Raw genomic sequence first — 121,688 nt, 5'->3', positions numbered from 1 at the left:
CCCTCTGTGTGTGATGTCTCTCTGTATGTGATGTCCCTCTGTGCGTGATGTCCCTCTGTGTGTGATGTCCCTCTGTGTGTGATGTCTCTCTGTGTGTGATGTCCCTCTGTGTGTTCCCTCGCTGTGTGATTTACGCCATTTTCACCTGAGGACGAGCCCTTGTGTTGCGTTCGAAACGTCGTGATCTATTTTAATTTTTCTTTTATTTCTACACACGTGACTTTACCCAAAGAACCAATGAGTACACAAATATATACTTTCTGCAAGTATTTGAATTGCCATATACTGTGACTAATGAGTAATGTCAGCGGGTTTTTTGTTGTTAAATAATTCATATTCTAGGTGGTGGTCTTGGGGGTTACCTCTGTGTGAGTGCGACGTTATCCTTGCCAACCCCCCCTACCTACCAGTGTGGTGAAGTATGGTTCTGCCCTTTCCCACAGTACTCCGGCTCACCAAGAGAACATACTAAGTAGTTACAGCATCATCGATAAAAAGAAACAACTAACTCTGCTAGTTTTCAGACACTGTAATCAGTTACCCTAAGTAGTGATGATGCGTACATCGAGAGCAATGGTTCTTATTCTTTACTGCAGAATTGCACCCCTTTGCTTCTCAATAGTATCTTTTTCTAATATAATGTTAATAAATACATAGGTTTGATGAAACAAAGTAGTTGTACTAACCTGCCCGTGCTTAATTTGTGTTTCGATGATTTACCTTCTAAAAAAATCCGGCCATGTCTCGCACCCACCAGAAAGGGCATCTCGCTCCCCCAGGGGGTGCGTGCATCCCAGGTTAAGAACCACTGCTCTAGAGCGGCTGTAGAGCTTCCTTTATGTGAAGGGCCTTCCATCAGCAGTGGTGTGAGCAAAGCAATTGCAGCCCTGGCTGTTGACGATCATGGGACTCGTATGAAACGCAACAAAGTGACAAGCGCGAGAAGAGTGGTTTGATTTCACACGGCTTTCGTTGAGCGTCCTTACCATGTGTGACTACATTAAAGTTCAATGCCGTAACGCGAGAGTCGACGTACAAGTGTTTCATTATTTAAAAGGGGCTCCATGTATAATGCATCACGTCGCGCATAGCTAAAGGCGGCTGCGCGCAGATAGCCCGGTGACATTTTGATGCAGGCCACCGAGGAGTGTGCAAAGCGCGGCCTCAAAATTGCTCCTCGACACGGGAGCGTCGGCTGGAGGCCACTGCAATGTATCTCGAGGTATGGTTTTGGCTGCTGGTGTTTTTTTTTTAAAAAAGCGTAAGTGGTGCTCTTTTTTTGTGTGTGTGCGGGAAACAAAACAAAAAAAAAACACTCTGCAAATGTTCAACAGTTGCGCGGTCGCGAGCGCGACATGCGACTAAAGTAATGTTCCAGCGATTTGAGTTTAATTGCGGTTTTTTGTTAAAAAAAATGAATTGTGACATAACGCAACAGTCGGTGTGAAGTCGCGCCGCTCGTGTAACAGTGTGGGTGTCCGCTGCCCCGTAGCTCTCTGCAAGATGTTTTGACGATGAAAGATAGTCTCCGAAATTCACCTCTTAATAGGGATAAAAAAACTCTCTCTAAGGTGCTCAAACCTGTTGACGTTGCATTGGGGGTCTACATGTGCGTCCGTTTTATTGATTGCTTTGTGAGCGCATATCGCTGACGACGGTGAGCACTGTTGTTTCAAAACTCTGTGAACTTGCGATCATTTTGATTGGGTATTTAGACGTGAAAGGGTTTGATGCGAAGCGTGTCTTCTTACGCATGCCAGCTAAAATAATTGTATTACATGAGACGCGGAAATGCATATATGCACTGCACAGTGTGCATCTTATGGTCTAATTGACCTGTGCCTCAGTGACGCATGCTTTATTCATGACTGAGCTGTTACTCTTCAGTCAGATAAAGCAATCTTAGTTAAGACAGTGGTCCCGATGAATGATCTAATGAAGCCATGGAAGGCAACCACAAAGTGAAACTAAATAGCCTGACAAACTATATATAACTTGCTCATCTTTAGACATGTAAACCTGCCGGGTCATGCATTATTTAAATACATTAGCTACTTTTTTCTCCTATGTGATACAGGAGAGCTCCTCTCTCCTGTGGTGATGTGGGGGGCACATTTTACGTATTTCTTATTATCCGCTGGGTTATTCGTGAATTTACTCCCCTTATCTGTGGGAAAACATGTGCATACACAGGGCAAATTTTCCGATGAACTCCTCTTATCTGTGCAAAATGTATGGATAGTCAGAATATATTCCACAAAGCAGGATGGGAAAAAATTGCGAATGAGGAAGAATACGGACATGGATGGTAGGATTTTTCACAGACCGTAGAGCTCATGCAGATAATAGTAGTCGTTCGTAATAGGATCACGGATAATAATACGAGTTCTGCACTTTACACTTTATTTATTTGAACGTATTATTCTCCGACACGATATTTCATCATTTAATTACATGTCATGCATTACAGGTGAGGGGGAGGGGGGGGAGGGTGGACCAAGTTCAGAGCGAATTGTTGCACTCTGTGAATAACTTGTGGCTGCATGCAGGTCTCGCTGCTTCTGGCTTTTGGCACCATTCCCGGGCACGCGAGCCACTGTCCCCTTCGCTTCGTCCTTGCGGGAGGAGGCCCTAAAAGGCTGCGGCTGACGCTGGGAGGAATGTTTGACATCGCAGGCGTGCTCAAGGAGCACAAGTCACTGCATTTTTAGAAGGAATGCTACATTATATATATTTTTATAAAAAAATGTTTTCAATATTCACTCTACTGCTCTGAAGTGGCATGACCAGCTGACATGCACCAACGAGAGCATTCAATGATCGCACTTTCCCCGTGCTGTCATGTGTGCCACAGATCCACTCATACATCCAAACTCTATATAATTTTACCCGTATACACAGTACGGTCTGTTTATAGATACCCCACTGAAATAATAGGGAGGCCTCATAGAATAAGAGAGAAAACAGTATTTTATTTGAGGGTCCTCTCCACGGCCACCACCAAACTCATTAAACGCGTTAAACAGTTTGACACTCTGCCCTGTATGATATATTCAAGCCAATACCTCGGGTCATTGGTAATGAATGGAGTATCTACACTTGGATCGACCTGGATAGCGTTGTACAAGTATACTTGCCCTGAAACTTGTAAAGCTTCATTACTGTTATTAATGGGGCTGTTTAAAGCAAGGGCTGTGTAAGTGTTTGGGAGTGTAAATGACAGTAATTGCCATGCTCTAAGGTAGGGGATTTTCAAATTACGAAGACCAAATAACGTGAGACAGCGAAGAGCATTTCAAGACCATTCCATTTGGCTTCTATAATTAAAAGTACATCTAATCTGGATATCCTTGAATTAAAGAGGTTTTTAATAGTTATTTTCATTAATGACATCACAAATTTGTTTAGAAATGAAAAACAACTCAAACAAAACTTATATAAATATTTATTCCTTTGAGCCAAAGATTAAAACAACACACATCAATGATTTTGTCCAAATGCATTACGGTATATTAACCTCGATAGTCATGTAAAATTAATACTCGAACATAATTACTTTCACCACCATTTTTTTTTGTCAAAGTCTGCTGTTTTTAGCCACAAGAATTTCTTCCCAGGGAATCTTAATTTGTGCTGAGGTTAAATGGAATGTGGCACTCACGTCGAAATATTTAATTATTGGTCAGAATATGCCACATTTTGAAGGGAATATCATTTAATAAGGAAGTAGCACTCCAATTCTATAATGCCTCAGACACCCTCTGGGCCACACATAGCCAAACCCACTAATTGTAGGGGGAGAACATCATGCATATATTGAGCTTTTTTTCACATCGTATGTAGCCAAACGTGCTATTTGGACGTGCATGGGAAGGATGTGGTGAAGAAGACAGGGCCAGTACGATGCAAATGCCACACTCGGTGCGCTATACGTCAGCGTGTGATTCAAAGTTTCCACTGCAGGATACTAAAACCGCTATAAAGTTACGAAGTGTAGTCGTGACGCTTGTTATTTCAGTGGAAATTACCCTGTTAACCGTTTGCTTATTTATTACTTCATAAGTGTATTGAAGATCATATTGTTCTAAAACCTGTGCGCAATTCTAACATGTAAGGTAATGAAGCAAAAACAGTTGTAAACTTTACCTGTGGTAGTTCGACATGGAGCACATGCAACAAACGGTGGAGAGGTGGCACAGTGGTTAGCTAGCACACTGAGTAGCTATGATTCCTGAGGTGGATTCCTGGTCATGGCTAACATCAGTAGTGAGTGATATCTGCGCTGGTCAAGAGTGGCCACTTTCACAAAACTGCCGTGACTGAAAATTATCATGAGCGTCGTTATGGAGGCTATAAATAACAAAATAAACCAGCAGACAATACGTATCCTTCACATAACCGTCTCTCCAAGTAAACAAATACAAGTCGTCTGGCACAATCCATCAGACGCACGGCCTTCTGAGAGTGCATATTTTTAACAGTAGTGTCTGAAGGTATGCACTCCAGGACGGCTGTTGCGGATGATGGCGAGGCGTTAACTGCCTCGCCTAGTATACAAGAGGCCGTAGGTTCAATCCTGACCCTGAAACTTCGATATTTGGAGTTTGCACCTTCTCCCCGCGGTCGTGTGGATTTTTCTTTGGGTCTTCCGGTTTTTCCCTCCATATTCAGAAACATGCGTCTCGAGTATTTTGCTTCTATACATTCCCAGATGATAAGCCACGACGTTGAGCTATCGTTTGTGGCCAGGTCGCTTATGAAAAAAGCTATATATCTCAGTGGGCCTTAGCTGGTAAAAAAAATGTAACAGCCAAAAAATAGATATTTTGAGAATTTACGTGGAGAGATGGAGATGTGAGGGACACGTTGCTTATTTATTTTCCTCTGACTTTTATTTTGAAATATGATAAAACCACCTCCATGACTGACACAAAGTGGGAAGGTCTTCATTCAGTAATGGATTAACAAAGAGCTGCCACAAATAATCCAAATTATTATGAGTTACGTATAATGATTAAAATATGCTTTCGACTGCCAAGAGCGCTCTGTTTAACTCACGTACTATGTCTACTCATTAATATAAACCAAAGTGCCACCAGTTTGTTGTTCAGTTAATCTCTGCTGTGGAGGTTGGGTCATTCCAGGGAAGTGATACTCAAGACTCTTTAACTTTAATTAAATTGTTGTAAAATTAAGTAGTCAACGCTTGTCGTATGTAGTGACTACACAATTGTTTGAAGAGTCGAGATTTTCCTAAAACAGTGTTAATACATACATTTAAACCATTGGTCATATATTTAGTCACGAATGAGTGACTCCATATTGAGAGTATGTATTGCAGGTAATCCAAGCGTTTGCTTTAAATGAATGTTTTTTTTTAAATATCTACAGGCGCTGTACTATCGTGAAATGGATATGAGCGAAGGCGTACAGCACACCGTGTAGACATTGATCTCATAGAGGCTGACTCATATTTCAGAGACAGTGTGGGTCACCTTTCAGTCAAGGCAGCTGAGACCGTGGACAGGGTTTCATCGTGAGCTGTGGTTTCTACTTCCACAGGGGCAGGGTTTGTTAGACCGTGGCTTGGTAGATTATTTATATTACTGGTGGTGGGGTAAAGTGGTGGTATAGCAACCCTGCCAGTCCCAATGCCGTCTGTTCCATATGAAAGGGGCAGAAATGTGCAGACAGTGCAGAAAAACTAATACTCATTCGTTAATAACACTCCCTTAAAATGAATAAATATGCAATAGGTGACGTTTTGGGCAATGGGCCTTGTTCATAGCAGACTGTGCACAGAGATGGATTGACCCCTCATACAACACCGAACTCTGTTCAAGGCTAACTTTTTAAAATCTGCATTTGCCGATTACTTTTATTCTCAATGAAATGAAGAAAGCATACGACACATGAATTTATTGATATGATAGTCAATGCTGCACTGGGTTCATATATACCTTTGAATGACTCTTCAGCTCAGTTGCAACCATATACAGTACAGCAGTCAATGTGCCATCAGGGAATACACATAGACAATTATTATTTCGTTCCCCCCCCCACAATATTTACAAATTCCAACAACCCAAATTGATCACCGAGGCTCTGCGGTGACGGTGGTGGTACGTAAACAAAAGCCACATTACGATTGCACTAATAATCGGCGACTCGGACACATTTTCAGCTTTCACATATTCCACAGCAACGGGCTGCTTTGAAAGATAAAATGCGACCACACGGAAAAGGAGCGTGGTTGTGGATTTGGTTCAGCGGCTAACGCGTTTGCCTGCGACGCGGGAATATGCTTGCACTGGAATCTCAAGCCCTTTTAGCTTCCCAAAACAACACGAGCATGTGCGCGTGTGTGTGTGTGTGTGAGCATCCTGGAGTAGATGGAGCTGACTTCATCGGTCGCACACTCATTCCGGCCATATCTCTACTGCTGCCTGTTAGCTATCAACATTTCCTCCGTGGCTTTTCCACCTTATAAAGGCGGCGATGCTCGGTGCGCGTTCGCTTCGCTTTGCGCTGCGCCGGTTGCGAATTTTGGACGCAAGGCCACGGGCCCGCTTGCTTCGAGTTGCCAATTACGGTTCGTTTGATTTGTTTTAAATCGCCGTCCTGTTACAGCCTCAAGCCTAGCTTAAAAAGAGTAATGTAGCTAACTGGTGCTCCCGTTGGATGTAACTACAACAGCTGGTAAGATTGTTGATTTTGCTTTGCTTAATTTGAGAATGATAATGTTTTTGATGGTTTTTAAAAACGATTGGTAAAATGGTTGAACAAACGGCATGCCAGTTGTCATTTCCTGTTATTGCAATGTGGTGATTTATTTATTTCAGAATGTGTAAGAAAACTCAATCAGATTGTTTTCGCATGAAAGAAGTGTTTACCTTGTAAGAACAATGATTACACAATGCAATAAATGCTTAATTTAAATAACTTTCAGTACCTCCTTTAATGTATAGCAATGTTTACTTCGTTGAAATGAAACTAATTCACGAAATAAAATAAACAGTCCATAATCTTAAACGTGAAAATAATTATAATGTTATTTCTTTCATTTCATACGGCAAACCATATCGGCATCAATTTAAAATGCACAGCCTGTGAGCTTGCGAATATGACATTTGCTTGGAGCTTCTGTAAGTGTAGTTCCTATCAGCTTGAAAACATACAATAAAATAAATTCAACTTAATGAAAAGCACAGTCGTTCACACACTGAAATATGAACCCAGCAGCCTAAGTTTGATACCCGGCTCCAGAAAACATCGGTGGATAGTCCATAATAGAGTTTTTTTGTGTTAGATCGCGTAAATATATAAATGTGTCGTTAAAACCCGCCACCACCCGACACAGCCAACTATTAAGGGTTGTCACGTAAACAGAACGTGGCCAATTCGTCACTAGTACAGCACACCGGCGTGTTGGAGAGCCAAGCCACAACATTTACAATCTGAGTACGACGTTTCGCCAGCTAGTTGTAATTTCTGAATCAGACCTGCGCCGCCCTTTCCCCCTTCCTCCCCATCTCTCACCACAGTTTCTCCAACTCGCACCGACCAGCGAGTATGGGCAAGTAACTCCCATAACTGACAGGACGAGGGAGACCTTCGTCCAGCAGTAGATTGTAAACAATTATAATTACTGTGAACACAAACAATGAAAACAGAAGGCAAAAATGTCAGTCAATCGTTCAGATCCTTTATTTTTCAAACAAGATGAGAACAGAATGAGACCACTAAATGTATCCCTTTTCGAGAGCTGGAAGAGGCAAGAGTGTAGTATTCCTTGTTTGTATGGATGTTGAACTTCTTTGAAAGCGCACGTAGCCAACCCTGCTCATCGGAGGCGCGAAATGCCTTGTAGGAGCACACCCGTGCATGCGGCACATGCTTTTCCGTATTCACATTTTCCGGTCAACAAGGCTGGCTTGTGAGAAGGACCGTTCGCTTTGCGTACTTTTGGAGGAGCTGCGACGTGCCAAAGTGGCATCAGGCACGCCTGGCAGGAATTGCTGAGACGGGGAGTATTCGGCGTAACGCGCTTTGGGACAGGTTAAGGAGCCCATTCCTCGTAGTACAAACTTGTTTACCTTAATCGACAAAGCTGGCTTCCTGCCAAGCATGTGAAGTTCATTCGTTGAACTTGCCTTTACGACTGTGGAATGTTACACTTTTGAAATAACTGTCTTCGGTTTCGCTGTATTCACTCAAATGTAAATGTATATAGGTTTTCTTTTTTTGTTCCAGGAAAACATTGCATCAATGTGAGAGCTTCTTTCACTAAATATTGTATACAGACACGCTTGTGGAATTAATTTGCCAGTGCTGTAATTGTACCTTGTGTGTATCATTCTTGCATCTATTAAGCCGTTGATGGGGGATTGTAAAATAATGTGTATTAATTGGGCTCTGTTTAGAATGATTCCTGTTGCTGAATTATTAATCCTTCTCTAGTTATTCTTGTCTTCAAAACTAGAGGCATCATTTGAACAGGATATACACAGTTTAGAAATACTCTTTGGTTATATTCGGTAAAGTCACGTAGGTAAAAAATAAAACAACAAAAATCACGACTTTTCGGCCACAACACAAGTGGCCTTCATCAGGTGAAGGGACCGTACTGTCACGAGGACAGCGTTGGGGTGAAGACAGTCAAGCCCAGGTCGCGTCCTTTAAGCTGTTTTATTTTTTACCGACGTGACTATACCGAATAGAACCAAAGAGTATGGATCCTTGCAGTCACGAAAGCTTCAAATCTAGAGTTTAGAAATAGTGGAGGGCCACAACTCTGACGAGATGTTAACTACCTCATCTTGTACGCAGGAGGTTCATGGGTTGGATCCCGACCCTTGATGCTTTGTTTATTTGGAGTTTGCATATCTCTGTCCCCGTGGTCACGTGGATTGTTCTCCGGGTCCTCCGGGTTTTCCCTCCACATTTAGAATCAACATGCGCTTAGAGTATTTGACTACCGTAAATGTCAGCATGACAAGCCACTTCGTTGAGTTACCATTTGTGCTCAGGTCGCTTCTGTGGGCCTCACCTGGTAAAATACAAATAGTTTTTTTCTAAATAAAAATACTGTTGATAAGTCTGAAGTAGACACTTATTGGAAAAGTTTTGTTGAACTGTTTTATTGTAAGAGACCGCATACAATATTTTATATGTGCGGTATTAAGGTGTAACATTTTACCTAGTTATTCGTAATATCTTCCCCTTTAATGCAACATATGAGCATAATGCCAGTCACATTTCGAAACGTTTATTTTGATTACGTAACAAATGTGCAAATCGTTTGTTAATAGCACAGAGCTGCGAAGCAATAACAAAAAAATAAAGCGACTATTATATTCTGGTTCTCATTATTTGCCTTAACATGTCTTTTTTATTTACGATGGACAACAACAAGCGAAGCTACTTTCAAACAATTAACCGATGGCAAATCTCGCCACGGAGATATCGGCACGTGACAGCAGAACAATGGGGGCAGGAAAGAATTAGTTACAAGCACGTGCACAGGGCCACCGACTCTCACGTTCCGAGTGCATTACCAAGCCCTGTGCCACATTTACTCTTCTCTGGCCCTGGGGGATAACCGCACATGAATGCAATCGCAGTCACACTTGAGTACATCGGTAGTCGTTAAAACTTTTCCGTGCCACGTGTCTTGTTGTGTAGGCTGTTAGGGACGCAATAAAGGGCAGATGGTCCAATCCGCTGGCAAATACAAGTGTCACTGCTCCAAGAACAAAATAGGTCGGGACCTTTCACCTTGTCCAGGCTGACCCCGCGAGACCTCTTGGCATTGGTTTTGTTGTTGTTGAGCGCGCTTCGACGAGTCGCGTCAAATTATTTCACCGGCCCAGGGACTGATTGCGAATTCAGAGACTGCAGACGTGGGGGGGTTTTGTGTGATTGTTTGTATTGTGCGTCACAGCTAGAATTCTCGGTTGACACGTGTCTGGATGACATCTGTGGTGGGTTTTTTTTTGCAACAGGAGAATTATTTGGTCGTAAAGATTAAATTGTGTTGCTAGCAGATACAGGAGAGTGGGGAATACCCTCTGTATAAAGGTTAAGCAATTAAGGGGGGGGGTCATAAAATGATGTTGTTTATTGTGAATTGATATGCGTGATGCATGCGTACTAACCATATTTAGTCGACCAAATGGACTTTGATAGTAAGCTACTCATCACTGTTTCAGTAACATTCAAATGTTACTGAAATAGTGCCTACAGTCATATAAAATGGTCCTTTATTTCTGGGCGTAATTTCAATTTTACAAATATATACACACACCCCCGCTAAAATGCACCGTGACAATGTTTTTCATAAGCCATTAAAAGGACACAGACTGAAACATTATGTATTACTGGGGCATATCCAATGTGATATGAAGTAGTATACTGTACATAGTCGTGTCAAAGTCATTTTTTGTATAATGCAATACAGCACTTCTGGTGATAACATTATGTACAGAGTGGTCCAGATGTCTTGTGACCCTCAATTCATTGAACTCGACCATTTTTACATTTGCATATTCATTTATGATTTAAATAAACCTTACTTGAACAAATATTAAGTTTTAGATAATTAAATGGAAGTCACAAGACATGAACTACCATGTACGGTGAGTCAAAATAAATGACATTAGATTGGTACAACTTTACGCATACTGTGCATATATATTTAGTTTATTTGCAAACCGTGTATGACGTTACCAGTTTGAGAGCCTTTTTAAACCTATACAGTATTGTGTCTTTGGATTACAAGCAATACTTTATGATGCCGCACAATATTAGGTATTACTCGTTGGTTCTTTCGGCAAAGTCACATTGAAAGAAAATATATTAAATAATAATAGCATACGACGTTTCGATTGCAACACAAGCAACCATCATCAGGTACGAATGAATGAGAAAACAAACCTGACTTTACCGAAAGAGCTAAGAATTTGAATTACTGCAGTCACGAAAGCTTTAAATCAAAATTTAAACCTAGCAAACTTAGAAATATTGACATATATGTGTGTCTCCGTGTGTGTCCCTCTCTGTGTCTCTGTGTGTTCTCTCTCTGCTTGCATGTTAGTCTGTGTGTCTATGTGTGTGTCCCTCTCTGTGTGTCTCTATGTGTTCTCTCTCTGCTTGTGTGTTTGTCTGTGTGCCTCTGTGTGTTCCCCTCTCTGTGTGTCTCTGTGTGTTCTCTCTCTCTGCTTGCGTGTTTGTCTGTGTGTCTATGTGTGTGTCCCTCTCTGTGTGTCTCTGTGTGTTCCCTCTCTGCTTGTGTGTGTCTGTGTGTCTCCGTGTGTTCCCCTCTCTGTGTGTCTCTGTGTGTTATCTCTCTCTGCTTGTGTGTTTGTCTGTGTGTCTAAGTGTGTGTTCCCCTCTCTGTGTGTCTCTGTGTGTTCCCTCTCTGCTTGTGTGTGTGTCTGTGTGCCTCCGTGTGTGTCCCTCTCTGTGTGTCTCTGTGTGTTATCTCTCTCTACTTGTGTGTCTGTCTGTGTCTCCGTGTGTCCCTCTCTGTGTGTCTCTGTGTGTTATCTCTCTCTGCTTGTGTGTCTGTCTGTGTGTCTCCGTGTGTGTCCCTCTCTGTGTGTCTCTGTGTGTTCCCTCTCTGCTTGTGTGTTTGTCTGTGTGCCTCCGTGTGTCCCTCTCTGTGTGTCTCTGTGTGTTATCTCTCTCTGCTTGTGTGTCTGCCTGTGTGTCTCTGTGTGTGTCCCTCTCTGTGTGTCTCTGTGTTATCTCTCTATGTTTGTGTGTCTGTCTGTGTCTCCGTGTGTGTCCCTCTGTGTGTCTCTGTGTGTTCTCTCTATGTTTGTGTGTCTGTCTGTGTGTCTCCGTGTGTGTCCCTCTCTGTGTGTGTCTGTGTGTTCTCTCTCTCTCTCTACTTGTGTGTCTGTCTGTGTGCCTCCGTGTGTCCCTCTCTGTGTGTCTCTGTGTGTTCTCTCTCTGCTTGTGTGTCTGCCTGTGTGTCTCTGTGTGTTCTCCTCTCTGTGTGTCTCTGTGTGTTCTCTCTCTCTCTGCTTGTGTGTTTGTCTGTGTGTCTCCGTGTGTGTCCCTCTCTGTGTGTGTCTGTGTGTTCTCTCTCTCTACTTGTGTGTCTGTCTGTGTGTCTCCGTGTGTCCCTCTCTGTGTGTCTCTGTGTGTTCTCTCTCTGCTTGTGTGTCTGTCTGTGTGCCTCCGTGTGTGTCCCTCTCTGTGTGTCTCTGTGTGTTCTCTCTATGTTTGTGTGTCTGTCTGTGTGTCTCCGTGTGTGTCCCTCTGTGTGTCTCTGTGTGTTCTCTCTCTCTCTACTTGTGTGTCTGTCTGTGTGTCTCCGTGTGTCCCTCTCTGTGTGTGTCTGTGTGTTCTCTCTATGTTTGTGTGTCTGTCTGTGTGTCTCCGTGTCTGTGTTTTGTCTCTCTCTCAAATTTAGCAATCTTTGGAAGAACGTTCTTCAACCAGGTGGGGTGTTGACTGTTGTGTTAGCCGACTCTCTGGGTTATATTGCATTATATTTCTAAGTTTGCTAGGTTTGTTTTCCCATTCATTCGTACCTGATGAGGGTTGCTTGTGTTGCAATCGAAACGTCGTATTCTATTATTATTTAATTTATTTTCTTGCTACGTGACTTTACCGAAAGAACCAAAGAATAATTCCTGCAGTCACCAAAGCTTCGAATCTAACATTAGGTACGTAAGTGCAGACGAACAAATAACACACTAAAAAAATTTAGCAGAGTTTAGGCAAAAAAATGTTGTTACAACAGAATACCAATTATTTACTCATCAAAGCCTCAATGAGATTCAAGACACGTTTTGGGATGTCTCGCCATTCGCCATGAGTGAGAGTTTGCATGTTGGAGGAAATCTCAGTACCCGGAGGAAACCTACAAACATTTTGTGCGGTTCACTGCATATGGGATTCCACACTTTATATACTGCACTGACAACTGGTCACCTCGCAGCCCGAACAGGTTTGTGATATTCATATGGCTGTGTTATTCAGCAATCTGTGCCTCCAGAGTACTGAATTACAAGTTTGTGCCAACTGCACACTCGTATGTCCAACGACGATCGCTTACAAAATACCTTTGGGCTATACATTTCACGCATATCGTTTACTAATTATTAGTACAGATATAGCAAAATCCCCCAGAGCGGTGGTTTACAATCTCTCTCAAGTCACGGACGAATGTCAACCCCTTCAACAAAAATGTTCGCAGACCCGAATGTGACAACAACATGTTTTTCCCAAATTAAAATTACCCTAAAGGCACTGCAAGTCAATTACCAGCCATGTTGATGAGTCGTGAATACAATCTAAATCGTTGTGCAATGGGCGGTAATGTTTTTTTCTTTTTGCAACAGATCCGCACGCCACTTTTGCCGTGGCTTTGTGGTCCGCACACCACAGGTTTGAGTGCCACTTCCATGATCTAAGTGAGCATCGAGTAATTTTTTTAAAAAATATATATATATATTTGAGATTGTCGGTAAATATTGTCTGCATTATGAATCTCCTAAATATTTACGTTCATGATTGCCAATGATTGATTTAATGTGTATTTGGTACGTTTGATCCAAATGCTGTAATATGTACATATTGTAATAAATTATAGCGGAGGCCTTTCATGAGCAGTGGGTAGCACGGTGCCTGTTGATTGTAAGGAGTTAAGTTATTTGACAAATACAAATAAAAATGTCACAATAACATGAGTCTATTTGACAACTTCAAGGCACAGTATTTTGGACATATTAGCCAAATAACCATGAGAACGTATACACATCCTGCACATGACAATATTGTACTTGTATATACATTAACTGTATGTATATTTTGCATTACATAGACGGGACTACAATTGTGCCAAATGTTTGCCCATGTCGACCATAACAAAAATGTTCATTGTTTAGTCATTAGATGTAACGAAAAACACATTTATTGAGGAACTGCATGTTATCTTGGTGTGGTCTGGGACTCTGTTTTTGCTGTCTTGCCCAAGCTTGTTAAATCAGACCTATATGATTAATGTATTTTTTTTATTATGTATTTATATTTTGTTGTTGTAACTTGCTGACCCGCCCATACTGTGCATCTGTGTATAAAGAGCTTCATAGCTCATCGGATTCCTCTTGCAGTCTAAATAAACTTTCTGATTGTGACATGTGTCAATAACGTTGCCTTAAAACGAGAAATACTTCATAGGCGACATTTCAGCCAATAGCCCTCCTTCATAACACATCAACAGAGAGCCCAGAGAGATAGTGGACATGAGTTGGAGACTTGCACTTTACACTGTTAGGCCTGATAACAATGAAACATGTTTCCCGATTAACAGTTTTCAATATACTTACGCATATTCTTGTTTTTTTCGGTAAAGTCACGTAGAAGGGAAACACTAAAATCATAAAAATATAAAACATTAAAATATTCACGACGTTTCGACTGCAACACAAGCAATCATCATCAGGTGTGAAAACCACAGTAATATTTTTTTTCCAAATGTTCTTGCTGTGGTTTTCACACCTGATGATTGTTGCTTGTGTTGCAGTCGAAACGTCGTGAGAATTTTATTGTTTTATATTTTTATTATTTTATTGTTTCCCTTCTACGTGACTTTACCTAAAGAACCAAGAATATGAATCCCTGCAGTCACGAAAGCTTTAAATCAAAATTTACTTACATATTCGTGAAGTTAGCCACTCAAAATAGTTATTACGCGTATGGTCTCAATTTTTCAGAATAATCAGAAAAACTCGAAATTCAGGCCAAATCACGACATTTGAGACGATATCAAAATCGCTCCGCCATTGTAGATTGACCATAAACCCCGTTGGTGATGGAGCTGATGTGATGCCACCTCTACACTTTCCCCGCCACAAGTTGTCACCTGGCATCGGGCGATGTCACTTTTGTTAGCATGAAGGCATTTTTACATTTGTGCATCACGGAAGCCATCCACAAAAATTCCAAGAGTCGATACAAATGTCCGAAATTTCCTTTCGACATCAGAAACCATGTTTTAATTTATTATCCCCACTTCAAAACGCATCCCAAACGGAGATAATAAACAATTGTGTGGGAGAGCAAACATGACACAACCTGGGAGTTCATCGGGAGCTCAGAGTAAACATAACGTAGTGCAAAAACCTCAACACTGGTTTAAAATAACCTTCGCGACAATTGTAAATTATACATTGTATGCAGATAACCGACACCATGAGTAAAACCATGGTATCTGCAAACTGCAGCCACCAGCTGTTTACTTATGGCTATCTCTTCAACTCATGATATGCTTACTACCCACCTTGTATGCACTTGTACTCAAGTTGCCTAATCGCTTAAAACCATTGCTCTGATTTCACTACATCGTCCTTTTAATGACGATATGGTATACATAATAATAGAGTACATGCCTCCCTGTGTCTATCCAGCGTTTCACTTTTAGTTTGTAAATGGGTTTGTCATTTTCCTACACGCAGCTTCAACATAGAGAGCAACGTTTAAAGTGAAAGTTGCAAATGAATAATATTTGTATGGCGTTTTATTTTGTATTTAAAAGACAATCTAAGAGATGCTGTCTTTGTTCAATCGATGCGATATGATGTGACGCGAAGTCATATGACCTCGTTTAACCCAACGTGTGTGTGATGCGTGCATGCATTGCATCCGCACCTCTACATGGACTTGCATGAATCGTTGTGTGTGTGCGCAGTCTATGGCTATGCCGACTTGTACCCTTTGGCGGTGTACGTGTGTGTGTGTGAGTGGTAGAGACGTAAGTAAGTGGGGAGCGGCGTTGTAGTGGACAGCGCATTGCGCTACAAACATGGAGAGACCTGCCATGGATCACATGAGTGATGAGTCATATCTGAACTAATTCTTAGCCCCCTCCCCCTAGGTTGACTCAGGCTTAAATGAGTACCTAGTGCAGGATGTAAATAAGTATTATTAAAACAATCTTTTTTAAAAACACGCTTTTATGAAATGTACTAGTAATGGAAGATCTCCACGACTCCAGGAAGTGGCCCCGAAGCTTGCCATAACGTAAGGGACCATGGTCATTGACAGCCAACGTCAGTTTACCGTGGACAATTAGACCCAAGCCGAAACATAACATCGAAAAAAGATTGTTTAAAATATTTTATTTTTTATGATAGAAAATAGCATTGTCATCAGTATGACATAAATATACCAAGTTTGCAGTCGAGATCACATTGGGAAGTGGGTTAAAATTGAGTTACAAGATTTGAGGATACAACAACGGCAACAACAACAACAGACAGAGTGAGTTAAATTAAAGCGTGTAAAAAACATTTGAACTGGGGGACACAAAGGTGGAGGGACCTAAATCTGCCCAGACTACAACCATGTGCACTGTGCCTGCTCCTACTCTGGCAGGTGGTTCAGAGGTCAGGCCCAGAGGTCATGGGTCTCAGCCCGGTCACCGATGACTGCACACACAAAAAAAAACCATCACGCTGAATTTGAATCTGTTCTTTAAATTTGGCTACATTCTAGTAATGATGGGAAAGTGATTCCTTCGACTGTATGGACGAGAGGTCATTTGAAGGGATTCATTTCAAAAGTAGCCCTGATATGCACTTCCATGGGCCGTTCAGGTTTGAACTGCTCGGATGTGTTGTTACTTTCGTGACGCAACGTCGATAACACACGTGGGATGAAGCTGGGGAATAAGATACTGTATAATGTTTTAAGAGACAAGTTAGGAAAGTTCACGTATACGCATGGATTCTGTAAAAAAAACAAAAACATCCAGATATAAATTATGCCCTCGAAAGTATTTATTCATCAATATTGACGCTAATGGGGTTGCTTGTCAGGGCAACAAAAAAACACGGTTGGATATTTGCAAATAGTAACTTTTGCTCTGGTTTGTGTGTCCAGGCGTTGGTAAATTCGGCAAGTTTTCAATAGAGAAATTGTTCTATAGAAACTTTTAACGCCGTAGGTTCGTTCACATTGGAGCATCTTTACGAGCAGCTCGAGCGCCCTCATTATGGACGGATAGAGCTAACGCATTAACGCTTTCAACCTTCATTGGAAAGCGGACAAATAAAGCCCTCAGCTCCAACTCTGACAATGCATGGGCTCAAAGGAGCTCTTTGTGTGTGTGTGTGTTTGCCAGGCATGGTGCTGATCACCCACCCACCCCTTTCGTATGCTGTGCCAGCCTTCATAGGCTCGCTGACAGCACTCGCCCCAAAGTCTGCTAAGGCTATGAGAATATTTATTTATACTGGAGGAATCCGATGAGCTATAAAGCTCTTTTTCGCAGATGTCCAGTAGGAGCGGGTCAGAACTTTACAACAACAAACAATCCACAAACACGATAGGAGTGCAGAGTATTTTATTTTAAAAAATATATACGCAAATAAAATTAAACTTATTTTTTTCATCTTGCCAGGTAAATCCCACTCAGCTATTAGCTTATTTTTTCAGAAGCGACCTTTGTCACACATGTGGAAATGTATAGCGGCAAAATTATCTAAATAACACTGTGTAACAAACATTTTTTGTTGTTGCTGGGTAGTAAATGTTAGTTCCTAATTGCTTATGCCTAAAACGTACAGAAACTGTCTGTTATTCCCCACACTGTGCTTCTGTGACCAGGACAGTGATCTTTTGAAATGTACCTATTTTCAATGAGAAAACGGGCGAATTTGTGCCTTTTAGTTCGCATAAAGTCAGAAACCCCCCCCCCCCCAACCCCCCCACAACAAACGAATCAAAATTAACATGTATTTAGACTAATTGTAAATACAAAAATGTGTTACATAGCGTAATCAATCGTGGTGTTTGGCGTGGGAGTAGCGGTCGGGGGTGGGGAACGATGGCTGGGATCTTTTTGTCTTTGCACAACGCCGTGACCACTGCAGGTGGTGGAGGGGGTGCGAATCGACCCGAGCAGCCGGCTCACAGCCCGGGACCACGTTGGCGTGCAGGACCTCATTCTGCTCGAGGAGTTTTCCAGCGAGGAGGCCTTCCTCCACAACATCAGCCTGCGCTTTGCCAGCGGCCTTGTCTACGTATGGGCCCCCAACTCTGCACCCCCGCCATGCAGCTATAAGCCACCGCAAACCGGAATTTCGGGCACGAGGAAAAATAATGTGACCACGTTTTTGTTTTTGTTGTTGTTGAGAACGTTAAGCCTTCCATGACAACGTGGCACCTGTGCGGTTGCGAGCAGCCATTTTTTTTTTTAATACAGATGATGATATGTCGCTCATTGCTTTGTGACATTAATATAAACCCTTCTGAGGCAATTATCCCTTTTTTGAGAGAATGTTGAAACAATGTAACTTTTTTTGAGACGAGGGTTACCTTCACAACATCAGATTCCATGTTGGGTATGCCCCCTGCATATTGGTCTGAGGTAAAATATGTATAAGTCCTGGCAATTACCCTGCTTTTAGTAAAGGTGTCACCCTCGAAGTGCTAGCTAACGCCACTACTGGTGCAAGGGGCCTCGACGAGAGGAATCTCTACAGAGATCCACTAGAAGTCTTTGGTCTCCTCTTGCATGCTGGCCAGATGTCTTGGAAGAGGTGTGAGTAGCAACATTTTACTCCATCAGAACACGACCCTGTGGTGTACCTATTTGCATTGCTGGGGAAGGGATTTAAAAACTGTGGAAAATGTGTGTTCAACTGTGTTCAGATAAATCTATCAAATCTGCGACCATAGGAGTCCATTGTGATAACCATCACTCTGCGTTACATTTTTCGTACTATATAGGCAATTTCATACGATGGGCCAAAAATAAACATTGCACCATCATCATGACATTGCTTTGTAACATAAAAATAGAAATACCATAGTAGGCTTTTATTTCAAAGGAATGTTTTTTTTTCAGAGCAGAAGAAAAAATAATGTAACTATGCTTTGAGAATGATGCAGGCTAATGTCTACCCACATCTCAAAGACGACCAAGACTGAGTCACCATCATGAGGAGGAGACCATCACTAAACAGCATATAGACAGTGGCTGACGACGACGACGACATTGCTGACAACATTTCACGAGTGCTTAGATCTTCATCAAGAAGCCCTAGAATAAGCTTTTCTTTTTCTGTGACCAGCCACGAAATGGACCCAACTTCTATGCCACGTGGAGCCATCAGCGCGACACTGCGTGAGGTTGGGCAAACAGGGGGCTCCCACACGCCACTCACTCGAGAGCCCCAGGTGGCCAGCGAAACACCTGAGAGCCGTCCCGTTCGCTCGGGTGGTGGCGAGCATCAGGCGTAGGTCTGGGCAGCTTGCGGGCTCTTGCGGTTAATGCCACGTGCAGATGAGCTGATGGGGGGTAGGGGGCTGGCAGATCCCGCACTCCTCAGGCCACGGCTTGACTCGCTTGACCGCAAAGCACACGCACGTGGAGGCGCATCCCAGACACCTGCCACACGTGCGTAGAATGTACCACCAACCTTCCAAGTAGCTGCGGGCTAATGCGATGATTAATTAAACGAACTAGAATGTATCAAAAAGTTATGTGTGTGTGTGTATATATATAAAAATATAATAAAAGGTATTTGGGCAAGAGCATGTTCCAACCGATGCGTGTTAGGGTGTTGTGGAATTCCGTCACCTAATTTCGCGGAAAAAAAATATTTCATTCCGTGAGATGTAAATTGTCTGAACATTTCTCACAAGTATTATTGTGCACGCTTGTAAAAAAGAAAATATTAGAAATCCCGTGATTAAAAAAAAAATAACGTACGGTTTCGTGATGCTCTTAACTTTCTTTGCCAGGGATTTCCATAAAAAGTTGGCATGAATATATATTGTTTCTATTTCAGACATACATCGGTTCAGTGCTGATTTCTATAAATCCTTACAAGGACCTTGGACTGTATGGACCAGAATATATAAACCGATACCAAGGGGTTCATTTTTATGAACTCCCACCTCACATGTGAGTACTTTAATTGTGTTTGCTCATACGAACAATGGTGATCTATGACTTACAAGCCATCATGTAAATAGTGCGTATCCGAGAAGATCAGTGAAGCAAATCTAAAATGTACGTATGCAACGAAGCATCGATTCATTGTTCAATATCAATTATTATGCTCAAAATATATTAATTAAATTGTGGGCATGATAATCAGTGTGGAAATTATTAACGTAAACCATGCAGCCAATGAAGGTGCTATAGAGACCATAATAAAAAAAAACTCCATAATATATCCCTGAATGACTTCCCTGAATTGGGGAAATGTATTGAATCACGAGGGGGTTGAATTGTGAAAGGCCTAATATAGAGAGGGTTTAAATCATGTGTTCAAACATTTCGCTTCATGGAGAATATTAACTCCTGTCATAACTTCTCGTTGTTTGTTTACTTATAAAATACAACAGATTCAATTTTATACTCTTTGGTTCTATTCGGTAAAGTCACGTAGGTAAAAAATAAAACAACAAAAATCACGACGTTTCAGCCACACCACAAGCGACCTTCATCAGGTGAAGGGACCAGACTATCTCGAGGACAGCGCTGGAGTGAAACACAGCCAAGCTCAGACCGCGACCTTTAAGCTGTGTGAGAGTAATCAAGGTGCCTTGACAAAGGAATTAGCATCGAAATTTGCATTTTAATAGGCGGATTTAGCATGATGAAAGGTAGGGAGGGGGTCGACCAGCCTGCCTATTAAAATGCAAATTTCGATGCTAATTCCTTTGTCAAGGCACCTTAATTACTCTCACACAGCTTAAAGGTCGCGGTCTGAGCTTGGCTGTGTTCACTCCAGCGCTGTCCTCGAGACAGTCTGGTCCCTTCACCTGATGAAGGCTGCTTGTGTTGTGGCCGAAACGTCGTGATTTTTGTTGTTTTATTTTTTACCTACGTGACTTTACCGAATAGAACCAAAGAGTATGGATCCTTGCAGTCACGAAAGCTTCAAATCTAGATTAAATTCTGCATTAAAGAAATCCACACGTTGCAACAACGTTCTCAATAACTTTATAGTGTCGCTTTTTTGGAGTGTGTGCATATGGTGATGTAATGAAAACATTTTTTCAATTGCCCTTTACCGAGGAAAGCCCCACAGGGTCTCAAGACTAATTTTCAGGAGGGTTCTGCAATGCGATGTGGGGGCCACTACCATGAATTAAAATAATAATCAAGAATCAGTTTCTGTCATGCCATCTCCTGCCCACCTTACAGCACGTTCATGCCATCTCGTTAGTTTCAAGTATAATATAGCTGCTGTCATTTGATCATAAATCGGCCATATGTGCAGGTGCTTGCAAGTTAGTAACATGGCAGAGCTGTGAGAGATGACGACGCCTTGGGATAGGACTTCATCCAGCAGTGGTTTGATCACAGCTGCTGCTAATGATGGTGTTATCAATGTGCAAGCTATCAGTTTCTGAAACTTCTGAAGCTCATTACGTGTAATTTAAACATTTGCGCAATTTGCTTCCGGCATAACAGCACGGCTATGTAGCCGTGCTGGTCAGGGACATTGTGGTGATTTTTTTGTCATTATATGAAAAGAAAGTACAATGTCTTCAGGCCATGTCTTGGAGAGACAGTGTAATACAGTAGTTTTATTACGATGAAGTCTCACCGATCCGGTAAAGCTGCATGCTGTACAGCTTGACACCAAGCGGTTGAGTGTAGATCACGTTTCGAGTTTTCTAGAAAATTGGAGCCTGTCAAGTTCAACTGTCATCATGTGTATCTACACTAGAAGAAGCTTCATTTGCCCATTAGTCAGAGCACTTTCTTGGGTAATTTCCTGATTTTTTCTGTAGAGTCTTGAAAGCAATTTTGCTGACCAGATGTAACTAGGGATCTGTGTTTCTTGACCTTTTATCTAGGACCTTTTATTTATGAGCGGTAGTGTTCGTGGTTAGCTCACTGAGCTGCGAACCTGGCAACCCGTGTTCGATTCCGGCTTACAGCCAAAAACAGTAGCGAGTATCTGAACTGGTTCTAGACCTACCCGAGGTCGACTCAGCCTCGAATGACTACCTGGTGCAGTGTGTAAATGACAGTTTTGGAGCCGAGCGTGGTGTTGGACACCCACTCTCTCGTTTGTCTTCATATGTTCTCGCTAGCAGCACTACTTGACATCAGTGAAAAAAGAGCTTCATAGCTAATCTGATTCCTCCACTATAAATAAATACAGTATTCGGATTCTGACTTGCCCCGACAGTCAGTTAAAGGCTATACGTGAGTAATTTGTTTTTTTCTATCTCGGCAAGAAGTGACTAAATAGTGTCACACCAAGCTAATGTTATTGTGGTTTTTTTTCTCTCAAAATTTCTTAACGGTCCTGCCATTTCTATCTTTTGTTTGGGTTGAGAGTTTGACACTTTCGGAAAATTAACAAAATCTGGGTATTGTAAAAAAACAACCCTGCAATTACTTGCTAATGCCACTTGCTGGTAGAAGGCCCTCCACGACGAGAGAGCTCTCTCTCCACTGCAGAGAGAACCTGTGAAATATGGCGAGTGTTTTCGAGTATCAAATTCTTCTGCCACGGTTTGGCTTGCAGAAATTTCGTGAGAGTCTAGCTCAGAGGTGTTTGTTTATCCCTCAATTGAGACACCGTGCAATTTAAATAGCAATCCAAAATGCAGAGGTTGCCCGTCCGAAGTCCCGGCACGGCAGTTGCATGCTTCTTTAATCCCCCCCCCCCCCCGTCCGTTCACCTCTCTCCTCACAGCAGTAAAACATGGGTTCACCACAATTAGTCGGCCGTCTGGAACGCTCTTCCTTTTGATATTAGGAAGCCACTAAATCTCGATTGAAAATTCACGTCTTTAAAACTGCCTTTTGTGTTTAGTTTGTTGTCCTTCCCACACACCTCCGATTAGCACGGTTGGCTACGCATGGTTGCGAAAGAAGCTCAACGTACGGTACATACAAAGTCAAATGGAAGATCGTGTGTGGTGGTTAAAGTGCGAGTACTCCAACCTCTTCCAAGACATCTGGCTAGCATGAAAGAGTAGGCCCAACACACCTTCTAGAGGGACTCTATAGAGCTCCCTATCATCGAGGCCCTTCCACCAGCACAGGCACAAGCAAGCAACTGCAGGGCTGCACCTGCACCGTGACAGATAAGATGGTAATCGATCGAGACATTCCGTTTAAACGTCGATAGTGTTCCTGCGTTTGAGGATAGGCCATTTGTGGTGAGTGCTACAGTCAGGGAAAAAAGTATTTGATCCCCTGTTGATTTTGTACGTTTGCCCACTGACAAAGAAATGATCAGTTTATAATTTTAATGGTAGGTTTATTTGAACAGTGAGAGACAGAATAACAACATCAAAATCCAGAAAAACGCATGTCAAAAATGTTATAAATTGATTTGCATTTTACTGAGGGAAATAAGTATTTGACCCCCTCTCAATCGGAAAGATTTCTGGCTCCCAGGTGTCTTTTATACAGGTAACGAGCTGAGATTAGGAGCACACTCTTAAAGGGAGTGCTCCTAATCTCAGCTTGTTACCTGTATAAAAGACACCTGTCCACAGAAGCAATCAATCAATCAGATTCCAAACTCTCCACCATAGCCAAGACCAAAGCGCTCTCCAAGGATGCCAGGGACCCAGGCCGAGAGAGATTGACAGTTCTTTTGTGTTTCTTCCATTTGCGAATAATCGCACCAACTGTTGTCACATTCTCACCAAGCTGCTTGGCAATGGTCTTGTAGCCCATTCCAGCCTTGTGTAGGTCTACAATCTTGTCCCTGACATCCTTGGCGAGCTCTTTGGTCTTGGCCTTGGTGGAGAGTTTGGAATCTGATTGATTGATTGCTTCTGTGGACAGGTGTCTTTTATACAGGTAACAAGCTGAGATTAAGAGCACTCCCTTTAAGAATGTGCTCCTAATCTCAGCTCGATACCTGTATAAAAGACACCTGGGAGCCAGACATCTTTCTGATTGAGAGGGGGTCAAATGCTTATTTCCCTCATTAAAATGCAAATCAATTTATAACATTTTTGATATGCGTTTTTCTGGATTTTGATGTTGTTATTCTGTCTCTCACTGTTCAAATAAACTTATCATTACAATTATATACTGATTATTTCTTTGTCAGTGGGCAAACGTACAAAATCAGCAGGGGATCAAATACTTTTTTCCCTCACTGTATGTTCTGTGGTTTCCATTGCTCGCAAACCCATCGGCATCATTTACAATGAAGGTCCCAGGCAAAGTGAAATCACACCGAGCCCACCTGGTGTTCCTTCCTCGACAGATATGCACTGTCAGACCACGTGTACAGGGCCATGCGCTCTGAGTACCGGGACCAGTGCATTCTTATCACAGGAGAGAGTGGAGCTGGCAAGACCGAGGCGTCGAAGAAGGTTCTGCATTTTCTGTCCAACATCTGTGAGGCCAGCCCCAGCGTGGACAGCCTGCGCAATCGCCTCATACACTCCAACCCCATCCTGGAGGTCACTACCACCCATTACACCCCGCCAGCGCCATCGGATTTATTTGTTTACTGCAATCATCAGCGTCACCCCTAGCACCAAAAAAAAAAATCACATTTCACGTTTACTGTACAACATCATGTATATTGTACGCACCTATACAGCCCTTTTTACCAATCCATTGCTGGATGAGGGTGAGGGTTGTGGGGGTTATTTGACCATACTTCACCGTGCCGGTCAGTGCGGGTTGGTGAAGACTGGGGAGCACACGTGTTGGAGCATACTACAGCACAACAATGGATGTTGCTGCACTGCTCCCTGTTGACAACGTGGCCTTGCAGCAGCCGCTGTTATTCATGGCAGTGTCCCATCCAAGCATTATCCAGCTTCTGGGATCTTAAGAGATTGAGTGAATTCTGGGGAATTTGGTTACGGCCATTTCAACATTATAGCCAACCTCATACCATCTGAATCAGCCCCATGATGAGAACAGGCTTGGCCCTATCATCAGGCATCAGCTTTTTTTTGCCATTTTCATGAACTCTCTACAATAACAAAAGCATGCAGACTTATCGTGTGATTTACAAATAAGTTAAGGCTACCAATAACCTCCAGTGCTCTTTTTTTTACAGGCCTTTGGGAATGCACTGACATTGTGCAATGACAACTCGAGTCGTTTTGGAAAGTACATGCACATCCAGTTTGACTTTACGGTAAGGTGTCCGTTGGTGTTTGTCTCCTTCTGCCACAACATTTTGTAATGTGCCAGGGGATGGTGAGGAGAGACAGCTCATTTACTCATATTCCATATACAGGGGCTCCTCTACTTACGAACGAGTTAGGTTCCGGAGATCTGTTCGTAAGTCGATTTGTTCGTAAGTCAAACTTTACTCCTGTCGATTCCAAACACACTAAACACAGGGAATGGCTTTAAAAGTTGTATAATCTCCTATAGATGTAGATGCCACTGGTTCTTCATGTTCGGCAGATGTCGATGCCACCACCGCCATTTATTGCGCGGTGGTTTAACTTATGACTCTCGGTTCGAACGGGCAACTGGACATATGGACAGATTTGTTCGTATCTCTGAAAGTTAATGAGTCAAATGTTTGGAAGTAGAGGAGTCCCTATAACTTAATTTCAAGCAGGAAAAAAAATCCGCAAAAACTGGAGCGGCCCAGGGCACTTACCCCTGGCAGTGGAGCCAGACATGAGTTCTCCCAGGGGCACTCCCGCTGATATCTAAATTAAAAACTGCATTGCCATCCAGCGCCAGCGAAGTGGATCATAGGGTCAGAAACCTGAGCCATGCCTCTAATATACATTGTAAAAAATATGCCCTCAAAATAAGTTTTAAAAAATAATGCATTTTGGGGTTCTTTAAAAATGTTTTCTTATTTCTAAGCATACATTTTTTCAAATTTCATAAATGCATTTATTTATTTGCAGTATCTGAACTTCAGAAAATAAGGAATGTCGATTGCAATGGTTTGGGAAAATATCGGGAATGGATGTTGGAAGGATACCACACCATGGCGATGCTTACCAGAGTAAACCGAACAAGCGATGGGGAACGAGAAAGAGAGCGCCGGTTAGACAAAATGAAGAAGGACGTGGAGCAGAAAGGTTCAGACATGAACATGGCATTAGAATTATTACAGAACGTACACCATTGGAGAGACTTTATTATTCAGTTCCACCATCGTGGAAGCTGACGCAAGGGATAGGAATAATATTTGTTTATCTGTGTGTGACTCTAATCCAACAAGACTTTGTGCGTGTTTTATAGTAAAATGTTGCTATGTTTGGATTCAGAATGAAAGCAAAAACAATAATTTGTGCAAAGCCATCTCTAAGTACAGAATAACAGGAAGGCAAACACAAATTATAACTAATGCAGTTTTTATTATACAAGGGAATGTCTTCTGCACTTATAGAGTGCCCCTTGCATTTTTATTTCATGTAAAAGGCCATCACATGCACAAGGTTTTGCAGCAATAAAGATAAAACTTTGATTATGAGCATGTAAACCTTTAAAAGTATAGAAACCTGTCCACCTAAGTACAGAATTCTGGAATGGAATCAGAAAACAAAACTGCGTTGCGCAATTATTTTGAGGAAATGTGTTTATTTGCTTCAAAGGCCAACCATTATCCTTGACAGTAAAGATATTTCAACATCCCACTCTTTAATTATATTATCCGATCATGATATTGCTCATCATTGTTTAATTATGAATGCATATTGTTTTATCTTCTCAAATTTATAATTGAAAAGCCAAAAATTAGTTTTTTTCTCTGATCATGTATGTGTTTTTTTTAAAAGGCTGCTATATCTTCAACAACAGCTTCTTATCTTTCATGCCCAATTGAGATGTTCAATTCATAATTTAAAAAAGATTACAATACTTCTAAAGTTTAATACTCTATATTCTTAATCGGGTGCCACTGGAACCTCAAGTTTGTTATCTTCAAGGCCACGCCTCCTGGTTTTTTTAATTTGCCTTTAAAAAAAAAGATTTTTTTTTATTTTACCAGCTAAAACCCACTGAGATATATAGCTCTTTTTTCAGAAGCGACCTGGCCACAAATGATAGCTGAACGAAGTGGCTTATGACGTGCAAATGTATAGCAGCAAAATATTCGAAACCCATGTCGATTCTAAACGTGGAGGGGAAACCCAGAGGATCCTGGAGAAAAATCCACGCGACCAAGGAGAGACGATTATACAAACTCCAAATATACAGGCGTCAGGGTCGGGATCAAACCCACGACTTTACGTATACCAGGCGAGATAGTTAACATATCGCCATGGCGAGTTTAAAGACAATCCCTCAATATTCACTAGTTGCTCAACGGAGTTCATGCATTACTGTCAATTGCAGTCAATACATAGAGCCATGGTAGAGACATAGACGTAGAGAAGAGGAGGGCATTCTGAGTAACCTGTAAATATGAAAAGATTATAATGACATTCTCGGCCGTTGACTTTGACATAAACAAGTTGATAGCAGACACTTACACCACAGTGCGTAAAGCAATACAGCGTGACATTGGTTAATCCGCTATCATTAGGCCTATCAATCAAATTCGCAAAGGCCTCCTCTGCTCTTAGCGGTGTCACTTAACAGAGGTGACTCTTATTCTTAGTTTTTTCGGTAAAGTCACGTTGAAGAGAAACAACAAAATAATAAAATATACATAAAACAATAAAAAATTCTCACGACGTTTCGACCATAACTCAAACGGTCGTCTTCAGGTGTGTTGGTTCGCATAAATGTATTTTTTAAACGGCGCATTTATTTATTTATTTAAAAAACGTTAGCGCCACGCGCAACGATTTGGCAGTTTACCCAGGACTAGTCCATCTATATTCTGAAAAGAGGAGGGGGGAGACGAATTTTTTTTATAATGTATGCTGTCTGAAAGCCACTGTAAGCGTGAACAATCAATTAAGACCTGAAATGGTTTATCAAATCTTTCCAATGATTGCTAAGATAGAATCCATCTTCTCGGTTGAAATTGTCTCTGTGCTTGTATATGTGGATAGCCTCATGAACGAATCTCTCATGGAAGCCAGATGGCTTACAAAGAACCTCTGTCTTGGAAAAGTCAATGGCATGTGAGCCTACTGAATTAGAACAATGATCTGCCACGGCCGAGGTGTTGGTCCTACCGTGTTTAAGGTCTGCTTTGTGTTCACGAATGCGGTCCGAGACATGGCGTTTGGTTTCTCCAATGTAACTACTACCACAGAGGCAACTTAGTTTGTAGACACCAGGGTATTGTATGTCCGGAATCACATCTTTTACAGACGGAACCAGATCACGGATTTTATGTAATGTGTTGAAACGGACCTGGATCTTGTGTTTATTCAAGATTTTGGAGATCTTTTTTGTGATCCCAGCAATGTAGGGTAAAGTGATGGTTTTGAAAGGCTCCTCAAGAGGGTTCTTCTTCAAAGTTTGAGTGATAGCTTTGCGGATTGTATAGTCGGAGTAACCATTAGCCCTAAGAGCTTGGTGTACGTGCTTGAGTTCACTGCTTATGTATTCCTGGTCGGATATGCATTGGGCTCTATGATACAGGGGGGGTACCTCAGTGTTTAGTCCTTGATGAACTAAGTCTTCAATGATTGCAATGGTGTCAGGTACAGGAACCTTGGTGACACCATTGCAATCATTGAAGACTTAGTTCATCAAGGACTAAACACTGAGGTACCCCCCCTGGTGAGACACTGTTTAACCAATACATACTTAACTTGGAATGGAACTTTCTACAAACAAACTGAGGGCACCCCAATGGGCTCCCCCCTTTCTCCAGTTATAGCTAACATTTTCATGGAGAAATTTGAGACTGACGCCATCCAGACTGCCACTCTGCGCCCAACCTTATGGAAGAGGTACGTGGATGACACTTTTGTCATCTGGCCACATGGCCGGCCTGCTCTAGACCAATTCTTCGACCACATCAATTCCATACACCCAGCCATCATATTTACCATGGAAGTCGAAATAGATGGCAAGATACCTTTTTTGGATGTCCTAATTAAAAAGAGACTTGATGGTTCAATGAGCCACTCTGTCTACAGGAAAGCTACTCATACGGATGCTTATCTGAAATCGGATTCCCACCACCATCCATCACAGAAGAATTCTCTCATCAAGACTCTGTATCATAGAGCCCAATGCATATCCGACCAGGAACACATAAGCAGTGAACTCAAGCACGTACACCAAGCTCTTAGGGCTAATGGTTACTCCGACTATACAATCCGCAAAGCTATCACTCAAACCATGAAGAAGAACCCTCTTGAGGAGCCTTTCAAAACCATCACTTTACCCTACATTGCTGGGATCACAAAAAATATCTCCAAAATCTTGAATAAACACAAGATTTAGGTCCGTTTCAACACATTACATAAAATCCGTGATCTGGTTCCGTCTGTAAAAGATGTGATTCCGGACATACAATACCCTGGTGTCTACAAACTAAGTTGCCTCTGTGGTAGTAGTTACATTGGAGAAACCAACCGCCATGTCTCGGACCGCATTCGTGAACACAAAGCAGACCTTAAACACGGTAGGACCAACACCTCGGCCGTGGCAGATCATTGTTCTAATTCAGTAGGCTCACATGCCATTGACTTTTCCAAGACAGAGGTTCTTTGTAAGCCATCTGGCTTCCATGAGAGATTCGTTCATGAGGCTATCCACATATACAAGCACAGAGACAATTTCAACCGAGAAGATGGATTCTCTCTTAGCAATCATTGGAAAGATTTGATAAACCATTTCAGGTCTTAATTGATTGTTCATGCTTACAGTGGCTTTCAGACAGCATACATTATAAAAAATTTCGTCTCCCCCCTCCTCTTTTCAGAATATAGATGGACTAGTCCTGGGTAAACTGCCAAATCGTTGCGCGTGGCGCTAACGTTTTTTTTTATAAATAAATAAATGCGCCGTTTAAAAATAAATTTATGTGAACCAACACACCTGAAGACGACCGTTTGAGTTATGGTCGAAACGTCGTGAGAATTTTTTATTGTTTTATATATATTTTATTATTTTGTTGTTTCTCTTCAACGTGACTTTACCGAAAAAACTAAGAATATGAATTACTGCAGTCACAAAAGCTTTAAATCAAGAGGTGACTCTTTTTCATATTTTTGTTTTCGCTTTGTGACAGCAGATGCACGTGTCCACAAAGTTCAGCCAACTCTCACGGCGATTTGTACATTAGCATTGTGCACTTTTGAAAAACTGAATTATTGCTGTGTTTACATTTGTAATGGACACTTTAGTTATTGTTTGTTTGTTTATTATATGGCCATAATAATGTACTGCCTTGCGTTGCTGGATGATGGTTGTGTCGTTATTCATGTGTGTGGCCAAAAATCGCCGTTTTGGTCAATGCAGTTTGGTGAATGGGGTATGACCAGGACGGGGTCAGATTTCATTCTGCATTAATGTTACTTGCTGCTGGAATTTTATCTCATATTGACCTGCATTGACCAATGTGGTGAAGTATGGTCAAACGACTCCATTCAGTGACACTGCATCTGGAGGTGATGCAACACAGTGCAACACCAACTCACCACTGCTGCCCGACTATATGGATGATATCTGATTGCATATTAGGTGACCTTTAGAAAATTGTAGTAACGCTGATGTACTCCCCATAATCTATTTTAATCGAGAGAAATGTCTTATTATTATTTGGTTTTTATTCTCACAATTTGATGGATTAAATATAGAAAACATTGTCGAGGTAAATTGCAGTCAATTCTAATCGTCTTTCACGACTATCTTTTAGCGCAACGTGAAGGCGAATTTCAGAGGCGCTGCTGAGCCCCCTGTGTACGAGCTGGGCTGGCGAGTATGCTGGCCCACTCTAGCTGTGCTGTTTGATGTGACCCACCCAGGCAATTACCGAGGCTGACGAGGGCGATTGGCACTCACAAAGGATTACCCCGGCTTCCAGAAACAATTTATGATTTGATCCTTCACGATGGCAGAAGCAGCCTGAGAAATTCGCACAGATGGTTTTAAAGTAATTCCTTGTCAACCACCCCCCCCCCCCGATAATTGCTTTAACAAAAGCATGTTTTGTTCATGCGGTTAAGTTTAAGATTTTGAATTTCATGTCGCATTGAATGCACGTCCTGTTTCGCGGGTGTACAGAAAAATGGGTCAGCATTCTTTTTTACAAAACAGGTCATTGTAAGGTTTGAATTAAGTTTTTCAAAAGTGCACAATGCTAATGTTCAAATGGCCCGTGAGAGTTGGCTGAACTTTGTGGACACGTGCATCTTCTGTCACAAAGCGAAAAAAATCGAAAAAAGAGTCACGTTTGTTAAGTGACACCGCTAAGAGCATAAGAGGACTTTGCGAATTTACTTGTTGATTGATAGGCCTAATGATAGTGGATTAACCTATGTCATGCTCTATTGCTCTACGCACTGTAGTATAAGTGTCTGCTATCAACTGACGAAGGAAAGATGTTGGCAACTGTAATCGCAATGGAAGCCTCCTATTGTAGTATCCAGCATACCTCAGGATTTGTACAGGTAACGAATTTATTAAAATATTGGTTCTAGCGATAAGTTGGCAATTGCATAAACCTGTGGTATAATTTGGCAAAACCATCAAGACACATTAATCATAATAATTCTTGTCTGAAGAATGCAACATGTTGGATGCCTACACCATTCTTGCTCTTGTGCAGTAATTCAAGGATATGACAAGATTATGCCTTGTAAAAAAATCATGCTACATTACTCGAAATTTTTTTTTGCACTTGCACTTCGGGTCAGCTTGGGCATGATACGTGATGTATTTTGCAGAAAGCCATCGCTTTTTAACAATTTAATGCAGGATTTGTGTTGCACACTACGGTGAATTAAAGAGAGTTTTATTCCTACACAAAATCCATATACAGTACAGTAATACAACACTATCTCAGAAAGTGATTTTTTAAATTATATATTTTCAGAAATGTGTTAGTTGTCAACGTCCTGCTAACGTCGTGCCTATATTATATTTTACAATTGCCTGAGTTATTTACTTCCTTTTAGCTCTGTGCACCGCCTTGCGACCTCTGGGTGAAACGTGCTTTCTAAGTTTTGATTATATTAATTCGCTTGATTTCCCAACACTTGTCATCGAGCTAATGAGATGATGCTTCCCGTTTTTTTACGTTTGTCAAATATGAATCAAGATGAAGATAACATTCTCACGACGTTATCGATGTTTCCAAAATTAAAGCCACCAATGAGATATTTATTGATATGCCTGGTGGGAAATGCTACGTCTGTAATGAATTGGCATGTTCTGTTTACGTGACACACATTACTAATTGGCTGTGTCGGATGGTGGCGGGTTTAACTTCTCTTTTATATTTACGCAATTAAACCCCCCTTCCAAAGAACCTGTATTATGTATGTCCGTCTTGTTTGGCTCTCACGTCTCAGAGGTTTTTTCCAACCAAGCAGACGGTGCGATGGGAACTTTAGCTACGGAAATATCCCCCCCGGGGTCTCGGCACGAGCAGCTCTTGATTGCCCTGTGTTCGCATGGTCTCTGGTCCAGGGCACGCCCGTAGGAGGACACATCCTGAACTTCCTACTGGAGAAGTCACGGGTGGTGCTTCAGCACGGCGGGGAGAGAAACTTCCACATCTTCTACCAGTTGCTCGCTGGCGGACGAGAGAGCTTGCTCGACCGTCTGGGACTAGCGCGGGATCCAGCTCGTTACCGATATTTGGTGAGCGTGCGGTGCGTGGATGAGCGTACGGTGCGCGCGCCGCGGTGGTGAGATGTTCGCTACCCTCGCCTCGTATGGAGGGGGTTGTGGGTTCGATCCCGACCCTGACGCCTGCTGCGTATTTGGAGTTTGCGTGTCTCTCTCTGTCTCTTTCTCCCCGTGGTCGCGTGGATTTTTCTCTGGGTCCTTCGGTTTTTTTGCTCCACATTTATAATCGACATGGGTTTAGAGTATTTGGCTGCTATAAATGTCCACGTCATAAGCCACTTCGTTGAGCTACCATTTGTGGCCAGGCCGCGTCTGAAAACGAGCCCTATAGCTCAGTAGGTCTTACCTGGTCAAAATTTAATTAGTTTAATTTAGTTAAATCAAACACACATTTTATTGTGACTTTTCCACTGGCAGTGGTGCACAAGCAACACTAACTCAACACATTGGTCGATTTAAACTTGTTTATAATGAGGAATATATATATAGCACAGCTGTTGTTTTGGGCAGTAGCTGAGAGATGCTATGAAGAAAGGCCATTGTCTAAAATTTGCCTATGATATATAGTATCTATATTTCTGTCAGAGCGATGTTATTGTTGTGTTGAGCATATGTAAATTGCATGCTTGTTCATTGAACGTTTGATTACAGGATTGGTGTTACATTGTTTAAGACAACTGTTCTAAATCATTATTCGCCATTGGTAAGGATGTCCAGTTGAATAAAATGCGTTTAAAGTTATAGGTAACTGGTAAAGGTGCAGCCCAGAAATTACTTGCTCATTCCGCTACTCAGAGCACATGCCCTGTATACGTTGTCTGAAAGTGCATATCTGCCAAGGAAGGAGCACCAGTAGACTCGGTATAACTTTATTTGGCCTTGGACCTTCATTACCAATCATGCACATGGGAGTTTGCCAGCACTGGAAACCACAGAACATAGCACTCGCCACTAATGCACTATACTCAAGCGCAGGAACTGTATTGCAATTGAAACGCAATGTGTCGATCGATTACCGTCTTATTTAGAACGGTAAAGGTGCAACCCTTCAACTGCTTGCTCATGCCACTGCTGGTGGAAGGGGCCTCCAGCAAATGGACCTCTATATAGCTCTCATTAAATGCTGTAAAGCGACATTTATAGTAAAGGTGTTGTATATTGTAATAACCCTAATTAAAATACAACTTGTTTGATACTGTTAAACATTATTTTTACTTCGAATTCACTTTTATAATATTGTTCTTTACATTGATAAAAAAACCCCATCATTCTTATCTTGACAGTCGCTCACACTGCTGAGGGAGATGATTGCATCAAAGCGCTTGTGCTTAATGCATGCCAAGAAATGTCCCGTAAACTTGTCTTGTCCAAACAAGCTTGCTAAATACCTCTCAACATTAAAGAACGTTGTGGGTAAGGCCTAGCAGTTAAATTCAAATTATGTAAACACCCATACATTATATTTGTCTTTAATCTCAAGAAATGTTTTTTTTTTTCCCCTTTAGCATTTGCACATTTTTGGACAACTATATCTTTTTGGATTCCCCACACTTTGTATTTTTTGTAACACGAGAGCTTATGTCACTTCGACATTTTAAACAGTACCCTACGCTTAAGTAAAACATTTCTACAAGCAGACGTGGTGTCCAGATGTCTCAGATTTCAGAGTGCTGAGCTGGTACAGCTGAGATCCTTCGTAAGATTCGAATCGGGTTTTCAGCCGCCCGTGATTAAACCAGATTCTCAAGTGTAGCGAGCTGATGATCTCAACCTGGTTCACCAATGCCGACATACAAAACAGATAAACATCCCTTTAAATTTGGTTAAGCACTTTAATTTAAACAAGTGTCATCATCATTACTTGCATTTGGCAGGGCGTATGGGAACGTGCTGCCTCCTACTGTGTGGAGCAGAGGCAATATGAAGATTTTCAGACATAATAGGGGAGAAGGCAGTGCGGGGTTTGGAGTTGGGAGGTGGAAGAGGCCTTGCAGATACATTGCTCATCAAGCGTAGTGGAAATAACGCGAGCTCTGGTACTAAACCTGAGCTGTGACGGTACTATAGTCTTCAAGACCTAAAGTTCCTTGACCTCCCAAGGTCCACCGCTTTACGATTAAAAGCATATGCCTTCGCCTCGTGTTTTACGCACGCGTTCGATTTAATTTGCACGCGTTTTTGTTATGCGCCCACTATTGTTGAAACAACGTGCTCAAGCGCGTTGGCCATGGTGCACGGAACGCGCTGCGAGCTAATCGTTAGTCAGGCAACAAAGTTCAGTGGCGATGCTGCCTGAAGTGCAGTACGACAGCAAAAAGCGTGGGCAGCATCGGCATCGCCTTCTCGCGCTCGTGTGCCGTTGTGAAAGATCTTGTCCACGGGAATGTTGTCTTGTGCGTGCATTTGCCTACCAATATGTCTGGTGAGCATTTCACGACGTGTAAAAAATATTTTTTTTTACTATTTTTTCTTTAAATAGGCTGTTACTATAGGAATAGGTTTTACCCTTTTAACTGGCACAAAAACTGACACCTTTATTCAAGGCATCATGTTTGCAATAACCACAACACAAGCAGTCAAAATGCAAACAAAAAAGACAACTCTGATAATAATATGCACTGTCCTTGAAATTATTATTATCAGAGTTGTCTTTTTTGTTTGCATTTTGACTGCTTGTGTTGTGGTTATTGCAAACATGATGCCTTGAATAAAGGTGTCAGTTTTTGTGCCAGTTAAAAGGATAAAACCTATTCCTATATTTTGTTACTGGCAAAGGAGGTCTCATAATACTGTTACTATCTTTAATACATGTATGGTAGTATTGTAAATATATCTCCTGTAACCAGTGAAATATGTAGACGTAAGAATAAGGTTCGATCACGTGCTCTCCCGAACCCCAACCATTTTCTTTATTTCATATGGGAAAATGTTGTTTAACTTACACGATTTAGAGTTTCGCGCCGTTTTTTAAAGAACACAAGCCCCGCATAAAGAGGTAACCCTATAAGCAAAACTCCATTCTGCGTCTTAAAATCTAAATGTTTTGTCCGGATATTTATTTTTCAAACCCTGAACATATGCAGCTAGATAATAATGGTTGGCAAGCCAATGTGGATACACAGAAAGTCTCTCTGCTCATATATGCCTTTTCCCATAACGGTCTCCAACAAGGCATAATGAGTTGTCATGATTGCCGGTATTTCCCATGAATAAGTAAATAAAGCCACTACACGCTGCACTCACCTGATGGTGGGCAGTCACAGACCAAGGTGCCACGGGGGATTTGACAGCACGGGAGTTGAGAAGCACTGGTCTGAGCATTACCTGCTTTTCCACTTGCAGCTTGCGTTAAAAAAAAAAAAAAGAGACATCCTGATTTACCACCGTGCCAGGTATCAATCAACAAAAAACTGCAGGTGTGCGCCAGTCAACTTGGAGGCACCTCGATGGACAAAGTAAGGGCACGCCACAAGCTTTACATGGCAGGGCAGAGCAGTAGACTGAAAACGAATTTCTGCAGAACTGCTTTTTGTGTTTGGTTTGTTGTCCAATTTTGCACGGTTGGCTACGTACGGCGTAAAAGAAGTTCAACATCCATACGCACAATTCTGTATCTAGTTTAGGCTGAGTAAACAGAGAGGAGGTCCAGCACGTAATCGACGTGGCAGCGATGTGCGTGGTCAAACTACGCTACCACTGCACCGATACTCCCCAGGTGCTCACATAGCCCCCCCCTCCCCCCCCTCTCTGCCTTTCGCCTTATAGATAGACGACACGTGAACACAGCTTTTGTGAACAATCTTCTGGTGACATCTTTGTTCAAGACGCTTACCTCGCCACGGCGTTCACTCCCATTACCCGCTTGTTTTGTCAAAACGAGTTCACATTGTGTGCGTAATGTCGCAATGGTTCTGACATCATCTTACTTAAGCCACAAGGGTCAAACCGCACATTAAAGATGGCATGATTTATGTTTCAGAGCGGTTTTTTTTTGTGATGTATCATAGATCTTAATGCGGACACGTAGTATACGTGAAATGTTTTTTTTTTACAAGATGTGGGCTTTACGTGAGTCACTTTCTTAATGTTTCCCAGTCCTCTTTGTTTACGAATAAAGACGGACTTGTGCTCTCTATATATACACACGTACATTTTATGCATACACCACCCCTCTTTTAAATGTGATCGAAAAATTGTGCTTTTCTGCAGCTACGAAAGAGATGCTTCGTTTGAATAGATGATCGGACCACGTTATCTCTGCGTTTATCCTGCTGCCTGTAGAATTCACAAATTGTTTATTTTATCCACGTTTTTTTAAATATTCTCCCAGGGTACATTGCAATTGAAATATTGCAGTTTTGTCATGAGACGGAGAAATATCCTTGTTGAATTATCAGAGAGAGAGGGCGCAGTGTTCCACCTTGTGGCAGTCGCTTTCACACTTGGAACATACATTTTTACACTTATTTTTTTACTTTACTCGCTGAGCTATATGGCTCTTTTGTAGAAGCGACCTGGTCACAAATGATAGCTCAAATAAGTGGCTTATTACGTGTAAATTCATAGCAGCCAAATGCTCTATAAGCGCGTGTTTATAAATGTGGAGGGAAAAACTGGAGGACCCGGAGAAAAATCCACGCGACCACGGGGAGAGAGAGACACGCAAACTCCAAATACACTGGGGTCAGAATTGGGATTGAACCCACGGCCTCCTGTATACCAGGTGAGGTAGTGAACATCTCGCCACCACCATGGCGCCCCAAAGACATGCAGATCGCCTTTCTTGCACATTGATCCAATTGCTTTTAATTATCACGTATAGAATTCGCTGAATTAAGGGAATACTGAAATAGAATGCGAAGTTGTTGTACAGTCATGCAAGACCGTTCTGAGACCTACACTTGAACTCGCTATACTTGAGAACCAGGGCTAGTATCAGGTGGCTGCTGGAATTTGAAACCAAGATTGCAGGGGGTGCTGGCTCCGTGCCCTGACTGCTGAGCCACCTCCCCAACTTCCCGCATCGGTGTTCGTCTTCGATTGGTGGCAAGGGCACTGCCATAGCATTTCACTCTCGCTGTCGTTTAATCTTCATGCTTCAACGTTTGTTTATAAATGTGACGCTCGATGAATGTACGTCCTCACGTAGAACTTCTTTCGCACCGTACGTAGCCAACCGCGCTAATCGGTGATGCGGGGGAAGGACAACAAACTAAAGACACTTGTCTCTCAACAGGGCGAGGAGGCCAAGATATCTCCGTTGAACGATGTCGAAAATTGGAGGGTTCTCCAGGAGGCCTTCCACGCCGTTGGCTTTGATGAACCACAGATCGAGGTATAAGCATCACACGTATTTATTTTTTTCATGCATGGGTACAGGTATCCTAGGAGGATGTTTCCGTCATGAATCTCCCAGCGTGACAGCTGAAAACAATAGGCACGTTTCTTAACCCCCCCCCCCCCATGCCCACCAACACTTCTGCGCACCTGGGAGTGTAAATCGTTACACCACATTCGATCGGCGGGTTGTTGTGTGGTAGGGTAAAGTGTGGGGAATCCCACCTCTTTCAAGATTGTTTTTCTGGCCAGTGTGGCAGAGTCGGGAAAATAAACACTCGAGGGGCTCTCAAGAGCTGTCTTTAGTAGAGATCCTTCCACCAGCGGTGGCTGACGCAAAGCAATTGCAGGGCTGCGCCTTTTACCTTTTACACGTACAGTAATGTATACTCATGTATGCATATAATTGTATTGTGCTGACAAATGTATGTTGGTGCATACGCATATGTTATCCACCTGGTAACCGACGATACGAACAGGCAGTTTGTTTCTTCTTAATATCTTAAACCAAAGATTAAAATGGTGTGAAATGTCAACGGCCGCAGTTACAATGAAAGCAGACACAAGTGAGTCGAACCGTCAGTAGATTCGAGCATAGAGTGCCCACAACGCGCTGTGGCTACCTCGTTCCCTCTGTGTACTAAAGGAAGGCGGCGAGGGCGTTGGACTGCCGTGGGTGGAATGGGAGAGTTTGGTAAGGGACTCGGAGAAGAGAGAGAGAGAGAGTGTGCAAAAGAATAGCTAGCGGGAGAGCATGGGCTTATTGGGTGACTCATCAGTTGCTGGCTGCTGTGCGCACACACGGTGCATCACAACGAAGCCCGCTCCTCTGCACGCATGTACATGTTCTCCGATCCAGATGCTGGATGTGTGACAAATGACACGGTCATCAAAAAGCATTTCTTTGGACCAACTCACAGGGAACAGCTATCCATTTGTACTTTAATCGCGGGCGCGTGCGCGCGCGTGTGTGGAGGGGAGGAGGGAGTGTTATCAGTAGAATGTCTGGGCAAGAGCGGGCACGCTGAGCTGACCAAGGAGATGCACGTGACCCGTCAGTGCACCGATATTTAAAAGTGATGGGAAGCTCCCCCCAAGGGCTCCGTTTTGTTTTCATGTATCCCCAAGAGCCCCTTGTATCAAAAGAACCGTTTTCCAATGCGAGAGAAAACGTGAAGTTTCGAACGTAAAAGTTGTAATTACAGTAAAAAAAAACCCACAACAACTTCATTATGAATACGGTAGCCTGGACAACCTTGCAAAGGTGATGATGTTTCATCTCAAGGAATATTTACAGGTAAATAATGCAAAAAGACAAAACAATGAGAAGCATCCACATGGGTTAGTGCGTTAATTAAATGCTTGTATTGTTACAGTGGGGGAGCGGTGGCCCAGTGATTAGCGCAATGTACTCTGCACTGCACTCAGGTGATCCGAGTTAGATAACACGAGGGTTGAGTGATATCCAAACCGGTCTTCCCTTCACCAACACCCACTTACCGGCATGGTGAAGTATGGTCAGACCATCCCCATGACCAATACGTTCTGGAGAGACATTCATCCATAAGTGGGATTGATATCGTGCTGTGGATTATTATTATTATTATTGTGAGTACGGCAGTTGGCTGGGTATTTGTTGTTGAGATTAGGTGATACAGCTGTTGAACACAATTAGAAAAAGAGGTGTATTAGGATGCTGGGACTATTTATACGTGTTCACTTTTATTTGTGGTCGCAAACCCGGGGGTGAAAGCACCCCCTCGGCGTGCGAGTTTCTCTTTCTGGGGGTGCGAGACATGGACGCATTCTTTATAGAAGGTAAATAATCGAAACACAAATTAAGCACGGGCAGGTAGGTACAACTATTTTGTTTAATCAAACCCTCTATGTATTTATTCAAATGAATAAAAAACATATTTGGATCTTTCGGTAAAAAAACTACGACGTTTTGATCGCAACGACCGCTGGTGTTGTGATCGAAACGTCGTGGTTTTTGTTATTATTTTCTTTGAACCTATCTACGTGACTTTACCGAAAGACCCAAAGAATATGAATTCCTGCAGTCACGAAAGCTTTAAGTCAAAATCATTTAATGATTGAGAATTAAAGGGGTGAAAGACTGCAGTAAAGCTTAAGAGCCACTGCCATAGATTAACTATGGATAGCTGCATGTGCGTATCCTCCAACACCCGCCACCAGATCAAAAGCTAATTCATCCTGACATGTTGATCCTGGTTTAGACAAAGGGTAAATAAACAAATGACACTGACATTTGCAATGCATATCTTGAATGTATGCTTATTTGTTTTTTTATCTCAAAATATGCATCCAAAGTAAATACATAATTTGGTCATTGTGTTACTCTATGTTAGAAATCATGTTTTTACACTGTGGGCTATAGCGTATGTATCGGCAGATTATCCATGAAGCATCTGCTACTCGTTAATTGCAGTGCTGCGGATATTCTGGTTGTTGATGTTCTGGTTGTTGATGTTCTGGTAGTCGATGTTCTGGTTGTCCGGTGTCTGCAGACGCTATTTGATGTCATAGCCAGCGTGATTCACCTCGGCAACACAAGGTACACTACGAGCCCGACAGGGTACGCACTGATTACTGACAGCACTGAAATTCACGTCATCAGCAAGGTAAGGACCACAACGTCCCTCTTAAAATAAACTATTACCGCTGGTGTAAAGTTACAACATGTGCATGCAGTATTTTTTCCTACAAAATAAAACAACTGTACGTGGCATTACTTCAGCTCTCTTTAAAAGTGCACCTAGCCTGGCACAGGCGCTGTGGCAGACATCGCCATTCAGTGGCGTATATGCTTCATGAATGTACTTGATTCGTTTTTTTTTATTTTGTCGTTTTGGTGAGCCAGATCACGAGACAGGGTGACACAGGTCACTCTGTCTCTTGTGTTCTCACCTGGAGAATCAAAATAAACTTGACCAGAAAAAAATATATAAATTAATCTCATGCGTTTTAAAATAGACCTAATGTTATATTCTTGGTTCTTTCGGTAAAGTCACGTTGAAGGGAAACAATAAAATAATAAAATATATATGAAACAATAAAATTCTCACGACGTTTCGACCGTAACACAGTCATCATCAGGTGTGAAAACCAACGGCATTTATGCATTTATGCGAACTGCCACTTCTTTCAAATGTTTCTTGCCGTTGGCTTTCACACCTGATGATGACTGTGTTACAGTCGAAACGTCGTGAGAATTTAATTGTTACATATATATATTTAATTATTTTATTGTTTCCCTTCAACGTGACTTTACCGAAAGAACCAAGAATATGAATCACTGCAGTCACGAAAGCTTTAAATCAAAATTTAGACCTAATGTTAATAAATAAGAAAGCGTTTCAACCCGTTGTCAATCCACTGCTGGAGGACGCCTTACACACACACCGTGTCAGTCCTGGAAATGGTTTGACCGGACTTCACCAAAATGGTCAGTGTGGGTTGATGCAGGGGAAAGGCCAGTTCACATATCACCTATAACCGATGTTAGCCATAGCCAGGAATCAAACTCAGGTTAACGAGTTTGTGGCGCAGTGCACTAACTGCTGTGCCAGCGCTAATTATTCATGTGCTTTATTAATTGATTTAGATTTTTTTAATATACTGTATTATTGCTGTGATGCTACAGTATATGGCACCGAGGTAGTTGTTTTGTGCATCAAGAATGTGTGGTTCGCTGTGTTTCATGTGGAATTCAGCTGTTGGACATTTCAGAGGAAACTCTCGAAAGTGCACTCACCAAAAAGACGATATCAGCGAGCGGAGAAGAAGTAAGAATCACTTTTAAACAAACCACTCGTTGAATTGAATCTTAACATCTCGATTTTTGTACGTTCCATATTTTGCATTTATACAAAATGTTCAAATAAATGTAGGTGTCCTTTTCAAAGGTTGCTTCCTCACTTCTAGATAGTCAAATTAGCGTAAGTATTGCACGCGACTTGGTGAAATAACGGCCCTTCGTTAACGTGACGTCCAGTTGCGATTGAACACTGTGTTAGGCTGCATCAGTATGTCAAGGCGCGCAGTAAGGACAACGACCTTTCCACGTGTGTCAATAAAATAAAGTTAAATGCCCCCCGCCCCCCGTCATATATCGTTAAGTAGACATATACACACACACACATCATTGCAGCTGTAAATACAACCGCTAATTATTAACTGCGCACAGCGTTGTGGTTTCATTGCTGCATCATAACGGTGACTGTGGCATTTTTACATTTTGGAAAAATCGGTACTAATTTGAACATTCCAAAACTAATAATTTAACAAAGCAGCACGCTCCTCAACATGATAGCGCACCTCAAAGTGGCCGACATGTCTGCAAGACTTGACGTGCAGCAGATGAAATTAAATAACTATTAAAGGCGCCCTTCTATCGTTAAGAAACGGTGTATTATGTTGCATGGCACGCGCGCGTGTGTGTACATTTTTGCGGTTTCATCCGCGCTGATCCATTTAATTCTTTAACTGCACTAAATACCTGCACAAAGTCTCTCTCTGCCTCTGTCCTGTATTAACCTGTACCTTCAACACCCCATTTGTTTTGATTTCTCCCTCAAACAATTCTCAGCTTTAACATTCGCATGAGTTGTCACGTCTCACGGGTCACCCGCTTAGGTGAACGTTGGAGCTCTCTGGCCTGTCGCACCATTTTTCACTTTTCTGTTTGACTGACGTTATGGACCTGTTGGTGGAGCAATTCCTCCATTTAAAGGTGGTTGAGTCAGCCAAAATGGACGAACTCATTTGACCCCCTTACCTAACCACGATGTTCTGTCCAGCTCCCTCCAACCTTTGTGAAGCAGTATCTGTGTTAATAATCTGCGTTTGTCACCAGTAAGTCGGTGGCGCATGGGATGTTGTCACAGTACTCAACGGACAGCAAGCATTCTAATTACGGTTACATTTAGATGATCAGTTAATGTTCATATTCTATACATGAGTGCACAACACACATGGAATTGGTATATGCATATATGCAGTGTAGCCAGTCACAAAGTACCCAGTAAACTTGCAACGTTGGGCCTACGTTAGCAATTTGCTTTGAACTTTTGGACTAACGTTGGCCCAATGTTCCATGTTTACTGGGTAGTGGATAGACTGGCCAGACTAGCGGCACGTTTAGGATTTGTAGGCTTCATTGTTTATTGCCAAGGCTCAGAAATCCAAAGGCACTTTTAAAATTTACGGGGTTCAGTGTGAATGCGTGAGGCTCGGAGCCAAAGATACGTTTAGGGGGTTGTTATAGGCCACTTAATGCCTGAGGCTCAAATAAGACTATTCAGAGCAGCAATGCCATTGGAAACACCTAGTATATATTACCTTTGCATATATGCATTGTATGCTCAAAAAGTGATGTATGAATACAATTATGGGACCGTTTTTGCCATGATCAAAATGATGAAGTAAGAAGAATAGGATGTTCAAACGCCATCTTGATGTTCAAACGCCATCTTAACTCCTCCTGTGTTATTGCCAGAAATGGTGAAGCCTATTATTCCCCTTGATTTGAAGCTTTCGTGACTGCAAGGATCCATACTCTTTGGTTCTATTGGGTAAAGTCACGTAGGTAAAAAATAAAATAACAAAAAATTTATTTTTTACCTATTATTGTTTCTAGATTTGAAGCTTTCGTGACTGCAGGAATCCATACTCTTTGGTTCTTTCGGTAAAGTCACGTGCGTAAAGTCACGTAGGTATAATATTTTATACCTATTATTCTTATTTCATCAATTTGTTAATTCGTTTCTCAATCCGCTTGTCCTGGTGAGGGTCGCGGTGGCAGCGTGTTGAGTCGGGTGGTCCAGACCTCCCTTTCCCTGGCGATGGATATAGTCCCGCCAGAGTGTCCTGGGCTGGCCCCGGTGTCTGGCAAAAAGGTTCCGTAGCTATAACTGCTCAACCCGAGCTGTTAATGGTTTAATATTTGCATTGCCTTTGTCCTGTTCGCCTTTTGGTGCTCTCTAGTCTAACACTGGTGAGACAAGGCCATAATGAAGGCTGTCTCGAGTGTAGGCCGTTCAGTTTCAAATACAATGCATATATTATCAGTGCATGTCTGTTTGCATGTTTTGCCATAAGTATGTGAGGTAATGCAGACTTGATGCATTGCAATAGGTATCCATTTAGTGTTTGAACATCTTAAGACCTGTTTTATTTCCAGAACGACTAAATCCTATTCTTCATACGTATAAAATATTTAAATTTAATAGTTAATAATACGGACAGAATTGAACTACGGATAGCGATTTGACAGTTTGTTTAGATGGACGAGTCCATCTATGTTCGGAAAAGAGGAGGGGGGAGAGGAAAAATTAATGTATGCTGTCTGAAAGCCACCGTAAGCGTGAACAATCAATTAAGACCCGAAATGGTTTATCAAATACTTCCAATGATTGCTAAGCCAGAATCCATCTTCTCGGTTGAAATTGTCTCTGTGTTTGTATATGTGGATAGCCTCATGAACGAATCTCTCATGGTAGCCAGATGGCTTGCAAAGAACCTCTGTCTTGGAGAAGTCAATGTCATGTGAGCCTACTGAATTATAACAGTGATCTGCCACGGCCGAGGTGTTGGTCCTACCGTGTTTAAGGTCTGCTTTGTGTTCACGAATGCGGTCCGAGACAGCATACATTACATTTTCGTCTCCCCCCTCCTCTTTTCCGAACATAGATGGACTCGTCCATCTAAACAAACTGTCAAATCGCTATCCGTGGTGCTAACGTTTAAAAATAAATAAATATAAACCGCCACTTCTTTCAAATGTTCTTGCCGTTGGTTTTCACACCTGATGATGACTGCTTGTGGTGCAGTCGAAACGACGTGAGAATTTTATTGTTTTATATATATTATTTTATTATTTCCCGTCAATGTGACTTTACGTGATAGAATCAAGAATATGAATCACTGCAGGCACGAAAGCTTTAAATAAAAATTTACTGCTACTGTTAATGTTATTTGGTTGTCATCTGCAGTTAGCATATTTACGTATGTCAGCATTATAGTTGATAGGTCATAAATTGCATCGGCAGACACGACAGTGTATTGCCACTTGTCGGGACTTGCCCAGTAGGCAATACCCATGTTTGACACCTGCGGATATTTACGCAGGTGTGGCTGGTCTCGAGGGCTTGGATTTTCACCAAGGCAGGCTATGCCTCGCAACTGAAATGAATTTATCTTCATTTGAAGCGCTGTCGTCCCGACAGTTCTGTTCCTTCACCTGAAGAAGGCTACTTGTGTTGTGGCCGAAACGTCGTGAAAATTGTATTTTATTATGTTTTATTTTTATTATTTTATTTCCATTCTACGTGACTTTACCGAAAGAACCAAGAAGAAGAATCCCTGCAGTCACGAAAGCTTTAAATCGAAATTTAAAATGAATTTGATTTTGAAGGAGCATTATCCAGGCGTTGTTACTGACCAGTCATTAAAGTATTACCTCGAGGTTTTCACGTGCATCAATAACAGTTTAGCTAATGGGGAAGGTTATAGAGCAAAAATTTACGTGATATTAATAATATGGTGGGGTGGTTTTTTTTCTGTACACTGCATTCGTAATCTTCGCAGCTTGTCTTAAATCAAAATACCATGACCTCCAAAATTATTCCCTTTGATACAACTGCAAACACATCGGTTTTCTTGGACCAGGTGATTGCCTTCTGGAACAGTGGCACCTGGTGATTTACCGAAGCTAATTTTAAATCTCGGCTGGGTGTAGCATTGTTGTCCATTGATGGCCTCGTGGTGATTGATTGAAGAGCGGCATATCTTGCAGGTGGTGAGTCCACTGGGGCCGGTCCAAGCAGCCCATGCCCGCGATGCTCTGGCAAAGGCCATATATGAGCGAGCTTTCTCCTGGCTGGTGGGCCAGCTCAACAATTCACTGGCAAGCAAGGTAATCACAGAACACTTGTTCTGTGGCCTCAGAGATGCGTCAAGGCTATTGAGCCATTTATAAAGCACATCAGCACCGTGCTGTGAGACTAAATAAAAATAATTTACAGACCTTTGTCAACACACTGTTGGGTGAAGCCCCCCCCCCCCCCATGCCATGTCTATCATGAGGATTGTTTGACCATACTTTGCCGTGCTGGTCAGCGCGATTTGGTGAAAAAAGGGACCAGGGGTTGGTCAGATTTCACTTGCCACTGATGTTGCTGGGTTAATGTCGCGGTGCGCCAACAGCTGTACGACTGTTCCACCCCACAGTCACTCGGTTTGCAGTCAGAATACGTGCATTTAATTCTGAATTTGAAGCGTTCCCTTTTGTACACCACGAGAAAGGGGAGCAGTGGTTAGCCACGCAAAAGGACAGGCGGGGAAAATTAACCGGGAAAGGGAAGGGATGCCACGTCGGGGAGAAGGAATGACCGGACCAAGAAGTCGGGGATGAGAGGGTGATGATGAGCAGGGAGGAGGACAGAGAGGGAGGAGACGGAGCAGTTGCTTTCACGGGGAGGGTGTGCGGGGGGTTGAAGTGGGATTGAGAATGGGGGTTACACAAGTCGCGTGACTTACAGAAGGCTTGAGTTGTAGTGTATTCTCAGTGCTCGGTTTAACCCATTTTCTTTTTAACAGAGAGCCATCAACATAGTATTTTGTGTATGGTCACATGCACATGATTAAATACATTCGCCACAAATGTGCTGTAGCAGTGGGCTGTATACGGCACTGTTTTCTGTACTGTTAATAGGTTTGATTTTTTTAACTATAACTGTACATGCAAAATAATCTGAACTTGCGGGTTTGCAGGAAGGAGGGAGACATGCGGTCATTGGTTTTCTAGACATTTATGGATTCGAAGTGTTTCAACATAACAGGTGAATAATCTTTTCTTTAGCTTTTACACAATAATAATAATACTCATCACAGACCTAAAGTGACATTGACAGACTTGTATTATAAATACAGAATCTGTTTCGTAGGATTACTATTGGCTGCTCAAATATTTTGAGGAAAGTGTCCAGAAAAGTGCTGTACGTATGCTTTTAGCTGGGGGGGGGGGGGGTGGAGGGTGGGGGGCAGCCTTTATACAGTGCCCCCCTAAATAATATCTTTGATGAGCCACTTGGCTGGTGGACACAAGCCCCCCGGGTCATGCATTCTGCAAAAAACTACACAATTGTTCACATGTGTTTTCAAATGTTTCAGCAACAACAGCCTCCGGAATCAAAAATAAATGCATCCGTACATTTTGCAGGAGTGGCTTGAAACTAAAACGCGTGGTTTGCTCAGTTTAAAAAAATTCGAAAGTAGTTTCCCATTCTCAAAACACATGACCACTAATTAGGTGTATGGCTTTGTCTTCATAGTGTATGTGTGGCTTGACAATGTGACGTACGGTATTTGTGCTTGTGTGTCATGAATAGCCAAAGTCACATTGATTTTTAAACTGATCCCTGAGGCGGTGCTCGTATCTTGTTGACAGCCCTCAACTTGTAGCAGAATTTCCATATTCCTATGGCTGGGGCATGTCTGTCCGTAGGACAACCATTCATAACTTCGCCACAAATTGGTGGGTATTTTATCGACCCTGGCGGGATAATGGGCTGAGTCAATCCAACCAGGATTTCATCTCGCAACCTTCTGATTGCGAGGCTGCTCACTTTTTTTTAAATCAGCTGCGTTATGTTGTGGTTTAAGGGACAATTAGTAACCCAGCATTATTCTGCTTTATTGTCTGACCCTCTTTGAAGTTTTGAGCAGTTGTGTATTAACTACTGCAACGAGAAGCTTCAGCAACTTTTCATAACTCACACGCTGGGTACGGAGCAGGTCGAGTATGAGGCAGAGGGCATTGAGGTGAGAGACACATTTGATCCAGTCAGCGTTTCAGCTCGGTTGTTTTTTACCACAACTCCACCTTTGATTCATGATATTTTTCTTGATAATTTATTTTTTACCCTTTTATCTGGCAACAAAAATGACACCTTTTTTTTTACAAGGAGTCATGTTTGCATTGACCACAATACCTGCGGTCGGAATGCAAACAAAAAACATAACTCTGATAATGTATGCACTGTCCTTGAAATTGATTGGTCCACACCCGAGACAGCTTTCCTTAGAGCCTCGTCTCACATGGTGTTGGACCAGATCACGCCAAAACATTATCAGAGTTATGTTTTTGTTTGCATTCCGACCACAGGTATTGTGGTCAATGCAAACATGACTCCTTGTAAAAAAAAGGTGTCATTTTTATTACCAGATAAAAGGGTAAAAATCAATTATCATATTTTGCTACTGGCAAAGGAGGTTCCAATGGTGATATTTTTCTTGTGTCGAATGATAACAATATTGATGATGTGCTGTCCGGTTTTGTGCGTGGTGAAGTGGGAGAGCATTTTATATTTCGACAACAAAATCATTTGTGACCTGGTGGAGCAGAAACACAAAGGCATCCTGGCCATTCTGGTAAGTGTCAGCACAGTTGTCCTGGTGGTCTCCATTGGCCGATGTGGCCGGAAGTGCCCAATGGGCAAAGTAAATGCAGTATGGCAATGTAACGATGATGTCCTGCGCAATTTAATGTCCACGATAATTGTGTCGTCTGTTTTGGCATCTTGTCTTTGCTGCAAAAAAAATAATTTACAATATAAGCAATCATTGCAATGCATTAATTGTTAAACTTATTCCGAAGTAATTGACAGCACGGTGATTATTACGTCATGTTCCTAACTCGTGTGGTTAACGGACTATTCCTCGTGTAACTGACGATACATGCGTTGTAGGCATTGCAATTGTTAGAAGACCTAGGGGCCAGGCTGATGTTCAGTGAACTCCAAGACAGCAACGTGAAAACTGATACGATAACAATGTGAAATACAATTACAGTCATTTCTCATTTAACGTAGTAGAATACGTTCCTTAAAAGTGCCGCGTAAAGTAAAAAAAAAACCGCATGAATTCAAAACAATATCCCGATCGGGAGTAATGTAATGATAAAGTTTGGCAAGGTACGATGTCCACGCACACACACACACAGTAAGATGGCAGTACAGAGAACTGAGATGAGGGTAAGGCGGCCAGGTACTCTATCATTCCACGCCTGTACCCAGAGTTCCCATACCGCTCATCCACGCAGCTCGCGAAAGTAGTTTGTCGTCAACGGCTCGGAGGCTGTGTTATAACGGTGCGCGTTCCGCATTGTGCGGATAAGTGTTACGTCGTGGAAGAAACCGGGCTGTAGCGAAAGCACGTTGTGTGAACACGACGCGTTAAGCGAGGATTTAGCCGAACAAAGTGATATTGTGATAATCGTCATGTTGTGAAATTCCTTATCGAATTGTATCATGGAAAAAAAATATTGCGGCAAGCCTACTAACAATTGCTTCAGGGTTAATCACGTACATTTTTGCACAATGTTCAACAGTTTAATCTTCCGCCACATTTACACGGGATGACAACACGTTTACCGTTTATTTATCTGAGCTTATCTTGGCCCTGGCAGTGGAAGATGTCTCAAAATAATATGATGTTGATGATCTAACCTCTTGTATCTAGAAAATAAACCAGTGTTATGACAGCTTTTTTCTAAATCTGCACAATTGCTCTCTATGTATTTTCTAACGGTGCAATATCCCCTATCTAAGGATGAAGAATGTCTGCGCCCAGGAGAAACTACTGACCTCAGCTTCTTGGAGAAACTAGAGGGGAAAATTGGAGGCCATCCCCACTTCTTAACGTAGGAAACCCATCCGATCTCAAAATGGATATATTGCATATTGTGCAGGATAACCCAAAAAAAATACAGGGATAGAGTGTGTGTGTGTAAGTCTGTGATAATGGTATCTTTGTCACGCTTATGCGTTTATCTATTGCACAACAAACAATCGCATTTGATTCTTGAAACGAAAGGAACGTGAAACACAGCCACGAGGGCATGAGTTTCTAGAAATGGGATTGGCTCCCTATTTGGACCGGCTAAAACTCCAATATGCAACGCAGCCTTCGTATCGTCCCTGACCCACCCACCCCTGTACACATCTAACCTCTAAGAGAGTGATGATGTTTCAGGCGGTGGCATTGAAATGCATATGCTCGACGTAGTTGCCCGTTAAATTATTTCTGCCCACGTGTTTACGTAAATTGTGGTGTTGTTTGAGGATGTGCTCCTTAAAGCTATTTATTGAGGTGCCATCGTGGTTCAGATGTCAAGAGCCCTGAGCTGGCATTGCTTAATTCCTGGATTCTGGGCAGCCACGCAATTATTCAAACTGCTGTTCTCAATTGTATTAAGTTATGGATTGGTCTCTCCTGGTCACCAAAGACTGCGCACACACACAAAAAAACCATCATCTTACATTTGGTTTTGTACTTGATTTATCTAATTAAAGAATAATAATCTTCATATTCGAGGGATCCGATGAGCTATGAAGCTCCAGCAGGGGTGGATCAGAAAGTTACAATAAACAATATCAGAATCAGAATCAAATTCCACTGCTGAGATTTTAAAATAAACATGTGTTTTTTTTAATTGATGTCGACCTCGACAATCTCACAGCAGCGCTTGTGAGAATGCGTGCATGGTAAGAAGGTCACTTTAAAGATGTACAATCGCTCCTTGGAGCTATTCCATGAACGCACACGCTACACTGCTTGACGATTTCTGAACTGAATGTTAACCTCACGTAACATAAGTGATCGAACAAATGGAATGAAGTGGGGAAAATGTCAGCATATGTGTGGCAACATTTGTTCGTGTATGCATTTACCTGCAGCCACAAACTTGGCGATCATAAGAACAGAAGAGAAATCAAACGAGATGAATTCCAACTGCGGCACTATGCTGGAGAGGTTAACTACAACGTGAAAGGTCAGAGAAGTAGACACAAATAAGTACCGTACCATTTTAAAACTGTTGAATTTAAAATGTGATACGTGAACGCCACTCTACGTAGAATTACTTTACGTTACATCACATCTTCGTGCTTATTCTGCTGTGGTTATTGACAGACTAAACATGTCTTTACATTTACTTTATTTACCAAAAGCTTTTAGCAAGATGGGTTAGTATTTCTTATTTATGAGATTAAATGCAGTTTAATTGCTAAATAAAGTTAGCACACAAAAGTAATAATTATGATAATTTATCGACATTGGAAAATTGGATGAAGGCCTGCTCATGCCATGTGGTTAATGGGTTTTTGTTGTTACCATACTTCACCATGCTGGTCAGTGCAGGTGGGCAAAGGGGGCCTCTACGGCTGTATCACCTATCACTCTCTTGTGATGTTAGCCCAGGCCGGATATCAAACTCAGGTCACTAAGTTCATAGGACAAAACCGTTAACCGCTACCCCTCTGCCTCAACGAGCTCTGGTTGTCACACAAGTTTATTAGCTTGCAGTGTAATGTTGTATTTAGTTCGCACCTAAAACATGTATACAAAATAAATTGATATATTGTTCTGTATCGCCATCATCATTATCTTCGACAACTATTATCTATACACTGCTAGGTGATAGTCTCCCAATGCCATTTCAGTCCCTCGCAGTATTTCGACGTCATAATTCTTACTCATTGTCATTTTAAATGACAAACACGAATTTGTTAGAAAACTGTATGCGTTGTAACTGATTATTCATGTTTAACAGGATTCCTGGACAAAAATCAGGACCTGCTCTTAAGAAACCTAAAGGAGGTTTGTTCTTTTTAATGTCATTTTGTTTAAAACTTGGTTGTGCAAATTAATCTCTTCTTCATAGATGATTTGTGAGTCACACTTGTGCAGCACATGGCGAACAAAGGGTTGTCAGGTCTCAAGTAAATTACTATTAGCAAAACCACGTATGGTGGGTGAAAAAACTATACGTTCACGGGTTACTGTTTTTAACATTTCGTCATGCACGTTAGTACACTTTGCGGTATCTATAATATTTTCTCGCAAGCAATGTTCTTACTGCAATGTTCTTAATTGCTCGACAATGTATACGCCTTTGTGCCGGTTTGGTTAAATGTGATTATTCTCGTATATAGAGGATTTTTTTTAAAATTATTTTAAAGGTAAGGTCACTGGTTAAGTAATCCGTACCACCTAATCCTGTTGTAAAAAAATATGAAACTGTAATAAATGGAGGCCACTGTTTGTTATTACATCACAGCTAATTGGAACAGAATACACTTAATGGGTATTCATATTGTGTTGCAATCGAAATGTCGTAGTTTTTTGTTATTTTGTTATTTTCTTTGAACCTATCTATGTGACTTTACCGAAAGACCCAAAGAATATGAATTCCTGCAGTCACGAAAGCTTTAAGTCAATATTTAATGGGTATTCTATTACAGTCAATTTTCTGAAGTAATGGGAGTACTGGCTGTTATTTACTCACCCAATCAATTAATTAACTTGAGATTAAAGAGGAAACAAAAACACGGTCGTTTAGTTGTCTCGAAAATAAATTGTTTATAAAAATTGGGTAATCCTATGTAAAGTTAGTTAATTGGTCGTGGCCTTTGCCTGATTTCCAGCAGTTTTAATGTCACTCTTCACGGAAGGCAAATGACTCAGTTCACTGATGGTGGGGATGTATGTATGTTGAACTTCTTTCGCATTGTACATAGCCAACCGAGATAATTTATCTGTAAGTATTTATCGCAAGACTTAAAGCAGTTCAGAACTTGAATATGACAATGCCCTAAGAGTGATACCAGTCAACCTCTGGGCTGAATATTTGGGAGCCTTAATAATTAAAGAATGATTTAAAGCTTTCGTGACTGCAGTAATTCATATTCTTAGCTCTTTCGGTAAAGTCACGTTAAAGGGGAACAATAAAATAATAAAATATATAAAAGAAAAAAATTATCACGACCTTTCGACCATAACACAAACGGTCGTCATCAGGTGTGTTTATATATTTTATTATTTTATTGTTTCCCTTCAACGTGACTTTACCGAAAGAGCTAAGATTATAAATCAAAGAATGGTTTTAAGATTTTTTTTTTAAGTTAAAGGCATTATATATTTCTAATCCTTCTGGAAAGACATTTGCAATTTTACACCAGCCAGCCACGATCATCTGTGTATGTTATTCGTGTCAACGATGTCAATAATTCCCATATGTGCATGTATGTATGTGTATGTGTGCCATCGCCACAATTAGGTCATGTGTGGAGCTGGAAATATGATAATCAAGGAGTGCTTCTGCCCCCAAGAACTGAACGAGAAGAAATGGCCAGGAACTGTAAATACATAATTCAAATTTATAATCGAGCAAAAGTAATAGATGTTTGTTTACACGAAGCACACTTAAATCAGTTCTGCACATTTTCATCTGACAAACTTCATGGTAAATTTTGATAGCGGCATGTCTGTGGGATTTTTTCCATGTAATTTTTTTCAAATTAGATTGGTGCCCAGTTTAAGAGCAGTCTGGGGAAGCTCATGGAGATCCTGATGTCCAAAGACCCTTCCTACGTTCGCTGTATCAAACCCAACAATGAAAAACAAGCTGGTAAGTATACGCCCAACCATTTCATTGCCTCATGTATACGTCTTTATCATAATACTGGGTAATTCAGTCAATTCAACACCATTTTGAAATCCTATAACGTCTAATCGAACACGCGACTAATTTACCGTTTCATAGAGCACACCGTGAAGGGGTTTCTCTTCCCTTAATGAGGACGTCCAGCGGGGAGATTGGAGATATGAAATCAGTTTTTTGTGCAGGTGCCAGGTGTATTATCGCATCACAGGCTCGTGAGAGGTGGCGGCAGCGGCTTGGGGGGGAGGGCTTCATCCAGCAGTGGATGGACCATGGCGGATGATGATGATGATGAAGGATCAGTCTAAGATACGCTCAATATGAAAACGCGCGGGTCCGTGACACGATGACAGTTTTGTGTTGTTAACTGCCGCGCTAAGGCTTACCACCCTTAGCACTCTCAGCATTACAGAATCGTTTGACACATTGACTCACTGACTGTCTGCTCGGTGCATGAGGACAGTTGAATTGGCTGCGAAAACGCCGTTGCACAGTAGATTTTGGAGATTCACACTCCTAACCCACTCCACAACTTTCACCTTCTGCTCAACTTTCTTCCTTATCATCTAATTTCCCGAGCTTGCTCGGTAAAAAAAAAAAACGCATGAACAGCTCTGATCGTGCTGTTTGTTGCTGGCCACTTGGCATTTTTGGGGCCTTTGAATACGCAGTCAGCAACTGCGTATTCATAAAAGTAAAAGTCAATCTTCTGTCTGACATGCGGTGATGAGAATGATGTCAAGTTATAGTTACCAACCATAGTGTAAACAAAACGGTGACCTGCGCTCTCTTTAATCGTAAGTGGAGTTGTTGTGGTAGCTTTCGTAATTGTTATTTATTCAACATGTTTTTTTTAAATATTTCCTACATTTTTACTCCAACTGTGCTATCAGCGTCGAGTCGCAAGAGGAATGATCCTTTCACCAGAGCAGAGCAACGCTTATTTTGTGTTTCCATTTTTAACGTTAGAAGTTACATGATTACTTAAGCGGCGGTGAATTGACTAAAACACGCCTGTACAAGACCCTCATTTCTCGCGTGCGCTTGACAAAGTCAGCAAAATGTTTTCTGTTTGATATTTTCCATTTCCAGCCGTGGCGCATGGGGGCGATAGAAATTGAGACGATGCCAATTGAGTCGTGAATGTTGAACCCGTTCTGACTGTTCAGATGTAGATTTCGCTCGGCTTTTCAGAGTATAGTTGCCACCTGTCCTGATTTTCCCATGATCGTCCTCGATTCAAAAGCTAGGAAGTCTTCCCAGGACTATAAAAATCCTACTCTTTGGTTTTATTCGGTTAAGTCACGTAGGTAAAAAACAAATTAAAATTAAATAAAAGAAAAAATTAAAACACGACGTTTCGGAGGCAACACAAGCTTCCATCTTCAGGTGGAAACAGTCACAGCAAAACTCGCTGCACCAATTTTTTGCTGTGACTGTTTCCACCTGAAGACGGAAGCTTGTATTGCCTCCGAAACGTCGTGTTTTAATTTTTTATTTTATTTTAATTTGTTTTTTTACCTACGTGACTTAACCGAATAAAACCAAAGAGTATGAATTCTTGCAGTCACGAAAGCTTCAAATCTAGAATTTAAAAATCCTGTTTTTTGTCAGTTGCGTAATCATGTTGACAACCCTATTCAAGAGTATAAGCAACTGCTGTTGACTTTAAATGTTCACGTATTCCTCGCAAACATAGCAGCAAACATGGACACGTTCAGAACATTTGTAGTGGTCGGTGGAACAAATGTGCAAACAGTGTTTGGAAAGATCCGTGGGCAGTAACGTGTCCCAGTGGTATCATGTTCGCTGCTCGTTGCAAAGTTTCGCGGTACAATCCTGGCGGCCGTCCTGGTTAATGCTGCAGTTGTATCAACCGTAAAATATGCTGTCTACTTTATAGTGGACGTTAAATATTCCTCATGACGTGTGAAATGAGTAGGCCTTTGTACATCGGCAATCATGGTTCAAAATTGCTAAAGTTTTGAGTTTGCGCCGTAAATTACTTAATCGGCAATACGCATAACAATCATCGCCCCCTAATGGCAGACCATTTGCAAGCCAGGTGTTGAATCACCTTCTGGCCCACAGTGACCGCTGCCACTGGGGGTACCCCTTTCAGAAGTGTTGAAATTAGATATTAAGTAATTTTCTTATTGTGGGTAAAGCACTCTGAGACACCCCGGCGTAAAGGAGGGTGCTCTATCAAACACAACTCATTATTATGCATTATTATTGCGTGACTATTACAGTGCACAATGTACACCGACTGCTCAGTTGACAATGTGATGAAACAGGGACGCACTTTCTCAATTGAGCTTCCCCAAAGGACAACAACCGAACGAAAATCGTGCTTACCGCCTCCATGAATATCAATTGGCATCATCACCCATTATGGAGGCTCTCTCTCTCTCTTTATTTTTTTTTAAATGTATTTTGAGAATTGTGACAGATTAGTTTGACTTCATAATGAGACCGGTGGGACGTCATGTTTGATTTCTCCCTCTTCTCCGCTGTGACTGACAAAGTGACATATCTTTCAACAACTAAAACGGTTCCCAGAGAATCTTGCCATGCGAATGTTTCACAAGTGAAAGAAGAAGAATAATAATAATGAAAAGTTTCTCGCTGGGTGGGGCATCACCTGTTTAATTTGTGGCAGTGTTGTGGTCGCAACCACAAGGACACCTGTGTCATGATGCGGATGGAAGCAGCCCTTGTGGCGATACGTTCAGCGGTATCGCAACACGTGTTGTTTTTTCGGGACCGTCAAGATGCATTTGCTATTGACGTATCACGCCTACGCCTTTAGAGATTTGATAATCGTTCGACCCGTGAAAGTGTGTGTGTGTGTACGTGATAGTGTGTGTGTGTACGTGATAGTGTGTGTGTACGTGATAGTGTGTGCGTACGTGAAAGTGTGTGTGTGCGTACGTGATAGTGTGTGTGTGTACGTGATAGTGCGTGTGTACGTGATAGTGTGTGTGTGTACGTGAAAGTGTGTGTGTGTACGTGATAGTGTGTGCGTACGTGATAGTGTGTGTGTACGTGAAAGTGTGTGTGTGTACGTGAAAGTGTGTACGTGAAAGTGTGTGTGTGTATGTGAAAGTGTGTGTGTGTGCGTACGTGATAGTGTGTGTGTTTACGTGAAAGTGTGTGTGTGTACGTGATAGTGTGTGTGTGTACGTGATAGTGTGTGGGTACATGAAAGTGTGTGTGTGTACGTGAAAGTGTGTACGTGAAAGTGTGTGTGTGTATGTGAAAGTGTGTGTGTGTGCGTACGTGATAGTGTGTGTGTTTACGTGAAAGTGTGTGTGTGTACGTGATAGTGTGTGTGCGTACGTGATAGTGTGTGTGTGTACGTGAAAGTGTGTGTGTGTGTATACGTGAAAGTGTGTGTGCGTATGTGAGACTGAGGTGTAGGCAGCTATGCGTGACAAAAACGTTGGATTTGCCAACATCATATAGACAAATCATGGTTACAGCATCAAAAACATACTGCAGTGCGTGTGTGGGCGGTTAATCGGTCAGGGCGGATGTGCGACGTTGTTCTGTATGCTATGTTTGTTTTTGCCGTATGATGTTGGAAACTTCATCGATTGTGTCACGACATGTTATGTATTTTTACCAACTACGGTACTATTGGGAGCATAGGCAGAGTTTGGCTTCGATATGTGGGGGGAGGGGGACACGGGGGTTCGCTTTGACTCTCACATTAGGAATCGCGGGTGCATATAATTGTGTTTATTTATGATCTTCTTCATTGTGTACAGTTTGTAAAGGTGTCCAGTTTTTCCAAACCCCCCGCCCAAAAAAAAAACCTCCGCCCATGATTGGGAATCTACCGCTGGATACCCAAAGTATAATCAGGGATGCCTGGGGGAAGGGGGGACATTGGGTACTGACGGGCATGGAAGCTCATGGAAAGGGGAGGGGGGTGGGGGCATGGGGGGGGTGGGTCCGAACTAAATATATTCAGGTGCATAGTAACCGTGAAATAAGTCTCACCCTCAAGTTGATTTGTTTTACAATTTGAGAACCCAAGAGATCAGGATGAGTCTCATTTGCGAGAGTGACCTGTGTCAATCTAAAACAACAACAACATACCATTTAACTGGTAACCGGTATTGGACAGACGTTGCAATGCTGCAAAAATGACCTGCAAATTACTCAATTGGGATGACATACAGAAATATCGCCCCCTATTGCGAAGACCTGGTAGGACAACGCCCGACAAATATTATTGAGACTCATTGAGGTTTTGCTGGGTACACAAGTGTAATCGTAATACCATTTACGATTCCTACTTTTATTTTACCAGGTAATGCCGACTGAGCAATGTAGCTCTTTCTCAGAAGCCACCTGGCCACAAATGATAGCTCAACGAATTGACTCATCAAGTGGCAATTTATAGCAACCAAATACTCTTAAACATGAGGACCCGGAGAAATATCCACGCGACCACGGGGAGAGAAAAATGCAAGCTTAAAATATATTCAGCAGGCGTCAGGGTCAAAATCGAACCCACGCCCTCCTGCGCGTGTGCCAGGCATCTGGACACCCTGGACAGTTTTTTTTTTATATTTTCACCACTATGCTATCGTGTGTGTCTCCAGGCCCTTTTAAAAAAGAGTTAATATGTAGCTGTCGGTTACTGCCCCTTTTTTGTGCACCTCACCAAGTTCATCCCCATATAATAAGTAGAAAACTTAAAATGGGCCATTAAAAAAAAAAACTCGAAAGTATCAACTGATTGGCATTCGAATAAATAACCAACAGTGCCTTTGATGCACAGAGCGAGGCACTGCGTGCGAGGGAGCAAGGCTGGTATGTGCCCCTTAGTTGCCCACAACAACATAAAGCGCACGCGTGGGGCGGTCTCTATCTGCTCTATTCATGTTGCACCGTACTCTCGGGACGTTGACAAAGTTCTCCTTTGTGCTGACGTCTCTTTTGTTTCACTGCTAGAGTATTGTTTGGTTTGTGCTGCGCTTTACGATCCTTTTGGCGACCTAGGTCACTTTTGTTGCAAATGAGAATTGAGTTTGAGCGAAAGGACACTTGAACACTTGTCACGGTGGCTTCGCTGCAGCGGGTGGGGAGGCATTTTGCGCAATTGCTCGCCCATGTGGATCACTGGGGGCCACGACACCGCCTTGTTTTGCTTCCAAATACGAAGAGATCCTTATTTTTTGTGAAACTTGCACTTTGTCGCGTTTGAGATGTGGATTTTGGAGAAGGTTGCCGAGGGTAAAGATGGACAGAAATGAAGACTAAATTGGAGAGATCTGGAAAGGCAACGGTGAAAGAAGAATGACAAATCGACGTCAGCTTAAGGAGTGAGATGAACCACATTGGAGTCGTTCTGCGACGGGGGACGGTTTGTTGAAGAAGAAGGTCATAGAAGGCAGAACGGAACGGGAGAGGAATTAGAGCAAGCTGGAGGACTGGGATGTCGGAGGAGTTTAAGGAAGGGTCACTTGTGGAAGTGAAGAGGAGGGCAGAGAACAGAGAAGGATGATTGATCATGGGTGGCAGCCAAGGACCTGCCCTTAAGGCAGAGCACCAGAGGCAAATAAGGACACTTTATCCAGTCCGAAACGTAACGTAACATACAGGTCGTGAACTTTAACATGTGCAAGTATTGTTTTTTTTTCAATTGTCTTTTTTTCCTCTGTGGTCATTAAGGCCCCCACCCACCACAAGCTCCTAATGACCAGCCCCCCCCCCCCACTGGGAAATAACAGTAATACAAATCTAATTGCAGTAGGGGGAGCAGTGGCATTGTGGTCAACATACTGCGTGAAAGCATCCCCTAGGTTCATAACAATTTCGTGAATGTGGCGAACATCTGCAGGCCCCCCACGCCCCCCCCCCTCCACGACCCCTCCTCACTTGTTCCTAACATTAACTGACTATGTTCTTGGTTCTTTCGGTAAAGTCACGTAGAAGGGAAACAATAAAATAATAAAAATATAAAAGAATAAAATTCTCACGACGTTTCGACTGCAACACAAGCAATCATCATCAGGTGTGAAAACCACAGCAAAAAAAAATTCTTGCTGTGGTTTTCCTGCTGTGGTTTTCACACCTGATGATAATTGCTTGTGTTGCAGTCGAAACGTCGTGAGAATATTATTGTTTTATATTTTTATTATTTTATTGTTTCCCTTCTACGTGACTTTACCGAAAGAACCAAGAATATGAATCCCTGCAGTCACGAAAGCTTTAAATACAAAATTTACTGATTAGTCTGGTGGAATACGGTAACAAAAATCTCTGCATGATATACATGCCATTGCCAATCCACTGCTGGAAGAAGGCCCTCTCCACGCTCTCATCACCTGTGCAGGGTTTTTTTTTACCATACGATACTACGCGAGTCAGCACGGCGGGTTCGTGAAGTGGGGGAAAACCCAGGACCAGTTCGGATATCGCTCGCCAGCCACGTCAGCCGTGGCTGTGAATCGAAAACGCGTTGCGTTAACCACTGCGCCACCGCTCCACCAAATATTATTATTAATATCGCACTGTTTATAAAGCGTGTACAAGTCACTCTGGTTTATTCACCGTTGAATTGCGTGCGTTTCACCGCAGATGCGTTTGACGACACGGTGGTGCGGCACCAGATCAAATACCTGGGTCTCGTGGAGAGCGTGCGCGTCCGGAGGGCAGGCTTTGCATACCGCCGCAAGTACCACTTCTTTTTACAGAGGTACTGCCCGTGTGTGAAAAAAAAATCATCGTCGTCGTCGTCATTATTATTATTATTATCAGATCATCATCCATCCCTGAACCGCAGTACTCATGGGGTTGCCGTCACTGATGCCTCGGCTGTCAACTTTCATGATTCTTTCCCTTCGCAGCCATTGTCAGTTGTTGCACTGGCGTCTTATCAGTCCGTGTTGTCACATTTGTCATCCAATTAGTCTCGGATCGTCTTCAACTTTTTCCTTCGGCCGTGCCACATGAAATGATGGCGGTTGTGATGTTGGACCCCCACCCCCTTTTGCGATGTGTCCATCAACAGTACCTCGTTTCTGTTATTTCAGCTCAGATCCGCTTTGATCTGTACGACATATCAGGATGAGGGTGATGCTGGTGGTAACTGTAGAACGCAGCATAGCTGAGGGAATGTGTCGGTGGATTTTCTCGCTTATTTCACATTATAAGTAGGTGGCCGCCGCATTTCTACCAACAAGTCCGGAGCATATCCCAAAAGCAATTGAATCCCTGCGTGCAGTTACGCATTTTGCTTTGATGGTATTTTTACGCAGCGACTATAGCGATCGCTATCCGTGATATCAAAAGGGGCATTCATGGTGTTGATTAATTGCTGATGACTCCTTCACAATTGTTGGCTCTCGACGTGATATACGCATATGGTAAGTTTGTGACTAACTCAGAAGCTTTCCCTTGGGCGCGTCAAGTCAGAGCAGAAACAGCAGAGTCTACATTGGCATGATGGTGTTGCGGAAAAATGTACTCAACCACAGTGGCATGCTTCTGTGTATGCTTGTGTATGCAAACACACGCGCGTATAATGATCGCAGACAACCACACGCGCGCACACACCGCGACCCGGGGGACGAGAGTGCCAGGGCTGTTTGTACACTAATGTCTGTTTTCCAGCCTTCATTTCATTGTCAGGTCAGTCAGTATCCCTTATTTAAACAGGAGATGAAATTGAGGCACGTGAAACAGCGTTGCCCCTTTTGCATGGGCGACCTGGGTGAAATCATAACCTAAATGCACCCCACTCAGTTCACAATTTTACGGGGCAAGTGAGAAGCATTTACGGTCTTAATTAAAAAAAAAACATGTTTGTCACCGGCGATTATGAATTTAATTATCCACGGGTCATTATAGCATGTGTTTTTAGATGTGTATACACTCATTGGAATACAGGTTTGTTTGTGTTTTATACCTGCTACTGACCAGTAACAGGACAGACTTATATCTACCACGAAAAACACAGTGTAACGTAATCTTCGGGTCTTTCGCTAAAGTCATGTAGATAGAACAATAAAATAATAACATTAAAAAAAATAAAGTGAATAAAAATAATAAAAATATCACGACCCCCCCCCCCCCCACCACCCCCTCTTTTTTCACCTGATGACGATCGCTTGTGTTACGATCGAAACGTCGTGATATTTTGTATTTTTTTATTAACTTTATTTGTATTATTTTATTGTTCTATCTACGTGACTTTACCGAAAGACCCAAAGAATATGAATTCCTGCAGTCACGAAAGCTTTAAGTCAAGATTTAAGTGTAACATGAGCATAACAAAAATCACAATCCCTTTAGAAACGATGTACAAATCCAAACTTTCTTTTGTTATGCAAACGTTTCTAGGTTTACACTTATCCAGGCAAGAATTATGAATATTTCACGCTGCCTCTGTGGTACGGTATTTTCTGGTTATGAATATTTAAAACAGGTTGTCACATTTGTTTAGCATATTAATTTTGAAGCCATTTGTTGATACTTTCGATATTTTGTTTTATGGCCCCCTTTTTCAGTATCTGCTCTATTATTATTTTCATTATATGGGGATGAACTTTAGTGTGCTCCACAAAAAAGGCAGTAACATATAGCTACATATTATCTCTTTCAAAAGGCCCGGAGACACACACGATAGCATAGTGGTGAAAAAAAAGAAATATATATGACCCCTTCCAAATCTCACACAGCGTCTTTGGGTGTTTGAGCACCTGCGCAGAGCAGCGGAGAAGGCATCGTGAGTGCAATAAAGAACAGAGATTGCCTCCAGCCTTTCAGAGCCACCACAGATATTACGTGAAGATCATAAACGCCACGATACTTTTACAATATTTCTTAAAACAATGGTTCACAGTTCGTTTCTCCCCGTGTATGTTGTACAATCACAAGCTCTGGTATGTATGGTATTACATTCACCTGTTATATCTGGGTTGCTCATCTGACCCAAAAATAAGCCCAGCGTGCAGCTCTTCTTGGAACAGGGGGCCCACGAGCTTCCAGAACAGCGATTTACGCCGCAAAGGAAAGTCGACTAGTCTGTGCCAAAGGGATATTTTGTGGTGAAGTGCACGCCTCAGCACCTCCAGAATGATAGACTATACACAAAATGTGTTATATAGTATACACTTTCCAAAACTGTGTTGCCTTCATTATTGGAACATTATACGGTAACTGTCTACACACCGAATATTTGAAGAATAGTTACCTTTAGGCGCTTCACTACGGTTGAACAGTGGAAAGAAGACATCATTGCAATGGAAATGGTGCAAGCTTAAATCACGATCAGGGTCGACTCAACACGTCATCATTGAGGCTGATAAAAATGAGTGACAGTGTGGGATATCAAGAGTGATTTTCACGTGTACAACCTCGGCCCTGCCAGACGAATGCAATGAGTATTCGAGTGTTGTTCCATACTTGTTTGAGAAGGAATCCCCTTCGTCTTCAGTCTAATGTATTCCTCTTTGTACTGATTATTTATTACAATAACATAACAATGCCAACTATTTCACTGGGAAAAGCGTCACTCGCTCTCAAAACTGCTTTTCAGGAGCGTCCTGCATTGGGATGTTTTGGAGTGGGGAAGTTTACTGGAGTACCTGGAGAAGATTTATGCATACAGGGACGTGGCACTCAAAAGCTAAAATGCATGTTGGTTCAATAATTTCCACCACGCAGCCCCATGTCTACAACACCTGGCAAGCCCCTTGCTAGGCACCGTTCCAAGTTTTAGCCATGCCCAAAATACCTGCTTAGCTTTGTGAGATCCCCAGAGGTCAGTAGCGTTGAGGATACATGTTATTTTTAGGGGATTATTATATTGTGTTTCTGTTATACAGGGTGCGTCAAAAAAATGTTAACACCTCGGAGAATGTTTGCTACAATGCCACAAAAAATGCGCTGCTGCCTCCGGGCTCTGGAGACCAATTGGAGAAGATTCCAGGCCACGTGTTGACAACGATGGCGAACAAGTGGAGACTCTTTGACTTTTTTTAAGCTATTGACATACATTTGTTATCATGTTACAGTGTATTATCCGTTATGTTTCCATTACAAACGACAGTCCCACATGAGTGTTAAAACATTTTAAGCACCCTGTATAAGAATGCACTGTCATGGCAATCCCAGATGGCACGGTGCATTTCGCTATCCAGGTCCCTTTCGATCTTCCAGGTACAAGTCGCTCTGTCCGGAGACATGGCCGCACTGGAGAGGCTTGCCGGCAGAGGGGGTGACCAAGCTCGTGAAGTACATTGGATACGAACCAGAAGACTACAAAATGGGAAGGTAATTTTTGGGAAACTTGTCATCGTCAAACTCAAGTGGATTAACGTCAGATTTTTTTTTTCCGGTTGCGTACAACATCTCCGCATGCTCGCGCATTACAGACGATCACAGACTACCTTTTTTTTTTTGAAGCAGCTCTGCACAATATTGGGCAAATGGAAAAGCTCGTGTTGTGGTTACGTGAACATTTGGCACCGATACCTTAGTAAGGAGTGGTGCCGCCGTTCATGTACTGCACGATGAGGCTGGCAGCCTGAATTCCATTCCAGACCCACGGCTAACATCAGCGGCAAGTGACATCTGAACCATTGCTTGGCCACTCGCCTTCACCGGCCCGTCAATGACCAGCACACAGCATGGGGACGCTTTCATCCAACAGTGGATTTACAACATGCTGATATATATATTTTTTATTATTTCTAAGAAGGTGCACATTTTGTTCACTTGCTCCATCTTCAAAATTCCTCTGCAGCGTTCACTGCAGGCATAGTGCTGCCATCTCCTGGATACAAACGGAAACTCCCTTTAACTTAACCAAACGTCGTGCCAGCCAGGCAAGCCACGTAGCATATACACATACAGCGCGAAACTCGGGCCAAGATGTTTGTAGCAGACGCGGCAATGTGTGATCCACCCTGTGGTTTAGTTGTATTAGATGTGCGTACGTCCTTTTGCGATGATGTTGATTGGTCAAGCATCCCACTGGAGACAAAGTGGTCGATTCGAGCGTAGATGGAAAAGCAGTGCACTTTACATATTTGTACGATTATATGCAGATTTGGTTGAAATTTCTTTCCTACGAGCGCATGACTTAGGGCCACAATATCGCATGCCATTGTGGTATTTTTTTGGCCTTGCAAAAAATTTCTCTTCGAGGTCCATGCAATCCCCACTACTGGAAGTCTGCCGTGTTAAAGAGACTTTATATCTAAATGTAGGGCTCATTTGAAGTAATTTATACGAGTGCTGACCTACGTTAAATGCATTGTCATTAAAATATCGTAAAAGTTTTCGGGTTGCGCTCTGTTGTTGGGGGTGACGTCGCGCCGCGTAGTGGCAGCTTCTTCAGGATCTGTGGGGGATTTAACTTCTCAACGCAGGTTAACTTTTTGTTTTATTTATGTTGCAGGACTAAAATCTTTATCCGTCACGCCAAGATTGTTTTTGCTACAGAGGAGGCATTTGAAAAAAAGAAACAGATTTTAGGTAACATCGAATTCACTCGAATCCAGCCACTGCACTATCACGTGTTCAGGGTGTCCATGGCTCTACAGCATTCATAACTGCACGTGTGAATATTGAGTGATCGTCAACGGCACACTACAACACCGGATATGGATCACGTTGAACTTCTTTCGCGCCGTGCGAAGCCAAGCATGCTAATCGGAGGTGCACGGGAAGGACAACAAACTAATCACTAAACACAAAAAGCAATTCCAAATAGATGTTGGTTGAATTTGTCAAATCTTGAGATGCCCTTTTCGCCAATGCCATGGCATACATGAGGATAAAATATTCATCCTCACCACTGTGTGTGAGTGTGTGTTTTTATAGACATAGCTCAAAATGCTGTCTAATCATAGTTATTTAATAATGGATGATACCTGTATGTGCAACCTATGTTTTCACGATGCATATTATATTTCATCCATTCAGTTCACGACTGAATGTTTAAAAAAAAAATATGTGAATGTTACATTTAAGTTAACGTAACAACAATTAATGGCCCCACCTCATGACAATTTCTCAATCCACTGGGAGGTGGGGTAATCGATTTCTACTTTTTATATAAAATGCAATTTTCCTATCATCTACAGCAGGGGTGGGGAACGTCCGGCCCGCGGGCCGTATGAGGCCCGCGAAATAATTTGGTGTGGCCCTGCCAAGGCAACCCCAGGCGGGACTCGAAATTCAATAAATCTAGGAGAGCAAACCTGGAAAAGCAAGTTGCGAGTAGCAGCAACATCATCAATACCAGCTAACATCATCGCACGTCTCACCAAAGAGAAGCAGTTCCAGCCATCGCATTAGGGGTGAGTTAATTCAATGTTTGACCAAATATAACAGGCTAATTTTTAAGTTGAAAATTTTGTATGGCCCGCGAATGATGTTATAAATATCCAAATGGCCCTTGGCAGAAAAAAGGTTCCCCACCCCTGATCTACAGCCACACGTTATCAATTAGTCATGGCATTTCTTATTAACATACATGGCATTGCTTTCACACGCGTAACATAATTTTACACTGAATGGACAAAAAAAACCCGTTTATTTAATGTTATTCCCGCATTGTAAGAGACGAAATAATGAGGACCGGTTATGAAAATGAGACTCAAACACCACGTGTTGATTAAAGGCCTTAATTAATTCAGCCAGTGGTTTAGTTCTCATGATATTTAAATACCATCACTCTCGTTTTGAGCCTTCAAGCAGTAGTGGCAGTGCCTGGAGGTGTGTGGGAAAAACACATCAAACGACTTTGATGTTTTGTGATGTGATATTTCTACCTTATTTGACATTTATGACATACAGTTGGCCCTTTAGCCGCTAGAAAAGTAAATGGTGCTTACGGATTATCCCCCAACGTACACCTCCTTGTAATAATCCGATGCATGTCTGATAGTTGTGAACCTGTGTATCGCCATGGGTGTTTCTTTCAACAAAATATTACACGGAAAGGGGGGTGGGGAGATCCTATTTCTGAAATGTCACAACATTGGCTATTCCCGAGTCACTTCTTCCCCTATATCACAGTGTTTAAGGTCACATTGTATGCACTGCCTGTGCAAAATCAGACTCCTTGCATACGTGGAGTTTGACTTCTATATTCCGGGGGGGGGGGGGGGGGGCAGGGGTTCGCTTTGCCCCTCACATTAGGAATCGCGGGTGCATGTAATTAATATATATTTTTAAAAATCTTAATTGTAAACTACTGAAAATAAATTAATGAAGGTGTCCAGTTTGAAAGGGGCATTGCTCCCCCCCCGTTCCAGTGCCGCCGACCTCCCCCCCCCCCCACAAACTCCGGCCATGACTCCTTGGAACGTTGGGCCAATGGTTCGAACCACACACCAACGTTGAGTTCAATGTCGCATGCTTACTGGCCTTACTGCTTTGAACATAGGCCTTCCTCATTTTCATCCATTTATTTCCTTTTCTTGGTCGTGTTGTCCAGTCGTGGCGTCTGATCGATTTGGTGTCGTTTCGCCACTACTTCCACCGTCTCCCTCCGCTTATTGTTGCCGGCTTTCCGGTCTCTGTTGCAAAGTTACATTTGTCTGTGGCGCTCTGTTGTTCTGATGATGTGGCCTGCCCATTTGCCCGTGATTTTTCAGACGAGCGGAGTTCCGCAACGCATTCACCAAGACTTGCCACGTTGTGGCACACTTGCATTTTGTTTATAAAAGGCTGAAATGAATGTAAAATGGAGCTGAATGCGCACTTGCGTTATCCCGTTGTAATTTGAGTTAATCGGGAAACCAGAGGTTGTAATACTGGGATCAAAGAGCAAGTGGAGACTATATATTATTCTAACACCAATCTCTGGGCATGTCTAGGTAGCTCGATTGATAACCACTTATGTTCCTGTAAAAATAACCAAATCATCCTGAACGGAGTCGAATTCATCAACTCTATAAAAAGCTAAGCAGGTTTGAGCCTAGATCGGCATCAGATGGGAGACTGCCTGGGAATAACAGGCATCGCAGGTTCGGGCAGTAAGGTGGCTGCGATATGGCAATGAATTCATGAATCTCTCTGTGTGGAGCGTTGAGTCCTTCTCGTTAGAGTGGTGGGTTTTCTCCACGTGCCTAAACGCTCGTTAATGGCATTGACCAAACATTGCCACGCAGGACCATCCTGAAAAAATAGGTCGTTCTATGGACAAGATGGATAAATAAATGACATTATTTTTACAGTATAAGCTGGATATAAGCACACCTTATATAAGCACCATTGTCATATAAGGGGAGGCAAAGGGATACTTCTGATACAAGCAACACTACTGCGTATATAAGCGACACGCGGCCTTGCTTCCAAGAGGTTGGGCTTATGCCCTTATTATTATTATACAGTATAATAAAACATTACCTCTTGGGCACACCTGTCGCAGGCATATGATCGCACTGCACTCGAGTGGTCGGCGTGGAGACGATGCGCGTGCACATCGGCGGCGCATCATGCCCGCGTAGCCGTGTCGCTGTTTTTGCCTTTTCAGCGGCCAAGATTCAGGCACGCTACAAGGGCCACTGCCAACGTGTGGAGTTCAAAAAAACAAGAGGCGCAGGTTGTAACAGCGTTGCTGTTGTTGGGAGTGGCGTTTTTCTTTTTAGTTTTGCTTCACCGTGATGCGGGTTTTCTCGAAGTTGTTTTGAAGTGCTCTGAACGACACTTGTTGGCGAGTTTTACAATCACGCGCTTCGGCTGATAAAACGTAAAAAAAAACATCATGGGAAAAAAAGTGAATGGCTTTCAAAATTAATTTCAAATGTCTGCACGTGCCTAGTCTTTGTAGAATTCTGATGAGACACTCAACTCGGTGGTAATTGGTGCAAGAATAGGTTTTCCCCTATTTTCTGGCAACAAAACAGGTGTTAGGATCTTCTTTGGTTCTTTCGGTAAAGTCACGTAGAATGAGAATAAAATAATAAATTGATAAAATGAAATAACACAATAATATTCTCACGACGTCTCGTCCCTTCACCTGATGAAGGCCGCTTGTGTTGTGGCCGAAACGTCGTGAGAATATTATTGTGTTATTTTATTTTATCAATGTATTATTTTATTCCCATTCTACGTGACTTTACCGAAAGAACCAAAGAAGATGAATCATTGCAGTCATGAAAGCTTTAAATCGAAGGTGTTAGGATGTTAAAACACCAAACTGAAACCTTTTACAAGGAATCGTGTCTGCATTAACCACAATACTTGTGGTCAGAGTACAAACAAAAAAACGTACTCTGATAATATATGCATTGTCCTTGAAACTGATTGGTCCACACCAGAGACAGCTTTCTTTGAGCCTAGTCTTGTAAAAGGTTTCAGTTTGGTGTTTTATACATCTTAACACCTGTTTTGTTGCCAGAAAAAAAGGGGAAAACCTCTTCTCATAATTTGGTACTTGCAAAGGAGGTCCCATGATGTAATTGATGCAGTCATGCTGACCCTCACAAACCAAAGTCGATTTTTAGTTCTATTCGGTAAAGTCACGGAGGTAAAAAATAAAACAACCTACGTGATTTTACCGAATAGAACCAAAGAGTATGGATCCTTGCAGTCACGAACGCTTCAAATCTAGAAAAGTCGATTTTGTTTGAATAGAAACACATTTATTGAACAAAAATGGAACGGCAACGTTGATATCGCATACCATGAAAGCATACAGCTTTTTAGAGAACTCACTCTACATTAGTTGCACATCTAGCAGTCGCGTACAATTTTCCTTTTCAAGCTTTCCTTTTGTGTGACGTGAAAAGTCGCAGACTGTAAGCGCTCCTCGTGGGCCGGTAATGAATTGGATCTGCGCAGCAACGCTGTTTATTACAACAAAGTAATCGCATTTAATGTTAAAATATACACCCACACAAACGCTCACATCTGTTCACAGCTGTCAAGCTGGCGGCTCGCTGGAAAGGACACATGGTGAGAAAGATGATTGCGAAGCGAAAATGGGCTGCAGAGGTGATTAGAAAGTATGTGCATACAGACGCGTCGAATTGCAGTGCTCCATCCCTCACTCTCGAACCCGAATCGCAGTTGATATCTTCTTCCCATGACACACTTCTTAACGTCATTACGGTGCCCTGCATATAACCTTCACGATTTGTTGCACTCCTCGCTGTCTGTGATCTCTGCATTCGTAACATTATCACCATGGCATGCTCTACTATACGTTATGGTATCGCGTATGAATATCATTGCATTCATTATATGACGGTGATGTTTCTTATCGTCTTCAATAATCGTTACCATCATAATGTATCGTCGTTATTGTTACCATATGGCATTTTATATATATACATTTTTTTAAATAAGTGCTACGATTGGTTAGAGTTGTAACGATTCACCGCTCACACTGGAGATTCAATGGATTTTGTCGCAAATCAACCCGACAATGTATTGGTTCTTTTTTTTTACATTGGTGAATGTAATGGCCACGAGCGTGACGTGTATGAATGGGGAAATGTTGATTCTTACACGTGCTATCTAATTCACCTGTCGTGAGCTTATGAACCCATGTTGCTCGATGAATAGATGCTTTACACCTGCAAGTAATAATCGCTGCTTCAAATAATTAGATGTTCCATGCCCAAGCGAGACAAATGTGCTTCCCAGGTGATTGTTTTATATGGTTTGTAACCCCGTAACCCGAGTGTTATTTCTGTTCACGGCCGACATCAGTGGCTGGACCGTCATCTTCAGGAGCACAGCTTATTCATCAGCGTACGTGCATCTCTGCAGCTTTGTTCAGGGTTTTAGAAATCGCCACAAGCCTCGATCGGAACAAAACGAGGAATACTTTGTGGGTGTGCGCGTCATGTACCTCATGTATCTCAAAAAGAACCTGCCCAAGTCCGTTCTGGACAAGTCCTGGCCTGAACACCCCACGGCCCTCAAAGAGGTACAAATCATTCACTTCATTCTCACCTGCCCGTTAATGCCGTATTCGCTGCAGAATTGAAGCACTACCTCAGCCCTCTAGCCTCGAGCCTATTACACCGTGGGGAGGAAATGATCACGGTTAAGGCATGAGCCGTTGTAGAGTCGGTGTCTAAGTGTCATGACCAAATCAGCCGTGCGCCGTTAAGTCGAATGCCATCTGGGCAACTGGGGCCGTTCGCTGACCAAGCTACAGAACACGGCACCTGAGATAAAAAATAAAAGCCAGCGTTTTTAGTTCTCGCAAGAAGTCGGCAAGAGCACAAAGGGGGGTCCAAGAAAACGAACTCATCCATGTGAATGGTTCCACGGCACCTTGTCATTATTGTTGTAAATGCATTTGAAGATTGATTTTTGTTGATCGGTGAATTGCGACCGCACCCTGCAACCCAGCTGCGGCCACGGGTGGGTCCCCAGGCAACATTCACCCGGTGGGAGGTCACCGTTTCTCTATTGCTACCCTTCATTGCCTGGAACTTCCTCCCCCAAGTCTGTCCGTGCTGTTGACTCTCTCTCTGCCCCTTTTTCGAGTCTCGGCACAAAACCCTTCCTCTGCTCCGTTATTGACTTTAAGTTTTTCTCAAGGGGGATAAATACATTCATAAACCTCCCTTCCCCACAGTCACTGGCGGAGCCAGTGGGGGTGGGGGGGGGCACGTGGCCCCCCAATGATCCAATCGAAATCCCTCATTTCGATCGGATCATTGTGGGTGTATTAGTAATACATCGACATTTTGCGACCCCCACTGTCACTGTTTAGCATATTATTACGTGCCAGGGACTCTATGAGGTGATAGGACAATAGTCTGAGTCCAATAAGTAAGGGCAAAGCAGTTATAAGCGACTCACAGAATTGTGCGCAGTTGCGTACACAGTCCATGACTTCCCTGAAGGCGTTCACCTTCAGTGAGCGCGATGCCGATCACACAACGTGGTTCCAATTCGACACTCGATCGATGGCTGCGACATCACCGCACACGCGTCGAATAAAAAGCAAGGGACAAGTCCTTACTTACTAACAACTCCTTACTTACTAACAACTCCTTACTGACAACTCCCTACTTACTAACAACTCCTTACTTATTACTAACAACTCCTTACTAACAACTCCTTACTCACTAACAACTCCTTACTTACTAACAACTCCTTACTTACTAACAACTCCTTACTAACAACTCCTTACTAACAACTCCTTACTTACTAACAACTCCTCTATCATTTCTCATTGCTGGAGGGGTTGTCCCCCACTACCTGAAAACCCTGGCTCCGCCATTGCCCACAGTACTTCCCATATCCCATTGCTTTGCGAAGCATCTTGAAAATGCATCGCCATGTACAAGCTACATAGATCAATTGTATTAAGCTGCGCCAAGAGGCACGCAACTTGCATGTATTGCATATTCACTGAACGGTATATAATGACGATCGGATGTTTAAATGCGCTGCAATCTGCCGTGCTATTAACATCACGGCCGTTTGTCAGCTCCCCTCTACGCGTAAACTCGCCCTCATGCAGTTGCGTTTACTCGAAAGCGAGGTGCAGATGTCAAAACGTCGCGTTGATTCTTTTTCTAAACATATACATGCACGTGTATTTCGCTTTTATGGCTTTGCGATTTCAGACATCGGATCTGCTCAGGAAGCTGTGCATGAGAAACATGGTGTTCCGATACTGCAAGCAGCTCCCGAGTGAGCATCGCTGCCAGGTGAGAGGTGCCACGAGGAGAGTTGCGACGAGTGGTCCATTAGTCGACCACGCATTGTCATCAATTTGTCACTTTTTGTGGTCAATTACTTGGACCCTGATTCAAAATGTCACCCCCCCTCCCCCCCCTCCACACTTGCTGGTCCATCAGCCAATGGGTATTCAGATGGAGCAACGTTTTTTTTTCCAGCAGCGTCCACTTAAATAGGAAATTGAGGGCCCGGTTTTGGACTTTGGGAGTTTCATCAGCAGGGCAATGCCTCTTAAATAAATGCTACTCGGTGGCATACTGTTACGAGGCAAGAGCCCTGTTTTATTTGTGGTAAAATAGAGCCTCGTCTTTGTTTATTATTTAATTATACACTATCCACCACGAAAATCACACGTTACAATTTGTACAGTGTTGGTGTGCTTCGCTGAACGAACCCCAGTGTTCATGAAAACCTTTTGTCTAGAACGTCAGGAAACTCAGCGACTGTTGTTTTACAGGCCACACACTGCTGATGAGGCTTAGAAAGTTGAAACTGTTCCGGAGTTCGCTACGATGTTCAAAACAACATGAAAAAACAATATATTTGTTATCAATAATTTCCAAAATCGTTGTGCTAATTATCTTGTGCAGTGGGTCATAGGTCAGTGCATGCTATCAGTATGTTGTAAACCAGTTGGCTAAAAATACATCTTTTATGATTGATTACACAAATCAAGATTAAAAATAAATCTATTCGATACTTTCAATTGCCATTTGATCTGCGGAGCGTAAAATAAAAGCTCACCACGTACCTCAAAAGCAAGTGGATGTAATGGGCTGTCAACAATAATCCAGTTAGTGCATTATCTATGACAAGGGGAGCTTTGACACAAATTTGTACTAATCGATATGGAAAGTAAAATTCAATAACTCTTATATATGTCGCATGAGTCTGATTACAAGGATACTTTGGGCAATTATTTAAGGTGGGCTTTGATCAAAAAGAGAATTGAGAGGCTAACGAGAACAGGTTTCAGAGTTGTTTTTTTAAATACATATATTTTAAATTGAGTTTTTTTTTTTTTAACATGTATAATGAAAAGCAAATGTGCCCAGAAGAACGGTTTCCATTAGCGCAAATCACCTGCTGTGATATATCGATCGGAAGCATGAACTGAAACTACAATATGCTTTTAATTGCCACAGTTGGAGCAGAAGCTGATGGCAAGCCAGATCTTCAAGGGCCAGAAGGATGGATTTCCCCAAAGCATTCCCACACCATTTGTGGACACACGACTCAGTAAGCCTTCACAACATCCATACCGGTACAGGTATTAGATTAACCCTGCTGAATATAGTGACCACTAGTAGCTGCAAAGGTTACGTATATGAACTAATCACGTAGAAATATATCTGTGATGTTTCACATTTCAAGTATGCTTTATACTCTTCCACATACCAATAAAACGGTGAATAATGCGAACAAGACTTTGAAATGATTGTGCAGCTGAATTTAATAAATACAAATTAAATACTACTCAAAATGAAAGCATGTCCTTCACATTCAAATAAAAGTGAGAGGTGCTCATCGCCACTGAATTTCAGCATTGCCTCCTCCTTCCAGGTAAGTCATTACTTTCGAACTGTGACATCAGAGGCCTTGTTAAAGCAGATCTCATGACAAATTATAGTCATAGGGTTGCTAATTTCATTTTTTCTGTAATCAATCATAAAATATATATGCATATTGTAACTATCGTTTTACCTAAATTTACCAACCCGCATCGACCAGTGTGGTGAAGTATGGTCAAACAAGTCCCATAAACTGCACCACTCCCATTCGAGCGTTGTGTGAGATTCGAACGTTCTTGCTGAGTTCCATTATCACATACGTGTCAACCCCACCAAATGAAGTGATCGGTTGACGATATAATTAAGCTCTTTTCTTTTTACCACGAGACGTTTGAAAAAAACATGTTTGTGTTGGATATCAGTGTGCGGTAAAAGGGTAACAGAATTGATAGCCAACTGCCTAAAATGGTCAGATTGGCAAGTATGTAGTATCGATTTTTAATTACCTGGACCAATCCACAGCTGGATGAAGGCCTGCCCCAGCAGTCAACCATCTCTCACGATGATCCTGCAATGTAATCACCTGGCACCTGCACCCAAGCCGACCATAAATAAATACCTCTATCTTCATGTCCTATCTTATAGGTAACTCAACCATCAATAAAGTTGTCCTGCAAGCAGTGGGCCAAGAGAGAATAAAGGTATTTCTTACAATTTGTGGCTTGCTTTTCTCTTGAGTTTGTGCAGGGAGGTTGCTTTAATTGGCATACTTTAACTGTTACAGCAAACTTGTGATGTTCAAAAAATCACGTCAGAGAAATCACGTAGGTTTAGGTGGTTAAGTGGCTCCAGGCTGCGGCATGTGAATGAACTGTGCTTTCATTCGTATTGAGTTGATGCTCTCCACCTGGCACTCCAAAAACACCATCATTACATTTGGTTAAGCACTATAATTTGTTGTGACATTTCAGGTCTGGACATTGAACATCAGATTGGCTGTCATACAACTAGCATTACTATGTAGCAGGGTGGGTGAAAAGGTGTTGCCACTGCCCCCCCCCCGCCGCCCCTAATGTAGATCTAAGGTGACTTGAAGGGATCTCAAAACCCAATTCTGTGATATCCACTTCTGTGGACCATTCTCTAACATAGGGTGGCACTGCTGCAGCAGATTTCTTAATGGATTAATTGTCTCTTATACATGATGCCCATAGAACAATCAAGATTACATTGTGGATAAATATATTTTTTATAATAAAATATAAATTGGAGGGGGTGTCATCAGAAACAAGTGCACGTTTTCCCATGGCTTTGTATTTAAAAACAAAGAATGACGAGATGCCGTAGCTGAGGGGACAGGACATGACTTGGCTTCACTTGACACCCAAGAGGACATGCGTTTAATTTCTTGGTTAAGGTTACAGCATGATTTGTATCAGTTCAAAATAACTTTATTTCTTCTATTCTAGTGGTAATGCCTTTAAGCAGATCATCCCTACTTGAAGCCAACCTAGTAGTGGAAATATCGAGTGGGAAATTAAGGACTGGTCAAAACTCATTGCATCACTATTTTTCTTTACTTTTTTTTACCGAGAAATATAACTCTTTTTCAGAAGTCACCTGGCCACAAATGAAAGCTCAACGAAGTGGCTTATCACGTGGAAATGCATACCAATCAAATATTCTAAATGCATGTTTTTAAATGTGGAGGGGAATAACCAAAGAAACTGGAGGGAAAAAAATCAACGCGACCACGGGGAGAGAGACGCGCAAAGTCCAAATATACAGCAGGCAAAGTCAGGGTCGGGATCGAACCCACGACCTCATGTATACCAGGCGAGGTAGTTAACATCTCCTAGCCACCGTTATGATGATGAGAGAGAGACACGCAAACTCCAAATATACAGCAGCAGGCAAAGTCAGGGTCGGGATCGAACCCACAACCTCCTGTATACCAGGCGAGGTAGTTAACATCTCACCACCGTGGCACCCAGTGAATTCAGGAAAGTTCACATTAAGCCCTTGGGTTGGTGGTGGATGCTGGGGGGATGAGGGAGAGGTGTCCTTGCTCATTATTGAGCCTTTCTAACTGGGCTGGCCTACTTTTTACTCCTGTAAGCAGAGTGCAAATTGGACTCTGAGGATAGCTTTACCAGACTTCTAGAGAAAAAAGAAAATAGAATGCTTTATAATGGTAAAAATTTGATGCTGAAAGGCCATTTTTGTGTTGTCGATACGCAGTACGCCTGTCCTGTGATGAAATACGACCGGCGAGGGTTCAAGCCAAGGCCTCGCCAACTGTTGCTTACACAGGGCTGTGTCTACATCGTGGAAGAATCCAAGATCAAACAGACAATACCTTACACCAACTTGAAGGGTAAATCTGTTGAATATATAAGTTTATGATTTTAACACAAATGTCCTGTAATGATTTAAAAGTAGATCAATATAGGCTTTTAAATAACTCCAGAGTGATCAAGTGAAATAATGAAGTTTTGCATTTTAATAATTGCTGGACGCATTGTTAATTTTAAAAATAGTAACCCTTTTCTTCCAATGTCTATGGCCTGGTCCTACTGCTAGCATTAGAATTAGCAATTAGTTACAGGGCTGCACATTTATATTTTTCATAGTAATCCACAAAATAAATGCTTCTTGGCATGAATTGCCATGTTTTGTTTACGTGACAAACCTTACTATTTGGCTGTGTCAGGTGGTGGCGGGTTTAACGCCACATTCATATTTGCACGACATAACCCCAAAAACCTCTATTATGGATAATATTGGCTGCGAAAGCCTACGTGTTAAACTGATAGACGTCTATGATTATTACGTGACTTTACCGAAAGACCCAAGAATATGAATTCCTGCAGTCACGAAAGTTTTAAGTCAACGTCTATGATTGTTCAATATGTACATTAACAATTTGGCTGGTTATTACACCGAACCTGTTGACTGCTCATATACGATATGAGCAATATCATATATGAAAAGCCCACAGTCTGACAGACAACACAATATTTTATTTTATGTGGAGAGACTAACAGAAGTATATTGATTTTATACTCTTTGGTTCTATACATATATTGATTTTATTACTCGCAATGTTCCACAAGGGCTCAGAATGAATTACATTTTTTTTACGAATTATCTACCATGAAAACACATGGCCTTAACTTTCTGAATTATAGAATTGTAAATGTATTATTATTATATACTGGACGGTAGTGAAACACGCCTGTAATCACACACTGTGGAAGCAAGGGTTGGTGGATTACACAAATTGTTGTAAAACTCCCTTCCTATGGGCAATGAAGGCAATACAGCAAAGTATGGACTAATTATCTGTCCCTTCTGTATGGGATAGAGTGTTGCTCACTAGCACGTGTGGGTTTTCTCTGGGTTCCCCAGTCAGTTGGATGTAAAATGTAAATACGTAAAGGACTGTAGAACTTGGCCAGCATCCAGGCTCACCGCCTGGCTCCCCGCCTGGATGCTGTTTTCCAGATAGCCTGTGGTTCGTCAGCTATTGTGAGTTGTAATTTGCACAAACGACGCTTCATAACACTTGACATTATATGTCTTGACTTAAAGCTTTCGTGACTGCAGGAATACATATTCTATGGGTCTTTCGGTAAAGCCACGTAGATAGAAAAAATATATATCACCAAGTTTCGATCGCAACACAAGCAATCGTCTTCAGGTGAAAAAATGACTGCTTGTGTTACGATCGAAACGTCGTGATATTATTATTTTTCTATTTACGTGGCTTTACCGAAAGACACATAGAATATTATTATGTCATTGGGAGCAATCTTTACATAAACTGTTTATTGCTTGATAAGGATCAATGGATTGCTTGATTTCAGTCTGCTGGAGTAGAGCGTGAGTGTTATATTGTGACAACAAAGTTCACTTGTTACTCTTTCACCCTTTGCTTTATGGAAGATGTGTCATGCAGTTCACTGAGTGATGGCTTCTTTATCCTGCACATGTCATCGGAGGACAGAAGAAACAAGGTGGTGATTCCACACTGCCAATTGTCTGGTGAAAAACACGTGTTTGGGTGCTGTAACATAATGAACGCTTTGCGTTTAAACGAAGGTTGTTAGCATCGTTTTGGTTACGTTACCGATAACCGAATGGATAGAATCGGTTATCGGTTTGCCGCACCCGTACAAATGTTCATAGTGACAAAGGTAATATGTAACTAAGGGATAAACGGAGGGAGCTGCCGTGGTGAAATGGTTAGCAAACTGGACTTGCAATCCAGAGGTCACGGTAGCTCAAACAACGGGGGCATTTTATTAACACCCCCCCCCACTACTACTACACCCCCCTGTCCAACAAGCAGTATAATGGATACTTAACAGTTAGTCTATTGGCAGGTTGCGTGAAGTGGGGCAAAGTGTGGGTACACCCACCTCTTCCAACATGTCTGGTCCGTGTGGAAGAATAGAATGGGTTGTTATCTTATTATACTAATTTAGATGCATGAGGTGCCCTTAACAAATGGATCTCAGAGCGCCGTGAATATAAACTAAACTGTTTTTTTATTTTAAAGGAGGAAAATAAGTGAGAAGTTACCAGGGAGATAGAAACTAAAGAGACAGGTAGATAAACTAGATAGAGAGAGGAGGCCTTTATTATGAAGCTGGTGGGGGTCTTCAGCCCGGACTTAAACGTCTCCTTTGGGACAGGGAATCCCAGGGCCTGGGCACTGTGCTGACAAAAACCATGGTCGTCACCGTCAGGTCACACTGGGTAAGGCACGATCAGTGGAACTCGGAGATCTCAATGGAGTGCGCGGCTAAAGCAACTGCTGGATATATGGTGGAGCGAGCCCATGAAAATCCTTGAGCAGTGGTGCTGTAAACAGTCATACGATGTCACGCATCTCGACTGCTTTGTCCATACCGAACACATCTCTTTGGAGTCTGAAGTAAAGTACAGTGTGTGAACTGTCAAAGTTGACATTGAGCATGCTGTAACTGTATGCTTGTGTTTTTCAGGGTGACATGATTCTGCAGAGCAATTACGTGTTTGAGACTTTGACCAAACTCGCACTTCTCGCCAATAAAACCGCATGTGTAAACATTTACTCAGGAAGGTAGGGTAAAAACTTGCGTGCCGTTGCATTAAGCATATTAATGTGTGTGTGTGTTATTTACATCTATTGCAACTATCCCACTTGTGTAACGGATCATTTGCGACATCATGAAAGAGTGAGCGCCCCAGTAGAATATTTTCAGTTACCAGCGTAACATGCACTCTGGATATAATGACTAGTACCTTCTACAACTCCTTGAAAATATCTGAGAAGAGAGTGGGTGAATTCAAATTTCCTTGCCTCAATATTTAAACGTTAAAGGGGTCCCTGGGCATAACGGTCAGCACAATTGGGCTTGCAATCTTAGAGATCGCCATTTCAATCTCCAGGTATGGCAGTGGAAGCAATGGGGGTCACGTTTCTTAAATCCGCCCCCCACCCCACCCACCCACCTGTCTCTGTCCGGCCAGCAGTCAAAAAAAAATGTTCACTACAGTTTGCCGATCGGCAGGTCCTGTGCGATTGGCGTAGAGCGCGGTTACTCCCACCTCTTCCAAGACACCTCTGGATTAGCACCGTTGGCTACATATGGTGCGAAAGAAGTTTAGCATACATCCACGTGGCCAGCATTGAAGAGAAGGCCAAATGCCCTCCAAGAGGGGCTCTTGAGGGCACCCTGTAGTGAAGGCTGCTCTGCCAGCAGTAGCGTGAATACCCAATTGCAGGGCTATATATTTACCTTTGAATGTTAATGCATCGTCTATGTATTGACTTCAAGACTTTGTTTAAAAAAAACTGGACTTGTGTTTTTTTATAGTATCACCTTCATTGGGCCTCAAGGCAAGGAAGGCAATGTTATTTTTTCTACAGGGCCTCAACACCTTGTGTGTAAAGACAAACGTGGACACCTTTCTGTGGTAAGAAATATCGTGTGAATTGTTATTATAAACACTTTTCAGTTGATAAATGGGTAAAAATCAGTGGAATTGGCCCAATGGTGAATTATTAACGAATGGTATTTTTGGGACAGCCATTGCTTGTAAAACACGTGATGGTGTTTGCAGTTGCAGAACATTTACTTTTTTCATTTTTTTCTCACAAATATCTGACATTTCTGATTCAATAGCTAGATGTGCATTCTTATTTATACATATAAATAAAAACCTGATATCTCAAAGCCAGCTATTATCTTAAAATGGCATTGGTGATGTCAAACCTGATATCATGACAAAGAAGTGTTATTCTAAACATGATTGTACTTTCTATGCCTCTGGTAGGTGGTCCCAAAACCCAGCTGAACCGTCTTCCTGATAACAAAAAATCGTCATGTACATTCAGCGCTGTACACCAACAGCAGTCGGCCTGGATTTTTACATTTTTCATTATTTTGCCATGGAATGCAACGCTTTGCCTCTTTGTATTTGCAAACCTCCGATGTGTGCGCCTAATTGAATTCACACACACACTCAACCGTTGCTTTCGGAGCATAATGGGGAAAGAATATATAAGCAAAACTCCGTTCCGTGTCTTCATGTATAAATATGAAAATGTTTTCGTCCATCAGCTTTCCAGACCAATGTTGTCAGGCAGCATGTGTTTACACATGCAAAACCTCGAGCAGTTTCGAACTTCTGGGTCTCATCAGCAAGCTATGATTGTTAAACATTGTTTTGGATTACCGGATGGTATTGGCGAGATCACTCCATGTAAATTGATGTTAGATTTTGATTTAAAGCTTTCGTGACTGCAGTAATTCATATTCTTAGCTCTTTCGGTAAAGTCACGTTGAAGGGAAACACTAAAATAATAGATTTTATCTAACATAAGAATATGTTAGATTGTCACTATGTAGAGTGAGCGGTACATTGTCTGTTTTGAATTTTATTCAAATGTATAAATTCCTTTTCTGCTCTTCTATAGGCCAACCACAAGTGCATGTGATAGACCGCTCACTTATGCTTTCCAGTAATGAAATATGAACTGAAAATTATTGCAACGGTTTATTGGTTTTTTTAATTGTAACGTTATATATTTTTACACGTAATGCTTTGTACATATTGTCCTGTATATAGTTTCTCATTAGAATTTTATATGTGTAAGCACACTGTATATGCGAGTCATTCGAAAAAAATATCGTACTACATACTGCGGTTGTGGTCATTTGTGAATGGAAATAAATGTAAGAAAACTGAAATAATATACAGTATTTTAACTGTTCGCTAAATTGTTTGATAATTGTAGATCTTGCAAATGTTAAATGTTGAAGTTATGTATGAAATCTTAATTGTAATTTGTCAACGGTGTTTATTTATTAAATTCAGAAAACGTATCAATATAATTATTGGGAACACTTCAGAGGGAATCCATCAAATATTTGTTTAGACCGTGTCACTATTTAACATTTAGCCACATTGGTCTATGTATTTTGTGCATTATTGTGTTGTGTATTACTGTGCCCATTGACAACCGAAGTGAATTCCACTTAGAGGTGAATAATAAAAAAACAACAGACAAGCAGCAGCTCCTTGGAATGTATTTTTATTATTATTACATCTTACACAAGTTTTAATTGTACACACAGTAATATTGCTGACAAACTGGTCGTGATGGGACCATATTAATAGTGTTTAGCGTTTTTCACAAAACTAATTATTTATACATCAAAGGCGTAAAATTAATCAATAATGTGATACAATAAAATCACCTTGTTAAATACTAAAACAACTTTACATTCAACAATAGTGATGTGAGTCGTGATGCACAGCATCATTATATTGGCGTGTGGTTGCGCGAGGGAAAAGTGGTTACGAATCATAGGTTTTTCCCTCTGCTGAATCATTTTACGGGACTAATCACTCGCCTTTATTAATGTCCCATACGTTCGGGACAGAGCGTGGATTTGCTCTTCAATAATACAACAGCAATTTGATCGGGACATCATTCCAAGGCGGTCACAAATGGGAGTGAGGACCGCGCTTCTTCTCCAGTGCTATCTGACGAAAGATGTTTGCCAGCTCCAGGGCACAGCCCCAGTGGATTGTCACCCCATAGCCACCGTGGCCGTAGTTGTGAATAATCTGAAAAACAAAAACACAGAAAAGTCAGGACAGACTCAGGCGCGGTTCGTCCACTCTGGGTGTTGGGGCGCCACTCCACCAAGCAACTGGAGATGTGAAACTATGTTTCTAATTAAAAAAAAAAAACTCTTCTATAAATTATTTTGTTGTGTTTAAATGTTTATATATATAATGATTATTTCAACGTGAATTGCCTAATAGAGATAACATTTGAAGTTGTTTGTATTAGAAACCGCTGCAACAACACAGTCTGATGGGGGAGGTCTCGGGGCGGCAGTGAAGGCGTCCGAGTGAGAGATATCCCTTCACTCATTGAGAGCAACTTCGCATTGTAGCCACGCCGTTTGAGACCCATTCAGGGCGGTGAAAAGGTGCCCATGGCTGTAATGACGATGTCACCACGCTAGGTTGCAGTGTGCAAATATAGCAGGGCACGGCTCTAGGAGGTTGTGAAGTGTGGCCTTGAGGATCGTGGGGACAGCATTTTAGTGCGTATAAATGCCTCACCGTTGGTAGATAATACAGTTACATCACCTTCATGGGAAGGCCAATAACATGACGAGATTTTTCTCAATTAGACCACCAAATTTTCAGAGGTCACTCAACAGCCCTACCTAGTGTAAATGTCACGAGCCGCCACTGGACAGACAGCCTCGTAGAACTCACAGCTGTGCGTATATAGTGAATTTTCCAGTTCACTTTTTATGCAGCTACAACTCGCATGTATGTACGTATATTGAACTTCTATCGCGCCGTACGTAGCCAACTGTGCTAATCAGAGGTGCACATGAAGCAAAACTTGGTGCAAGGTGAAATGTAAAAATCGACAGCATTTGATGTTTCGAGTGACAGCGTCTATATTTTGTAATGAGAGCAGCAACATTTGTATCATTCACGTACATTTTTTTTAATGCTCAAAGATGAAACCTGCATTGCCTCGAACCACGCGTCTTGAGTGCGTAACTGCGTTGCTACCCACTGAGTTGCCTGCCATATTGGGCTGGAGGCCCGAATTCTTCAGGCCAATATATATATATTTTTTTTTTTATACACGGGGCATGGCCTGAATTCCAAAAACAGAATTCAGGTTGAGCACGTCAACAAACGCTTCAATCAAAAATGTTGGGAGGTGGTGGGAACATTTGTCCTCCCTCCTTCCTCCTCCTTTTTAAAATCACCTTGTAATATTGTCAGCAGTGCAGTCTTGATCGAATACGAACAAAACTTTCTGGGAAAGTCTATCTCTAGAAAAAAAAACACAAACCAATTCTTTGCGATAAGTATCTCAGAAAATTATGGAAATATCAAATTATTAACCAACTTGAGTTGTTAATTGAATCGAGTTGGAGGAAAAGTCAGGCCAATTAGATTACCTTGGAGTCAACTTCATTTGGCTGTTCATGGAAACAAAGCAAAACATTGCTATAAGTGGTCAAACACTATTAGGACATATAATAGCCCTCCGATTGTATCAAATTAGGATTACTTTGGGAGGTCTTCGTCCAGTAGTGGATAGTCAATAATAATAATAATACTTGCATTTTTCAAAGCATCATTCATGAGAATTGCATTCCATAACGCTGTACATTTATTTGATGTCAGGACGAAATCCTATCTACAGAAGAAGTGCCCTCCCAGGTCTTCATCCAATTAGCCGCATCACCCATTACCCACGACATTTTACATAATTAACCTGTCAGTTTGGAACACCTACCATTGATTTAATGCGTGCAAAAATGTGATGAAATTGGAATTGTCGTCACGAATGAGTTTATTATAATTCATTTTCTCTTTTTACAAAATTGTACTTTATTACTAACGTGTTGGAATTTTTTTGAAGAAAGTAACATGGGCGTGTTTTTTTGTCCTCTCTTCCTTTAATTGTGAAATGCAACTTCACCTCGGATTGTATTGCTCCTCCTTGCCTGAGGCTTTCTCGCTCCAGGCGAATCGCATGCCTGGCTGGCCGCAGTCCAGCCCATTCTTCCACGAGGCGAGCTTTCTGAAAAGTCAAATAAATGACCGTTTTAAGCCAGCAAACGTGTCTGCTCACTCTCAAGCTTGAAGCCGACGGGTTTGTCATCACAGCCTTTCTTTTGCTGTAGTTCTACGCTCGTTATTTTCTTTTTTTACCTGTTGTTGGCTGTCCTTATAGTATGCACATTGGTGGCAAAATGTTACAATCTAAAAAAAAAAGGCATAACATGTAAAGGTGCAGCCCTGCATTTGATTGCTCACATCACTGCTGGCAGAAAGGAAGTATTAAAGAACCCCTCTTCCATGCTGGCCAGACGGTTCTGAAACATTGGTTAGCATCCACACTTCCGTATTTCATACTGCATTTTAACTATGCACACGCTTCTGTTTCCAATATAACTCCCAGCACTGGCTCTACAAATGTTTGATTTAGTTTCCAAGTAAGACGGAACAGGCATTTTTATCGAAAATCTCTGAATTCATATAAACCGTGTTATCTAAATTATAACACAATCTCCCCCCCCCCCGCCCCCGCCCCCGCCCCGTCCCATATTTTAAAGCATGATGTGTGTGTTGTTTGACCAGATGTGTTTAACTTTTTATGACACCGGGTATAGGTTTTGGGTGCTTCTTTTATTCAAGTGTATCTTATAATCAGAAGAACATGGAACTAATGCAAGGCAACAATCATTCTAAAGATGTAGAAGGCCATGCAACACGGGAAAGGACGTTTCCAACTCACGCTCAGGCTTGGCACGAGGTTGCAGCAGCCCTCCCAGATATTGGCTCTGTCTTTCTTGTCGATGCCTTGATTCCAGTTCCCCACCTGAAAGCAGCCGCCCAAGGCAACCACGCCAGAGCTCCTGTACAGCACAATTCACAAGAGCGCTCAATGTAATTGGCAAGCTTTGGGCAAAAACAAATGTGTAGAAATGTAAGCTGTATCCGTGTCATGATAATGGCGTTAACTTACCCTGGCAATATGTAGGGAGTTTCATACACGCCCTTATTTGTGTCGTGGGTGACGATGAAATGTTTTATCCAAGGAGCAAAGACCTTTTGGCGTGAAACGAACACAGTGCATTTTGACTATTAGGAATCCATTTTATAAATGCTGTTTTAGAGAATAGCATAGACTGGAACATACTCTGAAGCAATCAAATTTGTACCATCAGACATCACATTTCACGATTCTTCGCCCACTTTCATGAATTGCATGCAATCTACCGCGTGTTGACAAATCTGTAGGACTATAATGAGTTTTAAAATTGCCTTCAAGAAAAGTAGCAGGTAATTGTCCACAGCAGAAAGAAACAATTGGAACCAATTTGTCTATTTCATCCGTACCTTTTACCCCTCCGGTTCATCCTCCCACACTCTATTTGTCAGATCATTTTTAAATCAATGCACAGCATATTCACCTTCCCTTGTCTTGGCACGTGTGGATTTTTTCGTCCACCTGTGAAATGTGTGGTGACGTCATTCATCGTGTCCTGTCTGTGCCTTTGCCAGGCGCCCTGTCCATTGATTAATTGTCTGCCTGTCGCTCAGTCTCCCGGTCTTTTGTGGATGTCGAGATACGTGCGTCCGTACCTTCATCAGCTGCCCGCGAGCGGGCTGGAGAAGGGGGTCAGGCTGTAGGTCTCCTGCCCACACGCCAGTGCAGTTCAGGATCACGTCGTAGCTTGCACTCAGCTGTTATTAGAGCCACGCATTGACAATTGCCGATTCATGCACACGACAAAATAGTTGCATCGTAAACATTTTTATTTTGTTCAGTTTATCATGAAACAAGGGTACGATATACTACGTTATTCTTGAAAATGAAATATTAACATTTGAGAAAATCACTAATCCTATGCCTAAACTACTCGTGATGTGCAAATTAAACGCTTGTACAAGTGGCTTTTTAATTTATTTGGTTAATTTGGGTGGTGAAGGGAGGGTTACAAAACAACAACTTGGCAGGATCTTTTAAGTATTCTGATACAAATCTTAATTTAGTTTTATTTTGTTCGATGCCTTATGAAACACAAGTGGGTAATAAGAGCATTTTGATGTGTATGATATTTCAGTGGGTCACTACATTGAGTTAATTTGACGTTTGAGGAATTATTTACTGCATGAAGGTGCCCTGCTGCGTTGTGTGTTTGCTATATTAGATATGTTTTATTTATTTGAGCAGGATGGGCCGACTAAGCTGCACGGTATATATTCCATGGGTGACACTGCCACAATGCAGATGCTGTAAAGTACAGATGTTAATTAAAATCGTGGTTACATAGGTCACAATACTACACAAAAAGTATCTCTATGCGCTGTACATGTCACAAAAATTTTTGTAACATGCTGTACATGTTACAAGAATTATAAATATTGAGGGTTTACTCTCCAACACACCGGTGTGCAGAACTAGTAACGAATTGACATGTTTTGTTTACGTGACAAACCTTACTCATTGGCTGTGTCCGGTAGTGGCAAGTTGAACGACACATTTATATTTACACGATCCAACCCAAAAAAAAAACCTATATTATGGAGGAATCGGGAACCGGTCGAAAACAATCGATATAAAGACTAATACCCTCATTTATGCAGTCTCATTTTACGTACTTTTCGCTTTAACGTACTCATTGTACGTACTTTTCGCTTTAACGTACTCATTGTACGTACTTTTCGCTATAACGTACCCATTGTACGTACTTTTCGCTATAACGTACTCAACGCATTGATACCCAATCCCGTTTTTGCGTACTGTGTGGTTACCTCGCCTTAACGTACTCGAGATTATTCGAACTCTCCCGTAAAGACCCAGCGTTTTGTTACGTTGCACAGCGATATGCATGCGCCACATGTGAGCGTCCCTGGCTACAGCCGTCCCAAGCATGTGCACACGCAACTTTATGAAGATATTTTCCCCACATACCGTCATTTTGGAGACTATATTTAAAAACGCGTAACATATTTTAGTTTATATGATAAACAACGAATGATACGCATGGTATAATAGACAAGGCAACAGAGCTTGATATATCAATAACATACGCTTACTCTTCACACCCATGGTTGTACAGTATAGATGCGCTGTGAGTTACTCGGCATCCTCTGTTTTGGTGTTGTACTAGGTTAGGATCCATCGTCCCATTTGTTTGTTGCGATTAAAGTACTTTCGATGCATGGTCTGCTTTTCAGGAATGCGTCTTGGGGGGTAGTCCCGGGGCTATGCCGGTAGATATACAGAGCGTGACGACTCAATTATTTTTACAAACAAAAATAAAACGACGTGAAAATTCGACTTTGCTTACCTCACTAAATGAGTGGATTTTCTTCTGAATAAACTGCACTCCATAACTTTTCAACCTAAGGGGTCAAAAGAGAAAAATATTTTCAGTTAAATTAAATACGTTTTAGCACTTATTTTCTCCCGAATGTACCGATTGTTGTCGTACCGCCGTGCGATGTCAGCTGCGAGCAGTTTTGAAATTCCATTATTTGTCAGGTTGCAATGAAACATTTGAAGAATGACACAGGAAAAGCTAAATTCCACATTTGTTTCAGAGATATTAAGATCGAGTATTGAACACCTTTGTTGATTCCATTCACCAGACGCGTGAACTCTTGCTAAATTTAAAAAAAGTACGGGACATATCAACGTGAAACATTTTCCAGCGAAGTTATCACTTTCCAAAATTGGACGTGAATGTGCCCCTTCACACTTAATTTGTATTTAATGTTGGCCTTAATGCACGACTTAATGAGTGAGGGGGGTCACTTTCTCGACAGTGCAAGATGAAAACCCGTTGAAGCATGAGTCGCCTATCATGAAAAAGAACATTTAATGAAAGGACTTACTAACTTAACTTTGTCTCTCCCATGACGTCTGGACAACGTGGAAGAGTAGACAAATATCCTCTCGGGGGAGGGTGGGGGGGGCTCTCGAGAGTTTTCTCTCTTGGGGCCCCTTCCATCAAGCAGTGGCACGAGTAAGCAACTTCCAGCGCTGCACTTTTTTTTACCATTACAATTCATAGGGACTGTGAATTTACTGGCTTGAAGCAAACCTGGTTTCCACTTACTTGTTCATCAGCCAGGGGAGGTATTTTTTGCATTCCAGCATTAATGTAGTGTTAAACCACCCGTAGCTGAAACAAGAGTTGAGACATCACACGATGGCTGTTAACGTCTGTGCTCCGGCACTTTGCAAGGCGGCGAACATCGGTTGACCGAGTAAATGTTGCGAAACTCCCTTGCCGTGGGCGTCGAGGTCCCATACCCTGACTTTACAGAAGACGATACAAGAACGTGTTTTCTCAGAGTGCTCCGGTTTCCTCCCCCATGTAAACACTCATTAATTGGCCTGGGACACCTTAATAGAAAGAGGACCACAGAGCTTGGTGGGGGGGGGGGGGGGCGGATTTGGCGTCAGCTCACCGCCCGGCTACCTGTCCCACTTGTCTCTGATTCTTCACACCTCCGAGTCGTTTTCTCTCTTCAGGAGTGAGCGAATACTGTGCAGCGGCGCGTTACAAGCTGGAATTATTATTATTATTAACAGAGCAGTGAGGTCACTGTCCTGGTAAGAAACATACGAGGCATTGTGCTAGACCAAAGAGCCGCTCTTGAGATATTGAGGGTTTTTTTATTTATTATTAACGAATTCTAAAAAAAAAAATCTTGTTATTTTGTTTTTCGACCCCTGACCATGGGAGTACAGTTCACCATCGAAGTCCAGTTTACCATGAAAGTCAAGTTTACCATGGGCAGTAGTCGCAACCTGTGGCTCCGGAGCCATATGCGACTCTTCAAGGACTGTTTTGTGACGTTTTCTTTGTATTAAGGATCGTCTCAAAATAACATGCACTGCGACTCTTGAGATACTGAGTTTTTTTTTACAGATTTCTAAAAAATAGCCGTTCTTGTAATTTTGGTTGCCGATCCCATTACATTCCACGGGTCAAAAAAATATCTAAAATACAAAATAAACTGCACCTCCACCCTGGAAACATCTTCAGCTCGTCGACTGTGAGGTGCCTGAATCCCAAGACAATGTCCTTCCAGGCAGGATCCTAGTGATACAAGACGAGCATAAATAATTATATTTCAACTTAAAACTTTCGTGACTGCAGGAATTCATATTCTTTGGTTCTTTTGGTAAAGTCACGTAGATAGAAGAAAAGTAATAATAAAAAAATAAAGTGAATAAAAAATGATTATAAAAACAAAAACCACTAATGTAGACTGTAGCCTGGTTCTTAATCAGAGTGTACTGGCAGTCTATAATGTAGACTGTAGCCTGGTTTTTAACCTCGGTGAGCGTACTGGGAGTCTATAATGTAGACTGCAGCCTGGTTTTTAAGCTTGGTGAGCGTATCGGCAGTCTTAATAACCATTGCTACAGTCTACATTACAGACTACCAGTACACTCACCAATCTTAATAACCAGGCTACATCTACATTATAGACTGCCAGTACACTCACTCTGATTAATAACCAGGCTACAGTCTACATTAGTGTTATTATTTTATTTTTATTCACTTTATTTTGTATTATTATTTCTATATCTACGTGACTTTACCGAAAGAACCAAAGAATATGATTATATTTCGTGGCCTTGGACCAAACACATGTTAAAATTAGTTCGCGTGCACTAATAATCTAGCTACTGCAGTGATAGGAGGCCTCAATAATAAGTCGGAATTAAATTGTAAATGTTCCTGCTTCTGTGCGATTTGTAGTTGTCATTGTAAATGGATAAATTATGACATTTCTAATCTGCGAAGTTTACAATGCATGCCAGTATAACAATTGTCACGTTCAGTATAAAATAATTGCAACAAAAAATGCAAGCATGGTCTTGAAGTGCATTAATGGCATTAAGAATTCGCCTCTTGTATGGCACTGATTTGCTGCTGATTGGCTGTCCTTATGGTAGTTTGTGTTTTGATGGCAAAATGTCAATTAGTACTGCATACAAGGTAAAGGTGCAGCCCTGCAATTGCTAGCTCACACCACTGCTGGTGGAAGGGTCTCCACCAGAGGGAGGTTGAGAGAGCCTATTATATACAACATATACACATCTAAAAACATATATTCTGACACATTCAATTGCATGCATCGCGAGCTTAGATAATTGAAATGACAGTAATTTATTAATTCGCGCATCGCTACAATCCCAATGATTAGTACCAGGCGTGATGACATACGTGTCTATAATCTGGCACTTTTGAGGATGGTGTTGGTGAATCGTGCTGAGGTCATGTGCAGGAGCGACCCATGTTGCAGGAGCAGTGATGCGCTTGTATAAATCAGTCGAGCAAGTGAATTGCTTAAGTATCTGCAGCAGAATAAAAACAATGTGATGTCCTTACTGGGACTGGGGTTTCAAACAGGTTGTAGCCAGACTGGAGGAAAAGGCCCATCTCGCTTGCTTCAGGAGAGTTGACCAAACCCAAGAGATAGTCGAAGGTTTCTTTGTTCCATTGCCTGAAAAGGTAAAGATTATTACGGAAAATTACATACGGGTGACTGCAACGTGAACAATCTGCAAGGTATCCTTTTACTGGTAGGAACGAAGTTGTAAACTGAGCGTACCAGCCTGCAATTGATTAATGTGTCCGTCCGTCCCCTTTCAATACTTTCACGAAGTGAAATCTCGTGCTGTTGGGGTGTAAAAATAAAATTGCGCAAAATTCCAATGTTCCTACCAGCCCACCCTGCGGGGACCTGTTCTGAGACTCCAACCAAAAGCAATCAATAGAGGAATTTTCTTTGCTGTGATCATCCCAGACCAACGCCTCAGCTCTCGGAGGGGCTAGCAGGATTGAGCCTGGATAGTGCTTGGATGGGTGACAACCATGTGCACCGGATACTCATAGGTGACTGCACGGCACAAAAAAATGAATTGTTGTACTGTACCTTCTATGCACCCACATCTATGCCACTACACACCTTCACCAACTCCCACTCACTGGCATGGTGGAGTTCGGTCAAATCAACACTTCGACCTGCACAGCGTGGGGAGGTCCTCATCAAACAGTGGCAGTCGACGCTAATTCTGCTGCATTATGCATTTGCAATGCGGTACAACGCTTCACTTTATCTCATATAATAAGCGGACGACGGTGTGTTTCACCGGGTAAACATTACATTTCGGCCCGTGTAACGCCGTCATCTGCAAACTTCTTGGCAAGTTTGCCAATGACAGCGGGCAAATTGGAAGAACAGAGCCACGGGGGGGGGGGTGGTCGCCGCCGCGGCCCGACACAGCCCGCGAAGAAGACGACTTCGCGAGTCGCACGCTCGCCGGCACACCACAAATTTCTCCCGCACTGCGATCGGCGCAAGAGTCGTCAGCCGCGGCCACGTTGCCATCGGCCTCGATTCACGCCAGGCGGCGGGGGGGCGGGTCAGGGGTGAGCGGTGAGCGGTGTGCGGTGCGACTCGGGTGTCCCAGCAGGCACACTTTTCAGCGGGAGACATCTCGCCCAGGGCGTACGGCTGCCAGAACCCCGCCGAGCCGTCGCCCGTGGTGTGCGGGGAGAAGGCGTCAGCGTAGACGGTGATGTGGAGGTCGGGAGCCTCGTGCCGGCAGCGCTCGTAGACGCCCTGCGCCGACGAGAGTCCGATGACTCCCGCGCCCACCACGGCCACTCGCATCGTGTCAGCCTTGGCGGCTGTTCTCAAACGTTCACCTGCGATTTAAGAGATTAAAGAAATATATATACAATTTTCCGCTCAAATGTGCATTTTAGGAGGTGCTCATAGGATTGCCACCTGTGCAGTGCCGGATTATCCGAGTGGCAAAAGCGGTGGCGGGCCGGGTATTTTACGCCAAAGTTTAAATTTATCTTAGATGATGCTACGTTACGTGCTAGCTAGTTTTACTTCAGTTCGCTAACTGGCCCTCCGATCACGCCACACGAAAACGCTAACGTCGTTGGCTAGGCCAGCTGGAAGACTCCGGGTGTGACAAAGAATACGCCCAACATGGCAAACTCGAAATCTGATTGGTTAAAGAATATGACAATCAACAACATCGTCCCCAATTTCTTCAACAGCAGAAGGGGTTCACTTGACATTCTGAAGGCCTCAGGGTAGATTTTTCACCCGGAGACAGCACAGGTGGAAAATCTGATTGGATACAAGCTCTAACGCATATGAGCTGCACTGGAAGCAGGGAAACTGATAGAGAGAGAAGCATGAAATGACGTTAATAGACTGATGGGAACGAACTTTGTAAAATACATGTAGCGTTAATGAAAAATTTTATTAAATTATAAAATATAATTTTCTGATTCTGACAATCTCTAGGCCAGCAGAGAAGGCCTTGCTGGCCCTGACGGCCCGCCTCTGCAAAAGTAGCTACATATGTAGTAGTAGTCATAGCTACAGGCCCCGCACTGTAAGGGCCCTGCGCTAAACGCTTTGAAGCTATCAATTCCGGTTCAGTGATTCTGCACTTGCTCTATTACTATAGTACTATACTGCCTTCAACTTTTATGAACCACTGGGTGTTTATGGTTAGCGATTTGTCCAATCTACTATGCAAGTCAAACATTTATGTTTTAATACTTGTGTTTTTTTAAATTTAGGGCCCCTTTAGAACACATGCTAGAGGGCCCCCCCTAGCTTAATCTAGCACTGCAACTGTGTTCGGGGTTTGACCTCGACAGTCTGGGGAAATGCCGCCTGATTTTTAAGGGGAGTATAAAACGATTTGTAGCAATATCTGGTGGTATTGTGTTGAGCTTTATCACAGTATACTGCATAGTTGTGATATACCTAGGCTGAGTGAGAAATGCGTCCTAGTTTGGTCTGTCGAGGTGCTCTGCTCCTGCTTACAGCTCTCAGCCAGTGGTGGAAATTCTCAATTCCTGTGGCAGGGATGAGTTTCTTCAGAGGACAACCACTAATAACCTTCTGACAAAGTCGTACTATATTTTATAATTCGATGCAAAAGCATGATTCAGTTTCAGTATTCAGTTCATTTATTTGGTATAGCCCTGTGAGCCATTCGACTCTTGAATCGGGTGCAACCACAACAAACAAAAAAACAAAAACACGAACAAGAAAACATTAAAGTGACTATGGCACTGTGCAAACAGAAAATCCATGAAAAAAACAGCAAAATATTCCTGAAAAAGCACCGTACACCAACGCTGTGTGCAAAAATCCCAGTGGGATGCAAGTCAAATAACAACAATAACCATAAGAAAACTTAGATTAAGGCCGTCAGTCTAACTCCATACTACAACAAAACAAACGCGGACAAACCAAAAAACTTTTCGAAATCAAAAATTAAAGCCATAATTGCAGTGTAACAGTGATCATAAGAACTGTGACCGAATTTTTTACGTAAACTACATAAATAACATGCAACACCAAACCCTAGAGCCATAGCTGGCTGCATGAGTTACTCCACAACAACAGAAGCATCAGTCGGAGTATCAAATTTTTCAAGGCACCTTTAAGATCAGCACGCTAAATCAAAATACAGATAATACTTTGCAGCGTTATCCGGAGCGAAACATTTTATTTTATTTTACGCCAATGAATAGCAGTGGCAGCTAGGGGTGTACAACTCCTCTAGTAGAGCAGTTTTGAGAGAAGATCTCATTGGTAGCGATTCAAGTTGCAGTTTATTGGCAATAGCATTCCAGACCCTGGGGGCATCAATAGCAAAGGCCCTTCCTCCAGTTTTTGTACGGCAATAGGGAATGTGAAGCTGGTAAATGAGCGAAGACCTGAGGTCAAATTTGTTCTATGAAACAGAGAGGAGATCCAGCAGGTAGTCTGCGGATTTTTTTGTAAGTACATCGTGAATAAATAAGATCTGGTGCACAAGCCGTCGAACATTAAGAGATGTTAAGTTTGACCCAATGTAGAGATCACAGTGGTGAGTCCTATATGGGCAGTTCAATGTAAATCTTAAGGCGAGTGATAGATGTAATCAAGCTTCTTCAGTACTTGGTGCTGATTTAAACACGATGTCACAGTAGTCAAGTAGAGGCAGTATGGTAGCTTTTATCAATTCCAAACGGAACATATGGGGGAAGCAGTGCTTTTGTTGATATAGAAAACCAATTTTTATTTTATTATTTTTACCAATATAATCAATGTGATCTTCAAAATTCAGTTTTGAATCCAGGATGACCCCAAGATACTTATAGATCTTGACTTGCTCTATTTGATAATTATTTAAGGAATATAATTGGGGAAAAATAACTTCCTGCTTTAGTCCTGGTGAGAAGCATAGCACCATGGTTTTGGACGTATTCAGGACTAGTTTAAGAGCAACTAGCTGATGTTGTAGTTTGTTGAAATCACCCTGGAGCTTAGCAATCACGTCATCCGGAGAGCGGCCAGCAGTAATCAGTATCGTGTCATCTGCAAATTTTTTTACCCTGGAATGATCCAGGTCAGTGCCCAAGTCATTGACATATAGAGAACAAAAGGGGGCCGAGGATGGAACCCTGTGGAACTCCTTTTGTTATTTTAATACTATTTGACCTCCAACCATCTGTGAATACAGTTTGGGTGCGAGAAAAGAGGTAATTTTGTAACCATTTTACTATATCAAAAGCTTTGGACAGGTCAAGAAAAAGACAGGCACAGTACTGCTTATTATCAAGGCTACTGTAAATGTGATTCAGAGAGTCTAATGCAGCAGATGTGGTGCTGTATTTTTTTCGGAACCCAGATTGTTTTAGATGTAATAGATTGTTGGTGGACAGGAAACTGCTAATTTGATACTTCAATAATTTTTCAAAAATTTTCATCAACGGGGACAAAATTGAGATAGGTCGGTAGATATTTGGATCATCTTTAGGGCCCCCTTTGTGAAGTGGATGGGCATAGGAATGTTTCCATTCTAGAGGAACTGATGCTTCTTTGATGGACAGGTTGAAAATATGGGCTATAGGTTTGTATATTAGGTGACCAACAGTTAGTAGAGTAAAGACGGGAATACTATCTGATGGGTAGAGGAGGACCCTTTGAGGTAGGACAGTTGTTTCAGAACATTACTTTCGTGGATTGGCTGGAAACTAAATTCGTTTAATGTTTTGGACAGGGGTGTAGGAAAAGATTACCAGCGTCAGAAAAATGAAGGTTAAAATTGTCAACTATTTGTTTGGGATCTGCAAAATATTCCCCATTTCGGTTAAGCTCAACGGGCAGATTGCCTGTTTTGGATGCCTTTTCGATACATTTGATTGTTTTCCAGAAAATCCTGGCATTTCCATGTGATTCCAGGAGAGTGGAGGAAAAGTAGGCATTTATTGCATGCCGTATTTTTTTGTCGCATCTATTCCTTAAAATCCTGTATTCTAGCCAGTCATTGATCAAATTACTTATCTGAGCACATGCCCAAGCCGTGTCCCTAGTTTTCATGAGCTTTGTAATCAAAAGATCAAACCATGGTGGGCGGTTGCCTTTAGTTTTAAATCTAACCAACGGAGCATGTTTGTTAAGAATTTGGAGAAACGTGTACCTGAAGGTCTCCTAAGCCATTGTCAGGTGGGGATATCACAGACCTTGTCAATATCCGAGTGAAGCATATCATTAGTAAATACCTGAGTGTTGAAGTGTCTCATAGAGTGCTTCTCAACCAATTTAGGGGGGGGCTTTGGGTCTGGCTGATGATCTCACCTCAAAAATGAAGGCGTGATCACGAAGGTTATTACCCTGAACACCAGTCAGTGTGAAATTGTGAGGGGCATTTGTCAATTGGACGTCAAGCAGAGATGACTGTCCCGGATTTTTTAGGTTGGGTCTTGTGGGGACATTTATTAATTGAAACAGGTTAAATTTATCTGCAAAATTTGTGGCCACGGCCGGCGGGTTTAGCCAATTCCAATTTAGACCACCTACTAAAACTATTTCACCTTTAGGGAGGCCCCCAAAAAGCTCTCTCAGTGCAGATGCAGCTTCAACATCCTTCCCACTAGGTGGTCTATAGAAGTACACTACCAACATCTGTTGATTATTTGGGAGAGTTATTCTGAGAGCCAGACATGCAAAGCAACATTTTTTAAACAAGGAGTGAGCTAGTGAACATGCAATAGTATTATGAACATAGATGGCAATTCCACCTCCTTTAGATCCTCAGTCAAGCCGAAAAAGGTTGTAGTTGTCAATCGTAATCTGCAAGTCATTGATGGCAGGAGTGAGAAATGTTTCTGTTAGGCAAAAAATGTCCAGGTCAAGATTTGACACTTCTAGTTTTAGTTGACTTAATTTAATCACAAGCCCTCTGATGTTGACATGTAGAACACCAACACCTTTCCTGCCAGAAAAATCTACAGAATTATACGAGTTCTTTAAATTTGGGCCAGGATGATGCTCAATACCACCCAGAAATAAGAAAAGTAGAATTAATAGTTTGCACAAGTATTTTCTGTGAAAGGATGAAGAGCGGCAAACCTTGGACGAATAGCAGTAGCTCGCAGATGGTGTTATTTTTAAGAGCAGAATGAAGTTTGGAAGGAGTGCTGGTGAAGTAATGGGACAAAGATAGGGTTTAAAAGGATACAATGATGGAGTGTAGAAGTGTCTATAAGCTGTTTCATTTGCAGGTGCAGTGGCAAATCGAGCAACAAGTATGGATGCAAAGTAACGAGGGTAGTCGTTTGTCGAGTTGAGTGTGGCACTAGATATGGCCGGGAGGGACAGCAGTAGGATACACAGCAGGAGAATTGCCATCTCTAAAATATCCAGGGTAAACACAGATTAACACAAGCGGAAAAGAAAAAATATATATACTTGTAGGCCGAGCGCGAGAATACGTCTTGCCGCACTCGTCACACATGCACGGATTCTCGCCCGTGTGCTAGGGTTGAACAGCCCCCCCCAGATAGAGACAGCAGATTATTGGCTGCTGTGGGCTCAACTGTACCGCTTACACCGCCTCCTTTCCCCGCCGCAGGGTGGTGCTCGAGCTAGCCCTCCTTGAGCTCAGCCCACGACTGGAATGTCGTTTCGTGGCCTCTCGTGTCTCTGCTGCCCGACCAGACGGCCCCACTGAAGCCCACACAGGGGACTCTTCATTCACGACCCTTGGCCGTCTTGACGATCTCCGTGAAGTTTTCCAGGATGGAACGCCTTGGCAGGAACACAGCTTGGGGTCCGTGGCAATGTTGCCTTGGCAGGAACACAGCTTGGGGTCCGTGGCAATGTTGCCTTGGCAGGAACACAGCTTGGGGTCCGTCGCAATGTTGCCTTTGCAGGAATACAGCTTGGGGTCCTTCGCAATGTTGCCTTGGCAGGAACACAGCTTGGAGTCCGTGGCAATGTTGCCTTGGCAGGAACACAGCTTGGGGTCCGTCGCAATGTTGCCTTGACAGGAACACAGCTTGTGATCCGTCGCACTATTAACTAGGCCTCACTCAGGCTGCGCCATGTGCGCGATTAACTAGGCCTCACTCAGGCTGCGCCACGTGCATGATTAACTAGGCCTCACTCAGGCTGCGCCACGAGCATGATTAACTAGGCCTCACTCAGGCTGCGCCATGTGCGCGATTAACTAGGCCTCACTCAAGCTGCGCCATGTGCACGATTAGCTAGGCCTCACTCAGGCTGCGCCAGGTGCGCGATTAACTAGGCCTCACTCAAGCTGCGCCATGTGCACGATTAGCTAGGCCTCACTCAGGCTGCGCCAGGTGCACGATTAGCTAGGCCTCACTCGGGCTGCGCCTGTGGATAATTTACTAGGCCTCACTCAGGCTGCACCCGGTGCACGATTAGCTAGGCCTCACTCAGGCTACGCCACGTGCATGATTAACTAGGCCTCACTCAGGCTGCGCCATGTGCGCGATTAACTAGGCCTCACTCAGGCTGCGCCAGGTGCGCGATTAACTAGGCCTCACTCAGGCTGTGCCAGGTACACACACGAGTGTACATCACTACACTATCACACACACACGAGTGTACATCATTACACTATCACACACACATGAGTGCACATCACTACACTATCACACACAGTGTACCTCACTATACTATCACACACACAGTGTACATCACTACACTATCACACGAATGCACATCACTGTTTGAACGCAGAAGTCCCTCTCGTCACGGCCATGAAGCTATGAAGCTGCTGAACTACATTTGCTGGGGGTGGCCTCCAAAATAAAATCCAGAAATAATAGGCGACGTTTCGGCAATGGCCCTTACAACACACAAGTATTATAATCACGTCTCACTCTCACACAGGCTCACTCACACACACGGCTCACTCACACACACTCACACGCAGCTCACACACAGCTCATTCTCACTCACATTTTCACACATTCTCACGCACAGTTTACACTCACGCAAAACAACTCACACGCTGCTACACACGCTGCTACACACGCCGCCGCCATTTCACGTATGTGTATAAAGATATTTAGGCTCGCTGGTCTCGTCATGAAACTGCTGAGTCAACTCACAACCAGGGTTTGAACACAACATTCTGATTGCGAGTTGCTCACCCTATGGCCAAGCCACCCAGCTGGCAATAGTGCATTATCATTCATCACCGATGCATATAAATGCCCTTCAAAATACCAATGAACATGTTCATTTTCAAATATCAAGTGATTCTGGAATGTAAAGCAGTTAAAACCCAGGACAGAAAGTTAAAGGTGAAATCTTAAAGGTGCAGCCGTGCAATTTCTTGGCAATTTCATCACCCTTCAGATACGCCACATCGTGTCATCTTCCACAGTGAGAACACGCCTCAAGACGCAATTCTTCTGGCGAGCCTTTGAGTGACAATGAACTGGGCTCCGCGCCTCTGAGGCGCCTCTCGAACGATAGTCCGTTTGCGAAAGTTGTCTCGTCGTCAATAACAACATGGACACAAACAAGGAAAGTTGGACAAATTTTGAATTTGGGCAAGTAAGCATGGAGGGAGGTGCGCGCTTTCAAGTGCCTACAGACAATGAGTACAAAGGATCAGAGAACAAACACAAATTAAGGACATCAACATTTACCCCGAAGGAAAGGAGGTGGGCAGGACACATCGCTCGACGGGTTGACGGGTGATGGATGAGACTGGTCATGGAATAACAACCAAAAGAGGGGAAAACGCTCGATAGGACGCCCCTCGCGGATATGGGGCAATGAGATTGACGCCTCTGCAAGACGGAGAAAATTTTGTTTTGCATCAAGGGACTGTGTGGGATGCCGATGGCATTAGGGGTGGCCTTCATCCATCAGTGGATAGATCATGGCTGGTGGAGATCAAGACTATATGGTGCAGTTCGGACCATCGGTCGCTTGTCACATGCTGGGCATAACCTTGATGTGTCCTTGCATGTCCCCAGCTTCCAAAACAGCCTAATCCCCTTTTAAAACCAAAGTTAACATCGCGTTATCCATTAACTACTCACTTCTCACTTCAAGGCATTGCAGATAATAGACTGTATGGACGCAGAATATTTTAACCATTACGAAGTGTTCTAATCCTACAGAGAAGTCAACGTGATAATAGAAAGTAATATTGAATTAATGGCCACACTGAGGTCAAACAATGGCCACGTTTATCTAATCTACCCCCTGCCAAATGTTAACCCAGCAGTACAATGGGTACACCACAGTTCGGCTATCAGCAGGTTCATGTGTGATGGGGTGAAGTGTGGGTAATCCCACGTCTTCCAATGTATGTGTATGTTGAACTTCTTTCGCACCGTATGTAGCCAACCGTGCTAACCGGAGGTGCGGGGGAAAGACAACAAACTGAACACAAAAATCAGTTCTAAAGAAAGTAGTTTGCCATCTAGATTTAAAAGTGCATAGCTCCAGTGGCTTCCTACTATCGGAAGGAAGAGCGTTCCTCACGGCCGCAGAAGGGCATCTGAAAGCGCGCGATGCGGTGACCGTCTTTGTTCGATGGCGAGCAGGTAAAAGCCGCTGCTGCGAGGATTAAAAGACGTCTGGCCCGAGTGGAAGAGTAGACCAAATGCCCTCCAGCGGGGTTCTCTTGAGCCCCCTCTACTAGTGGAAGGCCCTCATGCCAGCAGTGGCATGAGAATGAAATTGCAGGGCTGCATCACTACATATGCTGCAAAATAACATGGGGGGGAATACATAAATAAAGGATGCTTTCTTATTCTTATGCTGTAACAGTTAACAATACGAGCTATTACTTGTTTACGTGCTTCCCGTGTACAAAGTGCCCCTTTGGTCCCGGGTAGCCACTCATTTATTTCTGAGACAGGCACGAACAAACTTAAACATGACCTCCGCCAACGCGCCTCGCTCGGTCATTTCACAATCTCAGAGATAATTAGCTTAATGGCCCTTACTCTTTCTGCCTGATGACACGCTTAAGTTGATAGAGCAATAGTGTGCGTTTCACACGGGGAGACGGACGTAAAACGACGACAGCGGCGTGAAGGCGATTCGGACATGAAAGCAGGGCAGGGGAGGCTTACCTTGGCCGAGCAAAGCCGACGGCACAGATGGACGACGTGTGACTCTCCCGCTCTGAGTGATTGCTTTGCGTGATTTACAGATTTTGCAACTTAAGCATCCGTGTTTGCCCAACGGAGACAAAGTCCGTTTCTTTTTTTGCGGACCTCCACCGTACCGTTTGGCTGGAGATTTGTTTTTTTTTTAACCCATTCGACGCCCCCCTTTCTAAGTGCGCCACACAGCCGTGCAAAAAAAAAACAAGCACACTTGGCTTTGCGAAGGATTTGGCCGTAGTTAGGCCACTTGAGGGAAATTGGAGCTGCAAGTAGCAACACAAACAGGCTGGTTTATTACTTGCCCGCGCCCCCCACCCCCCCCAAAAAAAAAACTAATAACGCATGTCACGTACAATCTCAATTCAAAGGAAGGGGGCTCAGAATTAGCATTTCAAAAAACCGTGTTGGAAAACTGGGTCACAAAGGCTTTGTGCGCAGCGTGATTTTTCTTTTGCGTTTATAAAATTTCCACTGATTTGCATTTGAAAGTAAATGCAGTAAATAATCTCCCTTTGTAATTTTACAACACCGTGCTCGTTGTTTTTCTCATTATTTATTATCTGCCAATTCTTTATTACGTTTGATAAATTACCACGCTAGAGATGCAGTAATACATGTACAAGAACTGCCCTGTAAATGTTGCTTGCTTTCGTCCGTCCTGGCAGAAGCCCTCCCCCCCACTGAAAAAATGCATCTCAATATGACCCCTTCTAAAGTGTATTTGGCCTACACTTCCACACTGACCCGATGTCTGTCTTAGAAGAGGTGGGAGTAATCCACACGTCGCCCCACCACGCGCGGCCTGTCGATCGACTTGTCTGACTGGTTGTTAGCTGCCGCGCCCGGAGATCGAATCTAACCGTTGACCTTTGGATTGTAAGTCCGGTGTGCTCAGCGTGACACCACGGCAACGATATAGTGCCGTTTTATCATCGGTCCGTATGATATTATCTCTCTCTTTCTTTGGCATGAAAGATTTGTCCCCCCCCTTTGGTTAATCTTTCAACAGGGGGCATCGCGATCACACAAAATGGCAATGGTAAGACTTTCACAACCCTCATCCACTCGCTGTCTTTAAAAAGAATGTATTCAGCTTAAAGCCGGGTACTTTGATATTTTGTGGATTAATGATCCGTTTCCTGCATTAAAATTCCATTGGAGTGATTTTAACTGGATGAAAGTTTTCACAATGGCCAGAGTTTTCACGCGATAAAAGTGCGTCCTGAGAACCTTTTAGATAATCACGCTAATCGGAGGTGTGGGGGAAGACAACAAAACTAAAAACAAAAAGTAGCTCTAAAAATATATATTTTCAATCTAGATTTCAAAGTGCATAGCTCCAGTAGCTTCCTAATATCTAAAGAAAGAGCATTCCAGACGGCTGCAGAAGCGCCTCTGAAAGTGTGTGATGCTGTAACCGTCTTTGTTTAATGGTTAGCCAAAATCCGTTGCGCCTTGACGAGATCAGCAAGGTATTGTGGTTCATTTGTGGCAAGCACTTTGTGTGTAATGAGTGCGACCTTATAATAATATACTCGTTCGGTAACCGGGAGCCAGTGCAACTCGGCGAGCACTGGACGAATACGGTCAGATCTTGCGGTACTCGTCACGGCATGTGCCAAAGAGTTTTGGTGATGTTTTTGCCAGACGTCCCAGAGGGTAGTGAAAGTTTCAATAATCGAGCCTTGTCGATACTGTTGTAATGACGACGGCACTTTATTGAAGACGCGTTCACTTGACATCAGGTGGAGACCCCCACTGCAAAAGCCCCGAATCTCCCGTGCATCACCCTTATACCTCAGCATGAGGCCACGCCCACCTTCTCGATCATTCTCGGTGACTCTGGGCGTTCGCTATACCGGCAGACTCCACCGTCCTCTTCCGTCACCCAATCACGCTCCCTTCTCGAACATTCCCGTAGCCACCAGTCCCATCGCACTCACAACTGGTACCCGTCATTACCTCCCTTGGCCACTAGCGCACTCGTACTGTAGGCTGACTCCCCTGTCATTACCTCCCGTGGCCACTAGTCCCCTCACACTGCATTAAGGCTCTGTCGTCATTACACTTCGCTAAACGTCCGCCACCATGTTGGCTATGTCACCACTCAATAGTGGTCAAATGCGTCGAAGAGCCCTGATATGAAAAATGCGAGACCTCACTATATATTTGCACGTGGTGATCAAACGACATTCTCGTCAAGCATGGTGCCGAGGCTCTTTAGATGAGTAGAAAACCGAATCCTGGAGTCTGCGACCGCCACACGTGATACTCCCACACGTTTTTTTCACCTGAGGTCGAGTGCCAACCAGCAGAACCTACAATTTTCCGGAATTAAGCGATATTTTGTTTCGTGGAAACCACACATGCATCGCCTGCGTGCATTCTTCAAGGTTACCGAGGCTCGAAAATGTATCCACTTCCAAAAAAAATAATTATCTCGGAATTCAATTAATTTTTACTTCCATGTGAGACACTAATTCGTTACTGTGCAGTGGACAATACAATGAAACAGAGTTTTGCCCTTGAGATGTGTGGGGTTTTCTTTTTTTTTCAAACCAAAGCATTTTAGAAATTATTTACAACTGTGTGTGTCTACGGAATCATGTATGGTATTATTGAAACTATATGATCAAGAGAACGTGTGAAGTAAAAGAAAGTCCTGTAATATGAGTGGATTATATAATGCTTAAGAAGAGTCGGGAACCATAGATTTATATTTTTTCTAAACAGTTTGTGTCAGAGCGGTAGAGATTAGAACTTATTGAGAATGAGAGAAATCTTTAAAACACAAGCTTGTCAGATAAAAAGTAAAATTACATGTTTGTCCATATTCAAAATCGAAACAGTGTGTGCATTATCACACGCGTTAATGTGTCACTCTTGCATTCCACAAGTAGGCATAGAGAATACTTACGAACGAATTAGGTCCCAGAGGTCTGTCCGTAAGTCGATTTGTTCCTAAGTCCAACTTTACTCCTGTCGATTTCAAACAAGTTGCACGTCATGTACACTAAACACGGGGACTGGCTTTAAAAGTTGTATCATCATCTTTAGATGTAGATGCCACTGGTTCTCCATGTTCTGCAAATGTAGATGCCACTGGTTCTTCATGTTCTGCAGATGTGGATGCCACTGGTTCTTCACATTCTGCAGATGGTACTGGTTCTTCATGTTCTGCAGATGTAGATGCCACTGGTTCTTCATGTTCTGCAGATATAGATGCCACTGGTTCTTCACATTCTGCAGATGTAGATGCCACTGGTTCTTCATGTTCTGCAGATGTAGATGCAACTGGTTCTTCTTGTTCTGCGGATGTAGATGCCACTCGTTCTTCATGTTCTGCAGATGTAGATGCCACTGGTTCTTCATGTTCTGCAGATGTAGATGCAACTGGTTCTTCTTGTTCTGCAGATGTAGATGCCACTGGTTCTTCACATTCTGCAGATGTAGATGGCACTGGTTCTTCATGTTCTGCAGATGTAAATTCACTAGTTCTTCATGTTCTGCAGATGTAGATGCCACTGGTTCTTCACATTCTGCAGATGTAGATGCCACTGGTTCTTCACATTCTGCAGATGTAGATGCCACTGGTTCTTCATGTTCTGCAGATGTAGATGCAACTGGTTTTTCTTGTTCTGCAGATGTAGATGCCACTCGTTCTTCATATTCTGCAGATGTAGATGCCACTGATTTTTCATGTTCTGCAGATGGAAATGGCACTGGGTCTTCTTGTTCTGCAGATGTATATGCAACTGGTTCTTCTTGTTCTGCAGATGTAGATGCCACTCGTTCTTCATGTTCTGCAGATGGAGATGGCACTGGTTCTTCATGTTCTGCAGATGTAAATTCACTAGTTCTTCATGTTCTGCAGATGTAGATGCCACTGGTTCTTCACATTCTGCAGATGTAGATGCCACTGGTTCTTCATGTTCTGCAGATGTAGATGCAACTGGTTCTTCTTGTTCTGCTGATGTAGATGCCACTGATTCTTCATGTTCTGCAGATGGGAATGGCACTGGGTCTTCTTGTTCTGCAGATGTAGATGCCCCTCGTTCTTCATGTTCTGCAGATGTAGATGGCACTGGTTCTTCTTGTTCTGCAAATGTAGATGGCACTGGTTGTTCATGTTCTGCAGATGTAGATGCTAATTCGCTTCATTGTTCGTGTTTCCTCTCTTGAAAAACTCCGAACAGGCAACTGGACATACGGACAGGTTTGTTAATGTTTGAAAGTTCGTAAGTCGAAAGTTCGTAAGTAGAGGAGTCCCTGTAGACGAACTTTAGTACGTTTATCCTTAGATGAACCGTGATGCTGCCGTAGCGTAAAGGTCAGCACTCTGGACTTGCAATCGAGAGGTTGCATGTTTGATTTCTCAGCACGGCAGTTGTAAAATGGTGCCAGCTTCTTAAATATCCACATTGCCTCTGTGCTCTCAGCAGTTAACAGAATCAGAATCTTTATTTAAACTGGAGGAATCCGGTGAGCTATGAAGCTCTTTTTTCACAGATGTCCGGTTCACAGATGTCCAGTATACAGTACATTGGGGCACCACAGTGAGTCGATCCACAGCTCGAATGTGTTGAGGTTAAATCTGGCTACTGCCACCTCTTCAACATAGAAGAGTGGGCCAAAATACCGGGTGCCCCAGAGCTCCCTCCAATAGAGGCCCTGCTGCCAGCAGTGGCATGAATGAGAAATTACAAAAGTGGTATCTTAACAATTTTGCCTTTTATCTGTCGTAATTATTGCTCGTTTTACTTTTCAAAATCACTTGATACGTTTAAATGAACATGCGTGGCTCAGCTGCATTCTGAATGGTTTTTTCATTGTTAATATTTGCATTGTTGATGAATAATAATGCAGACTTGTGAAAATTTTAATCAGAAGGAAGTTTTTTTTTTTATTTCAAGTGTCCATGATTGGTACCAAGCACAAGCAATATATATACGTGAACAAAATACATCTGTATTTTAACGATAATTCCGGCCAAAAAACGACAAACCAAGCCTGGGGCTGTCAATTGACATGCCGGTGATATTTGAATCACTCCTGTGAAATGAATGTTGTGATCTTGTGCAATCAATTAGCGTTAAAAGCACGTCTCAGTGTGATAGCCGTGGCTGGAACTAAAGCAGCTGCCTTTTAATTGGCGTCAGTGAGCCGTGCCGTTTTGCCTTCACGATGAGTAACTAATTGATGTTAATGCTCTCTCCGTTAATGAAAGCAATCGCTTGAAAGTCACAGACAGACGGGCCACCTGATGACGGTCGCTTGTGTTGCAATCTTAACGTAGCAGTTTTTTTGTTTCTTTTTATTATTATTCTTGAACCTATTTACGTGACTTTACCAAACGACCCAAAGAATATGAATTCCTACAGTCACGAAAGCTTGAAGTCAAGATTGAATCAAGGCTCACTTTTCTGCCAGCAGCTAGGACAAAGTGGGCTAATTAGAGCAATTATCAAGACAAAAGCCAAGATCAGTGACAAGGCACTGTCATTGTATAAACTCATGCAATTACTTGGTTACTAAATAGAGTTGAAAGGCTTTCAAAGATTTCCTCGTCTAAACCTTTTCTTGTTAAATTGTTGACGGCACATCCATCAATACTCCGGTTAGATTTGCAACAAGTTTGGGTTTTAAGTGACGGCTAGCGTTTCGAAATGTTAACCGTTGCTCCATAAATTGTGAGAGAATAGTGAAATGTTTTGCTGTAGTGAAATTAAGCAGCGGAAATGTTACTCATGACATTTATCCAATGATTCTTCACATCAAAGAAGGTTATCGCATTTTTTTACGATGCTTATTCTGAATGGTTGTTTCACGCGGAGGTATGGCCTGCCTGCAGCTGACCATCCATTATGATAATGAACGTTGAAAGCTTGTTTGGTCACGGTAATTAACGCAATGCATTTGGATAGTTTCTATGCAAACAATGTCATCTTTTCAAATATAAAATGCGCCGGACAGTCCCCAGGGGTCGACTTAACAGGGCTTCACTGAGATGTGGTGCAGCGGTACTGTTAATATTGAAAGCGCAATGAATATAAAAGAGACGCAATACATTTGATGGGCGCTGCATTTGAATGCTGAAGATATACATTTAATGCTGATAGACAACAGACGTAGCTTTTAAAAATGTGCGTGTGTATATATACACGCGTATGCATGTGGGATGACGTTTGTAGTGCTATGGTTAGCACACTGTACTTCCAGATAGATAAGCAGACAATAAGTCTCCTTCCTAGATGTGTCTCTCCACACACATTTTTTTTAAGTATCTTGGATTTCCAGAAATCGCTGGCGTGGTAGTTGAAGGCATGACCATTTTCTTGATTCCTTCCACCTTAGTCCACCCAGCGGTACCGTATGAATAAGTAAAGCACAGTTAGTCGACTGGCAGGTCGCATGTGCAAAGCGTGGGGGTACTCCCACCTCATCCAAGATATCTGACCAGCATGGAAGAGTAGGCCAAATATCCTCGAGAGGGGCTGTAAAGAGCTGCTCCCCCCCCCTCCAAGCGAAGACCCTTCTGCCAGCAATGGTGTTAGAAAGCAGTGGCAAAGCTGCACCCTTACTCTCATCTGCTGCAGCTATTGGATTGATATAACGGGGTACCGTTGATTATTAATTTAATTGTGAATTAAACGTCTTCTTTAATATGTTAATGTGGTTTTACTTTTTTTGTTTCGTTAATGTGCGTCATTGTTTACCGACGCAGAAAAGCACACTTTATAGGGCGTTGAGCAATAACGTAGCTACACACGTTATATTACTTCTGACATTTATAAGTTTGGCTTTAAGATTGTAGGTGGGCTGTGAATTTCCATTCTGCTGTGATCGCCTCACAGCTTGCGGCTCTCTCCCTAAAGGGTGAGAATAATTGGTAACCAGCTGTCACTATCAGTGGCATTTTGCCAATTTGGAACTTGGAACGGTGCCTGCATATAATTGGCAATTTGTCACGTTTTATGACACACTCTAAAACAACACGACCTGTTGTTGGTAGGCCTCCCCACTTCAAACTCTTTCTAAAAATCCAGGTTTAATAGCGCAAGTGAGAATGGAATTATAACTCAACGGGAATGGTATATCAGGAAACATTTATTTGTTTTAATTAGAACACTGGAAATGACATTACCACCGTAAAATGTTATCGTAGTTAAATTCATTTCACGTCTGCATTTGGAAGTAATGTTTCCATTAATTCAAGTTCTCTCTTGTTTTCATAATCCGCTTTAGTTCACAAAATGGAGGTTAGTCGTTTATTTCCGTGAAATAAAGTGATGAGAGAATAACACAAATATATTACGCTGCAAAATACCTTTAACCTATTGTATTTGTGATCGTAATGAAATTAAGAAACATCCGATAGAAAAGGTAACATTTAAAGCACTTGATTCGAAGCTTTCGTGACTGCAGGAATTACTCTTTGGTTTTTTCGGTAAAGTCACGTATAAATAAGAAATAATAAAATAACATAATAGCGTACGATGCTTCGGTTGCAACACAAGCAGCCATCATCAGGTACAGAAGAGCTAAATTTACGAGAGAGAGGAAACACATAACCCCAGATGTATATACAGACACCCAAGTAGGGGAGAACTAACACAGATACAACAGGGGACACAGAGAGAGAAGCATACCAAACAGACAGGGTTTAGCAAAATTTAGAAACCATATAAAGCAACACAGACGGTCGGTCAAAACACAATTAATACATAGTCTGGTTGATTACGCTATTTCAAAGATTGCTAAATTGCAAGTTAAGTATGAAATTTAAAATACAGACCGCACACACACACACAGACATCCAAGTAGAGCGACCCAGCACAGAGACAAGCACACAGTGAAGTCGCCTTAAATAGGCAGAGAAGGTAAGGCTGAGAGACAATGGGACAAAATTAGCATGAGGTATGCATGGAGCAAAGGGGGCGCGGCAGCACATACTCGGAAACACCAAGGCCTGTGTGTGGGCCTTGGTGTGGGCCTTGGTGTTTGTCCCATTGTCTCTCAGCCTTACCTTCTCTGCCTATTTAAGGCGACTTCACTGTGTGCTTGTCTGTGCTGGTTCGCTCTACTTGGATGTCTGTGTGTGTGTGTGCGTGGTCTGTATTTTAAATTTCATACTTAACTTGCAATTTAGCAATCTTTGAAATAGCGTAATCAACCGGTCTATGTGTTAATTGTGTTTTGATCGACCGTCTGTGTTGCTTTATATGGTTTCCAAATTTTGCTAAACCCTGTTTGTTTGGTGTGCTTCTCTCTCTGTGTCCCCTGTTGTATCTGTGTTAGTTCCCCCCTACTTGGGTGTCTGTATATACATCTGGGGTTATGTGTTTCCCCTCTCTCGTAAATTTAGCTCTTCTGTACCTGATGATGGCTGATTGTGTTGCAACCGAAACGTCATACGCTATTATGTTATTTTATTATTACTTATTTATACATGACTTTACCGAAAAAACCAAAGAGTAACATTTAAAGCAATCACAAATTAGTAAATTATTTTCAAACGAGCAGGAAATGTTGGCAACACGAAATTACATTTCATATATTATGGAACTCATAAGCAATTCAAACTAGATACTTTATTTGTTTTATTTATACAGATTTTTCTACAATTTCATGACACATTTTCTATCAGCATCACGTCAAGAAATGAAGAAATGTGCGTGTAGAACTCTTGCCAAAGAGCGCATCGCCCCGTGTTACATAACAGTCCGCAGAGGGAGATATCACAGCACTACTTTTGAGATAATTTAAATTTACCGGCTATACGTAAGTATATATGTTAAATCTTTTTGCACCTTACGTAGCCAACCGTGCTAATCAGAGATGCGGGGAAAGGACAATAACAAACTAAATACAAACAGCAGTTCTATAATAATGAGTTACTGATGATGATTGCTTGATGATGATTGCTTGTGTTGCAGTCGAAACGTCGTGAGAATTTTATTGTTTTATATTTTATTATTTTATTTTTCCCTTCTACGAGACTTTACCGAAAGAACCGAAAATATAATGAGTTTTCAAATTAGATTTAAAAGTGGATAGCTCCGGTGGCTGTCTAATATAGGAAGGAAGAGTGTTCCAGACGGCCACAGAAGCTCATCTCAAAGCGCACGATGCAGTGACCGTCTTTGTTCGATGGGGAGCCAAAAGTCGCTGGGAGGATGATAGGAATTCGCATGATGGTGTATGCGCCCCCTTACACACAATAAAAGGGTGCTGAAATTCCCCACACGCCGTGCTTGAGAGATAGATAATCGTCAGAGGACAGTCTGGACTGCGGCCGACGTAAAAAAAAGCACACACACACATTTCATACAGGGGGACCCTACCATCGAACCTGCCGGTTTCAAACCTTCCACCCCACCAATGGGTCGACCACCAACCGAATCAGGATCGGGCATGGCCGATGCGGCCACCTAATGCGCAAATGGCGCATCAAAGATTTGGCGGCCCTGCGAGTTGTGGCCACAAATTTCCAAACTATCGACCGCATCGTAAACACTCCGCCGTTAAAACTTGGTTCGAAGCTTTCGTGACTGTTATTTTATTATTTCTTATTTATACGTGACTTTACCGAAAAAAAACCAAAGATGCACTCACTCCGTCGTTGACTTCACTCCTTTGAAGGAGGAATGGATCAGATGCACTCTGCTTCTGAACAGACAATTGAGCGGATAACAATTCTAAAATTACACATATACAGTCTGCTACTATTAATCCATACGAAAGAAGAACACAGGACAGTAATTTCCAGACGCGTGGTTTGTGTCGGATAGGCAGAGATTATTCATTGTGACACTTGAAAACCCGGTTTAACCAAAGGCTGTCCATCTGAATCTTATTCCTCGTCGTTGCTCCCACTTGTTGAAGAAGCTCCCACCCACCACACTAAGTGAAACGTAAGGCATCACGCCGTGTGTCCCAAAAACGCATCAGAGAGCTGTACGGGACAATATCTGTAATGGAAACATCGATTCAAAAAACATTTGGCCAAAAATAACTTGAAAACAGACAGTTGCCAACATGTGAATAGCACTCATTTATCTGTGCATTCTACTGGTCAAGAATCAAGAGTGTATTGACGCACACAGCAATCGGTAGCCAGTGGGAATCTGATCCAGTGAATAATAGTATGTGTTGTGCAAATTGTTCGATTATAGTTAGGCTAGCTTTTTTGCCCGCCCAAGGACGGGTGTATCTTGCAGTAAATCTGAAACATTCAATAGAAAAATTGTTCAGCTCATGATTATTAATGAGGGGGGGGGGGTTGCCCCATGTGTAGTGACGTCACCCCCTCATGGTTATTGTGGAGGGGGTGAGGCATGTGCAGTGACGTCACCCGCTCATGATTATTAATGAGGGGAGGGGTGCAGCATGTGGAGTGCGCGACCTTCCTATTTGTTAGTGTAAATTGCCACGCGGACACGAATATTAATGAAGGGGGAGGGCATCTTATGCAGTGACGTCACGCACGGATGTAGCACTGTGATGCGTAGATTAATTTTTTACCGTCACTTTCTGTAAAGAAACGTCATATTTGAAGCGACTATGCGTAATCAATGATTTAATTCAGCTCGACCTACCTCTGCGTTAGTGTAAAAATCCACCCACTCGTGAATATTAATAAAGGGGGGGGGGGGTGGGCCTTATGTGGAGTGACGTCACACGCGGGACGGACAGACATTTCTGGGTGATTATAGTAGGTAATGCCATGAGAGTAGTTTTCATTATAGAATGAGTTTCCTGATGTTCTGCTAACTACACATTACAGCAGAACCCCTTTCAATTATTTCGAAGTTAGAAAATACTATTCTTAGAGCCAATAGATGTATTGTGTTTAATTGAACTGGATATATTAGAAAGCATCTTTGATATTGAGGCAATCATAATGCTCAGGGTTCAGAGAGTCGAGCTGCCGTCGCTGAAATGTTGAAGCATTTATTCACGGTGTGTACCAAGGCCGTAGCCATGGAGTCAACATTGGGGGGGACCAAGTCTTCCAGGGGGTCTGGGGGTCCCAACCCAGAAAAAATTCTACATTTTAAAACTCATTTCCTGCCTAAAATATATAAAAAAATGTCACTAACACATGGGATGGACTTTTTCTTTATTTTTTACAATAATGTCTAATAGTGTATTGTATTACATTGCTCTGTTTTGACTTTTTTTACCATTTCTTGTTTCATTGTATATAATGGCAGAGATTAGGGATTAATAAAGTACAACCATAACCACAATCATATAAACAGAAATCTATGCATTGATTTATATGAAGACAAGTCCAGATAGTGTGGCCAAGGTTTAGCAAATTGTTTTTATTTACATAGTATAGCAATTATATTCGTATAGCAATATATTGGGGGGGGGGGCATTTTAAGCATATTTGAATATTGGGGGGGATGTTTCCCCCAATATATTATAATTACGGCCTTGGTGTGTACAAAGTATTTCCGCGTTGCTGATCCGCGTTTCTGGAACACCCTTGCTGCTCATCTACTGCCTGGTTCCCTCCCTTCACTTGTGTCCATATAAAACCAAAACACAGGGCATACTTACACCTGTACCTTTCATTTCTGCCGCCTCTTGCTCCCACATGTTTGCGTTGTCTTCCCCGATCCGCGTGGTGTGTTTATGTCACCGTTTGGCTACATTATAGAGCTTACTTGCAACTATACCTAACTTTATTTTTGGGCAACCTATTGCTCTATTAATATTATTTTTGCACTCATTTTGTTCTCGTACTGTTTCATTTACGACCGCGAAATACCTTCATTTGTTAGATGTGCAAATGTGTTTTTTTTATTTGTAAATCTTGGTTTCGTTGTTAGTGTGCTCAGGAAGCGCCACGAACCTCCCTCGTACAATAGCCAGGAAGCTGGCCTGACGGGGTCATCATCCGTGTAACAAATAAAATAAACTCAGCGCTCAATGATAGCATGGTGCACTTACCAGTAAAGCAATCCATGTCTTAATTTTCGATTTAAAGCTTTCGTGACTGCAAGGATTCATCTTCTTTGGTTCTTTCGGTAAAGTCACCACGTAGAATGAGAAGGTCGCGGTCTGAGCTTGGCTGTGTTCGCTCCAGCGCCGTCCTCCAGACAGTCTCGTCCCTTCACCTGATGAAGGCCACTTGTGTTGTGGCCGAAACGTCGTGAGAATGTTATTGTGTTATTTTATTTTATTAATTTATTATTTTGTTCTCATTCTACGTGACTTTACCGAAACAACCAAAGAAGATGAATCCATTTTTGATTTAAAGCTTTCGTGACTGCAGTAATTCATATTCTTAGTTTTTTCAACGTGACTTTACCGAAAAAACTAAGAATAAGATGAATCCATGTCTTCTTGAAAACATTCTAAAAGTTGCATTTAACGGGTGTGGCATCAATCCACTGCTAGTTGACGGCCCAAAGCCAACAGTCAGTCAGTCATGAGGGTTGTTTAACCGTACTTTAGCACGCTAGTCGGTGTGAGTGGGTGAAGGGGATGGGGGGGTGGCTAGACCAGTTCAGATATTGCTCACCGTTAATGTTCTCCATCACTGAGAATCAAACCCATGAGGCAAGCGTCACAGTGCTGTGTGCTATTCGCTGTGCCAATTCTCTGTCCTCTAAATGCAATTTAAGCCGCTTAAATTGCTTCATGCAAAAGGTGGCGGTGGCCCGGTGCACACAATACCTCAAGTGAAACTTTCCCTTAGCTCATTATTAAAAGTAATCAATGTTATATTCTTGGTTCTTTCGGTAAAGTCACGTAGAAGGGAAATAATAAAATTATAAAAATAAAACATAAATAATTTTTATTATGTTTTACCAATAATATGAATCCCTGCAGTCACGAAAGCTTTAAATCGAAAAGTAATCAATGTTAATGAGGGGGAAAAATCGCAAGCCACAGGCAGATGCCCGCGAAGACTCTGCAAGCGTAGCAAGGTAAAAATGTACATGAAAGAAATTGATTTCGCATGTAGCATTACAATAAATCTGGGGAGAAAATCTTTGTTAAAAAAAATGATAGCTGTCCCAAATTGCATTGCACCTTCTTGCAATGCAACACACATGGCTCTCCAGTTGTAAACTAGCTCGAATACTATGCCGTACACATTTCTGTGCGTTAATTCGGTAAGGAATGAGTTCTCACGGATGTGCCGTGCATTCTAATAGCAAGTTATCTTCCCATCGCGAAACGATGCAGTCTGCTGCCAGGTGCTTGTGTTCAAAAGTACCGGCACCCGATTGCGTTTGTGTTAAGCACTCAAGATGGAGCACAGCTGTACACCGTTGCTGTCATGCCAAATATGAATTTCCAACACAGGATGCTTGCGAAAGGGACAGATGTGTTCCAGTTTCATAAGCAAGCAGGCACATATTAAAATTTTCATATTAATGCGTTTCTAATGAATAAGGCATTCACTGATATCATGTTACATTCCTGGTTTGCCCTTATAAAAATACAATCTCTTACTTTGCTTATTGGAAAATGAAGTCAAATTATAAATGTTGCAAAATGTATGAACGCAAGCCGCTAAGGTTGGCCCTTGATCAAAATTATGATGCGAGTGATGACTACTGTAGTAATAGTAATATAAATTGTCATTAATCAAATATGTTACTTTTCCGACATCATTGTCCAACTTTTCTTTTGTAATACTTTGACAATGGGGTCATTTTGAACAAAAAAAATAAAAAACCGACACAGTTATCTGGAAAATCCCATATACAGGAAATTATGAAACAAGGATGTGATGTGTAATGTAACGAAACGTAGAGTGGACGATAGAGAAAAAAAGTGCATCTTATAATCTGGAAAATACGGTAATCGTGGCTGGTGGTTGCAATAAAGTAATTGACTGTACCTTATGGCAATAAAGGTATGCTGATACGCTTACACAAGTAACGGTGGAAGAGGCAAAGCTGGAAATTTAGTTGGGTACCACATTATAAAATGCTCCTCCAACTTTGACTTTAAATTACAAAAGTAAATGTGGGTCTTATGGTCCAGAGAATACATTCCCGCAAACAGCTATAACATCAAGGTTACTATGAAAAAGGAAACTTCAGTAGCTCTTCAGAAGCCTGCCTTTTTTGCACAAACTTTTTCCTGTCGTAATTCAGCAGAGGGCAAATCAATGGAATGTTATGTCCTCAGCATGACTGATGGTGACCCATTGGGAAATTGTGTTTCATCATCAGCTGCTTTATTAAATTGGAATACTTTGGTTCTGGCACTTATATTGTACTGAACTTTTTGGTAATCCTGCAACTTATAATAGACACAAATAAAATATTAAAACCTGTACAGCTTTAATGCATTCCTTGCAAAAGTGGAATGAATCCAGCGCTATTCTGGCTATATATTTATTCTTATGTATTATTCAAAGCTCAGCATGTCTCGACGTATTTTCCATGGTGCTCGAACAAAGAACATTTGTTGAACGATTATAAAAAATGTAAACAACGATTTTTTTCCCCCTTTCCCAACATTGTTGCCAGGGGAGGAAAAGCACGTCCGAGAGGGAAGAAGAGCACACGCCGCAGAGAGATGGAGCAATGACGTCAGCAGGTGCTAGGTAGATCCTTACATAACAGGACCGTGAGCAGTAATGACAGTCTAGATTTTGAAGTTTTCGTGACTGCAGGGATCCCATACTCTTTGGTTATTTCGGTAAAGTCACGTAGGTATAAAATAAAATGAATGAAATCACGACGTTTCGAGCGCAACACAAGCGTCCGTCATCAGGTGGGACAACCACAGCAATAAACATTTGTTTCTTGCTGTGATTTAATTTATTTTATACCTACGTGACTTTACCGAAAGAACCAAAGAGTAAGTAATGACAGCTTTGAGGAGGGGGCTTCATCCAGCAGTGGCTGATGATGATGATGATGCACGTTACGTATGCAGCAAGGATTATGTTATCTGTGTCTTTCCTCGGATGTCAACTGAGTTTGATTATGTGTTGCTGGCTGTGTTGCTTCGTTTACATGCATGTTTTCCACATGTATTTTACGTGTAGTTGTTCGTTGCTGTAATTTTTTGCTGTGGAACATCTTTTTTTACATTTCCTACAATTAAATAAATGCAGGTAGCAAGGAGATAGTTTAGTATTCTTTGGTTCCTTCGGTAGAGTCACGTTGGTAGAAAAATAAAACCAAAAAATCACATATCATGACGTTTCGATCGCAACACAAGCGGTCGTCCTCAGGCGGAAAAAAAATAATCCAGCAGTGGAACTGCTGAACCAGCGAGAGAGCTGTTACAACAAGAGGCAATATACGTGGCGATGGGCAAGCAAGCGGGGTCTGAGCTGGAAAGGACTTCCATCCCCGGACGCAAGCACGTCAGTTGTGTTAATGGGGGAGATTGGGGAGAGAGAGATTAGGGAGAGAGAGATTAGCATGAAATGAGCTTCCGTCACCGCATAAGAGTATCGCCCCCGCATATGCGCACAACAGCAGTGTTAATGGGAGATTAGCACTATGTTGATGGGAGAGATTAGGCAGGGAGCTTAGGGGGATTAGTAAGTTAATGTCATGTCTGTGTGTAACACAAGTTGCGGCGGCGCTGCCAACTGCGCTGTGAGAGGCAAGCGCGTCCATGCAAGGGAACCACCGCAACGGTGGTCGCGTCAGTGAGACACAAAGCCCATCACACAGCCAGAACCATCGATACATCGAGGCTAAGGGGAACAGAGGTGACCATGTTAGTGAGACCCCAGCACGTTAATGTAGAGACACCCAACAGGGCAATGCAACTCAGAGAGTCGGAGATAACAGCCAAACTGCAGGGAAGAATGGAAGCACCACAGCACGTTACGACTTTGCTTGGTTAATAACGTCCTTCCATCTTCTTTGGTTCTTTCGGTAAAGTCACGTAGAATGAGAATAAAATAATAAAATAAGATGATAAAATTCTCTCTAATGAGGACTAGTTGCGGACATGACGTCACGCTCGCTTCCAGGGGCGATGACGTCACGGGAGGCGGCGTCATATGCGCCTGTTGATGGGATGACATCATGTCCCGCAGGGATACTTAAGAGAGAGCCCGTGACGTAAGCGGGGTCGTTGCGGGGTGCTGGGAACGTGAAGGGTGGGTGTTAGGACCAGGGGTGAGGAGAAGGGTCTGTAGAAGGGCCAGCGTAAGCGCTAGGAGTGGCTGCACTCCTCGGCCGGCCGAAGTTGGATCAGCCCTCGGCTGGCGCGGAGGAGGCAGCCCGGACAGCTAGCTGAGCCAAGGAAAAGACCGTGGGGAAGGTCCCAGCAGAGGACCCAGTCGTGGACCCCTAAACCCTGGGAAAGTGTTACACCCTTAGTGTTAAGTTGGGGTAAGCCCTTAATAATAATCCGGCGTAAGCCCTTACTTGTAAACTTGCCTCCGAGTTGTCCGACACTCTTCAACACAATGATTGCTCAGCTTATACCCATCTTTTTGGTTGAAATTGTCTCTGTGTTTAGGTATCTGGATGGCTTCATGGACAAATCTTTGATAGTAGCCCAAACGTTTGCAGAGTACCTTGGTCTCGGAAAAAGCAATATCGTGCGAGCCCACTGCATTATAACAATGATCAGCCACTGCAGAGGTATTGGTTCTGCCGTGTTTCAAATCTGCCTTGTGTTCGCGAACACGGTCAGAGACATGTCGTTTCGTTTCCCCAATGTAACTAACTGCCACAGACACAACTTAGTTTGTAGACACCATGTCAGGAATGACATCCTTCACAGATGGAATAAAATCACGGATTTTGCGTACTGTATTTAATCACGACACGTCATGATATATTATTTTTTGTTTTATTTTTCTACCTACGTGACTTTACCGAAAGAACCAAAGAGTATGCATTATTGCAGTTACGAAAGCTTCAAATCAAGATTGAGATATTTTGATTTTTAAGTGCTGTGCATAAAACTAGCATACATTGAGGGGAATTAAATATTTTTTTTGTATGGACCTCTGTGCCCCAGCGAACACTGCGCATCTCTATCGGTGACGCTGAGCCAGTGGTGGAAATTGTTTCAATTTCTTGTACTTTGCACTACTATCGTGTTTTTGTATTGTTTGTTGTAACGTTCTTATCCGCCGCTACTGGACATCCGTGAAAAGGAGCTTCACAGCTCATCGGATTCCTCCAGGATAAATACATATTCTGATTCTGTATCCCTGCAAGGTGGCACTATATTGATCAATACCAGCGAGACAATAGGTTGAGCATAACTCCAACCTGGATTGGAACTTGCGATAATTCGATGTCAGGTTGAGCATTCTTTGAGCCGCAGCACCACCTGGCGCGAATGTAATAGGTCAAAGTGCAGCCCTGCAAATGTCTTGCTCATTCCACTGTTGATGAAAGGGTCTCTACTAGAGGGAGTTCTACAGAGCCCCCCCCCTCCAACTATAGTGGAAAGGGTCTCTGCTAGAGGGAGTTCTACAGAGCCCCCCCAACTATAGTGGAAAGGGTCTCTGCTAGAGGGAGTACTACAGAGCCCCCCCCCCCCCAACTATAGTGGAAAGGGTCTCTGCTAGAGGGAGTTCTACAGAGCCCCCCCCCCCCCGACTATAGTGGAAAGGGTCTCTACTAGAGGGAGTTCTACAGAGCCTCCCCCAACTATAATGGAAAGGGTCTCTACTAGAGGGAGTTCTACAGAGCCCCCCCCCCCTCAACTATAGTGAGTTCTAGAGAGGATCTCTAGAAGGTATTTGGCTGACTTTTTCATTCTGGCCACAAGTATCCGCCATACTTGACCCCACCACATTCGACCTGATGATTGGCTCACTGTGATAGGTCGATTCGTACTCCCGAGTGGACAGAGGTGGGGGAATTTAATAAATCTGCCCCCATTGTTTCAACTGCCATGGCAGGAGATCGAACCAGTGTGGTAACCACATCACCATCCACAATTTAGCTTTTTGGGGGTTAGATCGCGTAAATATATAAATGTGTCGTTAAACCCACCACCACCCGACACAGCCAATTAGTAAGGTTTGCCACGTAAACAGAACGTGCCATCTTCTTTGGTTCTTTCGGTAAAGTCACGTAGAATGAGAATAAAATAATAAATTAATACAATAAAATAACACAATAATATTCTCACGACGTTTCGGCCACAACACAAGCGGCCTTCATCAGGTGAAGGGGCGAGACTGTCTGGTAGGACAGCGCTGGAGTGAACGTGCCAATTCGTTACTAGTACATCACACCCGTGTGTTGGAGAACAAATCCACCACATTTATAAAGTGAGTACGACGTTTCGCCAGTAATTACAACTAGCTTCATCAGGCGACTGCCAGATTTGTGGTGGCGGGTTTAACGACGCATTTATATTGACGCGAGCTAACCGAAAAAAAACCCTGTATTATGGATGATATTGGTTGCGAAACCCTACGTGTTAAACATCACCATGGTGGCATCCTGGTTTCAGTTGATAAAACAGCAACCACTAAACAAAGCATTTGTATATAATACGTCGTTCTTAGATATATATATTTTAACAAAACATCACCCGCTTGAACCTTAACATTAGCTTATAATTGTTTTGCAAATGTCTTTTCCGTTGTACCTAAATGCGGAACAAAGAGACGTGTTCACAGCCCGCTGTCAGATGTCAATGACCTTGTAACAGAAACGATTTAAAACAGGAAATTCCTACTTAACATAACAATGGATGCTGCGCTCGTACTCAACAAAACCAGGCCCACCTTAGCCCTCTCTGGCGTCAATTATTAAAAGCAAAACCAAAGTAAAATTGTTTTTGGTTTAATGTGATTATTTCGAGCATGTGTTCCACGTTTTCCATGTGATTTCATACTGGCATGTACTATACATGATAACAGTCCACCACACTGCATTACCAGTGATGCATTCGCCATTAACACCGCGTTAAAACAGAAAAGTAAATAAATACTGCAATGCCCATGCTTAATTCCTCACTCAATACTTTCTGGAATATGTGCTGGGCTGTCTTGGGGTCGGGACTATTGGCATGATGCACTTCCACTCGAGTGCAAGATACAACTGTCCATAGTAACCCTATATTATTGTATACTATATTCCTTTAATTTTATGAACAGGCACATAGGAATATAGGAATAATTCCGGAATAGCTTTCCAGACAGTTCCGGCTGAAATGAAGCTCTGCATACGATAATACTGTAAGCAATAGGCTGAAGATGGAGAGCTCCAACCCGTGTTATGACTTGTACTTGTATAGTATGGTCTATACAGTCTGTTCACGTGAAATTTAATTGTTAAATGGCATGTGCAGCAACACAAAATCACAGTTTCACAATGTGTGTGTTTAATGCGACCAGAGCAACCGGTTCTGCATGGCTACAATTGAATAGCAGTGGCATTCTTCAAAGTTGAGTGAATGGCTTTGCCTATTTTGTCTGTGGGTATTAAAAATACTAATATCCTCCGCCACCACATCCCATAATGACTTCTTCTTCACTGTAAAAAAAATGTATTCCAAATCAGCTCTGAGGTATAACTCTCATTTACAATGCAGTAGGCCGGGACATCGCATCCCTATTTGAAATGTTCCATATAATACTGTTACTTTGTAGTCGTATGCCTAAGCAATGTGATATTTTGTTACGGTATAATTTGAGGGTCAGTGAACGGGGCATGAAACCAAAAAGCGCACTGTCCATGTATCATTTCAGATTTAAATAGCTTTCAACTCTAAATGAATTTCCAGTGCCATAGTGATTTCAGTTTTATATATTCCCATTCTATATTATTACCACCGTTGCTTCTCAGAACATAGTATTTGCAGCATTAATTGAATGTGTCAATGTCAGAATTTTGGCTTCCCTTGAATTATGATATTGCCTTTTTATTTAGTGCTTCGAAAGGAATTTGCATTTACATTTTTCAAAAATATTTACACTGTCAAAGAATGCTGTTGCTTTCAATCAACAAAACACTATTTTTTTCTTATGATATGTGACGGCCTATGGAACAGTTAAAACTGCTCCAGTTGAAAGTATTTTTGTTTTCTATTTTGTTCTCGTTTCGTGTTACCGCATTCTCCACATTGTCCCAAATTTACACCCAAACCACCCACCCCCCCTTCCCCCTGTATTTTAAAAGAGAATTTAGAGGTGCACCTTTATTATCAGGATAATAATGGTGCACCTGAAACATGTGTGAGTGACCCAACATACCTCACAACAACAAGTGGAGCCCCGGGGCGGCTAAAACACAGTAGGGGACACAGGTGGTGCATCGGCCAGTCATCTCAGTCAGTCAACCCATGGCACCTGGATCTGTCCCGTGTCCTCCTGCCAGCGGGCGTTCGCCGTGGTGACGTCATGGCCACTTCGTGGAGAATGGCGGTTGTTGTTGTTGTATCACATTATTGATACTGAGCACAAGTTTTTGGGATACGTCTTACTCTCTGGACCATCTTATATGCTGTAAAAATACGGTATTGTATTCCTGGAACAGTGGTTCACTGCTGTACAAATATAATCCAGCCTTTGCCTAGAATTTGTTCTGCTCGCCGCCAGAAAGTCTGCAACTTCATGCACACCTTTCATTAGTCTTCCCGAAAGCTTTCAGGAGCGATGGCATGTAAATCGGCGTCGATTGAAGATTTTTGGTAAGTGTTTCTTTTTTGTTGTTGTAAGCCGCAGCAGTCAACAAGTGCTGCAACCATGAAACCACTTTTCCGGGCAGTCTTTCAGAAAAGGTTAAGTTGCAGAAACCCTGTGCAGGTTATTTTTAGTCTCCACTCCAGGTTCGGCGGAGTTGGGGGTGGGGGGCGAAAGAAAGAAAAAACATGACAAATGCTTTTCAAGGCGAGATGGGAATTGTTGCAGTGGGAAATGGTGCAATTAAAAACATTATACTTAAACAGCACTGCTTTTCACGTACACAATTATCTGAAAGTAGTAATTACATTTAATCTCATGTTTTCTTTTTGTTAATTGCTGGGTAATGTTCTTTTTTTTTGCGAGAGGAAAAAAAGTCAGTTGATGGTGTTCAAATTTGTAAATCTCACTTGAGATATTGAAATATTATATTTATTCTTTGTAAATTGACGGTGAGAATAATGAAACATTCTGTACGGGAATTTCAATTTACAGTTCCTTTTTACCTTTCATAAATGTGATAATTTGTTTTTACAAAGTATTTGTGGTGCCACCGCAGCGGAGCAGCTCGGCCGGCGCTACCCTCTCCTTGGACCCCCCCCCCCCCCCACGAACGCACGCCCCACTACACACTCACATGCACCTCCGTAGGGTCTCGAAGAGGGATCACCTGGAACGATGGGTTTTCACCCGAGGACCCCATTAACAGGGACGCTCCACGGTTTCCCCGGACCAGGAAATTGGCTGAGCCCCCCAGACCGAATTACATTGCGGCCCCCCCTAAAAGGGGGCATAG

At 42.4% G+C, this 121,688-nt stretch overlaps 2 protein-coding genes across 3 annotated transcripts; one reads left to right on the top strand and one right to left on the bottom strand.

Moving 5' to 3' along the window:
- Nucleotides 1-17,879: 17,879 nt before the first annotated feature.
- Nucleotides 17,880-81,290, top strand: LOC116939111 (unconventional myosin-Ic-like; the record flags this gene model as incomplete). The annotated part of the gene is made up of 31 exons (XM_076060591.1): nucleotides 17,880-18,038; nucleotides 19,812-19,927; nucleotides 24,225-24,423; nucleotides 25,035-25,115; nucleotides 32,495-32,683; nucleotides 37,902-37,991; nucleotides 40,525-40,638; nucleotides 41,731-41,802; nucleotides 45,813-45,932; nucleotides 46,790-46,857; nucleotides 47,734-47,839; nucleotides 48,368-48,448; nucleotides 49,627-49,718; nucleotides 50,755-50,849; nucleotides 51,630-51,676; nucleotides 53,136-53,216; nucleotides 53,381-53,486; nucleotides 60,117-60,234; nucleotides 63,702-63,815; nucleotides 64,945-65,021; nucleotides 68,032-68,100; nucleotides 69,421-69,505; nucleotides 70,275-70,434; nucleotides 72,095-72,178; nucleotides 73,355-73,448; nucleotides 74,366-74,421; nucleotides 75,962-76,097; nucleotides 77,669-77,739; nucleotides 78,733-78,830; nucleotides 79,588-79,687; nucleotides 80,048-81,290. Coding segments are annotated over 31 exons (3,099 nt in total), but the record flags the coding sequence as incomplete, so codon positions are not given.
- A 2-nt stretch (nucleotides 81,291-81,292) lies between these two features.
- DAO (D-amino acid oxidase) lies at nucleotides 81,293-100,579 on the bottom strand. Of its 2 annotated transcripts, XM_032947068.2 has the most exons (11): nucleotides 100,249-100,579; nucleotides 91,287-91,515; nucleotides 90,193-90,307; nucleotides 88,814-88,890; nucleotides 87,901-87,966; nucleotides 87,130-87,184; nucleotides 85,418-85,519; nucleotides 84,798-84,880; nucleotides 84,567-84,687; nucleotides 83,748-83,849; nucleotides 81,293-81,847 (listed from the first exon to the last, which is right to left on the bottom strand). In XM_032947068.2, the coding sequence occupies exons 2-11, from the start codon at nucleotides 91,478-91,480 to the stop codon at nucleotides 81,722-81,724; spliced, it is 1,041 nt and encodes a 346-aa protein (XP_032802959.2). In that variant the 5' UTR covers nucleotides 91,481-91,515; nucleotides 100,249-100,579; the 3' UTR covers nucleotides 81,293-81,721. The 2 variants fall into 2 exon arrangements, with proteins under 2 accessions (XP_032802959.2, XP_032802958.2); XM_032947067.2 differs by lacking the exons at nucleotides 91,287-91,515; nucleotides 100,249-100,579 and adding an exon at nucleotides 90,971-91,248.
- Nucleotides 100,580-121,688: the final 21,109 nt, after the last annotated feature.

This window comes from Petromyzon marinus, chromosome 5 (genome assembly GCF_048934315.1).
Source record: "Petromyzon marinus isolate PM22_M1 ecotype Great Lakes invasive population chromosome 5, UKy_Petmar_22M1.pri1.0, whole genome shotgun sequence".
NCBI classification, from domain to species: Eukaryota; Metazoa; Chordata; class Hyperoartia; order Petromyzontiformes; family Petromyzontidae; genus Petromyzon; species Petromyzon marinus.
This window is presented reverse-complemented; position numbering and strand designations above follow the sequence as displayed.

Bases quoted from the DNA above. Each gene is read 5' to 3' on its own strand.
- DAO (XM_032947068.2), bottom strand. From the start codon at position 91,480: ATGCGAGTGGCCGTGGTGGGCGCGGGAGTCATCGGACTCTCGTCGGCG. The intron at 88,891-90,192 runs GTAAGGACATCA...TTGTATCACTAG, and splicing joins TGTTTGAAACCCCAGTCCCA to GATCCTGCCTGGAAGGACAT. The intron at 83,850-84,566 runs GTGAGTTGGAAA...TTGACTTTTCAG, and splicing joins ACCTCGTGCCAAGCCTGAGC to AAAGCTCGCCTCGTGGAAGA.